The sequence below is a fragment of the Lagopus muta genome, chromosome 1 (assembly GCF_023343835.1).
Source record: "Lagopus muta isolate bLagMut1 chromosome 1, bLagMut1 primary, whole genome shotgun sequence".
Lineage (NCBI taxonomy): Eukaryota > Metazoa > Chordata > Aves > Galliformes > Phasianidae > Lagopus > Lagopus muta.
In genome coordinates, this window is record NC_064433.1 from 50,603,200 (window position 1) to 50,725,095 (window position 121,896).

At 46.7% G+C, this 121,896-nt stretch overlaps 9 protein-coding genes across 18 annotated transcripts; 7 read left to right on the top strand and 2 right to left on the bottom strand.

The window, feature by feature from the left end:
• Nucleotides 1–5,999: 5,999 nt before the first annotated feature.
• On the top strand, nt 6,000–15,151 carry RAC2 (Rac family small GTPase 2). 2 transcript variants are annotated; one of them, XM_048951374.1, is made up of 7 exons: nt 6,000–6,206; nt 8,723–8,794; nt 10,329–10,446; nt 11,828–11,890; nt 12,640–12,799; nt 13,953–14,108; nt 14,902–15,151. In XM_048951374.1, exons 1-6 carry the CDS (start codon nt 6,172–6,174, stop codon nt 14,102–14,104), a joined length of 600 nt encoding a protein of 199 aa, XP_048807331.1. In that variant the 5' UTR covers nt 6,000–6,171; the 3' UTR covers nt 14,105–14,108; nt 14,902–15,151. The 2 variants fall into 2 exon arrangements, with proteins under 2 accessions (XP_048807331.1, XP_048807341.1); XM_048951384.1 differs by having other exon boundaries at nt 6,004–6,206; nt 13,974–14,108.
• A 2,757-nt stretch (nt 15,152–17,908) lies between these two features.
• SSTR3 (somatostatin receptor 3) lies at nt 17,909–23,593 on the top strand. 2 transcript variants are annotated; one of them, XM_048951341.1, is made up of 2 exons: nt 17,909–19,711; nt 21,533–23,593. In XM_048951341.1, the coding sequence occupies exon 2, from the start codon at nt 21,587–21,589 to the stop codon at nt 22,793–22,795; it is 1,209 nt and encodes a 402-aa protein (XP_048807298.1). In that variant the 5' UTR covers nt 17,909–19,711; nt 21,533–21,586; the 3' UTR covers nt 22,796–23,593. The 2 variants fall into 2 exon arrangements, with proteins under 2 accessions (XP_048807298.1, XP_048807289.1); XM_048951332.1 differs by having other exon boundaries at nt 17,909–18,433.
• Nucleotides 23,594–29,677: 6,084 nt separating this feature from the next.
• C1QTNF6 (C1q and TNF related 6) lies at nt 29,678–38,481 on the top strand. Of its 2 annotated transcripts, XM_048951353.1 has the most exons (4): nt 29,680–29,935; nt 32,858–33,053; nt 33,779–34,016; nt 35,155–38,481. In XM_048951353.1, exons 3-4 carry the CDS (start codon nt 33,785–33,787, stop codon nt 35,700–35,702), a joined length of 780 nt encoding a protein of 259 aa, XP_048807310.1. In that variant the 5' UTR covers nt 29,680–29,935; nt 32,858–33,053; nt 33,779–33,784; the 3' UTR covers nt 35,703–38,481. The 2 variants fall into 2 exon arrangements, with proteins under 2 accessions (XP_048807317.1, XP_048807310.1); XM_048951360.1 differs by lacking the exon at nt 32,858–33,053 and having other exon boundaries at nt 29,678–29,935.
• Nucleotides 38,482–49,408: 10,927 nt separating this feature from the next.
• On the top strand, nt 49,409–64,476 carry IL2RB (interleukin 2 receptor subunit beta). The gene is made up of 10 exons (XM_048933351.1): nt 49,409–49,692; nt 50,825–50,922; nt 51,224–51,350; nt 52,999–53,101; nt 54,260–54,368; nt 55,319–55,467; nt 56,137–56,308; nt 58,076–58,172; nt 59,468–59,552; nt 60,957–64,476. Exons 2-10 carry the CDS (start codon nt 50,841–50,843, stop codon nt 61,758–61,760), a joined length of 1,728 nt encoding a protein of 575 aa, XP_048789308.1. The 5' UTR covers nt 49,409–49,692; nt 50,825–50,840; the 3' UTR covers nt 61,761–64,476.
• A 609-nt stretch (nt 64,477–65,085) lies between these two features.
• On the top strand, nt 65,086–85,198 carry TMPRSS6 (transmembrane serine protease 6). Of its 3 annotated transcripts, none has more exons than XM_048959272.1 (18): nt 65,086–65,778; nt 66,988–67,144; nt 67,328–67,470; nt 67,660–67,727; nt 68,969–69,153; nt 72,430–72,471; nt 73,227–73,431; nt 73,820–73,956; nt 74,835–74,947; nt 75,479–75,588; nt 77,085–77,230; nt 78,089–78,187; nt 80,466–80,579; nt 80,691–80,807; nt 81,100–81,268; nt 81,934–82,205; nt 83,363–83,499; nt 84,207–85,198. In XM_048959272.1, the coding sequence occupies exons 2-18, from the start codon at nt 66,997–66,999 to the stop codon at nt 84,363–84,365; spliced, it is 2,364 nt and encodes a 787-aa protein (XP_048815229.1). In that variant the 5' UTR covers nt 65,086–65,778; nt 66,988–66,996; the 3' UTR covers nt 84,366–85,198. The 3 variants fall into 3 exon arrangements, with proteins under 3 accessions (XP_048815229.1, XP_048815239.1, XP_048815244.1); XM_048959282.1 differs by having other exon boundaries at nt 65,086–65,679; XM_048959287.1 differs by having other exon boundaries at nt 65,086–65,274.
• Nucleotides 85,199–85,212: 14 nt separating this feature from the next.
• Nucleotides 85,213–101,067, bottom strand: KCTD17 (potassium channel tetramerization domain containing 17). Of its 4 annotated transcripts, none has more exons than XM_048959349.1 (7): nt 101,010–101,067; nt 99,003–99,128; nt 92,134–92,242; nt 90,339–90,430; nt 89,226–89,321; nt 88,768–88,893; nt 86,135–88,072 (listed from the first exon to the last, which is right to left on the bottom strand). In XM_048959349.1, exons 1-7 carry the CDS (start codon nt 101,010–101,012, stop codon nt 87,983–87,985), a joined length of 642 nt encoding a protein of 213 aa, XP_048815306.1. In that variant the 5' UTR covers nt 101,013–101,067; the 3' UTR covers nt 86,135–87,982. The 4 variants fall into 4 exon arrangements, with proteins under 4 accessions (XP_048815298.1, XP_048815306.1, XP_048815289.1 ...); XM_048959332.1 differs by lacking the exons at nt 99,003–99,128; nt 101,010–101,067 and adding an exon at nt 92,783–93,014 and having other exon boundaries at nt 86,135–87,565; nt 87,936–88,072; XM_048959341.1 differs by lacking the exons at nt 86,135–88,072; nt 99,003–99,128; nt 101,010–101,067 and adding exons at nt 85,213–85,832; nt 92,783–93,014.
• Nucleotides 101,068–101,216: 149 nt separating this feature from the next.
• On the bottom strand, nt 101,217–104,046 carry MPST (mercaptopyruvate sulfurtransferase). Of its 2 annotated transcripts, none has more exons than XM_048959309.1 (3): nt 103,547–103,654; nt 102,716–103,349; nt 101,217–102,157 (listed from the first exon to the last, which is right to left on the bottom strand). In XM_048959309.1, exons 1-3 carry the CDS (start codon nt 103,547–103,549, stop codon nt 101,859–101,861), a joined length of 936 nt encoding a protein of 311 aa, XP_048815266.1. In that variant the 5' UTR covers nt 103,550–103,654; the 3' UTR covers nt 101,217–101,858. The 2 variants fall into 2 exon arrangements, with proteins under 2 accessions (XP_048815266.1, XP_048815257.1); XM_048959300.1 differs by lacking the exon at nt 103,547–103,654 and adding an exon at nt 103,937–104,046 and having other exon boundaries at nt 101,219–102,157.
• Nucleotides 104,047–104,107: 61 nt separating this feature from the next.
• On the top strand, nt 104,108–111,174 carry TST (thiosulfate sulfurtransferase). Its single transcript, XM_048931208.1, has 2 exons — nt 104,108–104,751; nt 110,682–111,174. Exons 1-2 carry the CDS (start codon nt 104,166–104,168, stop codon nt 110,978–110,980), a joined length of 885 nt encoding a protein of 294 aa, XP_048787165.1. The 5' UTR covers nt 104,108–104,165; the 3' UTR covers nt 110,981–111,174.
• A 69-nt stretch (nt 111,175–111,243) lies between these two features.
• TEX33 (testis expressed 33) lies at nt 111,244–116,727 on the top strand. Its single transcript, XM_048931195.1, has 6 exons — nt 111,244–111,909; nt 113,391–113,466; nt 114,041–114,672; nt 115,170–115,311; nt 116,321–116,431; nt 116,635–116,727. The coding sequence occupies exons 1-6, from the start codon at nt 111,892–111,894 to the stop codon at nt 116,718–116,720; spliced, it is 1,065 nt and encodes a 354-aa protein (XP_048787152.1). The 5' UTR covers nt 111,244–111,891; the 3' UTR covers nt 116,721–116,727.
• Nucleotides 116,728–121,896: the final 5,169 nt, after the last annotated feature.

Below are 121,896 nucleotides of genomic sequence, written 5' to 3' on the forward strand. Positions count from 1 at the left end.
CAGATGTTATTTTAACAAGACAAAGAACTGAGATGTGAATAGAGACTCCTGGCCCAGAGTTGCAAACAAAGTTCACTCAACTGCGAGAGAAGTGGTGTCAATAAGAGAAGAAGACTGGAAGGGAATGGGGACATCGTGGAGCCTGCACAATATCAAGGTAACTGAAGAAGACTAGGACAGGCCAGGTATGTCTTGGATTGGATTGAGGCCAGATTTGGCCCTTTTTGGCCCCACTCTCCTTCACGCTTACCAGCCCACATGTAAAGCAGTTCTTCTCCTGTGCCTCCAGAGCCACTGGGAACAGGGAGAGGAAGAGACATATCCTTGGAAAGTAGTACTTTTGATAGTGACTGGGGTTAGATCCAGTAATTGGTACTGACACTGCACATCCTTCCCAGCTGTGGTTATATATAAATATATAAAGCTGGACTGTGCAAGCAAGAAGTGGGAGAGTTTGAAACTTGGACATCCAAGCTGTGCCAGCAGTTCTCATCTCAACAAGCATGGCACATTAGGCAGACTAGTAATATAGACTTAAAATAATTATGTAAATAGAAAGGAAATAGAAATATTTCCTATTACTTTCAAGGCAGTAAAAACAGTGACGAAGCTAATGCTGAATATGACTGGGTTCTGACCACATTGATTGTATTGCAACAACTGCACACAAAGAGGCAAAGTACAGGTTTGTACAGCTTCAATAGCCCCATCAGGGGGTTTAGACTGCAATTCCATTTGGGCTGAGGGAGTGCAGCATGTCAGGATAGAATATAACAGTTATTATTTATAATGCTTATTACTGTGGGGATTATGATCTGCACACACATAATTTTGATGCATGGCAAAACAGCACTATAGAGAAGACAATGACACGTTTTATTTTTTGTCTAACAATTGGAACAAATTAATCCTTGTCCAGTGTGAGAAGCAACATAGACTGTGATAGGCAGAGCAATAGTTCAGCGTGGGAATGTGCAGGTAGTAGGTAAGGATACTAGTGCAAAGTATCTGACATTCTCAAAAGCTTTTACTAATTCAGTGAACTTGAATAAATTCTAAAGGTAGAGATACGGTAATTAAAGAGGCCATAGGGGTAAAAGAACAACAGACTGTTACAAAGACTGCAGAAGGATTGCATATTCTCTGATAAACTCAAATGAAGAGCTTGAAGTATTTTTTTTCTAGGACTCACAACTGTGGCAAGCTTAAAGCTTTATGACATCTACATTTTCAAGAAAGGCAAGAAAGATTTTATTTTGGTGTTGTAAGTGTAGCTGTAGCCCTCCTTAGTACACTAAACAGCTCTTTTCACTTCCACCTTCCTAGAAGATCCTACAGCTTACCATGGAAAGATGTGCATTAGATCTAGCTTTACAAAGCGCAGTGAAGACTGCTAACATGCAAAGAAGTCAAGTCAAGCAGTTTACACTAAATTAGAATTTTCACATGCCACCTTCAGACCCAGTTACCTCTCCACTAAAACAGATACATGAAAAAATGCTATTGAACCGCTTCAGCACCCAGGGAGAAAGGATGCACAGTCAAATATTGATCTGTATTTATCAGCATTAAGTAAGAGAGTGGTATCTGTGAAGTGGGAGATATCACTGGCTGAGAACAAAATAACTGTAAGAATGGAAACTGATATCTGAATCACCAGGGACTTACAGAAATAGAGAAGCAGATAAGAGCAAGCCATTAAAAAAAATAATTTAAAAAAATCAGTATGATTTAGGAATCTGCCAACAACTTCTCAAGTGAGGGAAATACAGGTGTAAATCAGCCCTCACAAGGACCTCAATGCTCAGAGGACCACACCATGATCTTCTGCTTATCCAGGCACATCATGGAGAAGAGATGAAGGAGATGAAACTACTACTCCCAGTGCCCCAGACAGAGGATGGCAGTGGAGCAGTTATTTTGCCCCAAACAAAAAAGCTGAGAGCAGCCTCAGTTGGAAGGCAGACCAGTCCCCAGCTGCCCCATGGCTGTTGTAGGGCTAGATCCCAGGAAAGTCTAGAAGCAATATGTGTCCAAAACTAAGGATTGGAAGCTTTTTTTTTTTTTATATTAATTAATTAATTTATTTTTAAATTTATTAGCTTTTGCTTGACAGATTAAATTTAGGGTAGAGATCGCCCTGTATAGTTATACTAGAAAGAGCATTATGGCCTGAGGTGCCTCACCCCTTCCAGTTATGATCTCAGCTCTGAGTTGATTGCTTCCAACTAAGTATGGCAGACACTGAGAAACCACAGCAGTGAAGGGTGAGGGTTGGCAGCAAAATGGAGGGGTGGATGCTTCGTAGAATAATAGAAGCAAAGAAAGAACTAAAGGTAGCAAGCAGACAGATGGTATGAAGCTGTGTGAAAGGGGAAGTATGAAGAGGCAAAAGGGAAATACATCATGTTTGCTGGGACAGTTTGCAGAGAACAAATGTCTTCCCTGATGGAGGCCCAGCACACACAGAAAACATCTCACAGCCACACAGGACTGCCTGAGCAATAGCTCAGATAACATAAATTATATCAGGACCCAGATCCCTCTCATCCTTGTCTTATCCTATGGCAGAATACCGTAGAAAAAGAGGGAGAGATGGAGCGAGCCAAACTTCCCACTCATTTTTTAGAGGAAAAAACGGTAATGCCATGCATACTGTCCCTTGCCCACTGTCCTACATGAGTGCTATGCAAACCCAATGCGGATAGGTCATTCAGAATGGGCAATTCTTCCCTATTAGTGTCTTCCTCAAACTCAGCAAAGGGAATGAGAAAACCCAGATGACTGCCTTTCCTCCACCCTGCTACCCATGAAGAAGGAAACTAATGTCAAGAGCACCTCTTGGTGGTGTGAGAGCACATCAAAGCAGCAAAAGCTCTGTATTGGCTCACTTAGTGGTGTAGGAGGCAATTTCCTTCAGTTCCCTTCCCTTCCCATTCCTTCAGCATGCACAGTAGAGATATTTCAGTGTAGCAGGCACCAGTTGTTCTCAGAGCTATTATAATGTGTATTATTTGAATTTAATATCCTGTTTTTAATAATTTAAATATGATAGAAATAAAACTGTTAAAATTCTGCATGTAGAGCTCTGCTATTCCTCTGCAGAGCGACTGGCAGAGGAGGGGTGTTTATAAATTCACAACACAGATCTCTGACTTGGAAGAAAAGCCAGCTGGTCTGGCTATCCACACCAGTAGCAGGCAATTATCTTCCAAAAGCAATTTGCCCAGAATGAGGATGGAGAAATTCCACCTTGCCAGGACTTCTACAGCTCAGTTTTGGCCATACAAAGCTGCAGTGTCTTTGAAATGGAGCTCATCTGGGCATGGTTCTCTACAGTCCCTTCTGCCTAACTGCTTTGATCTTGACAGCAGGTGAGTGGTCCTTGTTCATCTCTGCCAGCAGGTCCCACTGTATGCCTGGGCAGGTTTTCACCCAGTATCCCTCAGCCTGGATCCCATACTCAGTGTCTTCATGTGACCATCACTCTGTCCCAACTCACTCTCAATATGTTCTCCATCTCTTTCCATCTCTTTAACCCCCAGCCTTTCCACCCCAGGTGATCACTCTCTGTTCCTGCCATCCTGCATCTTGCCATGCACTCCGGGGTATTTGAAAACTTTAGACAGAAGATCTGATAGAAATAGAAATGTTCTTCTGGATATGATGATTCCAAATGCAATTTCAGAAATGTCCAGGAAGGGGTTTCCTGATTGCCCATCCCAGACTGCCTGCCCCTGAATCCTTAGGGACCCTAATTGTCACTCAGAAATCTGCCACAGACAGTTCCCAATGTATCCACTTGTGAGCAAACTCCAATCAGGTCATAGAATCATAGAATCATAGAATCATAGAATCATAGAATCATAGAATCATAGAATCATAGAATCATAGAATCATAGAATCATAGCATCACATAATGGCTTGGGCTGGAAGGAACCTTAAAGCCCACCCAGTTCCAATCCCATGCCATGGGCAGGGCTGCCACCCACCAGCTCAGGCTGCCCAGGGCCCCATCCAACCTGGCCTTGAACCTCCAGGGATGGGGCATCACAGCTTCTCTGCGCAGCTGTGCCAGTGCCTCTCTGCTCCCTCAGTGAAAAACATCCCTTAGACATTTCATATAAATATCCTCTGCTTTAGTTTAAAAACATTCCCCATTTTCCTGTCACTATCTATCCATGTAAAAAGTTGTTTTCCCTCCTGTTTATAATTTCCCTTTAAATACTGGATTGCCCAGTGTTCCAAAACCTTCCAAGCACAGATGTGATACAGTTTTTCAAACTTTTTTGATAAATGGACTGATGTCAAGCTTGAGCCATCTTCTATTTCTACGGAGTCTCTACCTCCTGCTTGATCATTTTTCTGCAGCTGCCTGCCCTTTCCAGTTCCTAATGCTGCTGTCCCTATAGCAGCCTTTGTGACTCTCTCTTCTGTCTTTCTCTGACCTGTATTCCCTGCATTTCTACAGCTCATTCCTGCTCTTGCAGAGCAGCCAGTGGGTCTCCTCCCCCACTCCCTACCACCCGCAGAGGGAACACCTAGTACAGCTGCTAGTTTTGTGCTTCTGACACAGCCGCAAGGCTTGGAAACGTTCCACGGTTGAATGTTTTTGGGTTGCAGCCAACACTGAGTGGCGGATAGGAAAGCGCTACACACCTGAATGGGTCGACTGCAAAAACCTCCCGTGGCTGCAGCAGCACAAAGGTCACCAACCTTTGGAAAAGCAGTTTCCCTCAGCATTCCTTCTTTCAAGAACGTGCCAGCTTAACACCCACTGTTCTCGGCCTAACAGGCCTCCTGACAAACCTGGAAATTCTAATTAATTCTGTGTCACCACATCCCTTCCTCTCTCAAGTGCGCCTCTATCTATCTACCCACCAATTCAGGCTGAAGACATGAACACCTCCACTCTTTTCCAGGCATAGCATTGCAAGCTAGGGGAAGGAGGAGCTTCAGACTCATTTTGAGGGGTAAAAAGAAGGAGTAGAGCTCCACATCTCTTATTTCTGAAGGTGATTGCGTCCCTCTCTTTGTTGCTTAGCTCTAAAACTCTTCAAAATTCTGAGGACAAGATGAGGAAATCTATCAGCAGCTCTCATGGGCTGCTTTAGCACAGAGGGAGAAAATGGTTTGCAGGGACTCTCTTGCACAAGACTTAGCTCTTCTAGTAGCAGCAAGAGAAAGAAAATTCATTACATCCTCTGATGTGTTTACTCCTCTTCATGACAAACACATAGATACACTCAATGCTTTTTCCTACTAGTAATTCAGGAACAGATGAGGAAGGACTTTATTGCTCCAGGAGTGGTGGGACAAGCAGCCACGGGGTAGATGCTGCTTCCAAGGGGCTTAAGTTCCTTGTTCAGTCTTTGCAGAAAACACTATTTCTCTCAATATTTCACCACTGACACCGAGGGATAGACCCATTAAAGCTGGAAAGACCAAGATCATCCAATCCAATCTCCAGCCCATTCCCACCATGCCCACTGGCCATGTCCCTCAGTGCCACATCCACACGGTTCTGGAACACCTCGAGGAACGATGACTCCATCACCTCCCTGGGCAGCCTCTGCCACTGCAGCATCACTCTTTCAGAGAAGAAATTCTTCCTAATATTAAATCTAAACCTCCCCCAGAGCAATGTGAAGCCATTACCTCTTGTCCTTTTGATACAGGGAAGACATGAGAAATCTTCACTGCCTCATGTCCTTTGCTACTCTCACTGCAGATCCCCAGGCCTGTTTACACCTCCTTCAAACTCTGGATGCTAAAGATGAGAGGGGAAAGCCCACTCTTCCAGTTTCTCACCCTTCTCTAACATTGCCTCAGCTCTCATGCAAAAGCAGTTTGGTGCCCCCAGCTGTTGGCTTGAATGGGGCAGGGAGGCAGTGGGTTGAAACGTGGTGTGAAAAAAAATTACAGCAATAATCTCCCAAACCACAACCGTACATGCTCCGCCCGGCCTCACTGCAGAGTTGCGGTGGGAGGGGAGGAGGGACCAGAGGGCGATTGAGTGAAGTTCCTTCTTCCACTTCCTCCCTCTCTGCAACCTGACCCCTTGCTTCAGCTCAAGATCTGAGACCCAAATTTGCCCGTGTCTGCCGGCTGTTTGCCTTGACCTGACTTTCCTTTACCCCAGGCACTGTCCTCCACCACAGGTCTAAGGACATGCAAGCCATCAAGTGTGTCGTGGTGGGAGATGGGTATGTATCCCCTTCTTTTTCTCTGGGAGGGAGCGGTGGTGATGAGGGGTGAGGAAGAAGGTCGCTGCTTGCTGAGACCTCCCCAGCTTCATGTCTTATCTCCTGCAGCTCTGCATTGCATTTTTTGCTACTCTTTCTTCACCATGGCAAAGAATATGGCTCTGAAGAGCCTGGGGAGGGAGGAGAGGGTGCTTTGAAGGGCATTTGCAAAAGTGGAACTGTCACTCACAGGCCTGGCAGATCTGGCTCACATGCAGGAGGCAGTGGCATGGCATCACTAACAGACTCAACCTATGGGCAGGAGTCAGATTAAAAACCTGAGAGGTGCAAGTGCCCTGCTGCAGGGGAATGGCTCCTTGAAGGCCATCTGCTCACGGGGCTGGCCAAAGGAGGATGCAGAGCTATGGTCCTGATGATATATCCTCCAGTGTCTGCATGTTCAGCCTTTCTCAACATGTCCCTTCTTCAGTGTGTAGGGAGAGTGTTTGGTGATGGGTTTCTTTGGGCACAAGGAGAAGGGGATCACAATGAGTTGGGCATAGGTTTATACCCCTTGGAGGCGTGCACTGTCCATGTCCCATGATCTTTGGAAATCAATCTAAGCTGACAAAAAGCGAGGCAGTGCTGCTGGGGACCTGGGGGACAAGGTTTGTGGTCCACTGTCCTATGGGAGCAGTGGATGAAGGGAGCAGAGTCCAGCAGTGAGCAGGTCATCTGGCATGGAGTTGGTTAATTCATTTCCCAGCTGGGAGCTGGCCAGAATGTTATCTGGGGCAGCTATCAGGCAACAGATGAAGAGACATTTGCAGCAGCCTTGCTCCCCACAGTCACTTCCTCCTTCAGATCTATCCCAGGGAGGAAGAAGTCTGCAAACAACAATAGATGTCAGACATGTTCTCAGGGCTGGGGCAACAGAGTGAGAGGAAGAGACGGGGACTGAGAGAGTTCTGTGTAAGCATTGTTACATCTTGGAAAAGTCCTCTGAAAGGTGCAGGCTAGAGCTGGAAGAACAACAACACTGGGCATTGATATGTTGCCCTGTTAACCCGTAGCTTCCCCTTCACATATTACACCGACTCTTGTAAACAAGGCAGCATTCCTCTTATAACATGGCTAACTCCACTACATGTCCTTCTGACCTCAAATCCTCCTAAATCTTTTGTCTGCCCCACAATTCTGTTTCTCTTTATACTTCCTCACCCTCCACCTAGTTGTCTAGTCACCACCCAAAGCTCTATGGTTTTATTTCACACCCTTCACCTCCCTCCCACCCATACCAGTCTTGTCATTTTCCACCAGCTCAACCCTACTGACCACAGGACCTTCTGCCATCACTAAACTAAGCCCCTCGTGTTCCCCCACAGCTGTTCTGGCCTCATAGCCATCCCCATCACATATCCCCTGCCTCTTAGCTCTCCCTGAGTTCAATCACAGGACCTGCTTTGCCATAACCTTCACCTCTTTGGTGACCCTTGATGCTCCTCTTAGTTCAACCACACTAATTCAGAACCATCCCCTCCCTTCCATGCCTAACTCACCCCCTTGGCACCACAGGTCTTCTGAGCCATTCTGCATAGAGTGAGCCTCTGTGATCATCTGCAACAAGAGCTAAGAGGGAAGCTAGGGAAAAAGAGGATACTCAGTGAGGCAGATATAAGAATGGGAGGTGGCAGAGAGAAAAAAAAGCATCAGAGCATGCTGAAGTGCTGCTTCATCTTCAGCTGCTTCAGAGCGTGATGACTGAGGTAGATGTCTTACCACTATAGCAAAGATGCCAACTGTGCATGTCGAGGGCACATCAATACATACAGCCATAGCTCTGCAAGAGAAGACTTTGCAGGTACAGATGAAAAGCTTGGAGGTTGGTTCATGGCCAGATGGAGTGTCTCCACCAGTGCTCTTGCCCATTCTGTCTTATGCTGCTACTCTGACTTATTTCTCTCCATCCTCATGAAGTGTGTGGGTGGGGGAGGCTGAGGAAGGAGGAAGCACCAGCTACATGTGCAAAAAAGTGTGAGCAGCTTCAGTCAGCCACAAGGAGAGGCATCTTGCTGGTGGCTTGTAGCTCTTGGTAAGGGTGATAGTGCAGCTTGCAGTAGTTCATAGATGGTGCAAATTGTCAAGGCTGTAGACAGCTGGAAAGCTTAGTTCTGACATTTTGCACAAAGACACCGTGTGGCTGTTCTGGCTGTGAGTGTGCAGCACTGTGCACACTGGGAACATGGGCTCTTATCCTCACCTGGATGCAGTCTGACTGAGGGATCTCCATACCAGATCATAAAAACAAGCACTTGTGCTCAAAGGCAACCAACTGTTCTGGGTAAACATCGTGTCTTCCTTCCATCTGGTAGTCAAACCTATGGCTATGTTATGTCTAGTCTTGTGAATGTGTTAATCCTTCCAGGGTTCTCCTAACAAACTCTAGCTTTGAGTCATGGGAGGGTTTCTCCGTCTCACCCCTGGAAGACTGCCTGGACTACCACTGTTCTCAGCTATGTTTCTTCTTTCTCTTCCAGAGCTGTGGGGAAAACCTGTCTCCTTATCAGCTACACCACCAATGCCTTTCCAGGAGAATACATCCCCACTGTGTGAGTGACACATCTGCAGTCTGGGGGTGGGTGGGAGGCAAGGAAAGCAGGTTATAAAAGAATGTAAAGAGTCCCTGTTGCAAACCACCATACCAGTGGAGGAAGAGATGCCAAACCAACATGACTTCAGGTTGTCATTCACCTTTCACTAGAAGCACAAGTGGCCTTATAAAACCAAAGTATAAATGGAACATTTGGAAAACATAAACTAACCCAAGGCTCTAAACGCCTGCTAAGTTTACGAGTAGTAGATGAAGTCTTGCTGCCAGACTACAAAAAATGGACCAGACCCAGAGAAAGTGGTTTTCTGCGTGAGGGACCACACAGGCTTCCTTGCTCAAGGTACCTGCTGTTACTGAAGCAGGAACTGATAACCCTGGTGGTAAGAGCACAGGATTCAGGTAAATGTCAGAGCAGAAGGTCTATGCAATAGACCGTAAGCAAACTTACGGTTGCCTTACTACAAAAAAAAGACATAGAAGCCATGGAGTGTGTCCAGAGAAGAGCAACAGAGCTCTTGAAGGGTCTGGAGCACAAGTCTGATGGGGAGTGGCTGAGAGATCTGGGGTTGTTCAGACTGGAGACTCAGAGAGTCTCAGGGGAGATCTTATCACTCTCTACCACAACCTGAAAGGAGGTTATGGTGAGGTGGGGGGTCGGCCTCTTCTGCCATGTAACAGTGATAGGATTAGACATAATGGCCTCAAGCTGCACAAGGGGAGGTTCAGGTTGGATATTAGGCTATTTTCTTCTCAGAAAGAGTGATGTTGCAGTGGCTCAGGCTGCCCAGGGAGGTGGTGGAGTCTGGATGTGTTCCAGAACCATGTGGATGTAGCACTGAAGACATGGTCAGTGGGCATGGCGGGGATGGGCTGACATTTGGTCTAGATGATCTTAGAGATCTTTTCCAGCCTTAATGGTTCTATGATTCTTAGTCAGAGTAGCTGGATGCATTTTTCTCCCCACATTGTGTGAGGTATGTTTGGAGATGCATGCCGTGCATCCTCATACAGCACCATTGAGATACAACTACATGCTCCCTAAAGTGGGAAAATGAATGTGTCAGATTGCCATCTCAGGTACAAGAAAACCTGAACGCCCTAGTTTTTACTCTGGACCAATTTGCAACAGAGGCAGAAATAGTGATTGTGGCAGCAAGAACCTCTCTCTTCTTGGAAGCCAGTTTGTGTAAGAACAGCGTACCTTCCTGGAGTGGCTGTGAAATGGCCATGTATTTGTGGGCTGCATATCATTTTTCCTCATGTCTGAGACTCGTGGTTGGAGATGATGAAAGGAGGCCATTTTGTGTTCCTTGCAGTAAGACTTATCTCACAGTGGCAGCGTGTGTCATGAGCTCGTTCAAAAAGTCTTTTCATTGCTTCCTTCCTGTCACTGGTTTCACTTATGAAACATGAAAAATATACTAGAAACAACAGAGAAGAATCTACCCTTTGCCCTGCGAGGCACAGAGCAAAATTTTTTGCCCCATCCCTCTTCTACTTTTTGAGCCTCAATGTATGTCTCTGCATTTCAGGTTTGATAATTATTCTGCCAATGTGATGGTTGACAGCAAGCCTGTAAATCTGGGGCTATGGGATACTGCTGGACAAGAGGATTATGACAGGCTGAGGCCACTCTCTTACCCACAGACGGTGTGTCACACTCCATGCTCCTCCTACTCTGGTTCTTCAGATGTATTTTCTTTCCCTGCTGCAAAATCAACATTTGTCAGACAGCAATGATAGTATTGTTCCCTCCTCTCTTTGTCCTCTTCTGAGAATCCCTATGTTGATATACAATACCTGGAAATCCTAAAGGTAAAAGATATCAAAGGGTGTTTTGGAGTCCTCATCTACTCTTCATTACTGAGAAGCAAGGAAACTGAGATCCTCAAAACACTTATGAGTCCAGCTGACACTGGTTTTAATGTGGGATAGCTGCTTTATAGAGCCCTGAGAAACAAAAGCCCTTCTTAAGAAGTTAAAGTGGGTGAGGGAATTTAGGAGCAGGGGCAGGAGATTTCCACATTCCTGTGAACTCCTATTTTGGCTTCTTTAAAAGAGTGAGGTTTAAAAGAATGACCTTTAAAGAGTGGAGGTTTATAAACATGTATTTGATCTGCTGATGCCTTTGCTAAGTCCACTATTCTAGCAGAATAAATGGGTGATCCTCCCACCTTTCCTGGAGGATATTTTTCCTAGAAGTCTCTTGGAAAGCACAGAAAGAATCTGCTGTCTCAAGAATTGGTTTGAAGGTTGCCATTGCAACCAAAAGGGCTGGAATTGAGGCACTGTTTGTTCCAGCTATGTTTGGCCGCTTGAGAGTTAGATGCTTTATGTATACTGGCTGTCTAGACTCCATCTGCACACAGTGCAAGCATGCCTACTTCTCAACAACATACTTGTAGCTACCATAGAACATGTGCCAAGCATAGGTGGGTAAAACTTTTCTGAGGTGCTTGTCTCTGGTGGCTGTAGAAATATGGCAGAGGGCAGGTTGGGCCTGGCACTCAAAATTGAGATAGCTGAAGTTGGATGAAATATATTATAACTCTGAAGAGTTGCTTTGGCTTTGTTTTGTTTTAAATTGATGCCCAAATTGTGCCATGCCCAGAAGTGCTTATCCATACTCTGCCTCATTTGCTTCCTGCATGCCCACTTTTGGGGTTGAATGTCACTTTGTCTCAACAGCAGGCAATGACAGCTATCTGGTGTTCTCTGAGAAATGAACTGAACACTCTCAGACCGTTTCCCATACAAATGAATATTCTTACCACAAAAACCCCATCCTTATAGCTAAACGCTTGTCTCTTCTGATAGTGGTGGCTATGGTTACCATGAGTCAGGAGACTAAATATTCTTCCCTCCCCTAGAGGCAATCAACAGCAGTCTGGACAGTGTCAGATGGTGAGAGACAGCTTTCCCCAACATGACCCATTTTGGTGCCCACCCAGTTCTGCAATCCCTTCCCTGCCTCCTGTATTGCAATCCCATACACTCATTCTAACTCTGTACCATGGTTGCGTGCCTACAGGATGTCTTCCTGATCTGCTTCTCCCTTGTCAGCCCAGCATCTTATGAAAACGTCCGTGCTAAGGTGAGACAGAGCATCTTTGTCCATCAGTGGGTGAGAGAGTGAGTTTGGCGTTGGTCTTCTGAAGAGTTGACTGTGGATGGAGACTACTAAGGGGATGTCTAGAGCTAGGGGGGTAATATTGTTTTCTGCATACGTTAGAAGGAATTGAATGTCAGCCTGATTTCTGAGTCTTTTATGCATCAGCTAAAGAAGGTGGTCAACCCCACTGAAGAATTATAATTTTTCTTGATGAGCTACTCTGTGTGAGACCACAGGCTTATGTTCTGATGGCAGCTTTTATCCAAGACTGTCCATAGAATATGAGAAGCTGGTACCCACATCCTTTGTATAGGAAGTGAGGGAGGAAGGAGAGATGGAGAAAAACATAGTGTTTCCTTCCTGCAACTCTCAAGTTCCTCCTTGGTTTTCAGAAAGCTGTGAGGGATAGAGAACAGCTTATGCTTTCATTAGTAGATTGTATTTAGCACTGTCTCTCCTTTCACTTCTCACTATTCCCCTGCACTGGTGTCTGAGTTCCTGAGGGATTCAACTCATGCTTTGAGCTCCATGTCTGTAGACCCAGCAACAGGGGCTGGTCTGGGCCAGGCTGTAGTGCCCAACACTAAATGGAAGGGCATCTTGGAAGGACAGGATGTCCTGTTAACGTTTTTGAGGGTGCCCTTTTATTTCACTCATGCATGTCCTTTCTTGTCTTTTTATTTCACTCATGCATGTCCTTTCTTGTCTCTGCAATTTTGCTCCCTCATTAGTGGTTCCCCGAGGTGCGGCACCATTGCCCCAGCACTCCCATCATCCTGGTGGGCACAAAGCTGGATCTTCGTGATGACAAAGACACCATTGAGAAGCTGAAGGAGAAGAAGCTTTCTCCTATCACATATCCTCAGGGTCTTGCCTTGGCCAAGGAAATTGGTATGTGCTTTGCAGGCAACACTGAAAAAAGAGAGGCAGAAGATAAGGGCTTCCTCTCAACCTTTTGAGGCTTCCTTAGAAGTATATCTGAAGAACAGGGGGCATGGGACAAAAAGCACTTCAGGAGACTTAGGAGGGAGATGTGCTTCTTGAGGAAACATAAACAACTCAAGCCTCTGTCTTCTGCTTCTCTCTAGACGCCATCCTCAATACACACATAAATATGCACTCGCACAGTCTGCTCCCCTTTTACTCTGCTATTTCTATCTGGGCCAATATTTTCCTGTGAAAGCCGCAGCTGCTGTGTGGGCAGAGGCCTTCCGGAAATAGGCAGAAGACTGAGTTTTCTAACATCTCTCAGGAAGAGATGCAACAACAATTTCCTCAGATATCTATGTCTCACCCCCCAATCTGGGCATCAGCTTCCCCCTGTATTTTGGGACATTGCACAAGTGTTTGCACCAGGTAACCCCTTGTCTCAGCTGTGGAAGAGAGGGTGAGGAACACAAGTTGAAGGACAAGTTTTCAACTGACTGTTCAGAAGTGAATGTGGGAAGCCAGGGTAGCATAGCCAGCATCACACAGCCTCAGATCTGACAATGGGAGTGGGAAATAAGCAAGTCCTGGTCTTGTACAGCTGAAACAGCTTTGCCCTGAGGTCAGGATTGCCTGAGTCAGAGAAGCATGCCCTGATTTTGCTGTATGGATTTGGTCACATGAGTTGTGTTTCTTCAGTTTGGGCAAGAGCCAAGTGCCTTGCTCTGCAGCACAAGATTTCTGAGAATTGGGACTGCAGAGCTCCAAAAGTGAGGTGCTGTGTGATTTAAGATGCCACCAAAGGTTCTTGTGATCAGTCTGAATGACACTTGAAGCATAAGGAAACTAAAACCTCATCTCAAGAGGAGATTCAGGTGATGTTTAGGTATACACATCAGGACATATCTGCAAAACAGGCACTGAGGGAGGAGGGCGTTGTGGCTATGAGGTAATTGAACCAGAGTTGTGCCGCTGACACAGATACATTCCTCCCTCTCATCTTGACAGCAATCTGTGGTATTCCTCCTCCTCTTGCATGGTTCTGAGTCAGCAGCATTCACAGCAAGCTCCTGCATACCCAACCTGCTTACCCCCATTTCCTCCCTCCCCATTACAGCACCTGCTTTCCTCCCAACAGACTCTGTGAAATACCTTGAATGCTCAGCGTTGACGCAGCGTGGCCTGAAGACGGTGTTTGATGAGGCCATCCGAGCAGTCCTCTGCCCACAGCCCACCCGAACGAAGAAACGAGCATGCAGCCTTCTCTAGGACAGTAAGTGTGAAAGGGATCCCTGGGAAAGACACCAGTGGCCATGTCCCTGGAGGCTCAAGGTGAAGTTAGAGGGTGCCCTGGGCAGCCTGAGCTGGTGGGTGGTAGCTCTGCCCAAGGCAGCGGGTTGAAACTAGATGACCTTTAAGGTCCACTCTAACCTAAGCCATCCTATGATTGCTGCTCCTGAACCCAGGTGGTTAGGATCTGTTGCATCTGGTGGAATGGGCCATCCTCCTTAGGGAAAGGACAGAATGTGGTAGGATGAAGACTGTGGGCACCTTGTCCATTGCCTGCCCTTGTGCAGGTTTGCACCCATCTCTGGATGCAGGGAGGCCCAGAATTTCTTGTTTCTGCCCTCACAGAAACTGTCACCTTCTGCCATAGAAAGAGCAGCATCCACATTGCCCTGAGGATGACCTGCTGTGAGCTATGTAAAGCCACAGCCTTTATCTACAAAGAGTGGTAAAAAAGCTGTTCCTTATTTATGGGAAATTGCCCAAATAGCTCTTCCTCTTCTAAGTCCCTGCTCAGCTCAGGGGATGTTTTGCACTGCTGTGCATTGGCAGACTGCAGCTGGGCCCCCAGGCTTTGCTCCTCACATTGTCCTTTTTTGCCCGTCCCATCAACTCAAGGGTGCAAGGCAAAGCTGGCCAGAGTCTGAGGACAGAGAGGAGTGAGATCTTTCCAAGCAGGACCTGGCCCTTTCCTTCTCCCCCACTACCAGGGCAAAAGGAGGGAGGGCAGGAGTATGACTGGGCTGGTTTCATGAGGCCTGTTTTTGTTTTGGCTGCAGGTTCTGGCCCCATCCTGATGCCAGGTTCAGCCTCACATGCAGGAGAGCGATGCCTCCACCATCCCGGAGCTCAGTACCTTCTGGCGGTCACTGTGCTTTTTACTTCTGCTAGCTTGAAAGACTGTTGTGGGTCTTCGGCACTGGTTTGTCCATTTACACAAGTGCCCCATGCCCCGGCTGCCCCATCCTCACCACCTTTCAGATCACAATGAGACCCAATAAACAGACCAGTCCATATGTCCTTGCCAAGCCCGTGGTGCAAATGTTGTGTTAGCCAAGACAGCATGGTGGTCACAGGAAAAAGTTTCCTCATCCCCTAGCAAGGCTTTCCCTCCTCTGCAGACTTTGGGAGGGGCCACCCAGCCCCAGACTGCTCTCAGTTTGCAGGGTGCTGGGGACACCCTTTTACCACAATACATCTGCACAAACACTGCTGGTTAGCTGTCATAGGTGGTCATATTGGTATTCACACTTGGTCACACTGCCAGGCACAGGCAGAACGAGAACAGGAAGGGGGAGGGCAGAAAAAGATAAAAAATACAACAGAGGAATGAGTCACCAGCCCAGACAAATCGCCTCCAAGTCACTAAAATTAAGCTGGAGAGAGTGGTCCCAGCGGTACAATGGATCTGGCAGCTGTGAGCACCTGCCTTGCTGATGCATTGCAGGGACTTGAGAAGCAGAAGTGCTATGGGGTGACTGCCACCACCTCCGCTCGTGGGTGGGAGGAGGGCTCCGGGTGAGATGATTGGCAATACAAAATCCTGCAGTCCTGGGAGGGCACAGGGAGCTGTGGAGTCAAGCCAGCTCGCCTCTCCTGGATGCAGATCTGCTGCTGAATTCCAAAGGCTGTGTCCTGCACAAGTGGGTGGCATGAGTTGTGTCAGCAGTAACACAACATGGCAAAGCCCTTGGGGTACCCTTCTGTCAGGGAAACTTCTCTGAATTCAATGCATGGCTGTGTCTGGGTACAGCAGCTCAATGCAGTAATATGGTTTAGACAATGCTTTCAGTTATATGGTCTGATTTTTGAATGGTTCTGTGTGGAGCCATGAGCTGGACTCAGTGATCCTTATGGGGCCTCTTCCAACTTGGGAATTCTATGATTCTGTGGTTCTATGGAACTCTAGCCACTGATATCTGCATAGCAATCCTGGAGGATGTCCTGCAGCAGCAAGTTCCATAGATCGCACATGAGCTGTCAAATGAATTGTCCAAGCTCGGTTTAAAGTAACATAAATTGTGTCTACACCAATCCAGAGAAGCAGAAAAAACGTCTGGGCATGCACCTGTGGAAGGGCAAGGGACAGATCCCTTTGAGATTGGGATCCAGCCTCCTTTAAACAGTGTAAACATTACTCAAACCACTGAATTCCCACTCGCTCTCTGGTTTCCAAGCTTTTACCATCATACTGCATTGAATGCTCTGTCCCCTACTGCATGCAGTGATGCAGAGGGGAGAGGCTTGCTATATGCATGAAACAAAACGGGTGTATCTGCCTGCCACTGGAGAGGCACAAGGTGAGCTCTCCTTCCAAGACAGCCCAAGCAGCTTGCACAGCCCCTGTTGGAGCTGCTGAGAACGGGACAAGGCTCCAGGCTTGTAATCAGGTAGACATTGGCCTCTTCCCCCTGGTAACTGCAATAGGATGAGAGAGAGCCTCCTCAGGTTGTGCCAGGGGAGGTACAGATTGGATATTAGGATATTCTTCTCTGAAAAAAGCGGTGCTGCAGTGGCACAGGCTGCCCATGGAGGTGGTGCAGTCACCATCCCTGCAGGTGTTCCAGAGCTGTGTGGATGTGGCACTGAGGGCATGGTCAGTGGGCATGGTGGGATGGGCTGGAGGTTGGACCAGGTAATCTTAGAGATCTTTTCCAGCCTTAATGATTCTGTAATTCCACGCTGACAAGCCCTAATGAGTGGACCTCTGCCATTATGCTTTTTATTCTTCTAAGGCACAATTTACGTGGACTGCCTGTGCAGTGCTGCAGCCACCTGCCTTGCCATGACAAAGACAACCACTGGGTGCTGCCCATGCCATTCCTTCCCCATTGAGGTCTCACATCCTCTGTGTCTCCAGACAATGTTGCAAAGACTTCAGTTATCCTGACAACTTTGTAACTTGCCTTCACCTGCTCACCTTTGAGGACCACTGGCTGGACATAAAACTGTTGAAACAGATTCAGAAGTCCGGTTTTTAGGCCACAGCTAAGTTCTGATCACAGGGATGCTCTGCTTGTGTTGAGGTTTGAACCATCCCAAATGCCCGTAACTCCTATGCCAAATGTCAAGAGCTAGATGACTACACAGCACAAGGAGTCACAGCTGCTAGATGCAGCATAGAGAAGTGGTGAGAAGTATAGGGAAGCACTCAGAGCAGGGAATGAGATGGGGAAATCCTAATTTCCTTCCTGGAGAAGAGCTGTCACAAAATTACTTGATTTTTTATCCTGCCTCTTTTATTCTGGATCTGCCCCTTGCAGCACAGGTGAAAACTAGTGAGAGAGTTTGGGGCTGTCATTTTTATTTTTTTTTTTCCCCAATGAAGGTGTAAAATACATGACATACTGCAAGGAGCTAAGGGAGAGAGAGCTAAGACAAACAGCCCCCTCTTTGCCCATCTACCTCCCCGCTCATGGGGTACAGCAGAAGCAATAAGCATTTGCATGCTCAACAACATCCCTCTTCCTGAGCATCTCACCAGCCAGAAGGGTTTGCTGTGTCCCTGCAGCAATCAGCAGTGGTCCTGCCTGCAAGATGCTGCCAGCAGGTTGCTCCTCCGGGGGGAGAGTGGGGAGGGAATTGCAGAGTGCTTTGCACTGCCACCCCCATCTCACAGAACAGAACCTGGCAGAGCCGAGCCACCCTCTCCCCCCCCCCCCTCCCCCCCCAGCTGCACCATTTCGCACCACACAGATGCTCTCTGCATCCCTCTCATCTCCCCTCCACCCCCTCCTTCCACCCTGCTCCTCCGTCACCGAACCCGCTGTCTCCCACCCCCTCCCCTGCACTCTCCTCCTCTCTTCTCACTCCCCTCCTGTATTTCTACCCTTTTCTCTCTCCATTTCACTCCTTTCTCCCTTTCATCCCTTCTCCCATCGCTCAGCCCCTCATTCTCATTCTCTGCCGCCTCTCCTGCACCGGGTGCCCATTGGTTGTCAGGATCCGTCCCCCACCAGCTGCCACCCCTCTCCATCTGCCGCCCCTGGCCGCCAAGCCCCCCTCTCTGCAGATTGACGGTGGACCAGGAGATTTGTTGGGGTCCTCAGAGCCACTGATGTGGGGCTGAGGGGCCTGACACCCCTGGATGGCCACGGCCACGAGTGGGCCCTGGGGGTGAGGAGGAGACGTCCCGCAGCAGTCAGGGATGGAGTGATGGGCAGGTCCAAGGAAGAAGGACTTGTGGCTCTGCTGATAGGATATTTTAGACTCCCTCCCTTCTGGGACTGCTTTCCTTTAAAAAGGGGAAGGGGAAAACTATGACACGGATTCTCACGGTGAAGCAGAGGAAAATGTGCATTCCAACGACACGTAAGTACCAGGCAGCTCTGTCTGCTCTTCCCAGCTGTCTCCCGCGGGCATGAGTCCATGCAGAAGTTAACTCTGCCACCCCACAGAGGAAACATTCTGACTCCCAGCTCTGCCAGCACCCTGCCACCTTGCTCAGCCTGCAGTGAGGCAGGGGCTGTCCTGAGCTGGAACAGGACTTTGGCAAACAAGGTGGGGAGGGTGGCAAGGAGGTAGCAAGTTACTGGGCTCAATGGTCTCTCCTGGCTTTTAGCCCTGCTTTGTAGACAGGCTTTAGCATCCTCCTCCTCCCAGTCAATGCAGAAATGTAGAAAAATGTCTATATAGATATATAGATACTTAAATTGGTTGCACCAACTCCCAGCTTCCTCCTATCTCTCTGCCCACACCTGCTCTCCAGCTGTATGGGCCAGATGTATTCTGGCAGCACCTGTTGGAAGATCCCAAGTCTCCTTCAACAGATTCTGTCCACATCATTAGGAACAAACCCCAAGCAGATGCCAACACACTTCAGTCCAAAGCCAGTTTTCCTTGCCACTTTCCACCTATGCAGGTGCTGCCAGAGCAGTGTGGATCCAGCCCAAATTAGGTACTGATGTTCTGTGGTTGTTCTGTCAAACTAGCCAGGGCATTTGATGTGGAGTTTGAGCTGGTAGATGGTGCCTGACAAAGTTAGTGGGGCACAGATTGACCACCCCTGCTTAAAGACAAAGTTTGCCCACCAGGATTGTACGAGCAGGAGAATTCATCTTCTGCTCCTTATAGTGAATCAGTGTTTCATATTGCATGCTTTAGCATTTTTATAGGGATTTTGGACCTCTGAAGCTGGCTTTAATGTATTGCTAAACAACAATCTGAACAACCAGCTTTGAAGTCTGGACCCCAGATATTTTCCCATATGCTTTTCATACCATCACAGGTGTCCTCATATGTATTTATCATTTGTGGGGCTTTATCTCCAAATGCCCTTTTGGAAATTCCTGTGCATGTAGAAGGAACATCCTAAAGGGATTTCTAACAATGTCCCCACATTTTAGAGGATCATCTTTTTATGTACAAATTGTTCTGTTCTCTGTTAATGTTCACAAGGATCTTTTTCCTCAGAGTAGACATTTCCTTCTCCTTCCTCCAACAAAGGCTAATGGGCACATATGTCACTGGAACAGCAGTGGAAAAAGATCTTAGAGCTTGGAAACAAGTGTCAAATTGCATCTTACTCTGTCCATTCATTGCAGATAATCATCATGCATGGGACAGCCCAGTACTGCAGAACCTCAAGAGGTGGGCTTCCATCAAGACAGTGTGTCATGTCGCAGCCCAAGGCACCTTCACATAAAGAAATGCAAACAATTCCAGTCCTTCAAAGCTCATTTAAGTATAGCAGGAAACATTTATGCAATAACCAATTGCATAATTAAGAAGTTGTGGATGCCCCATCCCTGGAGGCATTCAAGGCCAGGCTGGATGTGACTCTGGGCAGCCTGGTCTAGCGCCTCTGGCAGGGGGGTTGAAACTGGGTGATCCTTGAGGTCCTTCTCAACCCAGGCCATTCTATAATTCTATGACTGGGCTTACGACATAGCTGTCCAGTTGCCTCTTCCTGCGGTCTGTCAGATGAGGTTCTTTCAACATAAGATATGGCACACCACACTGAAGTCTGCTGGGTTTTGCCTATCTGATACCTAAGAACCATCCAAAACTGAGCTCTGCCCTGAGGTTTCCAAAAGCTGCAATGACATCAACAAAAAAGACAAAAAGTTGTACATCAAGACATACATGAACAATATTGAGATCCTCTGTAGACTCCAACTGGGAGAAAATTTTCTGGAGAGCTTCTGGCCTCCTGAACATAGTTAATGTTTGGAGTTCTTTCCTTTGAGATCTCCAGGTTTCATTTCAAGAGTAAAAGAGCTTCAGAACCCTGAGAGATCTGTATAAAGGGGAACCTCAGGTCCCTGGCATTTCCACCAAGCCATCACAATTTCCAAGGAGCTGGTTCTCCAGAAAATTTTGCTAGAGCTGGAGTAGACTCTGAAAACATCACACATCTGCCCTGCATAAGTTATGCCAACAAGTCTCTAGTTTGGACTCCGTTATATTTCTAGAGCCCTGACTGAGGACAAAAGGCATTCTCTCCCCTTCTCTGTCTCTCCTCTCCCTGCAGCTCTGCGCCCAGTGTCAGCAGAGAGCTGGTAGAGGACAGAGAGTTTGTTTGTTCAAAGCTCTCTCGGAGTGAGCTGAGAGTGCGGTTTCCATGCCAAAGCCTGATGTAATGGGCAATTGGGCAACTCAGATTAGGAAGCCTGGGACACTGCTTTGGTGTTGTGAACAGCTGGGGCAGGCAGAGCCACCTCAATTAACAGGGAGCAAGAGGAGAGAGAGAAAACAAGCCAAAGAGACAAGGGAGAGCTCTGTGCTTATCCCTCCTGAAGTACCCAAAATAATGTAGCTCTTATTTTACTTTCAAATCAGCATAACACAAAACAGCAACTCTTCAGCTCAGGTGCTGCTCTCAGTTTCCAGGCTTGAAGTAAGTGTGGAGATGCTTTAATTTCTGCTGGTGAGGCTAACAACCCCATGGTGACCTCCCAGGTCCAAAATGAGCTTCAGGAAGAGAATATTCGGTGAATGGAGGATCCAAAGATTCCATAGGCACTTTGTCCCTGGATATCTCCCCCTCTTTTGTTCATAAGGCACCTGCTCCTCATAAATGAGAATTAGGTCTCTCATATCTGCTCCTCCAGTGCTGTAGCCATCAACAGAAAACAAGGAATTTCCCCGTACCTAACCTACTCTTCCCGGATGATCTTTTCCTAGAAGAGAATATCCTCTTATCCCACACTGAGTCACGTCCCTGTTTATCCTGCTGTGCCTTCTGCACCTCTCAAGTCTGAATGGGATCAATACTGTTCTGCATGTTCCAGTGGCTGCCTGTACCCACTCACCCATCTCAACTTCCCACGCCTGTTCAACCCGTAGACGTGAAGATGTAGACCCGTAGATGTAGACCTGTAGATGTAGAACCGTAGATGTGAAGGTTCTATTCATGGCTTGTTCAGCTGTCAAATTGCTGCTGTAAATTTCTTCTCTTCTCACCTCCAGGTTGCTAACTGATCCTGCAGGGAGACTTTCCTCACCTTCTTTTCTGCTTCTGCTATGGACACTTCTGCTTTCAGCCTCCCCACGCCAACAGTGTCAGAGGAGGGGAATGCCTCTGATAGCTGGGCAGGCTTCATCAGCCCCAACAGCTCCACCACCACCACCAGCCCTGGTGTGGTTGTCAGCGGTGTCCTCATCCCCGTGGTTTACCTCATCGTCTGTGTGGTGGGGCTAATTGGAAATTCTCTGGTCATTTACGTGGTTTTGCGACACTCTGTGAGTGAATCAGTGACCAACGTCTACATCTTGAACCTGGCCCTAGCTGATGAACTCTTCATGCTGGGTCTGCCATTTCTGGCAGCACAAAATGCCCTATCCTACTGGCCATTTGGGTCCTTCATGTGCCGCTTGGTGATGGCCGTGGATGCCATCAACCAGTTCACCAGCATCTTCTGCCTGACAGTGATGAGTGTTGATCGCTACCTGGCTGTGGTCCATCCTGGGAAGTCCTCCAAATGGCGAACAGCACGAGTGGCCAAGGCTGTGAGTGCCACTGTGTGGATGCTGTCGTCCATAGTGGTGCTGCCCGTCGTGGTCTTCTCAGACGTTCCTTTAGGTATGAGCACATGCCACATCCAATGGCCAGAACCTGCCTCAGTTTGGCGAGCTGGATTCATCATTTACACTGCCACTTTGGGCTTCTTTGGGCCACTGCTGGTGATTTGTCTCTGCTATCTTCTCATCGTTGTGAAGGTCCGTTCTTCCGGCAGGAGGGTGAGGGCTCTGTCCTCTAAACATAAGCTTTCAGAGCGCAGGGTGACTCGCATGGTGGTGACTGTTGTGGCTGTCTTCGTCCTCTGCTGGCTCCCCTTCTACGTCCTCAACATAATCAATGTTGTTTGTCCACTGCCAGAGGAGCCGTCCCTCTTCGGTGTCTATTTCCTCGTGGTGGTGCTGCCATATGCCAATAGCTGTGCCAACCCTATCATCTATGGCTTCCTCTCCTACCGCTTCAAGCAAGGCTTCCGAAGGGCCATCTTCAGGCAGTCCCGCCGTGTCCAGAGCCAGGAAGTGCCAGAATGTCCCCCAGAAAAGTCTGATGATGAAGGAGAAGAAAAGGAGATCAGCAAGATCACCCAGAATGGCAATGACAGACAGGAGCGCCCTCTAAGCAGCAGGGCAGGAGAAAGCAATGAGCAAAAACCACTCCCTGAGGAGCCTGTGGGCTGTGAGAAGAGCAGCAAGCTGCATGTCAGCTATTTATGATGGAAGGGATGGTGCAGGGGAAAGAGACTGGGACATGGGATCCCTCTGTGCTATCCTATCTCAGAGACAATGTGAGAAGCTGATACAAGGCAATATTACAGATTATGCTTCAAGATGAAGAGGGCTCCATGAGCTTGTGGAAAAAAATCCAAAGCATTGTACTTGGCTTTGGAAGGGACGCTTAAGTTTTGTGTGGCAAGAAGTAAAGGAAGGGCTGGATCTAGGGAGAGCAGAACAGGATATGGGAACAGGCAATATGGAGAGAGCAAGGTCTGTCCTATGCTGCATGATTCACCTTTGATCACCCACCTATGAAGAGCATCAGCTACCATGTGACTGGCACTTCAAGGAAATGCTCAAAAAGGTATAAGTGATGTGTGCCTCTGAAGATCTAGAACAGGCATCCCAGTGTCTTGGTTGTCTTCCTGTGGACATGAGAAGCGGTTTATCCTGGAGTAAGAACAAGAAGGACAAATCTCTGCAGCTAAGACCCACCAGCAGCCTGTTGCATGAATGGCTGACATCTTTTTAGCTCTTCAGAAAGTCTTAGGGACAACTTACCCCCTCACTGGTCCTGGCTGGAGACCACTCGATAATGAGAATTACACAGCAGTGCAAATGGGACATTTCTTTCCCAAACTCTACAAACGTCAAGCTTTTCTGGTGACTGCACCCTGATAGAAGACGTAACAAGTAGAAAATAAGCCAGTGAGGCATGGGTTAGAGGCATGTTTCTTATAAACTGAACTGCCTTTTCTCTTTTTCTCTCCCTCAGCCTGGCTGTAAATAAACAAAATGCCTTTGGACTTAAAAGCCAACTGAGCAGAACAATTCTGTGTGTTTAGGAGAAGAGATGCTATAGATTTGGCTCTCCTGAGAATACACAATCTCTCTGATCTCTGTATAAAGGAATGTTTGGCTGGTACAGGAGATCAAAGTATGTATCAGCAGAGAATGGGGGCAGGAAGGAGAGGAGGCCAGAGGGATCTCCAATGTGTGTTGGAGGAGTCTGGGAAATACTAGCAGCTGATTGTTCTTGTGGGAAACTGTGGAGTGTTTGGCTCTGGATGGAGAGGAAATGATGTGCCTGCAAATGTTTGAAAGTGGTTGTATGTAAAAATTTGATCAGTGGACTGTATGTGTGTGAGAATGGCTGAACAGGGTCAAGGACTGAGGAGTCAGCATTGGAGGGGAATGCATAGGGGTTTGGCACTGCGGGATGGATACAGATATGTACAGATAAAGATTTGTGTGTGCATAAGTGCATAAAAATGCAGGTGAGGAAGAATGTTTATGCAACTGTGGGATGTTTAAGTGTAGGCATGCAAGTATATATAGCAGTGAGTGTGCATGTGACAAGTTGTGTCAGAGTGCAAGAGGGTGTGTGCTGCTGTGAGTGTTGGATGAGTGTGCATCAGCTGCTGGAAGGAAGCTGTAAGTGAGCCTGTGGAACAGCAGCAATGCACAGGGGTGGGTGGGATGAAGGTCTTTCCGATCACTTTGGCTTCATTCCTACAGGCTCTGTCTGTCCTCACACCTCGAGCTTCTCCATGAATGCTGTTGCTAAGCTACAGCCACCAAGAAGATTCTCATACCAGAGCCCCTGGTAGTACATGGGCACTTTTGTCCACAGACAATTTAAAGTTCCCTTAGCTATGGAGATATAGACTCCAGGTAGGGTCAATGACAAGAGCTGGCTGAGTGATAAAGAGATGTCTCACAGGACACTTGAAAGAAGGCATGTGGTGTGAAGGATGGCATGGGGGAAGTGTGCTAGGACAGGAGGCTCAGCCTCACTAGCCAAAGCTGAACTCACAGTAACAGTACCAACCTTTTGCTTAGCTCCTCTTATAAAACACACTCCCCTGAACAAGAGCAGTCATATGCTGAGGAGTGTAGGCTCAACTCATGGAGAAAAGAAAATGACTGGTAGCCAGTTTCTATCTTCTGCTACCTTTTCATATCCCCCCCTCCTTCCATACATGCACCAGCTCCCCACTCCGTAGGCTGCAGTGAGGCTGTAGTGAGACAAGCAGCCAAACTATTCATGGATGTGGGATTCACAATCTGTTGCACTAAAAAGACTCCTTTTTTCTTTTTTTTCTTTTTTTTTTTCCTTGGGAAGCTCCCACAGCACCCAATGGAGCACAATGAAAAAATCTTAGCAGAATGAAGATGAACTGCTGAAGCCCCTGCCTGCCTAAAGGGTTAAAATGAGTAGAAAAGGAAAAAGATACGGCTACCAAGTAGGCAGACGTGTGGACAACGCAGCTCTTTAAATGGCAGCCTGTCCTGTGCTTCTTGCATCAATGAGTAGAGAAAAGTGAATGTGGAGCACAGCCAGCACAGCAATCCCTGTAGAACAGAGGAAAAATGATATCAACTATGGTGATGGCTGATAGCCAGGGACTAAAAAAGGCATGGGATAAAGAATGGGGACCTTGCTGCAATCATAGAATCATTAAGGTTGGAAAAGATCTCTAAGATCACCCAGTCCAACCTCCAGCCCATCCCCACCATGCCCACTGACCACGTCCCTCAGTGCCACATCCACACGGCTCTGGAACACCTCCAGGGATGGTGACTGCACCACCTCACTGGGCAGCCTGTGCCACTGCAGCATCCCTCTTTCTGAGAAGAAATTTTTCCTAATATCCAACCTGAAAGCATCTGAGAGGAGTGAGAGGAGGCATAGTAAGCCACTGCTTTCCCTACCAAACTGAGCTGAGGCTTCACTTCACACGCCTTTGTAATTCCATCTGCTTCAAGTCACCATTCGAGAAACTCCACCAACTGGTTGACTTCTTAAAATACCTACATCTCTGAAGAGCCCAAGCACTGCAATGCCAGCACTGAGCGGGTATGCCAAAGAGACATCATTTTGGTACACCAAATGTGAACCCAGTAAGAAGGCATCTCTGCAGGGGATTCAGCTGTGGAAAGCAACGCTGGGGTTTTAGTTTAAATAGGAGTTTAAAGAAAAAGGTTCACAAGTATCATAAGGGCAGGGAAGGACTGGAACAGGTTGTCCAGAGAGGTGGTGGATGCCCTGCCCATGGAGACATCCAAGGTCAGGCTAGAGGGGCTCTGAGCACCCTAACCTGCCTGCAGGTGTCCCTGTTCATTGCAGGGGAGTTGGACTAAATAGCCTTTATGGGTCCCTTCCAACTCAATTGATTCCATGGTTGTATTTTTCTGTTTTTGTTTTCTTCTCGCTATGCCACATCCTGCAGTTCAGTGACAAATTGAGGAGGGGGGGGGGGGAATAATGAGATAAACCAAGAATAAAACTGGAGGAGGGGGGAAAAAAAGTATTTTTGCCAACAGTTCATGATGATAAAACAAACGTTACACAATTCTGCAAAGTATTCTCATCGATTAAAGGCTGTTGGGAATGATGAAGGTTACCCCTCTGCCTCCCACCACCAGCCTCTCAGCTCAGCTCCTCCTCCCTCCTGGTGAATTCTCAGCTTTCTCTGTGACAACAGTGCTAATCCAGTTACCCTTCTGATCCTCCTAAGGACAGCGAGGTTGTTTCTGGGCACCCCAGGGGCCACAGGGACTGTGCGCAGTGAAATGATGGCCGAGTTCAGGAGGATTTGTTCCAGTCAGATGTGGAAATGGATTTTTCTATTCTGGGTGCAGAGGCACAGAGATAAGGGCTCCAACAAGCACTGTGCCGCACAAAGGTTTTTATTCTCATCACGTAGAGATTGGAGCTGCAGGACTAGAAAGGGCCGCAGTGATTTCAGCAGTGTTGTGCAATGCCTCTCCCAGCAAATGTTTGATCACAGAGAAGGGTGTACGAGCTGCAGGGAGCCCACCCTGCTGAGAGCTCGTGTGCACACGTCAGAGAGCAGATACTGAGAGGCATATGCATGCGATGTGTTTGCGTGCATGCAAACGAGTATTTACGTGGCTGCACGTGTGGGTATGTGTGAATGCGTGCATATATATTCACGTCTGTGAGTGCTTTAATCCATGCATTATCTGTGAGTGTATGAGACAAAATTTGGATGAATGCGTGCCCAAGCACAATTTTGCAATCCTAACTGAGGCACAGGGCAGCTTTGGACCCATTAACAGAAAAGGCAGGGTGCTAAGGGGAAGAAGTCCTGCAGCAAGGCAAGGGGGTGAGTTTCCAGTTTGTTACCAGTGCAGCCCACACTTTAATGTAATTGGAAGCTGTTGTTAGGGAGCCAGTGTATTTATAATCAGCAGGGTAATGCAGTGGCTCAGCTCAGCTCAGGCAAGCACAGTAGTGTCCACTTTCTGCTTCAGCTGCTACACAGGACTCTGGAACAAGGGAGTGTAGAGAGGGGTCAGGAAGCAGTTAACCAGTTGTTATAGGGGAAACAGGGGAGCCAGGGAGATCAAGAAATGGAAATACCCATGAAAAGAAGACGCTTCTGCATCTCTTGAGGATGCAACAGAGAACCAAAATGCTTTATCTGCTCGAACGAGTGGAAAATATGCAAATATTTGCTCATGAAAACTTGGTGTGCTTTGCCTTCCCAAGCATAAAATATGCAAACGTCACGCAGCACACAGCCAGCTCACTCAGATCTCTCACTCAGTGTGTTATGCACAAACACACACGCTGGGATGTCAGCGCAGCCAGCTGTGGCATGTCCCTCTCTAACATGACAAAAGAGGACATGCAGGGATGAAATATATATGCCTTGACTCATGTGTAGTGTGAGCACAACACAGACATTTCATCTGTGCCCTCTCATGGCTCTTCCGGCTGGCCGAGGAGAGACCAGCACCCAAACCTGCTGCCACTCACTGGGATGTTATCCCCAGCCACTTTCTGTGTGTCTTTTGGGGACACAATGTCCTGGGTCCCCAAGCTGAGCCCCCCAGAGATCTGTTACTGAAAAAGCATGGTGCTTTGCTGCATTGCTGTGTTAAGAAGCCTGTGCCCTTGCCCTCTGCCTGGAGGCTGAAGTAATCACAGAATCACAGAATGGTAGGGTTGGAAGGAACCTCTGGAGATCATCTGCCCAGGGAGTTGGTGGAGTTCCCTGGAGGTGTTCCAGAACCATGTGGATGTGGCACTGAGGGACATTGTCAGTGGGCATGGTGGGCATGGGCTGACAGGTTGGCTAGGTGATCATAAAGGTCTTTTCCAGCCTTAATGGTTCTGTGATTCTATGATCTAGTCTAATCCCCCTGCTAAAGCAGGTTCCCTACAGCAGGTTACCCAGGAAAACATCCAGGCAGGTCCTGAACATCTCCAGAGAAGCAGACTCCCACCATTAGATATTTATAAGCATTGATATGACTCCCTCTCAGCTTCGTCTTCCCACGGCTCTCAGCCTTTCCCAGGCCCTGCATCATCTTGGTGGCCCTCCACTGGGCTCTCTCTAGAAGTTCCCTGTCTTTCTTCATGTGGGGAGCCCAGAACTGGACACAACACTCCAGATTTGGCCTCAGCAGGGCAGAGAAGCAGGAGAGGATCCCCTTCATTTATGCTCTTTCTAAATGTACCCCACGATAGAATTGGCTTTCTTGGCCATAAGGGAACACTGTTGAGTCACAGTCTTGTGATGGACCAAATTACCAGAGAACATGGCAGGACTCTGCTGACCAGGTTTAGGACCAGTACAGGACATGGACACTAAGCAATGGTGGAAACAGTTTCAGACCCCTGGCATCAGGCTGGTTCCATACCCATCGTAGGCAGGAGGGCTCCTAAGGAGGAGTGACAGAAGAAAACAAGTTGCAAGATGAACAGCTCTCCTAGCTGCTCCTCAGCCACGTGGCATTTAAACAACACACACACAAAAAAAAAAAAGACAGTGCAGCAGCTTTGGCAGGCCTTGATGTCTGTGTGAGGAAGCCCAGGCCGCCACGCTGACAGAGCAGCGCCAGCAGGAATCGCTGCTGGCAGAAGTGCCCTCACACGCTGCGGCTGCCTGCGTAAGGCCAAGGAACGTGTCATTGCTTTCTGAGCCAGGCCCTGCTTGAGCAGCAGCTATGAGTGAAATGCAGCCACGCAGATAGCTTCTAGCAAGCCTGCACATCCTCAGCCGTCCCTGCCAAAGGGTTTCACGCAGAGGCAGTGCTCCTGGTGAGCAGGGATTGGCTGATGCACAAGCCCGCAGGCTGGGCAAGGTTTGTTTTCCCATCCCGCTCTGCAGTTAGGCCTGCGATGATCAGGGATCCAGAGAACACAGAGGGCATGCTGGTGTTGTGGGGTGACTTGGGAGCGCCCCAAAGCACTGCAGCATGGAAACTCACTGTTACCTCTGTTAACAGTGATAGGACAAGGGGGAATAATTTTAAAGCAAGACAGGGGAGGTTTAGGTTAGATTTTAGGAGGAAGTTTTTCACACAGAGGGTGGTGACACACTGGAACAGGTTGCCCAAGGAGGCTGTGGATGCCCCATCCCTGGAGGTATTCAAGGCCAGGCTGGATGTGGCTCTGGGCAGCCTGGTCTGGTGATTGGTGACCCTGCACATAGCAGAGGGTTGAAACTAGATGATCATTGTGGTCCTTTTCAACCCAGGCTGTTCCATGATTCTATGATTATCCTTCTGTACTGCAAGTTTCTCCTCCCCATCTGCAGGCACTGAACATCCCACCTCTGTCTGTGCCTCACTCTCCACTTCTGGAAAATGAGACGGATAATGGAGGAAGAGTCAGCACAATGTTTCTTTCTGGGATCAATACGAGGGCCACCACCAGAGTTGAGCAGTGATGGAGAGGAGCTGAGCACAGAGCCACACTGCTCACTGGTCCCGTGCTCTTGGAGCATGTGCTCTCCCTTCCTAAGGGCAGCAGAGGCAGTAGCCAGGAGCAGGAACTTTGCTTCCAGAAAGGATCAGCTGTTTTGCTGAGCAAAGCGTGAGGCGGGTGGAAGGAAGGAGGGAGGGAGTGCGAGCCAAGGCTGACACGGGGCAGCGTGGGGGGGAGGCACTCACCAAGGCCTCCGAGGCAGGATGGAAAGGACGATAATTACATAAGAGCACTTGGCGAGCATCTGGCTGGAGTCAGCTGGGCCCCGCCAGCTCTCCCTCCCTCCCTCCTTCCATCCTTCCCTCCCTCGCTCCCTTCCTCCCTGCACTGCTAACCAGGAGCAGCTGAGGATACACCAAACCCAACGCGGGACTCCTCTGCGGAGGGGCACGGAGGTAAGAGCTGTTCTGCTTCCCCTTCCTGCTTGTGCTGCTCTAGGGGAGCAGGGGAAGAGAGATGGGGAAGGGGAAAACTGCCCTTCTCCAGGGGAAGCAGCCTAGAAGGAGAATAGAAGGGGCTGCTCCTCTGCCTCTTGATGCTGACAATGCCTTTTCTCCAGAGGGTTGACAGATGGAAGAGATGCACGGTAGTGTTTGTGGGTAGATGTGTGCATGGGCAGCAGGGCAGGGGGTCCATGTGCAGGAGGAGCTGAGCTGTACACAGGGGGTGGGAAGGGGAGTAAACAGCAAGGAGCTTCCTTCCTTCGGTGCTTGTGGCAGATAGGGTTAATAGGATGTGGGGAGTGGCTGAGGGAGGGCCAGGCTTACCCCCTGCCCCGTCCTTTGTGGAGAAGGTCGCAGGAGAAGGGAGGAAATGCAGGAGGAGGAAGCAGCTGCTTTTGAGCAAGGGTTGCTGTTGTCCAATCTGGCCAGAGCTTCCCTGGGCTGCCTCCAAGGCAGTGTGTGAGGAGAGAGCTGGAGGACAGCTGAGCACACACACATGGTGCCTGCAGGTTGGGCTACGCTCAGCAGTGTGCCTGGCATGTGGACAGAGGAGAGTGCTCTCAAAACCCATACGCTGGAGCACTTGGCCACACAAGCCAGAACCTCTTGGAAAAGTGTCTGCACCAGCAAAACAGTGGTGGTGCAGCCCACTGCTTTCAGAGAGAAGTGCAATATCGCCCCGACAAAGGTGTTTTTATTGGCATTAACTGCTGCCTAGTAGGGTGATACTACCAGAGCAAGTCTTGGAATCAGAATTGAGTTCTAAGGGATCTTTAAAGGTCATCTAGTCCAATTCCCCTGCAATGAATAGGAATACCCACAGCTTGATCAGGGTGTTCAGAGCCCCTCCAGCCTGACCTCGGATGTCTTCAAGGATGGGACATCCATCACCTCTCTGGCCAACCTGTCCCAGTGCTTCACTACCCCTTACTGTAAACAACTTCTTCCTTATACACAATCTAAATTTTATCTCTTTTAGTACAAAACCATTTCCCCTTGTCTTTGTTTGCTGGCTCCTTGAGTGTCTCAGTTCAGTTCTGGAAAGACAGTAGGTACAAAGTCCTGTTCACAGACAAGAACATGGCAGGAGCCTTTCCAACAGGGTGCTCAGGTAGGAACTAGATGATCTTTAAGGTCTCTTCCAACCCAAGCCATTCTATAATTCTGTGATTCTCCATGAAGAACATCTGCTAGTTTGAGAGCAAATCAATGTGCAGATGGAGAGGTGGGAGGGAAATGGGGGCAAACACCTTCCTTCTGCCTGCTCTGTTGGAAAGGCAGAGATAAGGCAGAGGTGAAGCAGGGAGCTGCAAAAAGGGGGAGTGTCATTTCCAAGTCATGCTTGGAAATGAGGCAGGCGGGGAAATCTGAGAGAGAGGGGAGTGACTCCATCCTGGGAGCTCATGAACAGGGCAGTGAGTGCCGTGGGGCTCCTCTGGTCATGGATGGACGTTTGTTTGCTCTGTGCTCATTAAGTTGCAGGCTGACAGACAGCCCAAGAGTATCTCCAGCCCTCCCAGCCCGATCCTTCCCATCCCCCCAGTTCACAGCACATATTTTCCCAGACTTTTCCGTTTGCTCCTCCAATGGTGCTGGGGTCCTGCCAAGCGCCAGCCACTCTCTGGGAAGCGAGGGCCTCCCATTCCCAAACCGCATAACTGGGAGAAGTAAAACAAAACCAAAAACAAATATCCAAGAACATGTAGACACGCACAAAACCCTTTTCCCTGCAGAAATGTGGGAGTTTTCTCCAGATTCCCTTGGCAAATGTACAGTGCTGACTTGCCACTGTAGGGCCCCTGCAGAAAGGATTACTGCCCATCCTTCCTCCTGCCACATATATGCACTCTTATAGGGTATAAAATCTTAAATCCACCTTTGCCACAGCATAGGAACCCTAAAGTCTTCCTCCCTCCAAACTCCCAGTGCAGCCACACAGCTCTCACCCAAAGGGCACAAGGAGATCACTTGGCACCAGGCTGGGGCAGAGACCACTACCATGATTTGCTGCAGAGCCTCAGCTTTGGCAAGCAGCAACAGAGCTGAGCTTGGCGCCAGAACACCCCTGCCACGCAAACCTCTCTGCCCAGGATGTGACCTTTCTGTGACACGTGCCCAAGTGTGAGACTTGGGGCTCTGCCTCGGGAAGGATGACCAGAGAGGAAAAAAGACGGTGCCTCTCCCAGTTGGCAAATGAGCCTGCTAGAAAAAGCATGACTGGGGTGAGAAACTGCAGTGATGCACAAAGAGGAACCATGCAGAAAAGAATGAAAGATGAAGTTTGGGAGAAAGCGTGGGCTGTCAGGTAAAAGGTTGAGGAGGGCTAACATAGAGGTTCGGCAGACAGGGAAGAATCCTGCACCATCGCACCCCAAGATGCTTGGTGTGAGATGCTCCCCTTCTGCCTTACCCACCCTTTTCAGAGAGTGCAATCCATTCCAGACGACAAAAGGCAGGGGAGGAAAAAAAGGGAAACGAACCACCTAGGAAAGGGTTAAGAGGCACTGCTACCCAAGTCAGTCTGCAATGTGCCCAAAGCCAGGGAGGGAAAAGGAGGGGGAGGAGAGGGGAGGGAGCAGGTCCAATCCCAGACCATGCACCCTGCCAGCACTCAAAAGCCACTGCCAAGCGCAGGCTCTTAAAGCCATGGGTCCCGAGGCTGGCTTTACAGGCAGAGGGCAGCCAGCAAGCAGGGGGGCTGGAGAGCACAGCAGGAAGGCTTCGGCACCCAGGGTGAGCTGCACTGGGGTGTGGGCAGAAGCAGGGTGGGCAGCAGCTGAGTGGGGAGTGTCTGAGCATGCTTGCATGTCTGTCTTTTGCATACACACTTGTCTGAAAGCTGCCTGCTCTGCTCTGCTTGCTCTCTCTCTCCAGTGCAGCAACTCTACTCCAGACCTTTTGCAAGAGTCAGTCATCCCTTCAGGTGAGGTGCTGGGGTTTTGCTCTCCTCCTGTGACAGAAGGGAAGCGAGGAGCTGAGACGCTACTGAGCACTGGGACAGGAATTGGAAGATCTCTGGAAAGCGCTTCCCAGAGAGGTGGTGGATGCCCTGTCCCTGTAGGCATTCAAGGTCAGTCTGGAGAGACTCTGAGCACCTTTATCTGCTTGTAGGTGTCCCTGTTTATTGCAGGGGAGTTGGATCAGATGACTTTTAAGGGTTCCTTCCAACTCAAATAATTCTATGATTCTGTGGTGGGGGGCCAAGGAACACAGTGGGATGAGATATGGTGTTAGAGAAAAGAGTCTGGAGTGAAGTCTCTCTGCAGGGAGACATGGGTCTGACTCCTGCTGGGATATTGACTTAACTTTGTGAATAGCTGACAGCTACTGACTGGAGATCTGGACAAGTTTTTCACAGCTGTCCTCACAGATTCAGCATCCTATTGGAGTGTGCTTTTGCTGAAGGAGCTGTGTGGTTTTCTGCACCTTCTTTCTCTATCCCGGCCTGGCAGCTTTGAGTGGCTCCAGTGGTTTGCCAGCTGGGATGAGTGGCTCCAGTGGTTTGCCTAGTGACAGGCTTTGAGGCTCAAGCCTTCCATCAGGGCTAGCAGCCAATCTTTGTTGGTCTGGGCTGAAGGGTGTGGGGCATCCTCCTGGGGCCATGTGCTTGCTACACAAATTGCAGCCTTGAGTCTCCAGAGACACCAAGCATGTATCTCCCTCACAGGACAGTGCAATTCTGTCCCATCACTGGCTCCAGCTGCCAAGATTTATTGTTTCTTGGTGATCTCTGCTCTGTCCCCCATGTCCTTCCCTTCTTATGCTTAACTCTGGCACTTTTTCATATCTTCCCAGGTCACCATGGACATAATTTACCTACGCACACCCCTGGCCTTCCTCCTTCTTCCTCTTGTTGTGCTTGGGGCACCCACTGATGAACACCAGCTCACAGAACCTGCCCCTGGTGCTTGCAGGCGCTGCTGTGACCCACCAGACTCTTCTGCAGATGCCCCACCACCGACTTCAAGCCACCACCATCTGCCCTACCCAATGCCAGAGATCCGTCCCTATATCAATATCACTATACTGAAGGGTGAGTGCTCATATTGGCCCCAAAGTGCCAAGACCAGTTAACCTAGCACACATGGGGAAACAAAGCTTAAATCTGGGAGGCTAGAAATTCTGCTGGAGGCTGCTCTGACCTTCACTTTCTCTATACACAAAAAGTGAGTTCTGGTGCTCTTCTCGATGTTTTTATGTCTGCCCAAACCTGTGACAAGCAACACACCAACACCACTTTGGAAGGAGGAACACTTTACCAACAGGGTAAAGCTGCAGTATTACAGAGGATGCCCAAATTATATTGATATTGTCAAAGTACCAGCCCTCTAACCTACACTGCATCACTCATAAAGTTCAGCTTGGATCTTTTCCCACTGACACTGAGTTTGGACACTGTCTCTTCAACCTCACTCCTTCTTCCTCTCTAGTCCTATTCTCCTACATATGCTAGCACTTCTCCACAGTCATCTTGTATGCAGTCATCTTGTATGCCCAAACCAGTGACAGCAGCATCATGAGCCAGATGCTGCAGAGCCAGAGCCTCATGCTGGATCTTCAGGAAAATGATGAGGTCTGGGTGAGGCTCTACAAGCGGGAGCAGGAGAATGCCATTTATAGTGATAATGTTGATGTGTACATCACCTTCAGCAGGTATCTGGTCAAGCCAAGCCTTGACTAATTGTCTCTCCTCCCTTCCAAAGCCTCTCTGGCCTTCTTCCTCTCTCTTTTTATTGCCTACAACCACTTTTCCAGCCTGTAGCAAGAGCAGTATGTAGATAACTGGGTCCTGGAAGATGTTTGTAGGAGGGCAGAGACTGTGGTGCGGGTAAGGGAGTGTGGAGGATGAAGAAGAGGCCAAGAGCAGTACTTTGCACTGCTGTTCTCCATCTTGCTCTGGAGTCTCCTAGAAGTAGACCCTAGTGCTTCCAGCAAAGCCATACCAGGCAATGAACAAAAGGTTAGAAAGAAAAAAGACCCCAGTCACATCCATAGCTCTGTTGGCTCCTTTTCCATAAAGCTCAATATTGTGACCATCAAAGAGTGTTCCTTCTTCTGTGATTCCTCAGTCTTTTAGCAATCCTCTGTCTCCTCACTGGGTTTTCTCACCACTTCTTACATCTCTCCCTCTGATATCACACAGGGATTGTGTTCTCTGCTTCATCTTGTAGGAGAGAAAGGAGATCGAGGAGAGCCTGGGATGCCAGGGAAGTGGGGCAAAGAAGGGCCACGTGGAGAGCGGGGTGCCCAGGGCCAGAAAGGGAGCAAAGGACAGATGGGCACAGCAGGTGATCCCTGCAAGCACCAGTATGCTGCATTCTCTGTTGGCCGCAGGAAAGCACTGCACAGCAGCGAGGGCTTCCAGGTCTTGATCTTTGACACCGTCTTTGTCAACCTCTACAGTCACTTTGACATGTTCAATGGCAAGTTCTACTGCTCTGTAGCTGGCCTTTACTATTTCAGCCTCAACGTCCACACCTGGAACTTCAAGGAGACCTACATGCACATCATGCGCAACGAAGAAGAGACAGTCATCTTGTATGCCCAGCCAAGTGACCGCAGCATCATGCAGAGCCAGAGCCTCATGCTGGATCTTCAGGAAAATGATGAGATCTGGGTGAGGCTCTACAAGCGGGAGCGAGAGAATGCCATTTACAGTGATGATGTTGATGTGTACATCACCTTCAGTGGGTATCTGGTCAAGCCAAGCCTTGACTAATTGTCTCTTCTCCCTTCCAAAGCCTCTCTGGCCTTCTTCCTCTCTCTCTCTCTCTCTTTTATTGCCCGTAACCACTGCAAATCTCTTAGAAATGGGCCTGTGAAGTCTCAGGCATTGAGTGTGAAACTTGCTGCTCTTATTCCCACCTCACGCTCTCTAGCAGCCAGGCCTATAGCTGTGCATTTACAGCATGACACTATCATCTCTCATACCTCACCTCATGACCTAGCTTAAGTGATTGGCTTGTTCTAAATCCATGAGCAGGATGTGGCTGGCTTGTAGGGTCCTAAAGTGGGAGGAAAACTAAGATGTTGTTCCTGGAGATGTGTCCTTCCTTGAGATTTCCTACACAAAGGACTCCCATAGAAAGGTCTGGAAATTCCTTGTTGCCCAGGTGCATGCTGGCTTCTTTCTGTCCCTGCAACGTGGCCCTAATGCCAGCACTCACACCTGTAGCTTTGAGAGTGGACTGGGGTCTACTGGCCTTCTTTAGAACAGAGTAAGAGGTAGGAGTGGTGGGAGATGATACTGTCTTTCCAAAAAAAGGTCTGTTGGCCTTTCTGTTATGTCATTGACTTTCCATAGACACCATTGTGGTGTCTATGGATCCTGTGGTCCTTCCCCAAGCTGGCTGTAAAATTGTGGCATAGGGGGACAGTCCTCCACTGTGCCAGCTCTAGCTCTTCTGGGAGGTACCAGGCTGGACATTCAGCCAGATAATTCAGAGATATCTGCTGTTGAATGAGTAGAACCCACCACTCTGTTCCCATTAAACCACAAGCACAGGATGAGAGATAACCCTATAAACCATTCTCCCAAACCTGCTGGGGTGCCACTTGGTCTCAGTTCCCCAGCTGTGGGAAGCCAGCCCAGAAAGGGCTTTCCCTTTCCCAAGTGCATTTTGGTGAACTCGATTCTGCTCACTTCTGTGACAGAGATGCACCTTGGTACCAATGGCATGGCCCTGGCTCCTGCATGCTATTATGTCATTCTTCCTGAAGGTGGTTCTCTCACATTGGTGTTGAGAGACTGCTGTTTCACAACATGAGCTCTAGGGAGCTGTAGGTTGAAAGGCCAATTGCAGTTAAACCACAGTTTCCAGCCCTGGATGAGTTGGCATCTCTTTGCTCGTGTGATGGAAAAAAACTAGAGGCAAAACAGCGGTGTGAAAGGAAGCAAGACTTAAGCAACTCGACCCATATTAAAAGCATGTGTTGTGTGCCTTTTTCTGGCAATCTCATTAGAGCAACTGAGAAAAACGTATGACTAAAACAAATCCTTGCTCTCCTTGTCAGGTCAGAGATGTTGCAGTGGGAAACGATGCCAGTGGTAGGATATTAGGGTACCATTTATACTGGCTTCACACTGGCCTCATTCACATCCCTCTGGGGATGTGAGGCTGACTCAGCACTTTGGGAAAATCACTTCCATGTGTTGTGATGCTGCCACAAACAGCAGAGCCAAGAGTTGTTTCTTTTTTGAGTCTCAGGACAAGCAGGAAAAACTGTATTTCTCTGCTGCCCATCATTGATAATGAAGTCTTCTGACTTATGTTTCCGCAGTCTCATGGTTAGCCATGTCTATAGTACTGGGACTATGAGAGAGCTCCATTGGAGATACAAATCAAATTATTATATTAGGACTTGATCAGGTACACTCAGCCCAGGATGGCAAAGGTGCAGGAACACAGGTTAACTATTGAAAATGCTTGAGAGAATTGCAGGACATTTTCTCTCTTGCCCTGCTTACTTACCCTCCCTGTTCTCCTAAGGAAGCTGTGCAGACTGGAATGAATTTCAGGCACTTTCTGGCCCCTGATCCTCTTCGCCGTTGTCACTAATGCAAGGTGTATTAAAAAAAGGTTTCGCCGAGGTGAAGCTTTTCCAGGGAACCACATGATGACAAGATCATGGGAATGGAAGGAAACTGGGCTTCTTCCTCTCCCTTAGTAGGAGAAGTGTATGGAACTGCTCAGAGACAGGATTACAGGCAGCAGAAAGGAAGAAGCATGCTGAAAGTGATGCTCAGGTCTGAATCCCTTTCCGTCTTCCTAAGCCACAGGCTGCAAACCCGGGTATTGTGTATTTACAGTGTATAGTGCCCCATGTCTTCCTGAAGAGAAGCAAGCACTGAATAACACTGAATATCTCCAAAAACAAGCTTCTATTTTCCTCCTTTTCTGATTGTTTGTTTTTTTAATTCCAGTGGTAGATCTCATGTGTTACTCAAGAGCATCCAGATGGTGCTTGATGCATGTGGTAGAGGAAGACAGGTGGGCCAAAGGATATGTTTAACAGGCTTCTTGGTGCTAAACAAGATGGCAATCCCTTGGTGCTAAATAAGTTTTCAGTTTTGGTTGCTTTCTGGAAGGTATAATAGGCTGAGTTGTAAAGTACTGTGGAATTAATGGTGCTTTATGTTACAGAAACAAACTCTGAGAACCTTTGTGTGTGTATATATATATATATATATATATAATTTCATTGATATTAAACTTTTTTTCCTTGGTTGTTTTGCACTTAGATCTGTTTTTTTCTTCCCTGTCTATCCATTCTACCTCCAATTATAGCTAAACAGTGCAATAAAAAAGATATTGTTCTGAAAGAAACAGATACAAAGTCTAATTCAGCTGTGAAACTTCCTTAGGAAATCCTTGGCAATCCCTTTCTGTTTCCTTAAAGACAGTTGCTTTCACAGACACTTTCAGTTATGACAGCTCTCTTCTCTCTCCTGGGATAGGTTTAAGCAAATTCAGGGCAGAATGCTTTGAAAATAACCCAAGAAAAGGATTAGAAAAGAATTAGGATTAATCTTCAAGCACTTAACTAATTCTACTGAGAAAGGCTGGACCAAGGCTGGACTTTTCCAGAGGGGATCGCCTTCTTTGTCTTGTTTCAATTTTGGTACATCCTTCCATCAGGCGTATAGTAAGCATGATAAGAGTGTGTTCTCTCTGTGGTGTCTGTTTTCTCTGCCAAGAGGTAAAAGCCAGGATGTGCAGGCAATGGGGACATTAAACTTTTGACTAGACATCTGTACGTTTAACAATGAGGCTCCAGATTCAATCTGGACACCTATTTTGGAAGACCTGAGCCTAACACAAAGATTCAGATCAGAGGTGAAAAGACAAGTGACAATTGCACATAAGCTTGGGGAAAACGTTGAAATTGAAGGTTAATGGGTGGGAAGATTTGGAGTTTTGAATGGAAGATCTAGGAGGGATAGAGTCCCAGGGAGGGAGATGACTCTTATAGGAGGTCTCAGTACAGGTAGAAGAGGTAAAATAGTCCTTGGGGTTTGAACTGGTTGGACAAACACTCCTGATTAGGTAGAGAAATAGGCAAGAAAACAAGAGCAGATGCCCATATAGGAGTTTCTGTTTTGAGATTCATTCATCTTCAAATAGCTTCTGCTGTGGTTTGACATGTACCAGATGCTCCATTTGGCAAGGGGTGGAAAACATAACCATATGCCTTACAGGTCTCTTTGGTCCTGTGTCAGGCCTAGAGTTTGGGCTGTGTGTATGCTAGTGAACGTGACACTTTGTCAGACCCGAGACAGACTTTTTTTCATCGTTTCTTATTTACTTCTGAGAAATGTATCCTCAGGAAATGCCAGGGTTGTGCTTGTGCGTGCTCCTGGCCCCTTGAGGTAAGATGCTGGTAGATTGGAGGTGCTTCTGTCACACTTGAAAATACGTGGATCAAGGGAGGAGGGGAAATGTGCAGTCAAACCTTTCAGAAAAGCTTTCTGCGATTCAGTCCTTCAGCCTGTCCACTTGGAGAGAAGAATGCTGTCTGAACAATCTGTTCAGCTCAATTCTTCAAGGCTATGATAGGTGCACCACTGGCAGAGTCTAAGGCCCATGCCACCCATGGTTTGACTGGGGAGCTGACATAGGTGAGACTTCAGCTCAAGCAATCTGGACCCTGCAGTACTGTAGGGAGAACAGTTCTAAAGTTGGAGACATCTCTGTATCAGTGGATACAGTCATGCCCTGAAGGGTAGAAGACCTCCAGTCGTGCCATTCACCCCCAGTGCTGTGTTTTCCATGCAGAGTAGCTGCTTTGCAACATGTGAGCCATGTGATGGCCAGCACCTCTCTCTTAGGTGAAGCAAGAAGCATGTTATGAGGTGGGAACCTCTCTTCTCTCCTGAAGGAGAGAATTCCAAGCCCTGTTGCAAAGAGCTCCATTGCTTTGTTTCTTGTTTCTGCAAAGTATAGAATTGAATTGTACAATCACAGAATGGCTTGGTTTGGAGGGAACCTTTAAAGATTGTGTAGTTCCAACAGACATCTTCCCAGATGATGTTTGATCAAGTTTCTAAACTTCCCAACCCACCTGTTCCCTTGGGAAGGAGCATCCACGACTTCTCTGGGCAACCTGTCCTGCTATCTAACGACACTCATATTAAAAAATCTCTTCTGTATTTCAGGCTTGAGATGTGAGCCCATGAAATCTTATGAAGGTATCTTCCACGAAGTTGGCCCTTTAAACTGGTTTCCTGTGGGTTTGTGGTCTTGAAGGTATGAAGGGGGAGGATAGAGGAGAGAGGAGGTAAAGGGCAGGAGATGGTTCTGTCACAGAGAGAGGAAGTGCATGTCAAAGAATGCTCAGGAGAATGCAATCATTTCTTGTTCTGTGGTAACTGTGGGAAAAGGTAAGAGAGGACCAGGGCAAGAAAAGGGGAATGAAAGGCCAAAAGGGTGGAATAGAGTTAGTACTTGAGTGGGAGGCCCAGAAGGAGTCCATCAGCTCTGCAGCAGAAGCCCGCATGGACACAAGTGTGAGTGCTTGCACCCCAAGCACCATGGGAGAGTCATGGGGAAAGTCTCAAGCATCCCCTTGAGCCTCAGCTTAGCTTCCAGCTGCAGCGCAGGATCTGCCGCATACTGGGGATTTCTGTACCACTTTGGAGGCTCTCTAACATAGCTCCAGCCTGCTCTCATTCCCAAACCAGCCAGATAACCAGCTTCATTCACACCTCAGTCTTGTGGGCGAGTTTTCCACAATGGTTAAACGGGCGTTCGCTGGGCCAAGCAAGGCTTCAGAGGCCATCTCAGAGCTGTGCTCTGTTGTCACACCCACACATGTGTACACACACACATACCAACCCCATATGGACATCTCTTGCCTTCCTGCCAACGGAAACCATTGCCCTTTGCAAGCCCAGCTCACTTTGAAGATGCTATCAGAAGGTGGGTAGAGAGGGGCTGAGGAACCAGGCTCCTCTGTACAAGTACCGCTCCCATTGATGCATGTCTCCTCCACTCCCACAAGACTCTGCGATCTCTCTCTTCAGTTATACATACCACTGTGAGGAACAGGCAGAAGGTCCCACTCAAAGGCTTCTGACCATTTCTTAACCCACAGACCAGTTCAACCTCTTGAGTTTGTGTCATCCAATTCACAAATGACCAGGGAACTATTGCAGAATCTCATGCCTTTTCGTATGCATTTTCACAGCGGCTAAGATGGGAGGGAGCAGGATGGAGAGCAGATAGGTCCAAAAATTTAAGGGGCAGTGGGCTGCCCATCTGCATGCAAGGCTGGAAACCCAGCACTGGATGAGCGGTGTTGGCTTTTGATTCATGCTAACCTACTTGCAGCCATGCCTACAAGAAGCAAGGCTTGTCTGCATCAACCTCAAAGCTGTTAATATGCCTCAACGACCACAGAACCCAGAAAACATAAGCATGGTCTAAACCTCACAGGTTGCCACTGAGGACTGTTGCAATTCTTCAAAGAAGCCAGGGGTGGGAAACACCCATCAAAATAGAAGGAGGGCAGCAGGTCTCTTGCCTCACTGAAGCTCATCACACAGGCACAATTTTCACTAACCTGGTTCCCTGCTCTAAAGCCCTGAACACACTCTGGGTGTTTCACAGAATAATGTCCTAGGGCAAGACTTGGGCCAAGCACCTTCAAAGGATGGGGTCTCTCTGTTCTTCTGCCCTTTTCCAGCCTTCTTTACACATGGTCCAACGTGGTGATGTGAGGGAAAAGAGAATCATTGAGTCATAAAATCATTAAGTTTGGAAAGACCACTAAGATCATCTTGTGCAACTGTCAGCCCATCCCCACCGTGACCACTAGCCACGTGCCTCAGTGCCACATCCACATGGTTTTTGAAAGAAGGAGCAAAGGAACCTTTGGGTGTAGCTATAAAAATGGGTAAACGTTTCATGGGATGCCTGAGGCTCACTACCTGAGGCTCACACATGCTTTTGTTGGCTCATGGCACCCTCCCATTCACTTTCCACCCTGACACACACACACTTTTTTTTCCATGTGTCCTTGATTCTTCTTGTGAAGCAGTGGAATGGAGCAGATCACTAGAAAGGATGGAAGCCCAGCCTTGCATGTGCAGACACAGGCAGTAACAAGCATATCTTTTGGGTTATGGACCCACACACCACTCCACACATGGTCCAAAACACTCCCCAAATCCTCTCCACATGCTGACTCCTGCTTCTTTTCATTTGGGGTTGGAACTAAATGACCTCCTCTGAAAGTCCCTTCCAACCGAAGCCATTCTATGATTCTGTGATCTACTCTGTTGGTGGCACTGTTTGAGCTTCTAGAATACTTTATGTAGACTTTTGCAATTGCACCACATTTTCAAGGTTATTCCCCTTTTTTTTTTGTTTTTTATATTTCCATTTGTTCATGTACTTCAGTCTGAAGCACTCCCCTGACCCCAGGACAGCTTGCTTCTCCTCCCCCATCCATAATGCAGCCAACAGGGGCAGAACCACTGTGCTTACACTGCAATGGTCTGCAGCAGGCAGCGACTGCGGTGTGCTGGGTCAGTGGTGGGATGGGCGACGTGAACTCGAAGGAAATGAAGAGATGATCACTGCAATGCCCTCTTTTTGCTTTAGGGTGTTTTTTTTTTTCCACTTTCCTCCCCCTCTCTAAGCTCCCGTGCCTGCTTTAATCACCATTGCGGAGCGCTGTGCAGAGAGATGGCTGAGTACAAAGTGCAGGGGAAGCAGTGGGAGGGTCAGGTGAGGACTGAGAAGGGCTAGAGGAAAAGGTCAGTGACGCAAACCCAGCGCAATGGCTCTCCTTCAGCTGAGCTGCTCTGCCTTTTGTCCGCGGTGCGCTATTTCTTCTCGGCAACAATTCACACATCTGGGGACCACAGCTCCTTCCACCACCCACGCTCTTCCTCCCCCCTCATGGGGGCTGAGGCAAGGGAGGGGGAAGGAGGAGAGCTGCTGCATGGGGCTGCCAGCATCGTTTCCAAGACGGAAGGGGAATAAAAGCCTCAGAGCAGTCCTTCTCCACAGCCAGCTTCCCTCCAGGCACTGAGAACCTGCTTCTTGCAAAGAAAGAAAGTGGGGTACTTGCTGATGGTTGGTCAGATAACTACATTGGCACTCCTGTCCTTGAAACATAGAAGCTATGGTGCACATTTCCTTTAGAATTCAGGTCTCACCTGTGGCTGAGGGATGGGATCCTGGTGACTGTGGACACATGCTGTCCTTGGGCTGTTTCCAGGGTAAGCATTCAAGTAGAGCCAAGCACTCGATCCCCTCTGTGTTTCTCCTGTTGGCTGCAGCTGTGTACGTGCATTTGTCGGTGTGAGTGTGTGCACAGGTGCAGGTAATGGGCATTCCCCTCAAGGCCTTTTCCCCAGCCTGTTCCCAGCCATGCAGCACAGCACCCTACCCAAAGCAGGCTTCCCAGCCCAGTGCTGGCTGCAACAGCCGTCACTGCTCTTTTGAGCCGAAGAGAGCAGGAGAGTGAAACTATTAACTGCTTCAGTGTTCTGTGTACTTCTCTGCTTCTTTTGCATGACGTGTTGGAACAAAGTTCTAAAGAGCCTTTCCCTTGTGTCCGTGCGTACCATTCTCAGCAACCAGAATTGGAGGGAAGAGGCATCCTGCTCTTATCCTCCTCTCAAGGAACCAATCTCCATTTTATCTGAGATCTTCACATCCCATTTACAAATACAGGCACAAATATAGTCAATGGGGTAACAAATCCTTGGACTAGATGACCCTTGTGGTCTTTTCAACCTTAATGATTCTATAATTCTGTGATTCTACAATACTATCTCACATGCAAAACCTTCAGGCTTCTCAGAGGCCACAGAGGGGAAAAAATAGCAATTTTCACATTGCTTCTTTTTTTTTCTTTTTTTTTTTTCGCTCCAAGTGATGATCTTGAAATGTTCACCAAGATTAGGTCAGTTGTCTCAGCATCAAGAAGAAAGCATCAACTTTTTACATGGTGTAATAGTGGTAGGACAAGGGGTAATTGCTTTGAACTAAAAGAAAGGAGATTTAGGTTAGATGTTAGGAAGAAATTCTCTACTCAGAGGGCAGTGAGGCACTGGCACAGCTGCCCAGAGAAGCTGTGGTGCCCCATCCCTGGAGGCTCAAGGCCAGGTTGGATGGGGCCCTGGGCAGCCTGAGCTGGTGGGGGCAGCCCTGCCCATGGCGAAGAGTTGGAACTGGACAGTCTTCGTGGGCTCTCCCAACCCAAGCCATTCTATGATTCCGTGAAGACATTTCTAAGCCAGCATCCCCAGCTAGAAAATAATAGATTCTTAGTTCACCTTGTGAACTAAGTGTCACCTTAGTGTCACCTTGTCTTGTCAAGCTGCAGAGGTGCTCTGCTAGAGATGGTTTACTTCAGCCTCTCTGGGAGGAAAAGTCTGGATAAGCATGGCATCATCAAACTTATTTGAAAATAAAATAAACAATATAATTAATCCCCTTCTAACCACTTTGCAAGAGAGAGATGAAGAAAACAGAAATTCCATAGAGAAGGAAGGGAAATGAGAGGAAGCCCTGCTTATCTGAGCACCTCAGAGTTTATTCCCAAGAATCTCCTTGCAGCATCATATATTGCCCTCAAGCAATTTTGAATGTAAAATAAATCTCTGAATTTTTCTCAATTTATTATGTCTGGAAGCCATTATTTCTTCCTATTAGGCTTGCACACAAAGGCTTCCAACTTTAAATAGAGAGAGACGTAACACCTTGACAAGCTACAAAACAAAACAGGGCTTTGCATTTCCAAGCCTGTTCAACTAACAAGGTAATAATCTACCTCAAGACCAATAGCAGTCTTTGGTGCTGGATAGTAAATTGGCCAATGGAACACTTGCTAATTGTGCTTAGGTACAGATTTGGTATAACTCTGGTCTCTAAATTTGGCATTACACACCTCTAGATCATATAACTTGAGCAGATATCCTGGATGTCCTTCAGTACAGGTCTATAAGCAAGTTCACAAGGTGCTTCAGCCTTGCATCTTCAGCTTTTAATGCCAGGATGACTTTCAGGAACTATAAGTATATAGTGTCGCTTCAGACCTGGTCAACGAACACCTGTTTGTCGTGCAGGATCTAGCCTCTGTCCTGAGAATCTCAGTTCTTGAAGAAGTTGGGAAACATCCTTCAGACCCCTTTTTATGCTAAGGAAACAGAGAGAGGATGTGAGAGCTGTATAAATATGTCAGGAGTCCCATAAGTATGTCACCTTCCTTCCGCTTCACACTGATAAGCTTTCCATCGCAGGTGTCCCAGGCTAAGAACATCCACAGATGCAGATACTACAGTTTAGCAGCCATTTGTCACATTGCCTCAAACACATGCTCTCCTCCCCACAGTATGTCCATGTGCTCAGAGAAGGGCATAGGTACTGGCATTCTTTCAGGTCACTGAGCCCACGGGTATTTTGTAGAATCACAGAATCACAGAAGGTTGGAAAAGACCTCTAAGATCATCTAGTCTAGCCATTCACCTACTTCCAATATTGACCACTAAACCATGTCCCCAAGAGCCATGAGACAGAGCATCTCATGACTGCTCCATGTTCATGTTCATGCAGATGAGTTTATGACCAACCAGGCTAACAGTGAAACTGCTTGAAAGTAGTATGCTTCCCCTCCCATTCTTGTTTCTCTTCTCTGGGCCTGTGACCATCACCAGCAGGGAGGGAAAGTGAACACTTCCTCCCACCTACAGCCTCAGACTTGCTGCACGTGAGAGCATCTGCAAATAACTCAGCTTCGTACTACTTTTATCCATGTTCTTCCACAGCCTGCAGGACTAGAGAATTTCTGTTCTTGAACACTGTGTATTTCTTTCTATATCTGATGCCTTCTGCTATTATCAGGCAGATCTATCGGGTTGCTCTCTGTGGGACAAAAGCTGGACAAAAGTACGTGATCCCAGAACTTATATTCCATCATTTAAGTGCTACTCCTCTTAAACACCGTTATGTCAATTAACCTGGGGGCAGTGTCTAGTCTATAACAAAAGTGTCACTAGGGATGTCAGACTGGGGGAACAAAAAGTTTGATGCTTTAATGCCACACCAAGGTTGCCACTTTGGTACAAAGCAGAGCCTCTTGCATCCTGGTAATGTTAACAAATTTGATAAAAAGATCACTGGTACAATAAACAGCGGCTCCCTGCAGAGCCATTTTAACAGACGTTTTTCGGAGCAGAACCAAAGTTTAAGGGGAAGATAACAGCAGATACAGAGCAATGTTGTAGTTTTGAGAAGCGCTTGTATGTGCAGGGCAGGAAATTCAAAGTAAAGGTTAAGAGAGCATTATTTGGAAAGTACCAGAAATAACTTGAAGAGCGTCTAGAGATCTTCACAATATATCCTAGCCGAAAGCGAGCTTTGGTGGCCATCGGGGCCATCTCTGTCCACATCTCCATGCTTCCTGCTGAGTCTACAACCTTCCCTCCATCAAGTTAAGAAGATCACAGGGACATGACATTGAGATGGATCTACAGAGCCCTCCACCGAGCTTGTCCCTGGTAAGCTGGATGATTTCTAAACCACAAGCAAGGCATCCCAATGAGCTTGGGACCTCAGCCCCAGCTGAGAGCCAGCAAAGGGAAGTGATGTGTCTAGCCTAACCAGCTAACGAGACAATAAATAATGCCATACTTTTGCACTTCACACCTCTTCACTCTCTATTTAGTGAGAGTATTCCCTTCTCCACCCTGAAGAGTCACTCAGCAGACATGCAACTGAAAATGAGAAGTTTCAGCAGCACTGCATTTCTCTTATGAAAGCAGAAGGGAGGCAAAAGATCAACCTGTCCCAGCCTTGAGAGCTGGAAAAAACTGACATTGCTTCTGACACACTGATCTGGCCCAAACAACACCTTTAACCAAACCCTCAACTGTGCACTTTCACCTGCTGCTTTAACTCTGCACAGCTGAGCTTATGGGTGAGCTTGCATGCCTCAGTCACCGTTATAAGGACAGGAAGGCAATCACTAGAACACCTCGCACTTATCGTTGACAGTGTGGTTTGTTTGGCTTTTTTAAATTGCAAATGGCACCATTCCTAAGAACACCAATGTAAAGGAGTTTAAAAGTGCCCAAGTCTCAGTAGTGCAGTGTCCTTAGCAGCCAAGCCTGAAAACTGTGTATCAAATAGAGTCTAGACACAGCCCCTTCTTTCTACTCCATGAAGTTGTTGTTTTAATATATTCACAACGTGTTTCCAACAGATACTGACAGTACTAAGGCAGTCCATGCATTCATGCATGGGTATTTTCTGTTAGATGATCAGTCAGACCATTCTTCCCTCCCCCACAGTTTTGGAAAAAATCAATCAGTTTCTGATTCTTGCACATTAAAACAAAAACAAAATAGCAAGGAAATCAGTGGGATTTTCTTTGCTTGATTAGCCACGCAATAAAACGTGTGCTTTTTGCTCTTTCTTTCCCAAAGTGAAGGAAGGTGAAGATTTCTTTGTCTGAAGGATAAATGAGAAAAATGATGGTAAACATGAATACTGCATTGCAGCTGCAAAGCTGGTGATACCGAGAAGTTAATCACAGAGCACGTCATTGCTTCAGCCAGGACTTCAGCACCAGCGTAGCTGCAGTCATGCTAAGAGCTTCTGGGAAATGCTGTGTCCTGATGATCCATATCAGGAGAATCTTCTGTCTGGATGTGAAAAGCCCTCAAAGCCAGGAGTTTGTTTCAGGAGAAGCCGAGAGCAGGTGCCACACATTGGGCCCGATGGCTGTCTCCAATACCCTGGGGACACGTAGGATCGCAGCCAGTTCTTTGGGAAATGTAGATCTGATCTGAACAGGTTGCTGGTAGCAACTTGTGCAGTCTGCAACAAGGGCAAGCAAGCATACAGCCTATTCTCATTCATGTTCCTCCTCAACAGGGGCTGGCTGGTCTCATTCTCCAGTTTCTCTCTTGCCAGTCTTCAGATTGTCAGCAAGAGCATCCAGATGACACCTCTGAAACCCCTGGACTGTGTCAAGAGCAGGAAAGAGATGTTGTGCTCCAGACCAGTCCATGTGCTTGAAGCTGTGTTGCAGTCTGAACTGAAATGCTCTGCCAGAAATGGCTTTCAGGACCCAGCATTGCAGCCTCCTTCAAAATGCTTCTGCCTATGCCTTCAAATCACTGTTTTGCTCCAACGTTCTCTTTTCTTAAGATCTGATATCTTCTTGAGACCCGCTCTCTGGCTGGACTGCCTGTGACTAAGAACCCATCCTCCTCCCACACCCTTTTTCCACTACCTGAAACCAGCATCCCTTTGTTGTTACAGGAGGCCCCATCCTCCAAGTTTGTTTAGTCCTCAAAAAGGAACTGCCTGCAGACCTGGGATTTGTGATTTTTGGTTGGGAGAATGCGGTGGTGGACATGTGCCTTGGCCTTGAGCTGCTCTAAGAGTGAAGAGTGAAGAGCAGGGAGAATGGTGACCACTGTGTGCGTAAAAGGAGAGTCTCATCTTCCTGCCCCACACCAGTGGCCATCTTTGTACTGTCCAGACCAAACAGGAAATGTGAGGTGTTGTGTTTCAGAGAATTCTATTTGTGTATGGAAAAAGAGAGGTGTGTGGGTTCACATGTGTATGCAAGTTTATTTATGAGCCAGGCAACTAGTGGGCCTGTGGACTGGTGCATCTGGATTGGCTTGGGAGGGCAAGTCATGTTGGGAAGATGCTCACAGTGAACGGCTCTTCTATTATTAACTGTTCCATGGAGAACTGGGGGCAGATTGAGCTTTAGAAGAAAATTGATGTATTTTTTGCATCCTGCTGAGAGGACTAAGCCATGTGAAGTAGGCACTGCAGCTGTTGTGGGCTAGCATAGCCTGTCTGAACTGAGAGGTTCAACTCACAGGGAAGGGTTCTTTTTTCTGTGGTGTGAGTGGGATGTTTTGCTGGGTAGGCACGCTACAGGACAGGTGTTCCTGTGGTGTCACACCATCTGAAGTGTGAGGGTTGTGCTGCTGGCTCTCTCAGTGCTGCCCTTGTTCCACTCCAGCTCTGACCCAGGATGGATCCTCTGAAACTAGGGCACTGGTGGCCATGCTGGTTTCATTCTGGTGTTGCTTAGGTCAATGACTCGAGCTGTTTTTTACAAAGTGGTTTATTTTGTATTTCTATAGAGTGACTCCTTCCTCAGTTTCAAATTGACCTGTGCATGTATGCGGACCCTGAAAGTGAGCTTCTCTGGGCTGAAAAAGGAAGTTAAAGGTCTGTTGATGGTGTCTGGAGAGGACAGGTCTTTCTCCCTCTCTTATACTTCCCAGTAATAGTTACAAACTGGTCCCTAGTATATCTGAGCATTGTGAGCTAACACCTGATTCTCCACCCTTGTTTCTGCACCTATTGCTTTACCAGCAGGAAGTAGGACGTGGTTTGGGGCTTTTTATTCTCGGCCTCGCTAGCCTTTTCGATACTTTGGGGCCTCGTCTCATTCTGACAAGGCAAGCAAGCAGCAGCTTCCTGTGCAAAGGTGAGAGGGAGCAGACAAAGACTGAACACACACGAGAGGAACAGCTCCGCAGCAGACCAGCCTGTCTCCTCTCATGCCAGCAGCACTGGCTGGTGGGTGGATGTGCTCTGAGCAGAGCTCCTCTCCAGCCCCTCTCCCTGCTCCCTGCTTCCTTCCCACTTGGGCCAACAGCACCTGCATCCATCTGTCCTTGCAACCCCAACTCTGGAGCACCGGGTGCCTGGAACTGGAAGGTAATGCAAGTGATTCCAGCTCTGTCCCACATGGGGGTGGCTGATCTGAGAAGTGTCTTGGATGGAGTTTCGGTCTGACAAGCTGATTTTTGTCACTGGGGAGGGCTGAGCGCGTATTTATCTCTGTCTTTCCACAATCCTCTCAAATCATACCCCGCATCTCAAAACGACTTCGTCTGGTTTCTTTCTTTCCCTTTCTCTCCCCATTTGTCTATGAATGTGTTGTCATCCTGTTTTTCTTCCTCTGATCCTAATCTTTTATCATGACTGGGATCTATAGCATGCCGCATGCCAGCCTTTTAAAAAAACCCCAGCTCCCACTTCCCCAGTAGAACTCAGCAGAGCTCTGCCTTGTGCCCAGCCCTGCCTGTGTGGAGAGGTGAGGATGGTCCCTTCTCCTGCAGGCAGTGACAGACCTCAAGGTACGGGTGTGCAGGTGGATAGGGAGAGGGGGATGCTGGCTTGAGCATAAGCCCCATTTGTGGGGATTGGCTGCACAGGCTTTGCAGGGGTTACCTGATTGCAAAGCCTGAATTTTCTGCTATGCCTGAAAGCACACCTCTTTTCAAGGCAATGCAGGATCTGCTTGGCAAGGATGGTGCATAGTTTGTGTGTGACTGTCATATTTTATGATATGGTAAATCTTTGCCTTTCCAGAGCTTGGTAAACTTCCCTGATTTTTCCCAATCCCAATTCAAAATCTACCTCCTAAGCCAACTGCTGGTAGTTGCAGCCCTCTCATTCAGCAGACCCCCAGTGATTTCAGTCCCAGGACTTACCAAAAAAAGCCGTGTGCAGCCACGGCAGCATTCTCTACCTGAGTCAGCAGCAGCCTGAAACAGTGTGTGCAGAGTACTGTGTGCTCACACACACTTCCAGAAGGCATCAACTCTGCAAACAGCCCATCTGTGTCACTCTGTGGATGGTTTCAGTGCTGAGCAAAGCAGCACCAAGGCAGGAAAATGATAAAGTGCTGAGGAAAACCAGACTGGAGTAGAAGGGGTATGAGTTTCTGAGTGTGGAAGACAAACACTGGTTTTGAGCTCAGGAAGAGTGGATACCCAACGTGAGTTGACAACTTCTTAATTAGCACTGCTGAACGAGGTTGTGGGGGGGATCTTCTCTCTTTCAGTGTGTCCCCAGAACAGATGAAGCCCTCCTCACTGCTTCTGCACCACCTCTTGCTGCTCATTCTGATTCCTCTCTCATTGGCATCGGACTCTACGCAAGGTAAGAAATGATCTCTTGTGTTGGTGTAGTTGTTGAGTAATGCCCACGTTGTAACATACAACCAGAGGAGGCTGCATTAATGAGAGAGCTTTTAGCAGCACTCCAATGTCCAAAGGCAGAAAGCAGCCAGGGGAGTGAGTGGCTCTGCTTTTCTTACCTGGAGACAGCTATCTTACTGAGGAGTCTGTCTGTTGTTTGTGATGGGGCAGGATTGTCTGGGCTTAATGGTTGCTGCTTAATGCCAAAAGTCAAGTAATTGCTAATTCAATCGCAATGCTGTCCATCTCTTCCCTGCTGACAGGCAACTCCAGTCTCACTTGTTGGTATGACTCGAGGGCAGCTCTCCTTTGTGACTGGAACTCAGGCAGGGACCTTGCTGATGCGCCGTGCAATCTGACGATTTTATCGAAGTACGAATTTTGTGACAGGTGGGTGACTGGGAAGGCTGAGGGAAGGCAATGCTTTGAATGAAAAGTGTCCTGGAGAGAACATCAATGTAGCCACCTTCTAACAAAGCCAGGTGTGGTGGAGTTACACAGCTGAAGGGTTTGCCTTTGAAATCTGTCTGTCTCCGACTCCAGGTGATCTGAGATATTGCTCAGTGTTTGTCATCTGGGGGTTCTAAACTGCCTAGCACTACTTATATCCCAACTCTGTAATGCTGTGTTAATTTTCCAAAAATCCTTCATCCCTAGTAGCAACCCTCTGTATTGAAAGCCATTTTCGACAGAACAGGGGAATGTGCAAAGAAGGGCAGAGGGAGGTGGAATTAAAGTTATATAGGGATCTTCTGCTCATTGCCAGAGTGAGATGGACACGACAGGAAAGTTGCACACTGAGCAACAGTGAGTGAAGGAATATATTGTTATCCTGTCATTTTTCATCCCTGGTCCTTATGCCCCTCTGAGTCAGTGATACCCCAGAAATGGGCAACGGAGCTGTGAAAGGTCTGGAACACAGGTCTGATGGGGAGTGACGGAGGGAACTGGGATTGTTCAGTCTGGAGATGAGGAGGCTCAGGGGAGACTTATTGCTCTCTACAGTGACCTGAAAGGAGATTGTGGTGAAGTGGGGGTCAGTCTCTTCTCCCAGGTAACAACAATAGGATGAGAGGGATTGGCCACAAGTTGTGCCAGGGGAAGTACAGGTTGAACATTAGGGAAATTTTCTTCTCAGAAAGAGCGGTGCTGCAGCAGCACAGGCTGCCCAGGGAGGTGGTGCAGTCACCGTCCCTGGTGGTGCTCCAGAACCATGTGGATGTGGCACTGAGGGACGTGGTGAGTGGGCATGGTGAGGAGGGCTGATGGTCAGACTAGATCATCGTAGAGCTCTTTTCTGACTTTAATGGTTCTATGATGTTTTCCTCTCACAAATGAGGAGGGGTTGGTATGCAGCCAGTACTGCAGCGGGGGCTGGGCTGTTTCTCTGTGGTCTCCAAGTATGACATTTTCAGTAAGAATAGTTACTGTCCTACCCAGGGATTCTCTGAGTGCCTATCATAAGAAAAGACTAGTGTGGTTTTGGCATGGGTAAGTTGCTCCTGACTGTCAGTAGAGATGTCTCCAATGGGGTGAGGTAGGCAGACACATTCTGAGGCTGGGTACATGGACCTTGACAACCAAACATATCCTTGCCCTGTGGAATTGAATCAAGAAGTAAGGTATGTTCCTGGCTGGCTGGGATGTGACCTGGTTTGGAAAATGCCTCCTGCCTGGTATCTGAGATGCTATAGGGCTGTCAGTGGCTTGAAGGAGATGAGTAAAACCTTAAAGGGGCTGAAACTGGCAACTGTCTCCCAAATCAATATGTAGCAGGGGAGTTAGACAGAAGCTTGTAAGCCTCGTATTGTCTTTGGTTTGAAATATCTGGGATGCATTTGTTCTCCATGTGCCAGCACATAAAACTTGTCTGTGTGATGCAGTGGAGAGGTAAAGAGGGACTATATCCTAGCTGTAAGCTGTTCGATGAGTGTGGTAGGATGCAACATACTTTGAAAGGCCTTTAGTGTCAGATAAGATCTGACTACATGTAAAACAGATTCCCCAGCTTACTGGAATTCTCCTGTTTAAAACCCAGGTTACATTCTTCATCTGAAAGATCTGAGCAATGTGCGTTACCCAAGGCAGAACACATGACTGGGCTGAGGAGATGCATCAAGATTTTCAGCAAAGACTATAATGTGAGTAATTCCTTTAGGATGTCCTGACTAATTGTAAGGATGGTATGTCAATTTTAGCAATATGGAGTGTGACTCTCAGGAGCATTATGAAAATCCAAGCCTTGACTGCAGTTTTAGGCTTGGGCTTGTTGTGTGTTGCCCTATGTGGGGCGTGAGCTGGGTCATAATGCCCTGAGTCATGCAGAAGAAGTGCAGGGTAGATTGTGTGCAGCGTCCCATATCACATTTATCTAGGTGTTGCCCCCATCTCTTCCTCTGAGGAGGAATGACCATGACCCCAGCTCTGAAGACACCTCTAGACCTCATCTTCCTTGAAAAGTTCAGTACCATTTTCCAAATTATTAACTACTGTGGATCCTGGTAAAATGTGCCAAATGCAAGATGCAACAGCTGTACATCAATGAAACCAATATTGATACAAATCCTCTGCTTATTATTCGTTATTTAAATCAGACTCTTTTTTCAGGCTTGTTGGGTACTTCCCTCAGTCATATCCAGAAATTGCTGTAATTTCTGTGTTTTCAGAAAGAAAAAATAAAATAGCTAATTCCCCTTATTGGCAGAGTCACAACGAGTTCTGACAACAGCCAAGCTTTTTTACTTTCACACATCATATGTGAAGGCAAATTGTAGGGCTGGTAAACAACTCCATAAGCTATTCTTTCAAACATGTTTTCTTTCTAATCAAGCTGTTTGGTCCATTTCTTATTCAGATCTGTGTGATGTACATAGCTCTTTAGTATCATCGCAGAACTGTGTTCTATCAGTTCAAGAGTTCTACTCATTTCAAGAGTAAAATTGAATACCAATGTTATCTCAATCTTACCAGTGAACATAAAGCATTTTAGTCAAAATATTTTATCTCAATAAATGTCACTTGCTGAAAGTAACTTTTTCCTGCTTAGTCAGCACATACAGCAATCCCAGCAAAATACCGTACCAAAATATTTTGTGCCCTGCTCTTCAGTGAGCAACAACAAAAAATGAGTAAAGAGTTTTGTTTCCTCTGCTGAAAACTGAAGCTTTTGCTTTTCAAAGACAAGTGTCACCCGTACTCATTGTCAAGAATTTTTAACTCTCTTACATGCAGGCAATGCTTGGAAGTATCAGTGGTTATTGATGAGGCTCCTTGTTACTAGTGGTAAATTTTCTTTGCAGATGCAATGCTTCACTGCTGCAGATCGTCTTACCATGTCTGTACACTGCCAGACTGGGGACAATAGGTCTATACCTGCGCAACTGGAGGATTTTAGTCCACTTCAAAATAGTGAGTGCTCTTCTGTCTTGCAGTCCTTGAAGCTTCCCTATGAAGGGATACCCAATTTCTTGTCCCTGTCTACAACTGTGCAACACTCACAGCAGAATTACCTCTTTTCACTGTCCCCTGCTACAACTAGCAATTTGACCATGTTGACTCCCATGCCATTTAGTGTGCAGTGTGTTGTCATGTCAGCCACTTCCCATTCTGCTCTGTACGTGGGACACTGATGAATGATAATACATTGTGATAGGAGTTCTGGCTTCAAACAAGCTATGACAGCTCAGCTGACTTTCTGAAAAATACGTGCTACAAGGCGAGAAAGTCTTGCTGCTCTGCCCCTCCTACAAGGAATGTGCTTCCACTCTCCTTTAAGCCAGCTTTGCCAAGAATCAATCTGCTGACTTGATTCAACTCACTAATCCAGTCAAAAATCATCTTCTTAGTTCTTTTTTTTTTTTTTTTTTTTTTTTTTTTGCTGGATGTGTGAGTTTATTTGGCTTGAGAAGACATCCAGTGAAGTTACTGCAGTGTGAGTCATAAGAAGTCATGCCTGGAATCAGGGGTTGAGAAGATTCACCCCAGACAGTCTGTGTAACTCCTGCCCCTGTGGCTGTAGCTCTCTGAAAGAGCAGCTGAGAAGAAGCTGTCACCCCAACTGTGCTCCTTTCCTGTCCATACATCTGCCTTGTGGATAACCCCATGAGACAGGATGAGTGCAGTGGCCATTCTCACAGGCTACTGGAGGAGCTGCCTTTACTGTACTCCCAGGCCTTTTGTCACCAGGGCCAGTGGGTAACAAGGATGAACAGAGAGAAGGAAATCACTAAGGATCTCACTCAGCCATAGATGGCTCTGTGAGCCTATGCACCAACCCAGCTGCCACGGTGTCTGACACTGGAGCCTGGTAACAGACAGACAGTGCACTGGTGACATGCCAGCTCTCTTTCTCTTTCCAGTAAAATTGTGGCCTCCAGGAAACCTTCAGCTGTTCAGCAAAGCTAAAAACACCTACAACTTAACATGGAGTCTGAATATTTCCTCTCACTACTTGAATGGGGAGCGGCAATACGAGGTGCGGTACCGAACCACGAGTCAGTCATGGGAGGTGAGTAGACACCATACAGAACCTGGTCTTCCTTACATCACCCAGGAAATTCATCTCAGATTGAAACAAGTGACGGTATAGAGAATGGCTTCAAGCTGCGCCAGGATAGGTTCAGGCTGGATATTAGGAAACACTTATTCTCCATAAGAGAATGCTGCATTGGCACAGGCTGCCCAGAGAGGTGGTGCAGTCACCGTCCCTGAAGGTGTTCCAGAGCCATGTGGATGTGGCACTGAGGGACGTGGGCAGTGGGCATGGTGGGGATGGGCTGACGGCTGGATTTTATGATCCTAGTTGTCCATCCTTTATGATTCTATGATTCTGTGAAGCTGGAGAGGGGTTTGCCTCCCCTCTCCCTTTTATGTGTGTCATCTGATGCCAGTGTTTGGTAATGACATGGAAAGGGATGGAAGGCTCATTTTACTTGGTGCTGTCACGAAAGAAATCCAGGTAGCTCCAGGGCACACCTGAAAGTGATGAGAAATACAAAGCAACGGACAGGTATCCTCTGGGATGAAAAATGCAAAGTGAAGATTTGTCCTCCAGTGCAAACAAGCAATGCACAAAGTGGAGGGATCTGAGACAGGTCCTCTCTGAGGGCCTTGCAAAGAATGAATATATGAGCCACAGCAGGATGCTGGAGATGCTCTAATTTTGTCCCTGTTCCAGGAAGCCAAGACCTTCATCATTAGTCAGGACCAGATGTGGGCACCTTTTGAAAGACTCTCCCCCAACATGAAGTACGAGGCTGCTGTCCGTGCAAAGCCAGGTGCCTCAAGTACCTGCAAAGGTGTGTGGAGTGACTGGAGCAAGACAGTACTGTGGAGCACACATGTTGAAGGTAAGGATCAGAGTCAGGCAGCCTGACGGGGAGAGGGAAGAGGGAACTCAGATAAAACAAGGCAGGAGGACCAAGGCAGGAGGCCCAAATCAGGATGAAAATCTGGAAGAAGAGGGGTAGGAAGGATTGCATTAACTGAAGAACAGTGAGATGATTGGAAACTGTCAGTTCCTCCTAATCTGTCAGGTCAGTCTGGCTTAACAGCACATAAGCACAAAGATTCCCAGTCCCAACAGATTAAATAGCAGCAACCCCTCTGCCTCCCAGAGGGCAGGCAAAATTCAGAAGGTACAAATCAGGGTCAGTTCAGTGAAGACACTGATCGGTGCAATGAGACTTGAGTCTAAGAAGTAAAGTTTCATAGAGAAGGAAAGAGATTTACAGGTGTGTAAGTCCCTCCCAAAAAGCTCTGCTGAGAGTTGCACCAGTCATTACCATTAACCACAGCACGGTGGACACCTACAGCCTTGAAATACAAGGCTCTGAGCAAGCCTCTTTAGTGAGTCATGGGCTGTGGTCTCTGCCACATCTTTCCTGGAAAACAAGCTGCTAGAGGTTATTCCTCTTCACGTCACCCTGCTCTGTCCCTGCCCAGTCCCTCCCTGTTGTTCCTGATGCTGATATAAACACAGGAGCTATGTTTAGAAAGGGCACTGTGTTGCTGTGGCGATCAAATTTTGACAGTGTGTGATGTCAATGAACAGGATACAGCCGCAACCAGTTGTCATAGCAACCAAGACCCAAAGATAACCAGGGTACCAAAGGCAGAGGAGACAAAGTGATGTGAGTAGTGTCTCAAGGACAGGCAAAGAAAGGGCTTTCTAAAACTGTCTTCTTTCGTATCTCTCTGCTTTCTCACAAGTGCTACAGAAAAGCTGTGCAGGCCCAGAGCAAAGGCCCTTAGAGATGGAAGGAGATGGGGGTAGCAGGCAGAGGAGCCAGGCACCAGAGCAGCATGACCAGGCAAAGGTGCCTTTGGGAGATGTGTGAAAGAGGCAGATTAAAAAAGTTGGAGATGATGCCAGAAAAGGTTGAGGAATGCTGGCAGAGCTAGTAATGAGGAAATTCACTCACTTTGTCCTATCCTTACAATTCAAGTGTCAAAATTAGCATGTGGTGGAAAGCTGTAGCCTTCTGAAAGCTTTCCTCCATATATCCAAAGGAAGAGGCTAAGCCCTTGATCCCAGCCTTGTCCCTCCTTGGTCCTGCTGCCCTCTCACCCAGACCCATGAACCCCATGATTCTATTTTTCCACTGACTCACAATGCTCTTTGAATTCTGCAACCCCTCTTAAACTGATTGTAGGACTCCCTGCTTCCTTTTGCAATGAATAGGGCAGGATGTTGAGCACTTCTACTAGTGGACTGTGACACCTCATCCATGGCAGTCCTCAGCTGTGGTGCTGTTATGAAGAGGGAGTTCCAGCTGTTTAGTGAGGATTATCTGTTAATCCATGCCAAGCAGACACTGAAACCCATCAAAGCTCCAACACATCCCACATAACAGAGAAGAACTCATTTATCTGACCTATATATTCTGCTCTATTCAATTCTATCCCATCCCATCTCATTATAATTATATTGTATTATGTTACATTGCATTATGCTATATTATTACTATTATTATTATTAGCAACTCATCATACAATAATAACATGGAAAGACTTAGTTAGATCAGTCTGAATAGCCATGAATGTGCTGTAGCTCCAACGCCCAGAACCCTGGCTAAATGTTCATGGCAACTCCCTCCTTGTCTCCTGTCCTGCAGGAACATCCCGGCCAGTCCTGCCAGCGATTATAGTGAGCACGTGCGTCTTTGTGATCATTGGGTCTGCCTTCCTTATAAACTTACGGACCCCAAGATGGTAAATGAGAATCAGTTTTCCTGTTTGCTGCTCTGCTGTATATTGTGTGTCTTTCATATTCTTGTTTATTTTTTAACAAGCATTACTCGGCATACTCATATTATTCATGTCTCAGCATTTTGAAGTGAGATTAGAAATGGCTTCAGGTTTTCTCTTCTCTGGACAGGCACAGAGAAACTGGGTGCTAATCCTAGAATTGTAGAATCATTAAGGTTGGAAAAGACCTCTGAGATCACTCAGTCCAACCATCAGCCCACCCCTACCATGCCCACTAAACACGTTCCTCAGTGCCACATCCACACAGTTCTGGAACACCTCCAGGGTGACTCCACCACCCCCCCGTGCAGCCTGTGCCACTGCAGCACCAAATGATACTGGTGACAAAAATATTCTCAGGGAAGAAGGCAGCAGAAGTTGAGATGGTTTCTTTGTAAAGAAAGAAGAAAGGTATTAATTTAAGATAGACACAAGTAAAATCACTGCTCACTGTGCTCTGCCTTCAGTCATAACAAAAAGGTGAGGGAGGACTAGCTATATGGCACACAGGGAGACAAAGAGGCCTATCTCCACAGAGTGTAATTAACTTGTGAGTTTGGATGAAGGATAATGCTGAGGTAAGATGCAAGGAAGGATTAGACATGCATGAATAAAAATAGCATCTGCAGTGATGTAAGTTTGTATTCAAGTGATGTTAGTTTATATTCAAAAACTAGCAAATTTTCATGCTTCAAGAGTGCCTTGATTGCCTGCAGAGGTCAGAAGGGTCTCTTCTCTGAGCATCCCACAGCAATGCACTAGCAATGTGCTGACAGGACCAGCCAACCTCTTGGAGGGACAAGGAGCAGATGATATCACTTCATGCTGCCTCAAGTGACAACACATTGGTTCCAGTAAAGCGGAGGTCATTCTACTGTTGTATGGCATGCTCTCATGGGCTTGCACATCCAATAAGTTCCAACTGTATCATTTGGCGAGGTCCTGTTTATGTCATGTGGTCCACTGAGTTATTGTGGTGTGAGCAAAGAGAGGGACATCTTGCAGTAGCTGGGCCGTGAAAACAAGAAACCTTTCCAGACCTATAAATGAGCAGAGGGCAATGGAGATGCTAAGGTGACCACCAAGGTAGAGAAGGCTGTGAACTGTTGGTTGTGAGCCTTCGGGATCACTCTTATACTTTACCTTTCCCCCATATCAAGATAGTACCTGTGAGCTGCAGTGCTCCTCCACCACCACAGTGCCAGAGAGGTTAGGATCAGGCCCTTCTTCATATCTCAATCTCCTTCTCTTTTCTCAAGGTTTAAGAAGATCCTGAAGATTCACATCCCAGATCCTGAGAAGTTCTTTCCCCCACTCATCTCTGTTCATGGAGGCGACATTCAGGTACAAGAAGGGTCCAGATGGTTATTAGGGAAAAATGAGGGAGAGGATGGTCCAGTTGCTTGTGCCTTGGGCAGACATCGGGTGCGTGGACCTACACGTGCACACACAGCCCATGTGTCTGTAGCACCAGATGCTGGGTTCTCTGAGTTTTATTTTTTGACCTAAAACCTGACACCCGGTTGATGCATCTCTGATTTCAGAACTGAGAAACGGCAAACCACGCAAACCTCAGCATGCTGCTCCCCTAACAGGACACCCTGAGAAAATAAAAAGAACTTGTGGGAGGCAGCTTGACCTCTCAGATCCCCTTCCAGCCTGCTTCTTTCCCTCCACCTGTCCCAGACTGCCCAGCTCTTCACAGATTTTCTGCTTTCTCTCCCTTCTGGCTGATGGCTTTACCTTTGCTCTTGATGTGAGTTACCATTATTCTGGATTATAGTTAGCCATATTCTACATTCTTCTTTCCTTTCCTTTCCTTCCCCACCTTGTCTTTCACCTCTTTCTTCCTTCCCCAAATTCTTCTTGAATATGGGCAGCTGCAAGGAGACAATTACCATTCTGTGCATTTTTAAAGGGAGCATCAGATGCAAGACTGGGAGGTGGTCCCATGAGCAATCTCACTTTAAGGATGGAGACAAAATGCAGAGGATCCATAGGACAGCAAAGCTTTGGAAAAGTCTAAGTGCAAAAAGCCTTTGAAAGCTAAACTTAGAAGGGAAGAGAGTGCCAGGGAGCGAGGTGCAGTGGGCATCAGAGTCACTTTCTCAGTGTTGAAAAGAACTAGAAGAATTTGCTTTACTGTCTATAAATGAAATTAAGTTGGATATTATCAAAACCAAATTATTTATAAGGATAACAGCACACTGCAGGATGTAACTTGTGGTGAATGTGAAAGTCCAGTCACAATCAAATTGGAAGAGCAGTTCAGACAAGAGAGCTACATGCAGCCATGTAGTATTAAAAATTGGTTCAGTTCCTAGGAATAGATTGCATGAGACACAGCTGAGTACTGCCTTCTCTGTTTCCACCTCCACTCCTCATTCCAGTCTTGTCACTTTATCTTTTTCCTTTCCTCTCATCTCCTGTCCTCTCCTCTCTCTTCTCTTCTCCTCTCTTCTTTCTCCTTTTCTCCTCACCTTTCCTTTTAGTCATCCCTCCTCAATTACCTCCAGAAATCTCAAAATGGATTTGCAAGATCTGCTATTGATTTTATAGTGACAGAAAGATATAGTGCCTTTGAAACACTGCAATTGGGACAACACAGACATGGATTTCCGTATCCCCAGTTCCAATTGCTTGGGCAGACAAAAGGCCACTTAATAGCTCAGAAGAAGAGGCTCTTTGTTCCTCACTGTGTTATATTTTGAGCATAACAGTCTCTCTCCTATGTTTCTTTCCCATCAGAAATGGCTCTCCTCCCCATTCTCCACATCTGCCATGTGTGTGAACAGTGCAGCCCCAGAAATCTCAATGCTGGAGGTGATGCAGAAGAACGATCAGGAATCCCAGCTTTCCAAGGGAACTTTGGCGCCTGATCCTCCTTCAGAAACCAGTGGACACTCTGTGTCCAGCTGCTTCACCAACCAGGGCTACTTCTTCTTCCACCTTCCCAACTCCTTTGAGATCGAGCCCTGTCAGGTCTACTTCACATATGAGCCTTTCACCCAGGAGAGCAATGGCAGCGAGGACAGCGAGACTTACCGTGATCTTCCCTCCCCAGACCTCTGCACACTGGCAGAGGACATGCCAGTGTTGCCCTATAACTTTCTGCACTGTATACATGGGATCCAGGGCTTCCAAAATATCTCCTTCGTGGCAGAGACACAAAGTGAAACCCAGTGGGCTGTGGCTTCTCTGTCAAGAGCAAGCACCTCACCAACACCAGTTCTGAAGCAGGATGAGCAGATGACTGACAAAGCAGCTTTACAATATGCTGAGGCCCCATGCCAGGTGGACACAGACTTTCCTGACTCACCAGACCTACATGACAACAATACTTCTGATGTATCAAGTGGGAAAGCAGGCCTTCCAATTGATCCCAGTGCTCCAGCAGCACATGCTACCTCTTCCTTTTCTCAGCCTACAACTCTAAGGCAAACCCAGGATGAGGATCTTTGCAGAACAGCCTTTTCCAGCCAAGTGCCAAACACTGGTGCCTACCTTTCTCTTAAGGACCTCCAAAGTCAATACAGCCGTGGCTCTGTCTAGGATCACTTGGGGGAAGTCTACAAGCATAGGAAAGACCTTCTATGTGGGGAAGACTAGATGGACATTTCTCCTATTCAGAGCATGAATGTAGTCTCCAGTCACTGAACCACTGGAACTGTTCTTTAACAAGGCTGGAGAACAGAGTTACTCTAGAGGGATGCAAAACTGCAGAAGGAATAGGATGAACAAGGCATAAATTCATAGATGAGGCTGATGACAAAGTACATGAAGACATCTCTTCCTGACTAACCCAGAGTGTCTTTTATTTTTTTTCCTATGATGTTCTTCCTCATTTCAGGTTTTAATCAAAGTACATTCTGGGCTGCTCACTCTAGTTTTAAACTCAGGTTCTAAGATTAGCTCAGAGCCATAGCTGTGTCAGCTGTCTAAGCAGTGCAGTGTTAAAAGAAATCCCCATTATTGGGTTAAAAATACTGGGGAAATCCCCTCCCCTTCCACTTTCTCCCCCAAGTCTAATGATGGCAGTAAAAAGAACACACATAATTTCCCATTCTTGCTGCAATATTTTTCATGAAATCGAAAGCCTCTCTGTTTTTCTGGCAAAATACCATTATTTGACTACGATAAGCTGATTGCAGAGTAGTTCATTCCACATCCTGTATTAGTGGAAAACGTCGTGAAGGTGCTGCCCATTCCTTCCATTGCTCAGGGGAAACCATTGCCTAGTTAGCGGCAAAGATATGGTAAATGAGCCCAGAAAACTAACTCACGAATCTGCACCTTCATTGAAAAGAAAACTTCAATCCACGCACCAAAAAAAAAATGAAGGCTGCAGAGACTACTTTTCTTCTTTGCATATCTGGGTTGATAAGCAGCAATAACACAGAAGAGAAGCGTTAAGGCAGAGCGAGACATGCTGTTCTGCTTCCATCCATCCTTGCATTCAACATCTGTACTGTCTGTCTCTTCTCTTGCCGTGTTTCAGGAGTACTCAGAAATGGGAAAATACCAATTTATTGCTACAGATCTTTCTTCTAAGATCAAAAACTTTCAAAGTTATCAAACCTCTTGGTACTTTTGCCATCCCTTTGAGTATCACCTCAAAAGAGCTGCTCAAGGGACTTGATTCTGCCTACAACAGAGAGGTCTGGGGCAACCCTTATCCTCTGCTTATCAGCTTCTTCATCCGCCTCAAGATGTAGACTGACCCTTTGCCTCCAGGACATATCAGGTGAAGAATACCCCCACAGCTTCCTAGATGAGCAAGCACAAGATTTGCCCAGCTATTTGCTGTGCTTTGGGATTCTTTCCAGGTGGAGCTCAAAAGGAGACACTGAATCCCTTGCCTCAACAGGCAAATTGATATCTTACATAGGTCAAGGATCCCAGTTCTACTGATGGTTCTCCTGTCCCTATGTAGACCTTCATAAGCTTCTCAATTATTCTTGCTGCTATAATGAGTATAAAAAACCTACCCCTTTTTCCTTTTTGTAAATAAAAGAAATATTAAGGAATCTACAAAGTTTTATTTGGAGTTGGGGGGGGGCACCTAAAAGATTTTCTAAATGCGGGACTAGATAAAGCTTGGTAAAGATGGGACGAACATACCTTTAGCCCTCTTGCTCCTCCCTTTCTCAAGGCACACCACCACCTAAAACAGGGGTATTTGCACTGTGTGGGCAAGCAGGTTTTGAAGCCAGGGCAAAGAAAGGGGATGTATCAAAAGACATTTGCCTGAAGGGCACAGCTGCAAGTAAACTATCAGAAGCCCTTCATAGTGAATGGCACTTCCCCTATGGACTTCAGCAGGTTCTGAGTCAGCTCCAACATTCAGGCAAACAGGAGAAGGGTCAGACTGAAATTCTGAGGGGCAGATGCACCACTTCACAGGTTGCCAAGGTTAAGAAAGAAAGAAAGAGGTCTTAGCTACAGCAAACACAGGAAGTTTGGTATACTGCCATAAGAAGGAGGCAGTTCTACTGAGATGTGCCCAGAGAGCAGAGCTGGAAGTGAATCCTGCTGTGGGGCCCCGAGGACCATCCTGCTGGTTCAGTAATTTTCCCCCTTGTGAAAATGCTGACAGCTTTCAAACCGGCAAGCTGTTAGCGCTGCATTAGCAGCCACACTGGGTGTGAATGTGTGACACTGCGGCAGGAAGCGCTCAACATAAGATCTGTCGATAACTGGACCTTTCTTCCAGGAAGACGAGGTCATGTGGCCTCGTATGTGAGTAACCCAGGTTGTGAACACCAGTGACACAACACTCAGCGATATGGGGCCCTTTCTCTTCTGGGTCCCTGAGAGCTCTCTGGAAATGTCACAGGGGCAAACGTTCCCCTCCCAAGCTGATGTGAACACGCAGTGCAAGTCAGAACACAGATGACAGTGTCCATCAGTACCAGAGTCATACCGAAACTGAACAGCAGCTCAGCTAACAGCCACAGACACCAGTGCTCTCTTCATCTTAATCCTGGAGGTAACAAAGATAGCTGTCATCTCTCTGACATCTCTCATCTCCCTCTTTCCAAAATACTTTATTTGCAACATCACTCTCAGCCACATCCCACATTCCTCCTGTTTGTTGGTTGTTTTGTTTTTATTTTGTTTCTCTTTTTTTTGCTGTGGAGAAGCAGTAAGTAAATAGTATTTGCAATAAAGGAATTCCTCTGAAGTCAAATCTGATCAAGGTTTTGGGTCCTTGGTTGATTCAAAAGGCTGTGGTGATAGATGTGGTATGTTTAGATAGATCAGATTGAAATCCTGTATATTTTGTTCTTCTGAAAATACCAGAGAAGGAAGGTGCTTCTTTCCAGGAAAGATGGATACAAAAAAGTAAGATCTCTGGCACTGGGAAATACCCTCAGCTGGGTTCTGACCCACTGTGGCAAAGTCTTATAGTCTAAGTTTTGGAAAGCCATACATTTACACTTAGAGATACAGCTATTCTTCAGTTATCTAGGGAAAATTTGGCTCAGAGACATTTCTGAAAGTGCAGTTCTGAAAGCATTTCTTATTATCATTGCATGCCTCAGTTTCCCATATGTGCAGCAATGGCTTAGTCAGAATAACCACATTGACACATTCCCAGTCAAAAGCTGCAGGTTTCATCCACGCTTAACATTTTCTCTACTAAAACCCACCACAAAGCTACTACAACAGTGATGATGGGAAGAAACCCAATCTGATTGTGTGACACCTCCACAGACTGCAAGGAGGAAGCACTGAGTCCTACATAGGCCAGGCAGGTTCAGAATGCCACTCAACCACAAGTTGGCCCCCCATTGGCTGGAACTCAGTCCTGGCTCAAGAGTAGACCATGTGTTCTCCTCCCAGCTTTATTGACAGGATAGCTCTATTTACACTGTGAAAAATAAGGGACACAAACAGAGCTGCGGGGCCATAGGGAGAAAGTAGTGCAGGCAAGAAGGACCTGGGAATAGAAGGCAGCAGATGCTGCAGGAAAGAGGGAGTAGTGGTGCAACAGAGTGTGAGGAGCACCACAGCAGGACAGTGGGCAGCAAGGAGCCCAGGAAGACCAGAGGGACTTCTTCAGGTCTGTACTGATGGACACTGTGCTTTGCTTTCATCAGCACGACTGCTGCCATCACTGCATGCAGTCTGCTTCCCTCTTTTGAGCCTTCTACGCCTGTCAGACAAGGAGCTCTGTCTGCCAGCACCCAATGGGACCAAGGAGGGTGTCTGAGACATACAACAGTCGCTCAGCAACTCTCTGTCCCCTGAGGAGGACAGCCTAACTACCTGCATCAGCCTCCAGGGTTGCTCTCGCTACAGCTGGAGGTGCTCCTAGACTGCAGATCTCCCTCAGCAAGCCTCTCAAATCTCAATCTCTGAGTGCACAGGGTGTGCTGACCCACCACAGCGGGACAGTGCAGGACAAAGGCCGAGCTGAAGGGACATGGCATCCAATTATTGATCCCTGAGGAGACCTTGAGCCTGGGTAAATAGATGCTCTCTCCTCTCCCTCCCTGTGCATGTGTGAACTGCCTTGCATGGGGGGTGTGGGCTCATCCTCGCAAGGCAGCAGCAGGTTTCAAAGGTAGGTCTGTAGCTCCGGGGGGAAACCCCTGTGTCTACAATTAAACCTTCAAAGAAAGAGGTTCTTCTGCTGTTGTTTCCTGCTCTCCTCCCCTCGCCCTGCCCCTTGGTTTGTGGTTCTTTGCTTATGTCTGCTGTTGCTGTAAAGATCCTACAGTAGTGGCTCCCCTGGGCCGCCCAATGGGTTCGGTGAGGAGAACCCACAGAAAGGTGACCCTGCAGGGAAGCCCTGCTAGGCTTGTTTGTACTGCATGCACCTCTGGAAGAGTGCCTCAGAGCAAGCACTGTGCTGCTGTGTGTCAAAGTGTTGATGTTTGCCAAGCTAGGTTTGATTTTCTGGAATGGATCGCTTGGTGTTTACGTCGTGTGAGCATGTCTCTGTGCTGCAAGCCAGCCTGGAGTGTTAAGGCTCAGTAATGGGGGGGAGAGGAGGCAGGCCAAGAAGTCTTTGTCCTGTGAACGATCCCCAAGGATGGAAGTTGTTTGCATGCTCTCACTGTGCTAGCACAGCTCCTGAGTCAGGGCCACCATGGACTTAGCCCTGGGATGTGTGTCTGTGTGGGAATGGCACGGTTTGTTTGCTTGTGGGGACTGAGAGCAAAGTGCAACTTCAGGCTCCCAGGCTGGGGCTGCTGTGCGGGACCTCTTTATGAAATTGAAGGCACTGATTTATTTTTGTGTTGATCTCCAGGTCAACAAAATATCAGTTTTAAAACCATCCCCAGCCTGAGGGGACAACAGTCTTGTCTGTGAGGAATTTTATTATTGTACTCACTTGCGTTTTGGGCAGAAGGAGAGGGAACCCAGGGATTTTGGTGTATGCCCCATTCGTGGAGACATTCTTGCTCAGGCCGGACCAGGCTCTGAGCACCCTAATCTAGCTGTAGCTGTCCCTGTTCATTGCAGGGGAGTTGGGTTGGATGGCCTTTAAGTGTCCCTTCAAATCCTATGATTCTATGACTTTCTTTGAAAACTGAGGGATTCCCAGGGAGCACAAATGGGACAGTGTCCCAGAAAACTGTCTTCTACTTTTATAGAAGTTCAACTGGCATTTGCACTGAGCAAAATGTTTGACGGTTAGTCCACAGATATCTTGGGGGATATAGATCTGGAGAAAGGATCACATTGCTGACAGTGCACTTCCCAAGATGCACATAAGAGGTTGTTGGAAACTCATCCTTACCATGATTATGGTAAACTCTGTCACTAGATACCCCTGATGGAGGCTGAGGAACAGGAGGAAGATGCCAGCTCCCTCTCAAAGAGTGATTCAGAGACTAACTCACGTGTCCGCCTCCGCTATGTGTCTCTTGGAATAGTCTTTCTCTTGCTGGCTGGAGCTGCTGCAGCAACATGGTACTTCCTAGGTAAAAATTCAACATATTTTATACCTGTATAGGAGGTGGATGGGGTATAGTAAAGGCAATGTCCAGGCCAAAGAGCACTCGTGACTTTTGGTGATCTTTATAGATGAAAAATGGGTAAATTACTGAGCAAATCCCTCTCTCCTACATATAGCAAGGTAATCTATGAGTGTCTTCTGTTGGCAGACTACAAACCATGGCACCTGGAACCAACCATCCTGCAGTTTTACTCCGGCAGCCTCCAGGTCCTCAATCGCCGATACTTCTCAGAGCTTGGGCAGGTGGAATCCAGAGCCTTCTGGCTGGAGTCAGCTAAACTCCAGAACATGGTAAGGGCAATATTATGACCAGTGCTGGCCCTGAGGCAGGTCAGTGAGTGAAAGAGGAAGGGGTCAAATATCCTCATCTAAATAACAGACCTGGTGGGTCTGTGCAGCAAGAGGGATGGAGGGCTGGAGATACGTACTTCATCACTGTAATCATTGCATGATTGTTATCAAGTGACTTTCTCATTGCAGTTGAAGGATCTCATTCATTCCACAGAGCTGGGTCGGTATTACAACTCAAGCACAGTGTATGCCTTTGGGTGAGTAACATCCACTGTATTTTTGGTTGTTTGCAGGAGAAAGTTCCCTTGTACATTGGTTTCACTGAAATCTGGTCATGACAAGCTGCTGCAGTTACCACTATGAGCACAAGTCTAGGTTGGGCAGTCCATGTCCAGTCACTCCAGTATGATAGAGCTATGGATGTTTTGATGTTCATATTCATCCATGGTCAAGATGAAAAGCCAAAATCGATTTTTTTTTTTTCCTCAAAGGGACAGAAGTTCAAGTGAGGGAAAATTATTGTATTTTAATTTGAAATTATCTGACTGAGAAGAACTGGAACAAAAAAAATCTGGGCTTGGCATTCTCAGTAAAAACTAAGCAGCTGGAAATCAATTTCTCCAATTTGAGGAAGTCATTTTTTGTGTCCTGATTCTAAGCACCAAAATGGAGAGGTGAGAATGCACCTTGGAAAACGTGTTTTGGCCAAGACACGTGCTCCAGCTGGGAATAGGGAACAGCAGAATGGGACAGATCTGGGACCATCACAATAATTCAAGAAAGCTGGAATAACTTCCAAACTGATATATACAATTGCTTCTGGTTTTTTGTGTTTGGTTATTTTTCCTCCACGGAAAACTACACCCCTAAACTTGTCCTTCAGATAAACAAAAATCCAATTTTGATGTGACTCCATTTTCAAAGAGGAAGGAATTCTCTCACTTGCAGTTCTTCCTCTAGCTTTTTACTGAAGAAGATTTTGCTTCAACATCCCTTCCCCAGTCCTTTCCCATCCACCACCCAGTTTTCTGTCAGCTGGTTGGACAAAGCCTTCCCAGTCCCATTCTCCAGCAACTTGAGCCTCCCCAGCATTAATGGCTTGTGATAAGGTAATGAGTTGCACATCATCCCCTTGCCACCACTGAGAGGTGATACAATGAAGTCTTGAGGGTGTCATTTCAGATCCTGGTCAGCAGTAACCAAAGGTCACTTGTACCTGAAATGATACTACTCATTTAACCAGACTTGGTTGCATTAATTTGCCTGTGTATGGTCATCACTAAAGGCAGATGGCATAAAATGGATTCCTCCTGCAAAGGCCTGAGCTTTAACTAGTACTGTGGCCATAGCAGCTCTTCTACACCAGCCACAGTAATTCTTCTGAGCAATGAGTTTGAGGGTCCTCTCAGAAATGCTTGGATTTGTGGATAGACACTGGGGGTTTAATCTCCTGGGTTTGCCACCCCAGAAGATATTTAACATGCTGTTTCTCTGTTAGGGAGGGGGCTTTGACCTTCTTCTTCTGGATTACCCTCCAAATTCCTGAGAGTCAGCAGAAGGAGATGACTGCTGAGAGGGTAAATGCAGTGCTCCACCAAGAGCTTACCAAGAGCTTCAACAGTTCGGGCGGCCTGTCCTACCAGGCAGAGTACAGGGTCAATCCAGACTCTCTGATTCTGCTGGGTAAGTACCAGCTGCTCAAGTGTGGCCTAAGCAGTCAGAAATGGCCCAAATTTGGCCAAAGGTGCTGAAGGGAGGTTATAAGAAGAGAGCAGAAGTCACCGCTGAAGGAAATAGAACAAATCTAAGAGGATAAGGAAGGAATAAAGATCAAGGCAATTACATATGTTTCTGCCTCATAGAGGAATTCAGCTTTCATAATGAACATCCTTTATTTGAAGGATTAAACATTCTTGGAGATGCAGCTGATCAAGACCAGTTAGGTAACAATTTTTTTTTTCACCTTCTCCCAGTCAGCCTTGGCTTCTGTGAGGAAACATCTTACACAGCTCATGACTTTATTGCAAATTTTGAACTGAGCTGATCAACTAGGTTTTCTCCTTTCGTTGTCTCCTTTCATACGCCAGTCTACTTGACTGAGGGAACAAAGTCAACATATTTAAGCCACCATTAGTCTTACTCTGAGACAACGCATTGCAGCAGCTACAGTTCCTTCCCAAAGTAAAGATCACAGCCTGTTTAAAAAGAAATCCTACGGAAGTTCTCTAAATGTGTGCTAGGTAAAGGGCTACAGGATGTGTCTGCATTCAGTGCAGTTCAGTGGAATTTGTATTTAGCCTTTATAATGAAACTTAGCTGCTCCTCCTGATCTGATCCCTCCTACAGAGCCCCAAACCACAGAGGTTTTAAAATACATTGTGTTTCTTCTTTCCTCTTCAGTATCTCACTTCCAACTTTCTTCTTCACATTAAATGTTACAGCTCCAAGTTTTTTTTTCCCCAGACAATGTTATGTTGCATTTTTCAAAGATAAATCTTATGTTAATATATCCCACTCATATTTCTTTAATTTTTCCCTCCACGTCTCAGTTGTTTTGATTTGGCTGTAATTTTTCTGATGTCCCTAAAGTAAATTTGATTCTCTTAAAATGATCTCACTCCCTCATCCATATATTTGTGTTAAGAGATTGTGTTGAAACTGCATTAGCATCCCAGGAACACCTCTCTGCCTGCAGTTAGAATTAGTCACTTCTGCTTATCATTTGTTTCTGCCTATAATTTGTTTCCAGCATACTAGACCTTATGCTCAGCCAACTTAAATTAACTTTCTTAAGAGAGATGTCAAAAGACAATATGCTAACTGCTTCAAAGTCAGCCCATCTTGCATTTTCTATTTATTTGCTTCATAATGTAATTCACAAAAAATACAAATGATGGTGCCATTCTTTTAGCTGTCCCCAGTTTCCTCTTTTTCCTCTTTTAGCTGTTCCCAGTTTCCCTTTGCATCTGTTTCACTGCTGTCTTCATTTCAGGTAGATTTGCGTGAGCAGAAAGCACATCTTCCCATTTTAGAGCTAACACGCTAATCATAGTTTCTCTGGCTCTTTCTGCTTTCCCTCATCCTTCCTGCATTCCAGTCTAAGCCACAAACTTTTACACTGCAGGGCCAGAGTGAGTTCAGTCCAGTGTCTTAACCTCTGGCTTCCTTTGCTCTTTAAAAGCAAAGTGAAAAAATAGCCAGCTAATAGCAAGCCATTAGCACTTCATTGCTTTCTGACAGTCTCACTTGCTGACCTGCTTAGCTCTAAATATGAATTCTTGCTGCTGTGGACTACTGACTAGTGCAGGAACATTTTCCAGCCTTCCAGTCCTTTATTTTTAACAACCACACTCACCTCAGGTCCCTCATTACCCCCAGAGAGTATCAAGACTTCCTTCATTCTCCCTGCAGGAACTCAGTATTATTACCTTCACATGAAAGAGCATGTAAAGCCATCTCAGCATGTCCCTCCCTACACACAGCACGTGTGCCTCTCCTTATGCCTGCAGGATCATCCTTTCCACAACATCTGTTTGTACCATGACAAAACACCAGAGCCCTCCCTGCAGAATTGGAAGCTTTGCTTAGTAGCCAAAAAAGACAAAAGCCCCAGCCTAGACAAGTTTCCAGCAGCAGTCCTCACACCCAGCTGACCTCATGGTGCCTCTTGTTCTGGCAGTTGCACCTGATCCCTGGCTGCTCCCTGTTCAGCTGGAAGGCTGAAGTAGGGCCCAGCTCCTAAAAGGGTTGTGTACCCTGTAACTTTGTTCTGTGTAAATTTAGAGTCCATGCTGCTGCTTTTCTCTGCACATCCCCAGAAACCTCTCCCCAGAAGTCTATCGCACACCAAGGAGTGGTCTCAGGGGGGGCACAGAGGCATCATTTGAATTTTTGAGTTACTCTTCTGTGTTTAACCCTAAAAAGCTGTGGTTATTCACAAAGATATCAGCAAAGCTCGATAGCACAAGCTGTCAACCCGTAGCAGTAGAATTAAGAAGCCAAACTCCTGGTAGTGTGAGAGGGCAGAGATCAAATTTACCCCATGACTTCAGATGCAAAATTTCAGGACCTGGACTTCGGTATCAGCTGGGACCTGGATATTTGGTGGAGTCCCTGTCCTGAACACTGAGGTGTTCAAGAATAGTGGAGATGTAGCACCTGGGGACATGGTTTAGCAGGCCTGGTGGTGATGGGTTGACGACTGAACTAGATGATCTTAGAGGTCCTTTCCAACCTTTGTGATTCTCTAATTTGGGGACTAGCACCAGGATACCAGGAGCATTCAGTCCAGGAGGCAGAGCTGCCAGCAGCTCCAAAGTATGAGTTAAAGCCCAGAGGCATCACTCCTGGGCTCCCCTCTCCTCTTGGTGGTGACGAGTTTATGGTTGGACTTGATGATCTTGCAGATCTTTTCCAACCCTAATGATTCTATGATTCCTTAAAGATGGATGTTGTAGGCTATTCAGTAGCTATCAACAGCACACCATCAAGAGACCTGCTTCTCCACCTTCAATAAATCCCATGCTTTTCAGTTATCTAAACTCAAAGAGCAAGGTGGAGGCTCTGGGACGGGAGCCTGTGATCTGTGCTGTGGCTTCCAGGGAAAGGAGTACCTAATGCAATGTCCAGCCCTGGTAAGAAAGGGAAAAATCCCCTGAAGTAGCACCAGGGAGTGGGAAAGGGAAAAAAGCAGAGAAGCCTGTGGTAGGATGGAAATAATTAGGGATTAGGGATGCTGGATTTGAGGCAGAGGCCAGGGAGATTTTACAGTGGGATAGGATGAGAAATGCATGTCTGAAACAGGTCTCTGAGAGAACAGAAGTGCATGGAGAGTGTCCCAAGCCAAAGTTTTAAGGGAGTCATCTACATAGGAAGGGAGTAATCACCTGCTATGCTAGCATGCAGATACAACCATTTTTCTTTTTGTTTATCTTTCTTTATATATTTCTTTTCTAACAGAATCCACTGTGAAAGACATAGTAGTGCTGAAATCCACTCTGGGTAGGCTATCTTTTATTTTCCTTTTGAGTTTATTACCTTGTGGGAGGGATATTTACAGAGGACAGAAGGTCTATTAGTTTCTTGAGGCTGTTAAACCTGGGAAGGGGAGATAAGAGCACTAGCAAGGGAGCACAAGAAAATCTATTGTATAAAGCTGGGGGTTTCCCTCCATGGCTCTGCACTGGATGTGGTGCAATCTATTGTCCTAATGATGATTGAAACTGCTTTCAATAATTGTGAGCAGTGCTTTAAGTGCTGTGGCTGGCAATTTGTATTAGCTTTGCTATTAGAAACTCACCTATAAGCTGACCTTACTCAAAAATGAAGGTTTGGGAGGCAGCTGAACATGGAAAGCAAAAGGAAAGCCTGGAAAGCAAACATGGGGGTTGTAAATCTGGGAAGAATATGGGGAAGAGAGAAGAAAGAGATGCAAAAGAAAAGGAAGCCAGTGGAAGATGACTGTGCTGTTATATTTTAAACCTGAGACAGGATGGGCTTAACCAAGGGAGCGGGGACAGTTCTTAACCAGAGGGAAGCTGGGACACCAGTAAGAGGGGATTGGTGTCACTGAGACATGCGTGAAAGTAACCTGAGATCACTGAGATGATTCAACCTAACCCTGAAATGGAGCCCACACTGATATTCCAAGTGACAATCCCATATCTTAAGTTCCTTTATAACCACCCCTAAGCCCCTCTTCCCTCCAGTTACAGCACCCTGACATTCAAAACCGTCTATGTTTCCTCTGCATTCAGGTTGCTACAGATACAGCTATGTCCAGGAGGATGACATCCTAACACTGGAGGGCCCTGACTACCTGGCCTCCAGTTGTCTTTGGCACCTCCATGGCCTCGAGGGCTACATGATCAAGCTACGCTTAGAGTGGACTCTGCCAGACTGCAGGGACCGCCTGGCTATGTATGACGCAGCTGGTCCCCTGGAGAAACACCTCATCACCTCGTAAGTAGCTCCTGAGCAGGGCAGGCATGGTGGGGGAGCAGGGCAGGCATGGTGGGGGAGCAAGGCAGGATGGCAGAACACACAACAGCAGGGGAAGGTGTTAGACTTCATCAGAGGAAATTCTCTTTGATGCCTGTCTCTCACTGATGAGCTGAAGTCACTGATGTGGGATAGCACACAGTCAGCCCTGCAGTCTGATAGATTACAGCAGCACAAGCTGTCTCTCTGCTGGCCCTATATTTGATTCAGTTAGAGTGTCACAATGGGCATGTTCTTTGGACAACAAAACACAGACATCTGCTTTCTCTCTTTGTCATTCTTCTCTTTCATTTGTTTGTTTCTTGCTTCACTCCCATCATTTTTCCCCATTTCTTTGTTCTCCTTTCAGGATCTATGGTTGCAGCCGGCAGGAGCCTGTTGTGGAAGTCCTTTCATCAGGCCCTGTCATGTCCATTGTGTGGAAGAAAGCCCTGTACAGCTACTATGACCCCTTCGTCCTCTCAGCACAGGTGGTGCCCCTCAAAGGTGAGGAAGGCTAGAGGTGGGTGGCCATAAGTGCAGAAAGGTTATCTCCTACAATACAGGGCACCTAGAGGTGCTCCATTCCCATTAGGGGCCAAGATTGCAAAGGTAGAACTGGTGAGCAAAAAGCAAGTTAAATTTTGCTCACTGGCCTGAGCTCACATATCAGTATCTGCCTCAAGACTAGGCAGCCCAGACTCTGGCAAGCAGAGCCCAGAATGATCAGAAACAAGCTCAAGCTCTTGTGACTGCACAGACCAGATAGCATCTGGGCCACACATCCAGCTACACTCATATAATTTAATATAAGAAACTAAAGCAATAAAATACATTGCCGTTGTGCTTCTTTGGACAAGAAGAGAAAGCTAAAACTCCTGCCAGGTGGAAATGGCCTCTTAAAGGGAGTCACATTTCAATGAATGCATTCCACAATGCATTCTCTAACAAGGACCTGAAAGCAGGTTGTGGTGAGGTGAGGGTTGTCTTCACCTCCCAGGTAACCATGATAGGATGAGAGCTAATGGCTTCAACTTGTGCCAAGGGAGGTTCAGGTTGGATATTAGGAAAAACTTTTTCTCCCAAAGAGTGTTGCTGCATGGGTGCAGGCTGCGTAGGGAAGTGGTGGAGTCACCATCTTGGGAGATGTTGAAGAACCACATGGATGTGAGGGACATGATTAGTGGGCATGGTGGGGATGGGCTGATGGCTGAACTGTTTGATGTAAGAGGTCTTTTTCAACCTCAATGATTCTGCGATTCTATGAATGTTAGCATCAGGTCTTAGACCCTCTTTTATTCCCTACCAGAGTTGGTTAAGTACATGATATACCAGGCTGAGTCTGAGCTGACAGGTAGCAGAGTTTTCAATGTCTTTGTTTACAGCCTGTGGAGTGAATATAACCCTGCGGGAAGGCCTGGACTTGCAGGGGATGATCAGCACCCCACATTACCCCAGTTACTACTCGCCCAATACCCAGTGCACCTGGCACATGTCGGTAAGAGCCAGCCCCTACAAAAGCATCCACCTTCTCCCCGAAATCCATGTGGTATTCCACACCATTCTGTGGTTCTGTGATTCTATAAATCTATATTGCTATGATTCTTTGATTTTATGATTCAGGTGCTTTACAGCACTTGGCCAGTTCTCTCCATAAGACAATCATGAGAAGATGGCAGCAGCCTGCCTAGCCTGCACTTTATATGTGTTTCTGGAGGCAAGGGAGTCTCATATTGCATGCTAAAGCAGAGATGCCATTGCTGAGCAGGAATTTGGAATCTTGGCTCCAGAGCTGTTCTTCAAGACAAAACCAGATTACTAGAAATTACCACAATCTGAGACTGGCAGCAGAGCCACCTTTGGCTATAACCTGGGCCTAATTTAGATGGTCCTTCCTTCTGGTTTGCAGTGTGTGAACTGGTAGCTCTCCCCTTCACATCTACCCTGCTCACTTCTGTTGCATGGGGTGGGCTGTAGCACTCACAGGAAGCCACCATCTCCACACTGCTCTCAACCTCCTCCCCTGCAGGTCCCATCCCTCGACTATGGGGTCACTCTGTGGTTTGACGCTTATGCACTCAGCAGACAGAAGCAGGACCTGCCCTGTACACAAGGCCAGTGGATAATTCAGAACAGAAGGTTTGTGCTAGTGTCCTGGTTTCTGCCTCTTACTTCCCACTCCTCAACTGGGATGAAACCTTTGTAGGTTCCCTTCTCAATTCAGCCACCAGGTCTGAGGGAGATCCCACCACTGTGCTCCGTGGTCACTATCTGGGATGGTGCTTCTTTCTTGCCTGCCTACTTCTTTTTCAGCCTCTCTCATTCACAGGCTCCCTAGTGAACACATTTCCTATAAATTTGCTCCGAATTACCAGCCTGCCTTCTCTGTCTTGCTGTTTGCATCATGCTTCCTAGTTTTCCCCTCTGTGTGTAACCTTGGTGTCCTCCCACGCCTCCTGTGTTTGCAAATCTGCCTGTCACCACCTCTGCACTATTATCTGCGTGTGCCGTTGCCTCGCATCCACCTCCGTACAGATCTTCCGCCAAGTTCCAGATCCTCCTGCTTTGATTAGAACCGCATACCCCTGTGGGACTTCCCATAATCAGCCTCCTCTATACATAGGCTGCTGCTCACCATCACCTAGATGCAAGGAGACACAGCTGCATGCACTCAAAGCAGGCTCAGAGCTGGATGGACCCTTTTGTTTCCTAACAATCACTGCAAGATTGTCTTCTTCCCTCCAAAACCTTCCCCTGCATGCCTCACTGACTTCCTCCCTACCATTCCTGCAGTGGTAACTTCTTTTCCTCTGAAGGATCTGATCCAGAAGTTACTGAACATTGCATTCCCCTGGCTTAGGATTTTCTTTTTTTTTTTTTCAACTTACCTTCCTCTCTGCAACCATCAGATCTACAGTTTCTGCAACTTGATTTCTTAGGGAAGATATATATAAGAATTGAGCTACTTTGTGCAGCCTGACTTCAACGCTTGCCCCCACATTGGGAAATGTCCAAAAGTAGGGTCACTCTGGACTTGTGTATGGCTAGAGGGTAGAACTGAGTGACAATATGTGTAGGTTGTTCTCATCTTGTTCATCAGGCTTAATTGTGCCTTGTTATGCCCAGGTATTTAGCTTCTGATTTCTTGGCCTTTCTACTTGTTTCCCTTTTTTCTGCATCAGTTCCCACCACAGCATACGTGTGTGGTGGTTTTTTTTCATTCCTATTTATCTCTGGGTCTTTGTCATCCACCTTTTTCAGTCATTTTGGGGCAGGCCCTAGCTATGTTATGTTGCCTTGTGCCCACACAGGGCCTCTTGTTTCTACAGGGTTACTCGTTCCCCTCTTGGTCTTGCTCAGACACTGTTCTGTGGCCAGGAAGAGCAAGATCCAACCAGGCAGAGCAAGATCCAGTGTCAGCTCTCCTACATGCTGACTGGACATGGGTGTAAATCACAGCCTTTTCCCGTTGCTCCTTCATAACCTTATACCATTTTAAAGTATTTTGCCTTATCTCCTGCAGCCTGTCTGTGTGGTCTCCTTCCCATCATCCCCAGCCCCAGAAAACCCGCTTGCCCCACTTGGCTGTCTTCTCCCTTGCTGCCTGGGACATCCCATCTGTGTTTGCTCCTCAGGTTGTGCGGCCTGCGGACCCTACAAGCTTATGCCGAGAGGATCCCAGTCACATCCTCTGCTGACATCGCCATCACCTTCACCTCGCAGATCTCCTTAACTGGCCCCGGCGTGCAGGCAGCTTACAGCCTGTACAACCAATCTGATCGTAAGTTCAGGACTCCCCTTTGCTCCTTAGAGGGGTGGTGGAAGTCCCAGATGTCTACAAGCAGCCCCTTATGTGCTTGGGTTGTCTTAGGAGAAACACAAAGCACATCCCATGAGCTCCAGGTGCCAAGTGCACATGTTCATGAACGCAGTGATGCACACACCACTGATCTCCAAAAAAGAAGTGTTTACATCTAAAGCTGCTTCAGCAATCATCTCTGACTCATGTTCCCAGAGCATTCTGGCACCGAGGCCCAGTTCCAGAACACTGCTTACTGGCTCACCCCTGTGCCCACAGCATGGATTGGCCTTGGGATTTCAATGGGAGGCCATCTCTGACTTGAAGTGGTGGTTGTTTCAATCATAAGAGCTTTTAGAGAGATCTGTTTCCTGCTCGATTTGGAAGAGGTGCAAGTGAGAGAGAAATGAAACTACACACAAATAATGCACACATACGTATGCAATTGTGCACCCATACTCCTTTCCAAGGTTTTTCCAGTTCCCTTCTATAGGGTTGCTGTAATCCATGCCAGTACCTGAATATGTGTACCTGGCAACAAGTGTCTAAAAACAGCTCATCTGTGGCCCTGACAAAGATTTAATCACAGTCCCAGAGAAATGACTTCATTTTTGCTGCAGTGCTCAGGAGTCATGGAACAGTGCTAGATCAGAGGTAGAGTGTGCCAGGCAGGTGGATGATGTAGCAAAATTGGGGGATTTTAGTGAGGCCACATGCAAGCTGCTGCAGCTTGTGTGTAGTCAGGAAGGTATGCGGTTCCATGCTCCACTTTTAAGTCACCATGCTCTGCTTCAAGGTTTCCAGTCAGTGGGGACTGATTGCTTTCTGGTGGTTTCACAGCCTGTCCCAGAGAGTTCCTGTGTTCAGTGAATGGCTTGTGTGTCCCAGCCTGTGACGGAATCAAAGATTGCCCCAATGGGCTGGATGAGAGAAACTGTGGTAAGTGATGATTTTCAGCTGCTTGTTCTTGATCCCAGGAGGACACAACTCCTCGCTCTTCCAAAGGTAGGAAGAGATGGGGAAGGATCCACATGACCAGAGTACAGCCTGTGCTTCCCCCTTCAAGAGATAAAATCTATGTATCCACAAAAGTGTTATCCCACTGCCAAGTGGTTTCAGATTGTTCCAGAAGGAGCAGCAGCAATTATTCATAGAACCATAGAATGGTTTGAGTTGGAAGAGACCTTTAAAAGGGCATCTGGTCCACCTCCCCTGCAATGTACAGGAGTACCTACAGCTAGATCAGGGTGCTCAGAGCCCTTCCAGCGTGACCTTGGGTGTCTCCAGAGATGGAGCATCAACTACATTTCCTGTGCATAGTGCAGTCATCCCTGGAGAACCCTGATATCATGCACCAAGAGCTTCAGACAGTCTGAAAGATCCCTCTGCCCACCACCTTATCCTGTTCTCCACCACCCTGTCCCAGCAATCTGTCTCAGCCCTGGCCTGCAGCCCCCTCTGCTGTCTTTGCACTCAGTGTCCCCTTCCCAACCCTCCTTCCCTGTCAACGCCACCTCAAAACCACCATCCGCTCTGCTCCCTCCTCATTCCCCCAGGCCATTTGTGACACATTAAATGAAGAAATCCTGAACAATACGTAGCCAACCAGTTGGGAAATATTTTGACCAAACATCAACTCTCAGCACAAATACCAGTTGCTACTGGCTCAGAAAGTATCTGTCCACAGTATCCCAGGATTGCTGCAAAGTCTTGTTCTCATAGGAAGAGCTGTTCAGACTCAGACAAGACACCTAATTCAAACCATATCCCATTCCTGGTATGAGTGGGTGCTCATCACATTGCTGCCACAACTAATTTTTCATTAGTTGTCCCCTCTGGCTGTTTTTTCAGACAGTAAGATCCCTGAACTACTGAAGACAGTGGCCAATTCTGAAGGATTCAGAATTCAGTCTAAAATACAAAAGAGAATAAGAGAATAAAAATGGAGAAATCTTTCAAAAGGAAATTTTCATTTGCTGGTGAAACCATGAAAGTTCTCACAGAACTACTGAGTTTGAGGGGCAGCTATGGGGGGGTGTCAGTGAATCATGGAATTATCTTGGTCCAACTCCCCTTCAATGAGCAAGGACACCCACAGCTCTATCAGGGTGCTCAGAGTCTGTCCAGCCTGACCTTGGATGGGAATGGGATATCCAATAGCTCTCTGGGCAACCTCTTCCAGTGCCTTACCACCCAAAGTAGGTCACCTAAGTTGTTCATGGTCTTGGGCAGTCAGGTTTTGAGTACTATCAAGCCCTGAAATGAACACAATGCTCTGGAAGTCTCTCACCAGAGCTGAATAGAGGGGAAGGATCACCTTCTTTTGTATTTTCTGCAGATTTGCTGAGGATGCACTATGTCCCATCATCCAGGTCTCTGACATCGGGGCTTGTATACTTCCCTCTTGCAGATAGATGGTCTTACATTCTTGCAATTGTTACATGTCTGATTATTCATCCTCCTATATGGAACAGATCTTGTCTTTAAAACCAGTTTTCACATTACCTCATGCCTTCATGTGCCTTTAATCTTCTGGAGGCCTCACACTAATTAGTGAAAAAATTAGAGTCTTTGCAGTAAGAAAATGCCTAGGAGGTAGAAGTCCATCATGTTTAGTGTTGACATAAATAAACAAAAGAACAGAGCAAACAACAGTTCTTGCTATATAAATTCATAATCAGAAATCAAGCTGTGATGAGTAGGCATTGGTTTCCATCCTGAGCAACTACCAGACGTCATAGACATCAGGAAATCCATCAAGGTTCAGGACTCACCTACCACAGAGCAGGAGCAGCTGCCCTGTAAGGGAAGGTGATCCATGAGCTGAGGGTGAGAGCAAAGAGGAGGAACACTGACCTCAGCAGCCAGCATGCCACCCAGTAGAATTTGAGCAAGGTAAGCAGAGCAGCTATGGAGATGGTAGCCAAAGTCAACTCAGAGCCCAGGTCCATGAGACAAGCCTACAGTGTTGAGGCAGGTCTGAGGTGAAGCCAAGAAATCAAGGCGAGCCAGGTCAAAATCAGCAAAGTATAAGATGTGGTGCAGAAATATCTACAGCATAGCTCAGGCAAAGACCAACAACAAGAACCTGAAATTAAATGCCTTGTGCACAGGCTGCCAGGCCCTCATGAGGCAGGGAAAGAGGTTGTGGAGCCTATTGGTGACATTGCACCTATGTCTAGTGTATTTAATTGCTGGTTGCTTTCATCCTGTGCAGTGTGCCCTGCAAAGTTCCAGTGCCAAGAGGACAGCACCTGCATTGAGTTCAGCAGGGTCTGCAATCAGCAGCGGGACTGTGTCAATGGGAGCGATGAGGAGCACTGCAATGAAGGTAGGGAAGGGACAGGGAGGGGCTGACACATGCCTTGTCCTACTCTCAAACCAAGGCTGTTGGTAGTGTAGCTCACATTCCCCTAGCCCTGTCTCCCCTTCATCTTCACAGTGGTCCCCTGTGGTCCTTTCACCCACCGTTGTGACGATGGGACCTGTGTTAAGAAACCCAACCCGCTGTGTGATGCCACTGTGGACTGCAAGGACCTATCTGATGAGAAGCACTGTGGTAAGAAAATGCTCAACCCCAAGTTAGACAGACAGATTCAGGATGCCCCACAACCCCAATTTGGGCAGGGAGAGAGTTTATGCTTTGAATGCCCTTCTTGGTGTCTCTGAAGCTTCCGCATTACCAGGTAGGGCAAGGGTCCAAAGGAGTAGAATTGTAGAATCACAGAATCATAGAATGGCTTGGGTTGGAAGGGACCTCAAAGACCAATTTCCAACTCCAAGGAAGGGCAGACGTGATATCTCATGTTCCTTCATCCACTAAAGAATGAACCACGTCTTCTTCTCCACAGACTGTGGGCTGCAGGCCCCTCTCAGCAGGATCATTGGTGGTGCTAACTCTGTGGAAGGAGAATGGCCATGGCAAGCCAGCCTGCAAGTCCGGGGACGCCACATCTGTGGGGGAACGCTCATTGCTGACCGCTGGGTGGTCTCAGCTGCACATTGCTTCCAGGATGAGAGGTGAATAGAGAGGGGAGGGTGATGGAGCAGAGAAGGATGTTAAGATTCATAGTGTGGCATTGGGTGAACAATGGTAGTGAAAGACACCTCATGGGTCCTCCTTTCCTTTGGCTCTGACCTGTTCCCAATGCTGCTACTGCTGTGGACAGATCAGCGTGTGGTAGGATGAGACTGGGATACCATCACCTGCTGAAGATGCTGTTTGGTTCCCACACTCCTCATCCCGAGGGCCTGTCCTTTCAGGAGGAAACACGAACTTTGGTCATCTTGAGGAGTCCTGATGCAGAATGGATAAAGCTAGTTCAGCCCTGTTAGATGGTATGTCTGTGCATGCGCTTGACAGGGAGACATTGCAAGTTGGGTGAGAGATAAGAAATAGAAGGATAGAAAAGAGGAACAGAGAGATGGCCATAGGAAAACAGGGAGGTTTTCATACCCAGATAGGTAGTGTAGGAGAAAACAGCATGTGTAAGGCAAAAAGACAAAATTTTGAGTCTAAAACAATCTTTTCCTGCTTCTTTCTGCTTAGGGCCAGGGAAAGTTCCCCTGTGCTCCTCACTGTCCTGCTGGAGATACGATTTTCTTAGAGGTATCATCTTGATGATAACCTCTTCCCATCCTTCCCTGTTTATGTGATGAGTTTTCTTCTCTGCTACATCCTACAGACTGGCTTCTCCCTCTGTCTGGACCATTTACTTGGGCAAATACTTCCAAAACATCACCAGCCACACAGAGGTGTCCTTCAAAGTGATCCGCCTCTTCCTCCACCCTTATTATGAGGAGGACAGCCATGACTATGATGTGGCCCTGCTCCAGCTGGACCATCCTGTGATCATCTCGCCCTTCATCCAGCCCATCTGCTTGCCTGCCACTTCCCACATCTTTGAGCCTGGCCTTCACTGCTGGATCACTGGCTGGGGAGCCCTCAAGGAAGGTGGTAAGTGCAGTGTTTTTGCTGGTGGCTTACAGCAGCAGGACTAAGGTGGAAACATAGGTTCAGATGTAGGGTAGGTAGAACAGCCTTCTGCTCACCCTGAAGTATTATGCATTCTTCACTCCCTTTGCTTTTTGGTCACAGTTTACCTGCTGAATGTCTCAAAATCTCTTTCAAAGAGGTAAATTTGAGTCTAGTAAGATATTTGAGGACAGCATGCGTCCCTTCATCCAAAGTCTAGAATAACCCTGCAGAATTTATTAGTCTGGCTACCTGTGGTCATGGAGCAGCCCCAGTCCCAAAGCCCAACCTCACACTATGCAGGCATGCTGGCTCCTGTCATGTTGTTCTCCAGAGACAGTGCCCAAATGGAGAGAGTTGAGACAAAAGACTACCTTTCATCAAACTGTCTCTCCTGGGGATGCCCTATTAAAGATCCTATCAGTCATATCTTCCCAAGCAACAACTGTGCTAGTAAATTTAGTGCAGGGTCTGAGTGATGTTCAAGAACCACATTAGCATAGTTTGGACACACAGAGCCCATACACAGCCGGGAGACAGCATGGTCCAAGATATGTTCCCATGATTCCCAGAGTCCACTTGTTTTGTAAGGAAAAGAGAGTTTAGCTATATGGGAATAATCCTTCACATTCCCCTCCCTCAAGGTCACCAAACAGACCCAGACTGCTTAGTAGTGCTTGGCACAGGAATACATACATGCTCACTCAGTTCAGCTTTGTGTCTTCAGTCACAATCAGAATTCCTCCCTTTGCTTCTCAAATGGAAATACTCAGAGGATTCTGTCCAGAACTGAACACTCCTGGATTTGCTTAGTCAGAATGGCTTAAAAATCACTTCAAAGAGAAGCAAACCTAAATGCTGGCATTCCAGAAGTTGACCCAAAACAGAACCCTCCTTGTCCCAAAAGCTAAAATGCCCATGACATATTCCTGCAGGGAAAGCAGGGAAATGCTATTCCTGACAGGCAGGTGGAGTGCACTGCTGAAAGTCAGAAACTCTGATGCTCGTGGACAGTAGAAGAGAAATTCAGGCGGCAGCTTTCAGCAGGCAATGAGATGGGGATGGGCTGGTGGAACTGGGCCAGCTGTGGGAAGCTCCACCTTTTCTCACCTGCATTGCTCTTGGTGCTCTACCCCCAGGGCACATTAGCAATATCTTGCAGAAGGTGGATGTGCAGATCATCCAGCAGGACATCTGCAGCGAGGCCTATCACTACATGATTTCTCCCAGGATGCTCTGTGCTGGCTACAACAAGGGCAAGAAGGATGCCTGCCAGGTGACAGTGGGGTTGTGGGAGCAGGGTGGGTAGCATGGGTGAACTTGTCCCGGGCCTCCCAAATACACTCCATAGCCTGAAATGAGGGTGAGAAGACTGACTGTCAAACACCTGACTTCCCAGTTACTCCTCAGATCTCAGTGGCCTAAAACAGCTCACAGGACAACTTCTTCCCAGTATTTTTGCCTTAGACAGGATCCAAATACACAGAAACTTCTCAGTTTCTCATTCCAGCTTATTTTCCACTCTTCACCTCCCCCTTCAAAGTCACATGTCTACATCAGTCTTCCCCTCTCTTTTCACTAGCATCTGTCAGACACAGTAACCAGTCAGTTCCTTCATTACAGTAAATCAATCTCAAGCAATTCCTCTGTTTCCCATCCCTCAGGATATCCTGTTAAATTCCACCAGCTTCCTCGCTCTCCATGTATTTGCAAATGCCTCAGAGCAGAAGGAAACAATAGATCTGCCAGCTGCCTGGGAGCTGGCTAAGGGGGAGGGATTTGCATGATGAAAGAATGCAGCAATACATCAGATGTTTGCGCAGGAGACAGTTTTGACATCTGTCTAAGGCATAAGGGATGTTGTGGATGGTGTAGACATAAGTTGAGGAGATATGTGCACAGGGACTCCGAAGCCAATGAAGAACACATAGTAGGAGAAGCCAGTGGGTCACCATCACACCATTTTTCTCTCCCTTTCTCTAGGGTGATTCTGGAGGTCCACTGGCCTGTGAGGAGCCTAGTGGCAGATGGTTTCTGGCTGGCTTGGTCAGCTGGGGAATGGGGTGCGGGCTTCCAAATTACTATGGAGTGTACACCAGGATCACAGAAGTTCTGGGCTGGATAAACCAAACCATGAGCTGAGAAACACGCACCTCTACTTTCTCCTTATCAGATCTACGCTCACAATGGCACTCATTCCTGACCTTGCTCATTTGCCTCTCAAAGAAAGAGAGTTTCTGTAGGGGATGTTGTCAGCCCCAGGATGCTCTTTTGAGAAGGGTGAAAAGAAATACACAAAAGCTTGCACCGGGGACTGCAGAGGAAAGCAGGCACAGCCACGTACAAGAAGAGCTGAACTTTCCATGAACCATGTGATTCAGCCACAGTCTTACGCTGGAACGTCTGCTGAAAGAAAATGTGACTGATGTAGTTAGAGATTCCAGTAACTGTGAAATCAATCTCCCTCCCTCTTCCTTCCTGCTGCTCATTCTTCTTCCCCCTTCCCCTCCCATCACTCCTCCTCTTCCATCTTCCTAATTGCTTATTTTCTTAGCTGGTGTGTGCTGTTCAGCTCCGCCAGGCAACTCTTCACGTCTCACTGACTCTCATACACGAGTTCAGCATCATGCCCTGCCTCCCTGTTGGAACAGCACCCAGCTGCTGCTCTTGGAGCCCCTCAGAAGATCCCAGGCCTGCAGTAAAACTATTAGAGCGTCCCTCCTATTCTCTCCCTTCAGCCCTTCTGAACACCTTCAACATGAGGGATTCTCAGCTGCTTCAGAATCCTAACTCAGATAATGCAGGAAGTGAAGGAGAAGGCTTAGGGGCACAGTGCTTTGGAAAGTGACTGCTATGGGTTTAGCTGTTTTTTACTGATGATACACATACATACATACATATATATATATATGCATAAGTAGGTATATGTATATATATAACATGGTCACTCTGGAAATAAAAATAATTTGATTTTTTTTTTTTTTTTTTTTTTTTTTTTGCTTTAATTTGATTTATTATTGTCTACTAGTTAGGATGAGAGCTGATGGCCTGAAGTTGCACCAGGGGAGGTTCAGGTTGGATATTTGGAAATTTTTTTTTCCCAGAAAGAGCGGTGCTGCAGTGGCACAGGCTGCCCAGGGAGGTGGTGCAGTCACCATCCCTGGAGGTGTTCCAGAGCTGAGTGGATGTGGCACTGAGGGATGTGGTCAGTGGGCAGGGTGGGGATGGGCTGGTGGCTGGACTGGATAATCTTAGTCCTCTTTTCCAACTTCTATGATTCTATGATTATTCTGTTACAAATTCTTTTGGGGTTTGAATCTTCTTGGCCAAACTCCAGTCCTGGCACTGGCAAACTGGTGCAAGTTTCCTGCCCTCCCTCCCAGCTATGTCCCAGACACAGCAGGGTCAACATGTCATCAAGATAGGCAGTCTTCATCATTACAGCTTAGGGGTGTGGACAGCGATTAGCAAACCTGCTCTGTAGCTCCACCTGCGTGGAGATGCAGCACAAATGCAGCAGGAGATATCCCTGTGCCCAGTAGTCAGGCTCAACTTCTGATGGCTCCAGGTGATCCTTTCGTCCAGCCTCCCAACGCCAAATTTCTACCACTTGGAATGAGAGGCAGCAAGGAGGAAGAAAGTGTGAGATTTATTTAGGAGCTACAACCTGGCATCTTCAGACACAGTGGTGAAGTGAACCCCTGGCTCTCTGAGGCAGGGATGCTCCTGTCCTACCAGACCTTCTGTCAGGTACCAACACATCCCCAACAGGTACTCAGGCAGAACACACCTGCCTCCATTCACCCATCCAATGTAGGGATACTTAGGGGGACAGGGAGTGAGATACCAGCAAGGAGAAACCCGGCACAGGGATACTCCACCAGCAATGCAGGTGGCCCAGAAAGAAAAAAAAACAAAAAACAACAGCGTCTCTGCATTTGCCCTCTGGGCAAAAGCCCAGACCAGTTGCCTGCAACTGTGAATGGACAAGGAGTGGTCCTAGTGCAAATGCTGCCACATCTGGGCACCAGTGCTCAGGAAGGAAGCAAAGTTCTGCAGTGGTTGATCACTGATGTCCCCAGCAGGGGCCACTGTGACATTAAAGAAAGCCATTCTGCTAGGAAAAGGATGGGGCTCCAGCTCCTGCAGCTCTCCTTGGAGCATTTGCCCTCCTCCGGGCAGATATGAGTTTGTAAAAGTCAACAGCTGAGTGTGGAGAGTGAAGGGGGCTGCAGGTGTCACTGTGGCACAGGGGGCTGCCATGTGCTACCGTACAAAAATAAAGATATCAAGCAGAAATTAAAAGGCTGGAGTGCAGATTCAGGATCACATCCTCAGACCTCTGGCTTGTAAATGCTAGAGAAGGAGAGAGAAAGAGAGAAACCAAATCAAAGAGGGCAAGAAACAGAAAAAGGGAAAGAGCACATGAGAGAGGAAACAAGATATAAAGAAAGGAAAGGAAAAGGAAAAGGAAAAAGAAGAAAGAAAGGGAGAGGGAAAAGAAGAAGGAAAGGAAGAGGATTGAGGGTGGGGTGAAAAGAGAAAAATGAGGGAGAAGTCTGATTAACACACACTGCCTTTTGAGAGAATAACACTCGGGTCCCATAGCCACAAACAAGGAGGCTCTTGAACAGGGGAAGTGAGAAATGCCATCCAGCTAACAAGTGCCCCCCTACTAGGATGGAAAGTGGCACTGAGCACCACCAGTTCAACAAGAAATCTGTTTTCTGGCTAGAGAGAGGGGTGCTCCTATGAAAGCTTTCTTTGTTCAGCTGCAGATGGGAAGCCTCAGTAGGATGCAGAGCAGAGGCCCCTTCCAAGCACAGCTGTAGGAACATCTGGAGCAGGGACCCACAGCTTCCACTGCACCTTCAGCACCCTCTGGCACTGCAATGTCAAGGGAAGCATGAGCAGAGCAGGGCAGAGGAGCTGCAAGAATGGATGGCAATCAGGAGAAGTGATCTGGCATGCATGGCAGGCTGCCACATGGCAGGCATTCCCCTGTGCCATCCCTGCCTGCTTTGCATTCTTCCCCATTCTTCCCCACCCTCCTCCTTACTCCTGATTGCACCTTTCCTGCTGCTTCCAGAGCCTCCAGCCCAGAGCTGGAAGAACTGCTTGGCAAGTGAAGGCACATGTATGATGAGAATCAGAAAAGCGACCTTTGAAATGACTCAACCTCCCCTGCTTGTCCCCCTCCCCAAGCTCTACAAACCAGGACTTTATCCACAAGAGGGAAGGATGTGAGTCACTCATGCAGAGCTCAAACTGGCAGGTTCTGAGAGTGCATATAGGTAACATACCTGCAGAGTAGGAAAAGTGAGGAACAGAGAGATGGGGCCCTGAGGAGGGAACAAACAGAATCTTGGGTTTGGAAGGGGAGACGGGAACCAGGTCTGCTGGAAGGAGGCTGTGAGGGGCAAAGAGAGCAGAGGGGAGAATTCTGGAGGCTGGGGAATGGGGTAGGGTGTCCCAGGAAGGTGACAGTGCAGAGATGGAGATGGAGGGGAGCAGGAGGGAGTGTCCAGTACATGGACAGTCTGCAAATAAAAATATAAATAAACCAAACAGTTAAAAACGTAAAGCAGCAGCCAAGGTAACAACCCCTCCCTACAAGCTTTATCTCCAGATAGACTCCTGCTCCCTGGGAGGACGTCCCCTCCACCCCACACTTGCTCTAGTTCTTCCCTGCTGCTAGCTGTGAGTTCTCACCAGAAAGGTGGATGAATCTATGCCTGGGGGTTAGTCTATTTTTTTCCTCAAGGATTTGCTGCACCTTTCTCTTCTGCTTCTGCCTCTGCCTCCTCCTCCATCTCCTGCTCTTCTTCCTCCACGTCCTCCTCTGCGCTCTGCAGGCCAGCATGCAGGACAAAGGGAAGAAAGAGTGGAGACACTTGCCAGATGAGCCATGGAAGTTCTTGCTGATACACAAGTGCATAAAGCAATGGTCATGATGCTGATATAGAAAGGGACATTTCCCCACAGCCAAGACAGGGCTGGGTCAGAGGGCAAAGAGACTTTTCTTATAGAGCAACATATAAGGGCTGTTCTTACAAGTGTTGTGATCCCACTGCCCAACAGCTTCCATCAGTTTCTAGTGCTCCTTTTTGTATCTAGGTGTCTACACGATGTCATGCAACACCCCATTTTCCCATCCCTCCCTTCAAAGGCGAGAAAGTGACCTCCTGTCACTTAGATGGGACTCAAAAAAGAATGAGAATGCTGCAGAAACCTTGGGGAAAGCACACAGCATGGTCATGAGGAGGTATGAGGAAGATTTTAGAGAAGCATGAGAAGTGCCAGGGTCACTTGGTAAAGCTATTTGGCACACACAGCCAGGCATCACTACTTGAACATACGCATTCCTTTTTTGGGGCCATTGGTGTAATGTCGTGGTGTAATGTCATAAAGCCCCTGTATATCACCATCTATTTCACTACTGAGTGCTCCACAGTCACAGTGGAGAGAAGAAAGGAAGAGGGGGTGACAAGAGCAAATTGTTTCATAAGCAATAGGAGAAAGGCCATAGTGAAGTTGGTCTCACCTTGGCTTTGTGGCTGGACTCAGAGCTCAGACCACTGGGAGAGTTGTACAGTTCCTTGGAGACCACACACAGGAACTCTGTCTGATCCTCATTCCCATAGTTGTAGCACGAGCCAATGTTCACAAGCTGGAGAAGACAAAAGAAGTGATAACAAACATGTTACTGCAAATTTCCACTTTACCTAGGGAGTAAAGGAGGAAGCCTGCTACACAGCAGGACTCCAGCCCCCGCCCCTGTAGAAAGGCCTTATAACTAGGCTGAGCAAGTGCAGAAAACAGGGAATGTCCTCTAAGCTTCAAGAGAAGAGGCGAGAGATGGTAGGTGTGACAGCACCATCAACAACTGACCCAATATTCTCAGATAGGGAAGATACCTTGCCTGGGGGCTGTATGGCATCCATACAGCCATCTGTGTTCCAAAAGACAACTCCTCACCCTCCTCCTCTATCCTCCTCATACCTGCTCAAAGCGCCATCCATCAGACATAGTGGAAACCATTTGAGTGAGCTCCTCTTCCTGGCACTGCAGCACGCGGTAGACATGTTTAGGAGGCACCTGACAGAAAAAATTGCAGACAAGGATGTTGACAGAGGTCAAATACGAAAGGCCACTGCCCATCTGCAGAAGGAAGAGGTAGCACCCCTTCTTTACAAACCTATCCTTCTCACCATATCCAAGATGGGGTGGAAGGCACAACCAAGCCTTGTACTGTGCTGTTCTGGGGAGCAAGAACGATGCTATCACTTTTGGAGAAAAGGAACTCAGCTGAGAGCTTTATGCAATGTCCTCAGAAGACAGTGGGCTCTTTCCAACAGGGAGTTTGCATTTGTCATTACAAAGTCATTTATGCAAATGCCACAAATATTGATGGGATTTTGCAAGCACAGAGTGATTGCATTGCTGGAGGCTTACATCCTAGGGCAGACATGATGAAAAGTGAGATATCAGTCAAGATTCCCAGAAGACAGTTTTGAAAAGGTTATTAGCCAAGACAAGGTGTGACTGTGCCACAGGATTGATTTCTTGTGCCTCATTTTCTGCATTTCTCTTCTACGGACATTTCTTCACTTGTTCCTTTCAGGTTTCTCTAGAAGTATCCCTACATTCTTCACTGTGATTACACTCTCAGGAATCCCCATACCAGAGTAGTCCTTCCCACAACACCTCCTCTCTCACCACAAACACAGAATCATAGAATCATTGAATCATAGAATGGCCTGGGTTGAAAGGGACCATAATGATCATCTAGTTTCAACTCCCCTGCTGTGTGCAGGGTTGCCAACCACAGCAACTAGCAGGCTTCTTCTAGAAGCCAATTTTGTTTCAGAGTCTACATCCAGCACTACCTCTGGAGCTGCAAAACAAATGTGGAACTTGTTTATTGTGACTAAATTGGTGTTAGCCTGTCCCCAAGCAAGATTTTGCTAAACAGAGATTAGCAATAAACTCTAATTAGTTGTTTCTTTCCATTCCTTTCTGCCTCTCCCTCGCCTGCTCTCCCTTTAGATTTCATTCTCCTTTTAAGCATTTCCTCCTTCCTTCACTATCTTTGCTTGATGTTTCCCACAATACCTGCATCACTGTGTAGTCCTTCTCCTCCAGTCGATCCTTAATTATTCGGATTAAGGGACCAATGTTATAGAACTCTGCTTCTTCCAGGACTCCTAAGAAAGAATGACACAGAAACCACAAAGTTAACAGCCATATTGTTTTACAAGCCAAAAAGAACCAACTCTAAGTACACTTCTCAAGGTTATGTCCCTTGGGTGAAATGATACATAAGCCTTACTCAGAACTTTAACAAGTTCCTGTTGCTTGAAACCTTTACTGCAGAGAATTGAGCACTGGCCCTCTTGTGTTGTGTTCTACTGTTCACCCCAGTTTCTTTATGCTGTCTACCATTACAGGAACAGTGAAGGTTGTTGCCAAGTTCTGCTATTATATTTCCAGGGAAGAAGAGGATTTCCCTGAGAGTCCAAAATTGACTTTCAGATTACAGGCCAAGCAGAATAAATGTAGGATCCATGCTCTCAGTGACCACTAGTTACCACTTTGTTCCAGCCCTCTTTGGAAGGTAGAGAACCACAATTTGTTCTTGCTTGTCCACAGAAAAAAAATTCCATCCTCCTCCTGTTAGAGTGCTTTATCACAGAGCAGGCAAATAGAGAACTGTTTTGATTTTTCTGCATGGTGTTTGCATCCTTCACCTCTCCTGAGACCCTCCTGCTTGCTAACAAGCCATCAGGGAAAGGAAGGTGGGTTCTCAGTGGGTTAGTGAAGGGAAGGAGTCCAGGAACCAACATTTACGTGTATCCAAATCAGCATGCAGACGGTGCTGGTAGGGGTTTCATTCGTCCCTACTTGAGGACTCAGATCCACTCAGAGTCCCTCATTCAGCCATGAGCCCTCTAACGGGTTGGTTTCATGCTAGCCTGTCTGTGTCAGGAGCAAAAGGCAACAGATAAGCTGTGAACAGAACAAGACTCCTGTTTACGTTTCAGATCTGGTGTTAAAAGCCTTGGCTGAACTCTGTCTGACCGGAGGGTGACAATCAATAAGTAAGGAACATCTCTGAATCGTGCTGATTACAATTCTGCACTATTTCTTAGATGTATTTTTTGCATTGTAACTCATAAAATGACTCTGAATAAAACACTCCTTGGTAAAAATATGTAAGAGAGGCAAGAAGGCTAATGAACCTGCAGCAACTGTGCTTGGCAAGAGCTGGACAGCACAGCCTGTCTTTGAAATTGGCTGCTTGTTAGTCCCTAACATCCAAAAAATAATGAGGCATTGGGGATTGCTGGCTCGTAACACCATGATGATGTTACTGAGTTATCCTATTGGACTCTGTCAACATCAAATGAGGGATTGGTTTGTTTGGCTTGCTCCACTGGAATTGCTGCAGTCCACAGCCCATCAGAGCACTATTAGCATACATTACATGTCACTGATTAATTATGGGGTTTATTACAGTCAGTTGGTCTGTTTGGTCTTCTGGGTTTTCACTCCTAATTAGAAACACTCAGTCATTAACACAAACCTCAGTCACAAAGCCTGGTTAAAAGTGTATCAGGAACAAGTAATAAAACAGTTTATCGAGGATGAGAGACCTAGTCTGCTTCCATCTCAGTGACACCTCTGCTCAACTAACAGCCATAAGGACTCTGTACATGCAGGATGCCTTCTCCACCTGCTCCGTTCCCACTTAGTGAAGGAAACATGCTTTCCAAGAGCTGCAAGGATGACCTTCTCAAATCTCCCACACCAATCTTCAGGATAATGAAAGACAAGGAAGTCAACTACAAATTCTACTGTTCTGCTCCAGCAGTGGTTAAATGGGAAGCTTCTGAGCTTCAAGACTCACCCTCTTCAGCCATATCTTTATCCAGGACCAGCTTCCCATGACGGAGGAAATTCAGGATGGGTCCAAAGTAAGTAGGGTCCCGGTCTATTAGGTATGCACCAGTCTCATCCTAGCAACAAGAGGTAGACCATGAGGTGAAAAAATGTGGGGCATCTTGGCCTGCACCCATCTGCAATTCACTCTCCTGAGATATGCTATATCTCTATAGAAGACCATAGTGAAGATAACTTCACTCAGATTTTAAGTCCTGCATTATTATGCTCAGAATGTCCATCTCAGCATGGACCAGTCCAGCTTAGAAAGCCAAAAATCTGACCTCAAGCTCCTACAACCACATGTACAGGCCTGGTGTGAGGGAGCAGAGATCCCTCCTAGGGAAAAAGGTTGAGTCAGGCAGCTACATCTGGGAGGTACCCCCAGGACATCTGAGGTGATGGAGGGGACACAGCCTTGCTTTTCCCCAGGTGGGGAAATTAGATGCTGGGCTACAACACAGCCAGACAGTAACTGGAAAGATAAAATTCTTTCTGGGATAGCGGAGAAAGCGAAGGTATTTTTCTCTGGGTTACTCCTACAGCTGTTGGGATCTGGCTCCAGCCCTCCCCGTGCTCAGAGGGGCATGGTGCAGGAGGCAATGCAGCTGCCTTACCCGGTCCGACTGCAGCTCCTCGCCCTGGCACAAGCGACACAGGAAAGATTTCTGCTCCCGGCACAGGGTCTGCCTGGTGGTAAGGAAGATGGTGCCCCCCACATTGAGCCTCACCCACTTGGCCTGGGCATCAATGGGGGGTGGGTCCCAGGTGCAGCGCAGCCCCACAGCACCCTTCATCTCTTCCCCGCCCTCCATCCACATCCTCATTCCCCCTGGCATGCAGGGACTGCCGCAGGTGCTGCCTGCTGGGGAATGCTGGGATCTGTAGTTTGTCTGCTCTCCTTCCGCAGCAGCCGTGTTTCCCTTAGGAGCAAGGATCCTCCCTGCGTCTGCCCAGGGAGACACCAGGAGGAGAAGGATGCCCTGTGTTGCAGTTATTAGGTGTGGGCAAATCCACAGTCTCAGTGCTCCCTGGCTTTTCCTCTGTTTCGGTTTTTACCCGAGGGCTGGCCGCACTGAAAGTATGGGGGGTGATGCAAAATTCCTCAGCAATTACTTCCATGTACACCCTCCCCAGCTCATGAAAAGGTTCTGGGAACTGTAGTCTCAGGGACATGCACAAAAGGGTGCTGGGAACTGTAGTTTTTTCCATCCTGCCGTCCCCACAAAAGGGGATGCTGTAATACATAACCCTGACACTACAGCTAGTCATTTGCTTGCTTTGAGTCATGGATCTTGCAGGCAGGCATCCCTGGAGTCAGAAAGAAGATCTCTGATCTCTGGCAGTCAGCAGATTAAGCCCGTCAGCACTGCACTCCACAGCTTTCCCTTCAGGAGATACATTACCCCAGGCTCACAGCACTGTGCTGCATCAGTTGCCACGCTGTTCTTGCTGCAAAGTGTGCAGACAGTTGTCTTCCTGCTAACATACGTAGGGACTCTTCTGGGAACGATATCTTGGATCTGCACAAAGTGCTGGCAGGGGGGCAGGAATAATTTTTCTTCTGACTCAGAAGAGATGCTGATTCAGCTAATGTTCCCCTTCCTCCTCCCCCTTGGTGTGGTCCTACCGTCGCAAACCATTCCAGAGACCACTGTTTCCCAGCTCTGTTGCTGTCTTGGCTGCAGAGTGCTCAGATTGTAATTCTGCTCTGCATGGATCTTTACCTCTGCCCCAGGCGTACCACATGCAGATACCAATGTGCCAATTGCTCCTTGCTGAGCACAGCCCTGCCTCTGCCACTCCTCCTGCCAAGTCAAGCATGGAGCTCAGCAATTCATACCCATGGGACTCTGTTCAAATGCACTCCGTGGCATGGACATGACCTGAATGAGTTCTTTCTGCAGCAGCTCTGCTTTTCCCTCTCCCTCTTAAACACAATAGTGCTTGTCAGCAGCTCAGGCACATCGGGGATGGAAAGGAAAGGCTGATGTTTCACCTGAATGTGGCCCAAAGTTTTCCTTCACCTAAAGCAACTCTGTGGTTCCTCCTTGCTAGGGCAATGCAGCACTGCAGGAGCACCATTGTGCCCTGCAGACACTTTGTTCTTTCACCTAGATCTTAGGTCTTTTGAGGTGGGGGTTACTGGGGGGAAGTTAGTGGAAAAATAAAGATCATGTTTTACTCACATTTCTTGTCTTTTCTTCATTCTCTCTTTTCTTTTGCTTAAAAATCACTCTCTTTCATCATCACAGAACATGAGCATAGTGACACCCTTCCCCAAATTGCCCAGAATTCTCTTTGACAAAGATGATATAGCTGTACTTTGCTCCTTCTGTGGAGGAATGCAAAGGAGGGGGGGGGGAAAGAGAGGGTAACAAGGGAAAGGTTTTGAAATTGCTGACCTCCAACTAATCTAAGCACAGGAACAGATCAGCTGCTGCAGGGTGTAAAATCAAATAACTTTGGGTCTCCTTTAATTTATATCAAGAGCTGGCCAGCTCTATAGTGACCATTAATAGAGAGAGATTAATTTTTTTTTTCCTATTTGCATTGAGCAGGTCCATTAATAAATTAGTCTGCAGCCCCTGGGCCACTCTCCACTGAGCAGAAGACATAAAGGATGCTTAGACTGTCACCAACCTGAGCTGAAGCATCAAACAGTACAACACAACTCTGGGCTGTGAGACTGTTTCCTTCCTACCTCTGGCTCTGGCAGAGCCATGGCATATATGAAAGCTTTGCATTACACTCTGGTGTATTAGGAATATATGATCCTGTGAGCTCTGGCCACAACTGCAGCAGAGACAGACAAGGAGGACCGTGGCTCCCTGATATGAATGCAGCGGTAGAAGGTGGCAGCCTACCGCCCCTTATCTTCCCCTCCCAGGAATCTGCCCTGCCTTTGTTTTGTTCCTTTTTCTATTAAGGGTTCAGCTTGCCTCCCTTTCCTCCAAGCCTGTTTCACAGCCCCTCAGTCTCTCTCTCCAGTTTAGATCCAATCCCTTGTTTTTGATGCCTTCCTCTCCAACATCTCCCATGCCAATGCTGCTCATGGGTCAGGGATGGCCTGTATTCAGAGCACACCTTCTTCCACCAATGCTAGTTGCCATCTGTAGCCAACACTTGCTCACCCAAGGGCAATGGGGTGAAAGGCAAGTAGTTCAATCTGAAGTAGTAACATGTAAGTACGAAAAGAGGTCAAGGTACAACAACCCCATCCCTTGTTTTCTGCAATAGACAGTACGAGCTTTACTGGAACTCCCTCAGGCCAGGGAGTTTCTCATTGTAAGTGAAAATCTCTTTTAGGAAGAAGACAGTCCAGGGCGAATTACCAGCTGAAATGCTATAATGAATATTTGGGGTGGGCTACATAAGAGCCTGATTTGCACACCATCACTGGATATAGTTCTGAGCTGCCCTTCTTAAGGTCCATTAAAATTAAGCAATAGAACAGTGGAGAAGTAAATTCAAATAATGAATGGCAGCTCTTCCTGCTTTGATGATAAGCACATATAAGACATTTCCACAGAGTCAGAGACAACAGCAAGCAAGAGCTTATAGAGAGCAACACGAGTATGCAATGCCATACAGCCCCACAAAGCTGATCACAGGGACAGTCCAGTTGCCCAGACAGACCAGGGGCAGGGAAAGCTGGGTAGCCTCTGTATAGATAAGTAGTGGGCCTGAACAAGGACAAAGGTAAAACAGGAAGGGGTAAACTGAGAGATTCTTTGTTCAGCAGCCAGCAGGCCTGCTGTTAAAACCTGCAGAAAGCTGCAGACACTGCAGCATTCAGTATACATACATCACAGCCTGAAGAGTCCAGCTGGGTACATTGCATGCGATGCATCACTGAATCTGTGGAGCTGCTCTTAGGAGGTGTTGAGTTTTGGAGCATCAGTGGGAGAAGGAATCATGGTGTGTCAGCATAGGCAGTGTCACCACTCAGGCAGACTGCAAACACATCTGGGTTTCAACCTGCGTGATCATTTAGTTAATGAACACATTGTGGCATGAGGCGCTGGAGAGAAGAAACCATCTTTTCTCTTCTCTATGGTGGAAGGCAAGTAGCACTGATATTTGCCATTAAGCCCACAACAAATTGGGCAAAGGAAAATCCCTACATGGGACATGCTGATGAGAGGAAGACAGTACACTTGCAACCAGAAGAGCTGTTTAACTGCCAGCTGAGCCAGGCATGTTGGACCAGGAAGAGAAAAATTCCATAGTATGCAAGTGAGCTCATCTTTCTCGAGTTACTGTGAGCAATGTGCTTGTGTACAGAATAGTGTGTAAATAACACCTAGTTGTGTGCTAGGACCAGAAAAGGTGGGAGGACCAAGACAAACCTCTACAAGTAACAGTGATTACTATCACTCGTGCAGTGGATATTAGTGGAAAGAAACAGTGGTGTGGGAAGAGACAGTGGTGCTGCTTTGAGATTTGGGAAAGTTTGTGGGGGAACAAATGGCCCACAGGGAAGTTGAGCGTGAAATAATGCAGCAGGATTTCACAGAAGCAGGGAAGGAAGAAGGTGGCAGGGGAGAAAGAAGACAGGTGAGGAATGTGAGACTGTGGGATTGTTGTTAGAAACCTGTTCATGCTTAATCCCTATAAAAAGTGGAGCTGTGTTGAAATGTGTGATGAAATGAGCAGGAGGTACATGTGAGAGACACAGACATGTTCTTGGAAGGTGAAACTCTGTATGTGAAAGAATGACTGGCACCAGAATTGGGGAAAAGGGATTGAGAAGGAACTGCAGAGACAGCAGGATATCTTATATGGCCAGACCTGTGGTCAAAACATGAGCTACACAATGATGTGGAATTGTAGGAGGAGAGAAATGCTCATTCTTAGGCATTTTGAAGTTAAATGCAGATGATAACCAGCCACGAGTGGTATTACCCTGTGGTAAGTATTGGGGCTGGCCTTGTTTAAGAGCTTTATTGTCTGTCTGGACAAGGCAATTGAGTGCACCCTCAGTGAGTTTGCAGATGGCCCTACAGAGAACTGGATAGGCTGGATCAATGGACAGAGGCCAATTGTATGAGCTTCAGCAAGACCAAATGCCAGGTCCTGCACTTTGGTCACAACAACACCATGCAACATTATAGGACTGGAGCAGAATGGCTGGAAAGCTGATTGGAGGTAAAGGATCTGGGGTTACTAGTCAACAGCATCTGAATATGAGCTAGCAGTGTGCCCAGATGGCATAGAAGACCAATGGCATTGCAGCTTGTATCAGAAATAGTGCAATCAGCAGGAGTAAGGAGGTGACTATCCCTCTGTATTTGGCACTAGTGAGGCTGTACCTCAAGTACTGTGTTCAGTTTTGAGCCCTTCTATACAAGAAACACACTGAGGCCCTGGAGCATATCCAGAGAAGGGCAATGGAGCCGTGAGGGGACCGGAGCACAAGTCTGATGGAGAGTAACTGGAGGAGTTGGAATTATTCAGTCCGGAGAAGAGGAGAGTCAGCTTATCATTCTCATAGCTTGAAATGAAGTTATAGCAAGCTGGAGGTTGGCCTCTTCTCCAATGCAACAGTAATGGGATGAGAGGGAATGGTCTTAACCTGTGACAGGAGAAGTTCAGGTTGGATATTAAGAAAAATTTCCTCTCCAAAAGAGCAGTGCTGCAGTGGCACAGGCTGCCCAGGCAAGTGGTGCAGTCACCGTCCCTGGAAGTGTTCCAGCGCCGTGTGGATGTGGCACTGAGGGCATGGTCAGTAGGCATGGTGGGGTGGGATGGAGGTTGGACTATGTCATCTTAGTGGTCCTTTCCAAACTTAATGATTCTGTGGTTCTGAGATTTTCCTTTCCCACTGAATTCAGATCCATGTGTGAACCTACGAGGCAGCTGCAGTGTTTCCTCTCCATCTCCATTACTACTGCTTCACATAATGCACACACTGCTACGTTGCCAGGTGCAGAGCAGACCCAAGCCATTGCCACCATGGTCATCCCTGCAGGGCTGGGAATACTCAAACTCTCAAAGCTGAGCTGTGCTCTGAAAGAGGCACAGGGTTATTCATTGACCAGACTGTTTGTTCACAAGTCCCAGACTGCTTTTGCTGTCTATAAAAGCATTGCAGATAATAAAATATACCAATTAAAAGTTTACATGTTGACCTCAAATACTCAAATTTATACAGAGCTGGAAAAGCTCAAGCCTGAAGTTAGCCACAGGTCAATATGACCCCATTTCCACATCAGAGTTGATTTTTAGGCTACTGCTCTTTCACCAGGAATGCTATGTTACCCAAAATATGCGATTCCTCTTTCCCAACAGCAAATTTTTCAGAGGAGAGTTATAAACATTAGTGATATGCACTCATCTCCACTTCTCCCTTTCCCTGTTTCCAGTTCCATAGGGAACCCACCCACTGAGACAGAGATATAAAGATCTGCAGAACATTTTTAGTCCTGGTGCAAGTCCCCTCAGCTGTTCCATATGTCCGGCAGCATCTGTTATGGCTCAAAATAGGCTTTTGCAGTTTCCAGGCTTTGAAAACTTTGTCTCAGATCCCACAGTGTTCCTAGTTCTTCGCAGTTTGAGAACAGATCTCAGCTAAAGGGAGGGAAAACATCAGAAGACCGTCTGGGACAGATTTTTGGTATATGATGTAACAGGGCATACACCAAAAACACAAAATATCTTGCTGTGGGGAGGAAGTTCTCCATTTCTCCTGAAAGGGGAAATCAAAGCAAAGCTAAGTGCTTGGTAAAAGATTTGCTGAAAGCTGGGAATCGGAAAAACTGCTGAGAAGATTTTGTAATTCTAAAGGCAGCAGGGAAAAGAGCAGTTGAGTTCTGCAAGTCTTGGCACACTTACCAGAGAGGGGAAGGGCCCTGCTGGATGCCGCAGAGTCACACAGTCAAAACACAGAGCACGGGGAGAAGAAAATCTTTCATTCTGTCGTCTCCAGGTGACTTGCTGGGCTGCACCAGACAGCTCTGCCTGACACGCATGATAGAGGAAAGAAACTCAGGATCAAGAGGAAGCAGAGAGATTCCCACTAACACCAAGGACTGCTTTGTCCCAAAAAGAAACAAGGGCAGTGCAGCAGTATGCTGGATGCTCTGAAAGATAAAAGACAAAGCTAGCCCCCTGCATCTACTGTAAATGATGAACAATGAAAGAATGCATTCATTTTCACTAAGAAAATAATTTTCATGGAGAAGCAGGGCAGGCACAGTACTCCTGTTTGCCCATTTGTACATATTGACAAAATCTGCCACACCTCCTTACCACACCCAGAAAGTTAAACCTTAATGACCAACCACAGGTAAGCTTGGCTGGTGCAATGAAAAGCTAAAAATCTTGAAAAGATGTCAGAGGCCAGATCCTCTTACAGGATCACGTATTAGACAATGCTGTCTGTACAAATATATTTAAGGTGTCTTAAAAAGCAGGGTTCTTGTTGTTCACATTGGGAGGCCCATCCACAGAGAGTTTAGAACCTGCTAGCTGATTCACACCAGTGCTTATCCTTCCATTTTTATCCCAGTACCATACTTCAGCTTAAAAAGCCTTTTACAAGTGCCATCAGTTAGAAAAAGCATCAGATGTCCTACATGACACATGGACCAGTCCCTCCCTTTCTACTGCAGGAAACAGTTGCTAGAAAATTACCCCACTTGGATTAAAGCAAAGTGTTGCTACCAGCCTTTGCAAATACAGCAATTAGATGGGTGGGGAAATCCATAAACCATGGGAATAGAAAATCTTTCCCTAGCAGGAAGAATAAAATTAAACAGCCAATTAGATCAGGAGCTAATCCAGAATGGTAAGCCTTTGCAATTTTCAAGATGTGATGCAACTTGCAAGAAGCTCTTTCAGGAAGTTTAAACTGAAAGAGCTAAATAGAAGCTGATGAAGATAAAGCTTTATTATTTATTCTAATCTGTGTCTTGCTCTGCCTCCTTAAAGGTCACTTATTTCAGTCTCCCATGCACTCTGTATACTCAACGCTTGCTGCAGCGTTAGCCCCAAGACCTGAGGAGCTGAGTTGCTACACAGAATGCAACCAAGGAAATTTAATGTTTTCAATCACTGGAAGTGGGGGGGACAGGGTTGTGGAAAAGGTTCATAATGTATGTGTGAGTGAGCGGGTAGGAAAAAGGAAGAAATCATCTGAACAGCAGAATTCTTTACTCCACATGAGATCCAAAAAATATGGAGCCTGTGTCCACATAAGCCAGGGCTACAGCCAATGCAGATGGAGAAAAAACCTCAAATGGAAGTGCATCCAGCTGCTGGATTCAATGTCTTGGTAGAAACCCTGCAAATCTGTGACTATAAGCATTCTCTAGAAAGCATGACCACATCATCTCTGACATCAACAGGCACATGTAGCTGCATGCCCCAGAACAGAACCTTATTAACTAAGTTACCAGTGAACCACAAAGAATGCAGGTTTTCTTTCTTTTAAGGGAGAAAATCCTAGGTAAAACAAACTGTTGAACATGGGCAGAGATACCTATGGGGATTTTCAGCTCTCAAATATACAACAATGGTCATTTGGAAAAAAAGAATCTTGCCCTTTTGCGCTACTCTGCTGAAGGTTAGAGTTGCACTGTTTTTTAAGGTTACATGGTAAGTCTCATGGAAACAATGGGAAACTTACTGAAAAGAGTAAATCTGGTCATTCTTCCCCTCCCCTTCATGTTCCACTGACAGAATGTGACACCTATACAGTCAATTTTTCGCTATAAGAACTGACATTCAGTCTTTGAGGAACAGAAATGGGACTGACTAACACGGAGTTTAAAAACAAAAAACAAACATTCAAGGACTGTAAGGAGGGAGATGGGAAAAAGACCGAAGAGAAAGGCATACCATTATCTTTCCAGGTCCAAAGAGCTCCTCGAGGGTAAGAAAAGCAGCTCTACTCACTGAAGAAGAAAACACCCCGTGTAAATAATCTAGACAATTTCTTGGAAAGAATTCATCCAAGCAACACTTAGATAAGCACCATTCAGCAGAAAGACCTTGAAACAAATGTTTATTTGTTCTTTTTTAAATTCCAGATTTTTTTTTTTTTTTTAAAGGGGGGGAATTTCGAGCAATAGGGATACAAAATTGGCTAAATATACACATTGCACTTAAAACTCCAAATACAAGAAATGCAAACTATATCTCTAACTTTGGCGAGTGTCAACTTGGAAGCCACACTTCCTCCTTTAAAAACTTTATTTTTTTTTTTTTCCCCTGGGCTTTTCACCCAAAATAGTCCTGATGTGTCTGGCTGGCTTCTAGGACAAAGGCAGAGAGTAAGACCATGAGGCACATACACAAATATTACCATCCTGTGACTAAACATGGTGAATGTCTTGAGTCATAAGCTTGGCTTGACACAGTAACATTCGCACAGTGCCATCAGTGCTCTCTCCATGTGAAACTGCAAAGTTGTCACAGATCAACAGAATGGTTGAGGTTGAAAGAGAGCTCTGGAGATCATCTTGGACAACCCACCTGCTTATGCATGGTCACCTAGAGCAGGCTGGTCAGGTCATCTTTATGCTCCTAAAGAGTCAGAGAAGGCAAAAGTGCAAAGCACCGTGTGCCAATATGTGTTCCCTAACACCTTCACCTTATGACACTTAACCAGGAACATATAAACTCATCTTTTTCCCAAATCCAGTTTCAAGGCAGAGCATCTGTATGACTAAGAGATGAAGCAGCTCATTACACAGTCTTCCCCTTTCCCTCAGAAATAATATTTTCAGGCTGTGCCCTCATGTACCATTCCACCCAGGCCCCATCATACACAGCAACATCTGGCTTGCCACAGAGGTATGCCCCCAGAGCCACGTGGCAGGCAGTGACCCCAGAGCCACATGTAGCTACCAGAGGCTTCGAGAGGTCCACTTTCTTCTCTTGGAACAGACTTCTGATCTGCTCTGGGGTCTTCTCTAATCCAGATTCTGTGAGGAAACTGGTGAAGGGAATGTTCAGGGAGCCAGGGATATGACCAGGCTCAATTCCTGAAAGAAAAGCAGTACACATAGGAATTAACTTCTACTGTTTGGGAGGATTCTACTGCAAAAATTCTGTATTTCTGTATTTCACAAGGGGTATTTACTGTTAAATGTATTTTGTTTAAACAAAAAATATAACATTAATTTTTGTTAAAGTTCTGTTCTTCCTCTCAACCCCCTCCACATCTTTCCTCCATCAGAGCAACCCACACTGCAGACTGTCTGTAGTAGCACTTCCACTTCTCTTCTGATGGAAGAGGAGCACTAGTACATGGAAAGATCAAAATACATCTTTGAGGTGTATGAGAACTGCTTATCTCATCCCAGCCCTTCAAGAAAAACAAAAACAAAACCAACAAATAAACCATAGCTTCCCCACTCCAGAGTTTCCAAACAGCTGCAGCCAAAGGGCAAAGAGAAAGAGTGAATACATTGTTTCAAGTACTACCCATAAAGGAAAATAACATTTCCCATCCCTACCTTCACAGGAGTCAAACTCAGAACACATTAAGTCTCCCTACTACCCACTGGCTTACTATGCCAGTATCTGTGCAGGCACATTACCATCTCGGGGTTCTGGCTCTATTCCCCGGAACCGTCCTTCAACACGCGCATCCACGACTTGGAAACGATGGGAATCCAAGTTATCTAAGATGTCCTCGTAAGTTTTCACCATGCACTTGTCTAAAGTGGCATGGAAATCAGTTGGAGCTACCTGGGTTTTCCCAGAGCTCAGTGGAAATCCCTCTCGCAGCCAGTTCTTCAGGCCACCATCTAGAAGGGAAACTGCTTCATGTCCAAAGACGCGGAACATCCACCACACCCGTGGTGCTGAGAAGAGTCCTTGGTCGCTGCCATCATACACCACAACATGGGAATCATTCCCCACACCCAGCTTCCCCACATACTCTGCAAACTCATCGGCCTTGGGCATCATGTGATCGTAAGGTGAAGTACGATCACTGCACTGGTCAATGTCAAAGAAAACTGCACCAGGGATATGGCGCTCCTCAAACTCCTGTTTTGGGTCACGCTTCATCTTTGGCAAATACCAGGATGCATCCACAACCTTCAAAGCCTGTCCAGTTTGCTTGGACTTGATGGCTTCTGAAAGCCATTTTGCAGAGACCAGAGCACGGTAGAGGAGTTGTTGCGACATCGCTCCCAAATCCTGGCTGAGACTACCTGAGACACCTGCCTGCAAAAGCAAGAAAGCTACATATTAGAGGCCAGCCTCACAAAAAGACATATTTAGGTACCAAAGCCCTGTGTATGCATTGAAATGCTAGCTAAGCCTACAGTGGTAAATTTACAATCAAAGAATCACTAAGGCTGAAAAAGACCTCTATGATCACCCAGTCCAACCTCCAGCCCATCCCCACCATGCCCACTGACCATGTTCTCAGCGCCACTTCCACACAGCTCTGGAACACCTCCAGGGACGGTGACTGCACCACCTGCCTGGGCGGCCTGTACCACTGCAGCACTGCTCTTATGGAGAGGAAATTTTTCTTAATATTCAACCTGAACCTCTCTTGGCACAATGCTCCAGCCCTGAGGATAAAGTGTCTCACAGAGCTCAGCCTAAGCCTTGCACCAAGCAGGGCAGCTATGCCCAGGGCCCTTCACACCCAGCACTGATAGCACCAAGGGAGCAAGGCAGCGCCAGGACCCCGAGGAGATGGGTCCTGTGCCGAGGGAGGCTCAGCCCGCAGCACCTATTGCCCTGCTGCCAACCACCCCGAGCACCCCGCGCACAGAGTGTGAACGCACAAGGCCCTGTACCTCGCCTCTATCGAGCAGCTCCCCGACAGCCGTGGCCTATACCGCTTCGGGGGGCGGGAGCCGAGCCCCTCCCAGCGGGGCGGTGACACCCGCCCCCGTGCCGCCATTTTGTGCGTGTTGTGGAGGGATGGGCCTCGCCCCGCCCGCGCGGGCTGATTGGCCGCGGCCCGCCCGCGGCCCGGCCCATCGCGGCCGCCGCCGCTTCGGCCTTCGGCCTCGGTGCTTTGAGATGGCGGCGCAGGCGTTTGGCCGCGCGCTGGTCAGCGCCAAGTGGCTGTCCGAGGCTGTGCGGGCCGGTAGGGTCGGGGCAGGGCTGAGGGTGCTGGATGCCTCCTGGTATCCTCCGCAAGAGCGCAACGCCCGGCAGGAGTTCAGGGAGAGGCACATTCCCGGCGCGTCCTTCTTCGACATCGAGGAGTGCCGGGATAAATCCTCCCCGTATGATTTCATGCTGCCGAGCGAGGCCCACTTCGCCGACTACGTGGGGCGCCTGGGGGTCGGCAACGACACCCACGTGGTGGTGTATGACGGCGACGAGCTGGGCACCTTCTATGCCCCCCGCGCCTGGTGGATGTTCCGGGTCTTTGGGCACCGTGAGGTCTCCGTGCTGAACGGTGGCTTCAAGAACTGGGTGAAGGAGGGCCACCCCGTGACGGCGGAGCTCAGCCAGCCCACGCCGGCGGTCTTTAAGGCCAAGCTGGACAAGACCCTGCTAAAGACCTTCGAGGAGATGATGGAGAATGTGGGGTCCAAGAAGTTCCAGATGGTGGATTCCCGCCCTGCGGGCCGGTTTCAGGGCACTGAGCTGGACCAAGGTAAAGTAGAGGGAACTGCTCCCTGCGTTGTTGCAGGATGAGCGTTGGTGGTGGAACAGCTCCCAGCCAGCAGGCGTGCCTCAACCCAACTCGTGGATTTACCTTAAGGGATCCGTGTTTGAGCACTTGGATTCCAACACTCTCACGGGATGCTTTTTCTTGTAATTCGTTGTAAAGCTGCAGGAGAAAATAGCAGAAAAGGGAATGGAAAACACCCAGAAGTCTGCAGTCAGTTGGCTCCAGAATGCTCCTTCCCACACCCTGCAGAAGATAGTCAGGCACATGGGACAATGCAGAATGGGAGATGAGGGCTTTCATCGGTTTCTTTAGAGCTTAATCTAGTACTAACAGATGCACACAAACTAACTGTATTAATCCAGGCACTTCTCACATTAATGAATGCACTAGTGAAAGCCCAGTTTGTTTCAGGCAGTGCTGTTACTCAAGAGACGTTTTCCTTATTGCTCTGATTCCCAACAAATCGAGAACTTCTGATTGTAATCATTGTGCTTCTGCTCTCTGCCATAAATCTAACAAGAAGGGAAAGCCCCAAACACATCCTAGACATAGAGGCAACAGCTGAATTCGGTGATCCTTGTGGGTGCCTTCCTACTTGGGATATTCTGTGCTATCACCCTGTCTCTTTTTAGATGCAAATAACAGAAATTAAAATTGATTTTGTTACCTCAATCACTGGACACACAAGCAATAGAGGTGGAAGAAATACTGTGCAGTGGGGACAGCTGGTGCAGCAGCGTGCCTGGAATGAAATTTGAGTTGGTTCCTAAAGGAGGCCTGTACTGTGTAATGTAAACCTTGGTATATTGCAAAATAACTTCTCCTAAAATCAGAATCACTCAGATGGTTTTAAAAGTGGAGTTAAAAAACAGAAAGAAAAACTCAGCAGCAGTGGTTTGGTTGGAGCTACAGTATGCTCCACAGGAGTGGATGTGAAACAAGATCGCAAGGTCCAATGGCTGTGCTGTGCTTCTGCATTGCAGGTGGGCTTTCAGACTAGTTTCACTGTGTGTGCTGCTTTACAGCCATTGAGTGGGACATTGTGTCCTACGCTCAGAGGGTCTCATCCTGAAATAAATTCCCACCACCAAACCCCAAAACTATTTGGCTGTAATGGCTATGTACACATAAAATCAGAATCATTTGAGTTGGAAGGGACCCCTATAGGCCATTTGATCCAACTGCAATGAACAGGGATGCCTACAGCTCAGTCAGGGTGCTCAGAGTCCCTCCAGGGATATCACCAGGGATAGGGCATCCACCGTCTCTCTGGGCAAGCTGTTCCAGTGCTTTACTATCCTTACTGTGGAAAACTACAGAAAACTACAGTCTAAATCTCTCCTCTGTCATATCACAAGAGATCCTGCTAAGGAGTCAGTCCACTTCTTTCTTGCAGCTCCTCTTTGGATACTAAATGCCTAAGTGTCTGTGGTGAACCCCAAACATGCTTCACCTCTGCTAGGTGCTGTGGAAGGTCGGAGAGTTAACGGGAGTAACAGAGTAGGCTGTTGCAGAGAGAGAAGGTAGTTAGGCTTATTGCTCATTCTGTTTCCTTGCCTACTACAGCCCATCAAAGTGAAGATGTAATTTTAACCTCAAAACATGAATAAAGCATTCTTTGCTGATGGTGGTGATGGATTTCATATTCTCTTTCCCAAAGTGGGAGTTGTCACCGGATGACAAATTCTGCAGCCCCTGACAGCATCTTGGAAACAGATTTTTCCTTTGAAGTGAGTCAGCATGAAACAGTTTATTTGTGGTAGTCCAGTTCTGCTTCTCACAGCAGATCCAGCAGGGTAAGCACTCCATCTGCAGCTGCTCATTCTGCAAGAGCTCGTCAACTTTCTGAGCCAAGCTAGCCAATAGCTGCGTTGCAACCAGTGGTAGGTAAAAGGTAGCGCTTATACCTAAAAGAGCAATTTGAAATCAATGCTGATTAATTACAGGGGTCATTCAATCAGGGAGAAGAAACGTAGCCTGCAATTTAGAAAAGAAGAATGGTCTTGAGGTTAAGGAACTTAATGTGTTCTCAGGTGATTTCAGTTTAATTATTGCCTCAGCTCTTGACTTCCTAATTAAGTCCATTAATCTCTCCAGTTCCATGAACTCCGTCTCCAGAAGAGGCTAATTTCAGCTGACTCTTTTGTCTGTTTAATTTTTTCAGCTCCTTGTGGTAGGAATCAACTGCCCCTGTTTTATTCTTATATAACCGTTACCTTGCTAGGACTTAGGTCTCTGTAATGCTTGAAATAAGCCATGATGCATGCTTCATTTTTAGTTGCCGGCAGAGGTTTACAGCAATTGCCAGGGTAGAGAAAGATAAATGACGTGTCTTTAAGCTGAATGCCATGGGTTTTAAATACAAGTATTGCTTTGGATGAAAAAGAAACTCTTGCGTTGGTACATGGTGTGCATCTACAGCTGATCAGTGGTTAAATGACCCTACATAGTGCTGTGTTCCTGGGCTCCTCTGTGTCCCTGTCTCCCGTGGACATACACTACTCTTTGGGTTCTGCTCATTTTCCAAGCTCTCAGATCTCTGAAACAAAGCTCTTGCTTATCTTGAGTGTTCAGTGGCAGTGGGGGGGGAGAATGAGATGTTACTACTACATCCCTCTCTTCTCCAAGAGGAGTCTGTAGCGTAATGCACACTGGCTCTACGTTGTCCATGAAGTAGTACCTGAGGCACAACATGGAGATGGAGACTTACAAAGTCTGTTTCATTCTACAAGAGCTTACAGGCAAAGGTGTCCATCCTTTGACTGGACTGACAAACATCAGATGCCACAATGAGCATCATGCCAATTCTTCAAGTCAACTCTTCTGGCCCTGTACGTGCACAGTGTTTTGAGACTAATGGCAAAGACTTATTTGATCTGGCTACAAGGATGTATCAGGCCAGGACTGAACTTTTCTTTCCAGTGAGTTCACATTAGGTCAGATGTAATCATTAGTAGAATATAGAATAGAATGGTCTATTTGAAAACAGAGGGGGTTTTGAAGGGAACAGCTATTTGTACTCTGCTAGCTCCAGGACCACAGGGAGTTAAATGTGAACAAGGCACATCTTTAATCTTTTTGCCCAGAGGAAATTCCATTTGGAGCTTTTGTCACAAAGGGAAAGTCTGGAGAGAAGGAACTGTACTCTTAGCTAGATAAATAGCCAATAAAAAAGAGAGGTTTAAGCAAAGAACCTAACAGATGTGGAAAAGGGGATTAAACAGTAAAGAAGATAACATATTGCAGGTTACAAAGTGTGAGGAAGAATTGCCAGAAGCCAAGCTGAGTGAGAGAGACTTGGCAAAGGAAATTAAAACAACAAAAACTGCTGGAACAAAGTGAATAAAAAGAGAACAAGGAGAGAGAGAGTAAATAAGGTTGCTATGCAGTTAGCAGGGGTTCTGGGTGAAAGACTGTGTACTTTCTTCAGGATTATACTGAAGCTGTGCTGTTGGATTTTTTGATTGTCTGGATGTTTGGGTTTTCTTGTACATGCATAGTATTTTGATATAGTGTTTCCTATTGTCATTTTTGTTTTTTTTACCACTGAGGATATTGTCTATTACAGAGTAGTGTGAGGGGTAACAAAGGGGAGAGAGGCAGAAATGATCATTTTTAAATGGAGTATATAACCAAAAGATGTCCATGTGCTCAAATCTGTGAGGCAGATAATTTCTGTCCCAAACAGAAGTCAAAAATCAGTCATGTGACACTGCAGCTTAACGAAATGAGACATTTAATAAGATCACATCAGAACATGGTTTTAAAGGAGAGAAACACTAGCAAAGCTTGTCTTTTTACTTAGGGTAGGGGATACAGAATGGCCTATTAGCTGTTGCTCTCATAATGTAACATCAGTAGACTGTAATGGTTTCAAAAAACTTTTCAAGAAAATATGTGAAGTGATGGCAGAATTGAGTAAAATACCTTCATAAATTTGCACTTTAACTAAGGGCTCAATTTATTTGACAGCAAAATCGATTTGCAAAGTAAGAGAAAAGGAAACACGCGTGCATGGATGTAATGTTTGATCCTTTCTTCCAGCTATTGGAAGCAGCTTCAAAGCAGATTTGATCCATTTGAGTCTCACTGATACTTTGGACATAAGGTTAAGGGGACCATTATTATCTCAATCTGAGAAGAGGGCAAGTAACACAAGTACTGTTTGATGCCCAAGGGAGGGAGCTAGAAGAGAGGGAGCTGGTAAAACTTCCTCAGCCACTCAAGAGCACTTGTTCAGCAGTTCAAGGAGCTGTGATAGTGCAGTGTCAGCTAGTTTGTTCAGCCGAGTGCCCACACACAGGAGTAAGTGCTGTTTCTACAGATTCCCCCACTTTCCCTTGCACAGCCTGAGCACTGCTCTTTCTGACTCTGACAAACTTTTGAATCTCGCTGCAGATATAAGCCAAAATACTCTAAAATGAGAGTTCTTGATGCCTTACTCCTAACTAAATATGTGTTTAAAGGTGGTGAATGTAAGACTGCAGTCTCCAGTAAGAGGATGCAAACATACATATTGTGATCATTAGACCTGGAACAGCTACGAACTGGATCAGTGACCCAGAAAGCCTCTTTGAGCAAGGACTGGCCTCTCTTGCTCAGCCCCCAGGACTTCTTGACCTTTGACTACTTCCCCAGTGCCCTAGGATGATATGAGGCTGCAGTTATTATCACAGATTTATCTGTGTTGGTGCAGCAGTGTCAGATTTGTACGACGCTCAGGATGAATCAAGTGGGTCCATCTTGAACCGTGAGAGATTTTGCTGTCTAGAGGTTCTCTAGAGAGCTTTGGCTGCCTATAAGCTCCTAGTTTTGCCCAGCTGAGCAAAAATCCCCTCTTTAACAGGACCTTATAATCCTGTTTCCTTGTGGGATGTCCTGTCATGTCATGACATCATTTTGCATGAGCGATGAAACTGCAGCATCATTATGGTGATACCAGTCTCTGACCAAATGTTACTTTAATCTTTTGGCTACTACAAAGATTCCCTGCTCCAATCTCTTCCCATCTCCTGAGATCAGCTACTCTAATGCCTTAGAGAAGTGGAAAGCTATAAATGAAAGATTACCATTTTTGCAACTTTCCCAGGGCTATCTTGTTAGAAATTCAAACCTAGCAAGGAGCCATTCAAGGTAATACTTAGTGTTTCCTGCTTTGACAGGGCTTCATCTAAAGCTTCTCAGAGTCTGTGGAAAAACTTGAGTTGAATGTAATAGACTTCAATTAAACCTATGGTGAGAGTTTCAAGGATGTGATGAAAATCTCATCCATTGTATTTGTGTACCTGCATCTCTCTGGAGAACTTGTTCTTGAGATGTAAGTTTCAGCTTAACTGGTTAGTGTTACCAGTTGAGAAACAGAACTCACACTGATTTCATCCATGAGGTAGATAAAAAGTGATAGAAACTTTAAATTCTTACTCCTCTGGCTCTGTTGCCCTGGTATATCTGCCCTATCAGTAATCAGTCTATCACTTTAAGGTTGCTTTATTTTTCTGAAGCATGATTTTAATGTGACACAGGAATGCTGTGTCCCTACATGATGCTGGCATACTTAAGGAAGGTCAGAAATATACTGCTGTGTTTCTCTTTATGCAGGTGTGCATAATACCTTTGCTAGGATCTTTCCTGTCATGGCTCTTTGATTCTTGTCATATTTAGAGCTGCCAAGGCTTTCAGATTCCTACCTCCTATTGCTTTTGGGGGGAAACAGTTTTCTAAATAACTTTAGCCAAGTTAAATAACGTTTGCCCTCTTTTTAGTCGCAAACTGTTTTGCACCTCCATCACCACCTGAAACAACTGAGCATCTTGGGGAGTATCTGCAGCGATGTCTCTTTAGTGTCTCTTATCCCTCATCACCCACATTAATGACTCCTTGCTCATATTTTTTCTTCTTGTTTGCTCTTGCAGGGCTGGAATCCGGTCACATCCCTGGTGCTGTGAACATGCCCTTCTCAACATTCCTAACAGAAAGCGGCCACGAGAAGAGTATTGAGGAGATTCAGCAGATGTTCCGTGAGAAGAAAGTGGATCTCTCAAAGCCACTGACTGCCACATGCCGCAAAGGTGTCACTGCATGCCACATTGCCTTGGCAGCCTACCTTTGCGGCAAGCCTGATGTGGCAGTTTATGATGGCTCCTGGTCCGAGTGGTTCCACCGTGCCCCACCTCAGTACAAGGTCACTGAGGTGAAGCGCAGCAAGGGCTAGAGGGAGAGTTGTTCCTTAGGCTGTCTGTAGGCCAGGGTGCACAAAGGAAAGGGAAGAGGTAGAAAAAAGAGGAAGAAAAAAAAAATCATGCTGATTTTATTTTGTCCATTTTTCACAGAATGATCAGTAGTTTTCTATCACAGCTTGCAGTTTCTCGCAATGAAATAAAGTCTATTTCTAAAATAATGCACTTATGAATGTCTCTAATTATTTTCTGTTGCCCCTGACTTCTTTGTGCTGGGTGGGAAAAGCAGCTTTGCAGCATGAGGGAGATTTGCACTCTTCCCTTGAGGCTTCCAGAAATTCTTGTGGCCTTATGAGAATGCAAGTCCATGGTGTAGTGCAACATATGAAAACTCTGGGTCTGAATTATAGCTCTGTGTGCTGAATACAGGAGAGCCAGGCTTTGGTTCTGTTACTGACTGGATGTGATGCTGTTTGACAGCCAACCAACTCCCTTTTCCAATGTGGAAAATGGGGGCACCTTTCCCTGTCACTCTGATGGGGATCAGTGAGCTCACATGAACCATTTGGTATAAGATCCAGTTCTGCTGAAATAGTCTTGTTGATAGTCAGGATTGTCTCATGAAAGTCTCCAAGAAATCCTATGCATGTGGTGAAGACTTACGGACACAGACACGAGTCTTTTACTCCTTCCTATGTTGCTTTTGGTTTTGTTTTGTTTTGTTTTTTCTGTCTTTGTTCGCTTGTTTTTGGTTTTGTTTTTTTGATCAGTGAGGATGCTGCTCATCTCTGCCATGTTTCTTCTGGTTCCCATGGTGACTACAGCTCATAGATAGAGAGAAAGTTGTTCCCTAGCAACTGTTCCTGCCTTTCAACCTTCAGACCACCTCCATACCCAACAGGACCTGCCTGCTTGTAAGAATCACTGTGGCACTACATCAGGGACCATGGATCAGATGGGAGAGGTAATTTTGGAAGGGGCTTTGCCCCTAGTTAAATCTTCAATCTTTTCTGTATTGGAAAAAAAAAAAAGAGGATAGAAATGATCCCACTACATTGTAACATTTATGGAACTTCTCAGGTCTGGAAAGTCAATTAAGTATCCTCATATTTTGGAGGCCCAGCCAGATGCAGAAGTCATATAAGACCGTGCTTGATCACGGCTGTTGACTGGGTGAGAATGGCCTGCTGATTTTACATCTGTATTTCTTCCATGGCTCGATGTAAAGGAAGTCAAAGACTATAGAAACACTCTTCTTTTGTATTTCAGAAGGAGGTATCAAGTTTAATCATTTTTATGTTTGATCGATAAATGTCTTTTCTGGTATGTCATTTATTGTCCCTCACATAATTGGTTTAGCAAAGGAATAAGTAGACATAGTTCTGTGGTGTCTGTTACTCAGGAGGATAGCCAAATGATCTTAGAGTCCTTTTTCGTATTAAGATTTAGGAGTCTCAGAATGGTATTTTGACTTTGGACTTTCTGGCTCAGAAGTAAAATGAACGATAAACAATAGCAATAAAGTCAAATCCAATTACAAGTAAGGAAAGTAAGGGCAATTGCAGGACTTCAGCATCATTTTGTCCAGCACGAACTGGGAAAATGAAGGTTATCAGTGAATGGGGCTTGAGAAATTAGAACATTGCCTCTGTACTCAGAAATTCTGCTTCAGTGAAAGAGGGGCATTGAAATGGAGAGAGGAGGAATTTCTACAACGGTGAACTGGAATGTTCTTTCCACTGAATGTAGTAATAATAACAGACACAATTTTGTTTTAAGTAAGAGGTGAGAGTTAAAACAGTTTATTTAGAAGCACTGATTCCTGCACATGTTTAAATGTTTAGCTCTTCTTTAAAAGCAATATAGAAGAGGAGATGCCGCCACGTGAGTCAGGGCTACCCTCTTTGCGTATCAAGGCATTTTTCTCTTTGTGGAAGAAGTTATTTCTCTTGCCACATTTGCACAGCACGCAGCATTTACACTTGGAGCCTGACTTACACAGTGGCTCCAGTTTCCCAATGTTGTACCAGCCATGCTGCTGCAAAGTGCTGGTATACCGTGGAAGAAGTTGATGGCTCAGACCAGCCCTGTTTGTTCCCATGAGCTAACCTTGAAGCAGTGGGCTTCCTGCCCCCTCAGCTGGTGTCTGTATTCCAAAAAACTGAGCAGAAGCTAAGCATGTATGACACACCCTGAGCTCATTTGACAAATGCAGACGTATATCCCTGCCTGATCCAGATCACTCTTATATTACTGATAGACTCACAAACAACATGTTCACCATCATAGAGCGTGGCTTCAGCTCTAACCTCTCACAGAGTTCACTTGAGTGAAATTAGCTACACTCCATCTGCTTAAGAATAAAGTATGTCACCAAAAGATGAGCAAGGCTGTTCCCTTAATTCCCTTCTCTGCACCTGACACAGCATTTGTATTTCTTCTAAGGCAGTGACAGAGGTCCCAACATCCCCCAGACTTGATGTGGCCCAAAGTGACTCTGTGCCTACCAACAGTGCATCAGGTAAGCAAGATAGCAGTGAAGCTGTCCCTCCTCCAGGGCAGCTTGCTTTGCAATACAGCTTGTGATGCAGTGTGTCATTCCCTCTTTCCTTCCTGAGGAGGCTGGTGGGTTAAAATCCCTCTGCGTGTTTTCCCCAACCTTGTCTCCATATCTCCCTGTGCAGTAAGCTGCTGTTATTCAGTAAACTCATCAATAAATACGAATGAGTAACAGACACTAAATGGATCTTCATGAGTGTGGCAATGATCATGAGTTGGAAAAACCACCTACATGTAAGAAAATACAGACATGTGTGTACATGTCTGACCATACGACTTTTACTTGCATATTTCTGTGCCTGTTCATGTATCAAAAACATTTAAGCCTCCTCAGGCACCTTCTGGTTCAGCATGAAATTTGACACAAGTCTATTGTTGTTCATTTCTGCTTTCTTTCTCTCTTTTAAGACTTTAATTCTTTTGTTGTTTGCCAATGACAGAGTGACATGCCAGGTTTTTTCCAGCTCCATTTAAGTTACCCCCTTCAATCATCCAGACAGTATCAAGTTCACTGAGCTATGCCTTTTGTCTTTAAGTGGAACCTGAGGAAGGGAAAAAGGAGCATCTTCCAGCAGGCTTAAGTCCCAGCAGACAGAGAACATCCCAAAAGACTTCCAGCACAGCCTCCTGCAAGATCTCGAAGAGCCAAGCAGCTCGGGGAACAATGAAGAACTCCACATATATCAAATCCAAAGCATCTCCTTCGGTAAAGGGTATTCAGAATAAAAATATTCAGAGAAAACAGAATCTCCAAGCCAAAACTCCCCACATGCAGAATCATCATTCAAGAAGACTTGAAGAGGAAGGAGAAGATACTTCTGCCACCAAAGACCCAAGGGCAAGGCTTGAGCCAAGAAGCAGGAACAGCATTTCCCATGCGTCTGCAGCATCCAAGCAAACGGAGGCAGAGAACACCAAATCCATGCACAATGGCAAAGAGTTAGTAGCAGGCCAGCAGCAAACCCCAGGTTCTAAAATGCCTGGATCTCTGTGGAAGACCACCAAAACCAGCTGTGAAAAAGCCAAGGAGACCAATAAGTCCCTGTCATCAATAGCGCCAGATATGAAAGCAGAATGGAAGATGCCTCTGGAGAAGAAAAACAGTTTGACCAGTGACAACAGCAAAAATAAATTTGCCTGTGCTGATGAATTTAACAGCAATGAAGAGGTATTAGGAAAGATGTTTTACATCTCCTTTATGGCATACTGAAGGATGTTTTATGGTACAGAGTGAAATATTAGCAGTTTCTAGAAGACAGAGAGAGAGATGGTTTGGGACTTCACAGTAAGGGACAGTGACATGTTCCACAGCCAGCCTTTCACATCTCCATTGGTGGTTTTTTTTTTCAGTTTGTTTTTCCTTCACCCCTTCATTTATAAGGTTCTCAGAGGCCGGCAGAATAGTAGCTCACAGGGTGAAACAGGGTGGCACCTGGACCCAGTCCAGAGTCCAACACCCTTGTCCCTTTCTCATTTGCACCTATTTTACCATTTCCGAATGTCCCATGCAATGCATACAGAAACTGCTGAAGGAGACTCAAGGGCAGAGTCGAGTCCCAGGGACTTCTTGTAGCTCAAAAGCTTATGCAGGGATGGAAACACCAGGAGTCTCTTGCATGTAGGGAGTGCTGAAAGATGATTGTTTCTTGCTGTTTGATTTTTCAGGAGCGGCGGTCTCTGTGCATGACAGCACTTGTCATAGGACAGAAAAGACTCAGTGACCGCTCTGAGGTGCTAAAAAAAAAGCTGGAGTCATTTGGTGATTTCAACGAGCTGGGTTTCAACCTGAGGTCAAACATCTTCCAAGGTAAGAGATGCTTGTACCTATGCCTGACCTTCAAGCTGGTTCTGTCTGCGTTGTGCCTGGGCTCAGAGCAGCTGCATTGGTTTGGACAGAGTCTGACCTCTTACTTCTTTTATAACCACAGTTACTCCTTTCCCAAGAAAGCTAGAGCCTCCCTTTCTACATACTTCTTTCCTCTCTTCTTCTCTCCCCTTTAATTTCCAAGGCATGAAAATTGAAGCTGTATTATGACCCCAGTTCTCCCTACTCAGTGCTAAATGAACACCATTTGGAATTCAATGTGCCCTGTCATCTCTTGTCTCAAATTACCTCAATTTTCAATACTAGCATTACTTATCTTCAAGATATTTAGAGAGATGGGCCTTTGAAATGTCTTCTCAAACCTCTGTTAGGTATTGGAGATTGCATTGTCCTGAGCTTTGTCACACAGAAAGGAGGAACATCTTCTCCCAGGAAGCTCAAAATTATTATTATCACGGAGAGGGTACAATAAAAAGGAAAATGAGAAGGATAGAATAAAAATAATGCTCCCCAAATGTCCAGAAGTCAAGAGGCAGTAAACAGAGAAGTCACAGTTAGGAGCTAATTTTAAGTATAATGGCAGAATAGGAACTCAGGAAGGCCTGGAGTGGTGCAGTAGTGCTTTTTGTGGAGCTGTAATGTTGAGTAGGAAGCTACTCAGTTGGTTGAGGAGATTCAAAGGGAGATCAGGTGGGCACTTGAGTAAAGAAAGTGCACTGGGATACAAATAAAGGTGATGCCCTTGCTGTACCCTGTAAACATGTCTCATCCTTAAGTATGAAAAGCAGATGCACTGGCAAAAATAAGCTCCCTCCTGGGTGATAATGAAACTATTATTCAGCATCAAGCCACAAATCTGATCAAGGGTATTGCAGTCAACACATGACTTTTCCTGTGCCCTTGAAACTGCTGGTGTTGCTCCTCTGCTTCAATTACAGGACTGCATTAGGGTGATATCTGCATACATTTCCTCATTTGCTGTTTCTTGTAGGTGGCCCACTGGAAAGCAGAAGCTTAATGAAAGATTCCTACACCCCTGATGTACTTCAGAAGGCAACCAGGGATCCCAGGAACTGGCATGGAAGGAGGATTGATGAGCTAGGTATGGAATCTGTCAGGAAAAGTACGTTGCTGAATTCCTGAGCAGGGTGCTGCCTCCATCAGGGGTAATGGATGAATCTGGACAAAGATGGGGACTACAGATTGGCATTTAAACGAGAGTATTTTCTGCAACTAGAAAAATCCCTGAGGGATAACAGCATCAGAAGGGAGGCAATAAATGAACCATCATTTTCTTCTTTACAGGGAGGTGGCATCAGAAAAATGCCTTAAATCTTAACCTGCAGAAGGCATTGGAGGATAAATATGGGAAGAAAAAAGTCAAGCCCTAGAAGATGAAGTACTGAACTGCATTCACTACATGATCTTCTTCCTCAACCATCTAATAAACCTCCATGTACAGCACCAACCCATTGCTTAATAGTTGTCAGCTACAGATTTTTTTCTATTACTCTCCTTCCCTCTAGGGTAGAGTGTCTTTGAGAGAGCAATGCAAGATAAATCTGAATGCAAATGCAAAAATATATATATATACATATATATATATATACACTTTTGATGGTCACTGGTAAAGTGGGCCTGACTTAGGTGTGAAGTAGATTCCTTTTCAGAGGGTAGAAGTATGTGGTAGTGAGACAAGGCCATATAAGCTCATAAGATGGAGTAGGACCGATGATGCAGGGCCAGGAATCCCACTGAGTGGTATGAGAGGACAATAGGGAGAATGAAGTCCAGGTGGAAGTGAGCAGGGCTTTTGAATGTCACCCTCCCTGAATCCACAGTGTGAATGGACTCCTACTGAAACTCTCATAAACTGTACTCATCTATGCTAGCCCTTTCCCAATCTCCCAGAGAAGCATCATCACCAAACTGTATGCATCTACTACACAGTCTGCACAATCTGAAGTTCTGAAAGTGTATCTGAACAATAACCTAGGATCACCAAGATGCTTGAATGCTGCCAGACCCGTAGGGTGTTTGGGGATTCCTGTTGGTCCTTACTGCAGGATTGGTCCTTCCAGCTCCATACCAGTTTGGCGCAGCAATTTATGTCTGGAAATAGTGATGTCCTGAGTCCAGTCCCCTCTGGTCCCAAACTTTCACAGTTTTAAAAGGCTGCTACTCCACTAAGTGATACATCCTGTTTTGGGGGCAGAATTAAGATTTTTACTCTACCCTTCATTGGTTGGGGATTAGGTAAAAATGCGCTGACTGCGTAAAAGCAGTGAAGGATGAACTGCTCTGTACTGATGCAGCCTTATCTCAAATACTGCATGCAGTTTTTGGCACCAATATAAGAAGGATATAAAACTATTAGAGAGTGTCCAAAGGAGGTCTACAAAGATGGTCTGGAAGGCAAGAAGCATGAGGGGTAATTGAGTTCTCTTGGTCTGTTCAGCCCAGATCAGAGGGGGCTGAAGGGGGGCCTCATAGCATCATACATTGCACTGCTTTGTAAGAACACCCCGTTCTGGGTTCATCTGTCACTGATGACCAATGTGAATCCATAATAAATACCATCTTCTGAAACAGTGCATGGGGCAAGTCCTAATCCAGTAAACATAAACAGAAATATACCAATACTGTTTGGCATATTGAAAGTAGGCAGTTCAGGGTATGGTTAGCTAATACACACATAAGACATAACATGTGGGCTGAATCAGCATACAGACTTTACAGCTCTCTTCCTAATGTCTGAGCAGACAGACTGCAGAATTACTGTACAGCTTGGAGAAAATGCACTTTGCTACCCATGAAAGGCTAATGAAGAGACTTGATAAGAAGGAAAACAGACTGGAAGGTCTTGCTGCATCATTACATGCTGTCACAAACCATGTTGTTTGCCTTCCGCAGCAAAGAGCAGCAAAGTCATTTTGCATGCTTCCTATAAAATAAAATATTGTATTTATAAGCAGTTAAACGATACAAAAAAGTTGACACTGTGTAGTGGACTTGAATGGGTGGCAGCTGTTCGATGCCAACTAAACACACACAATTCCCCTTCATCTCCATGCTTCACCAAATGACAGCAGAGACAGGGGCAAACACTTTGCAAAGGGTGACACATCAAAAGCTGCTGAGATAACTGAGATGGCTTTCAAGGAGACAGCTCAGCTCCCGAAATCAATGAGTACTTGAAGTTTCTGAGTGATGAACAGAATAATTTAGCCAGAATCTTGGCTAGGAACACTACTGTGTGGCACTCCATGATGACTGGATTGCTTTGGGCACACAAACATGCATATTTTAAGCTAGTTTTGGTATCTCCAAATAGCATGTCAGATGCAAGTAGGCAAGAGCTGGTCTGAAATAAGCTCTCACCACAGCTGAATGTCTCTATTCTACCCATTCATATACTCTCAGCCATTCATTCTTGCTTGCTTACCTACAGTACTTTGAACAGATTCCACTTGATGACCAGTAGAAGATCAATACAGAAGGGAAAGAAAAACAAAGTTAACAAGTTAACAAAACAAATTTTCTTAAGGAAAAGACCTCATTACAGGTAATGAAATGAGTGGTGGGCTATGAAAATGTTGGGGAAGAGGAGTGGAAAAGAAATGGAAAGGGAAATGGCTTTTCATTGCCTTTTTTATACAGTGAGAAATTAGTTGGTATCCGCTGTACAGTCTCACTAAGCACTTTGCAATGCATTTCAGTGATTTTACCAGGTCTTATCATTGGGTGGCAGCTGTGAGCCAATGTTTTATCTGCAGGCAAGAGCTTACAAAAAAAAAGAAAAAAAAAAGAAAAAGAAAAAAAAAGGATTATTCTCTAGCTTTCTTAAACTGTTTACCAAAATAGCTATTTAAGTGCTGCTTCAGACATCTATAAACAGTTAATGTGCTTGAAATACAGATAACCATACTATAGCAATTTGAAATTGAAGAGACCAATTACATCCAAGGTTCTTTATAGGACAAGGGGAAATGGTCTCAAACTGAAAGAGAGGAGATTTAGACTGGATATAAGGAAGAAGTTTTTTACAATAAGAGTAGTGAGGCACTGGGACAGGCAGCCCAAAGAGGTGGAAGATGCCCCATCCCTGGGACATCCGAGGTCAGGCTGGAGAGGCTGTGTGCCCCAATCTACCTGTAGGTGTCTCTATTCAGAACAAGTGGTTCTGAAGGATATCACTGGTAAGGAAGATGTTCTGTTCTCCAGCCAATATTTTTTCATTCAGCCCTCTGACTTCTTCCTATCCCGTCCTATGCTGAATGATTCCAATCTCCGACATCTCCAGCACAAGTGATTTAGAATGGCTCACTAAAGAAATGGTAACAATTGTAAGAAGTCGGTGCAAGGGTTCTTATCAAAGTCTTCACCCTGCTATAAGTTCACTATACTGTAAAGCTTGCACTGAAATAAAACTTAAATTCAGAGCTACATCTCTCCCGAGATAAACCCGGTATTCCTAAAGGAATGGAGTACTTACTGCTAATCCTGCCTATAATGGGATAAAAGAGAAATCCAGAGCTTCCCAAAGTGGCTGGAGATCCCAACAAAGAGAATGCAAGTGAATTGGCTTCAGTGGATTTCAGTCTTGGATACTTTGGCTGAAATGCAATTCTGTCTTCTGTTGAAAGGTATTTAAAACACCATTACTCACTAGCAGAGAATAATGTTTTGAGCATTAGGAATTTCCTGTGTTGTTGATACTCATAGAACAAAGGAGCTATGGAGGAAGAAGTGTAATTTTTTTCTTTTCTTTTCTGAGGGTTATCTTTGGATTTTGCTTGTCAATGACTCTTCCCCTGAGGATCTGAAATGTTGAGGAGGAAGTGTGAGGACTGTGAACCAAGGTTTCTTGGGCTAGATCTGCTACAGCAGTGGCCCAGCATCACAGATTCACAGAATCACAGAATGGCCAGGGTTGGAAGGGACCTCAAGGATCATGAATCTCCAACCCCCTGCCACATGCAGGGCCACCAACCTCCCCATTTAACACTGGACCAGGCTGCCAGGGCCCCATCCAACCTGGCCTTGAACACCTCCAGGGACGGGGCATCCACAGCCTCTCTGGGCAGCCTGTTCCAGCACCTCACCACTCTCTCTGTAAAGAACTTCCCTCTGACATCCAGCCTAAATCTTCCCTCCCTCGAACTTAAAACCATTTCCCCTTGTCCTGCAGTCATTAACCTTTTCAAAGAGTTGATTCCCCTCCTGTCTGTAGGCTCCCTTTATATACTGAAAGGCTGCCATGAGGTCACCCTGCAGCCTTCTTTTCTCCAGGCTGAACAAGCCCAGCTCTTTCAGCCTGTCATCATAGAGGAGGTGCATCAGAGATGGAATCGCTGCATTTGAGAACAACAGAGATTTAGGAACAACATTTCCTTACACAGGAACAAGGGACTCTCTCAACTCCTGGCAAAATTTGGGAGTGGGTTACTTTACTAAGATGCTTTCAGGTTCTGTTGGTGACTTCAGTAAATAGACCTTCCACTGTTCATTTTGAGTTTCCATTTTACCCCTTTTAATAAGATTCCTTTTCTTTTAAACACTTGGATTCATTGCTTTTATGCAGGAAAACTGATTATCCAAGCTTATTATGTGCCCAAGCAAAATCATTTTCTTTTCCTATAACCTGAGATGCTTGAGCTGAAATTGATTACCTATTTTTAGAAAGAAGCCCTAGCTAAATCAGGCTTTTTCCCCTGCCAATCATATCTATCAGTGGCATGCAAAGCAAGCTTATATAAGTGCAGGTATATGAGAATTATGGCCTGCCCCTTTTTAGCTAATACATGTACTGAAGAAAGGAATAGGCTGAATGCACAGCAATTTCTCCTTGTTTCCTGCTGGGTCCACTTCCAGGCTGGGAGGAACACCACTGGGTGTGGAGCACTGGAAGCCAAGCAAGGGATTGCTGTCTAAGAAGCCATACTTGCATCAGCAGTGCTCATGCATGGAATCCTGGCCAATAGGCAGCACTGTGCTGCGCTCTGATTCTATGAGCAGGTAAGTACAGCTGACAAAGTGAGGTTTTAAGTGGCACTTCTGATGTCTGACAAGAGATCTGTAGAATCAGCGTAGAATAGGGAATCTTCACCGTCTCTGCCTTAGCTCCAGGGAACTCAGCTGAACCATTCTTAGTCATCCTGTTTAGGTGAAAAGCAAAGGGCATAGCTGCTATTGACAGCTGCCTAATTGACAGCTCTCTAAGGTGATCTCTGCATACAAACAAGAGCTCCTGTAAGGGGCTGCATAGTCTTCCAGGAAGCCAGAATGAATCTTTGGCCACATCTCTTGTATTTTCCTCAGAAGATGCAAGCCTCAGCCTTTTCTATGCAACAGCAAGGCGCCACGCATCTACTGCCAACTCCAATTCTATGCCAAGATGTGCAAGCACAAATTAGCTTTTGAGAAAGGTTGTGCTTTTATTGTAAGCAAAACAGAGCCAGGGACCATTCTTTGGAACTCATGCTAAATGAGCATAACCACACTGTATAGCCCTGCTTGCCTGCCAGGTCTCCCATGGTTTCTCTACAGTCTAAAACACAGACTAGA

Excerpts from the sequence above, each read along its gene's own strand:
- RAC2 (XM_048951374.1), top strand. The coding sequence starts at position 6,172 with ATGCAAGCCATCAAGTGTGTCGTGGTGGGAGATGG. Across the intron at positions 11,891-12,639 it reads ATGAAAACGTCCGTGCTAAG|TGGTTCCCCGAGGTGCGGCA; the intron begins GTGAGACAGAGC and ends CTCCCTCATTAG. Across the intron at positions 12,800-13,952 it reads TGCCTTGGCCAAGGAAATTG|CACCTGCTTTCCTCCCAACA; the intron begins GTATGTGCTTTG and ends TCCCCATTACAG.
- SSTR3 (XM_048951341.1), top strand. The coding sequence starts at position 21,587 with ATGGACACTTCTGCTTTCAGCCTCCCCACGCCAACAGTGTCAGAGGAG.
- C1QTNF6 (XM_048951360.1), top strand. The coding sequence starts at position 33,785 with ATGGACATAATTTACCTACGCACACCCCTGGCCTTCCTCCTTCTTCCT. Across the intron at positions 34,017-35,154 it reads CAATATCACTATACTGAAGG|GAGAGAAAGGAGATCGAGGA; the intron begins GTGAGTGCTCAT and ends TTCATCTTGTAG.
- IL2RB (XM_048933351.1), top strand. The coding sequence starts at position 50,841 with ATGAAGCCCTCCTCACTGCTTCTGCACCACCTCTTGCTGCTCATTCTG. Across the intron at positions 54,369-55,318 it reads TTTTAGTCCACTTCAAAATA|TAAAATTGTGGCCTCCAGGA; the intron begins GTGAGTGCTCTT and ends TTCTCTTTCCAG. Across the intron at positions 59,553-60,956 it reads TTCATGGAGGCGACATTCAG|AAATGGCTCTCCTCCCCATT; the intron begins GTACAAGAAGGG and ends CTTTCCCATCAG.
- TMPRSS6 (XM_048959272.1), top strand. The coding sequence starts at position 66,997 with ATGGAGGCTGAGGAACAGGAGGAAGATGCCAGCTCCCTCTCAAAGAGT. Across the intron at positions 72,472-73,226 it reads AGTGCTGAAATCCACTCTGG|GTTGCTACAGATACAGCTAT; the intron begins GTAGGCTATCTT and ends CTCTGCATTCAG. Across the intron at positions 78,188-80,465 it reads GCTGGATGAGAGAAACTGTG|TGTGCCCTGCAAAGTTCCAG; the intron begins GTAAGTGATGAT and ends CATCCTGTGCAG.
- KCTD17 (XM_048959332.1), bottom strand. The coding sequence starts at position 93,004 with ATGCCAGGGGGAATGAGGATGTGGATGGAGGGCGGGGAAGAGATGAAG. Across the intron at positions 92,243-92,782 it reads AGGAGCTGCAGTCGGACCGG|GATGAGACTGGTGCATACCT; the intron begins GTAAGGCAGCTG and ends TCTTGTTGCTAG. Across the intron at positions 88,073-88,767 it reads AGTCCAGCCACAAAGCCAAG|AGCGCAGAGGAGGACGTGGA; the intron begins GTGAGACCAACT and ends GCTGGCCTGCAG.
- MPST (XM_048959309.1), bottom strand. Across the intron at positions 102,158-102,715 it reads AGAGCCAGAACCCCGAGATG|GAATTGAGCCTGGTCATATC; the intron begins GTAATGTGCCTG and ends CTTTTCTTTCAG.
- TST (XM_048931208.1), top strand. The coding sequence starts at position 104,166 with ATGGCGGCGCAGGCGTTTGGCCGCGCGCTGGTCAGCGCCAAGTGGCTG. Across the intron at positions 104,752-110,681 it reads GGGCACTGAGCTGGACCAAG|GGCTGGAATCCGGTCACATC; the intron begins GTAAAGTAGAGG and ends TTGCTCTTGCAG.
- TEX33 (XM_048931195.1), top strand. Across the intron at positions 113,467-114,040 it reads GCCTACCAACAGTGCATCAG|TGGAACCTGAGGAAGGGAAA; the intron begins GTAAGCAAGATA and ends TTTGTCTTTAAG. Across the intron at positions 116,432-116,634 it reads AAGGAGGATTGATGAGCTAG|GGAGGTGGCATCAGAAAAAT; the intron begins GTATGGAATCTG and ends TCTTCTTTACAG.